Below are 144,179 nucleotides of genomic sequence, written 5' to 3'. Positions count from 1 at the left end.
AATAATTTATATCCTGTGATTTATAAGTAATCCTAGAATTCTTTTTAACAGCAATGATATTCCTCAATGTTTGCTCTGCTTTTAACTGCCAAGCCAATACTTTATGAGCTCTTTTCCTAGTTCATAATACTTTTGTTCAGTCCTATCAATCAATCTTCCCTTTCTATAAGTCTGAATTGAGTTATAGTTAACCTATCTCTCTCTGAATGTTTTTCCTGTATTTTTTTTTCATTTGAGCAATTTCCTTCTCTAAATCCTCTACTTCATGTAAATAGTTCTTAATCTTATCTGAAAAAAATTATAATCTGTCCCCTTAGATAAGCTTTTAATGCACTCCATATTACAATTTATTATCAACAGAATTAAGATATATGATATATGATAATATATTTGTATTTGATATCATATAAAATCACAGAATTTTACATTTCTTAACAATGATTGATTAAATCTCCATCTATAAGTAGAATCAATTTTTTTCCATATTTGAACATGACATCAATAATGGAGAATGATCAGATATAATTCTAGGTTTATATTGTATATTTTCAATCCTTCCTTGTAAATGAGCTGAGATTAAGAAAAAAATCAATTCTTGAATATGAGTCAAATTGCTAAGAATAAAATGAATAATCTCTTTTCCTAGGATTCATTCATCTCCAAATATTGACCAAATTTAATTCTTGCATCAATATCAATATTTTTTTTTTCCATTTTCTTATTAGCCACTGATTTTGTAGATTTATCTAAAATCGGGTCTAAACAACAATTAAAATCTCCACCAATTAATACATTCCAATCTATTTGTGCTACATGAAGGAAGACATCTGATATAAATTTTTCATTATCTACATTTGGGGCATAAAATTTTCATAAAAGATCCAAGATTCTGAATAAATTTTACAATTCATTAATATAAATCTACCAAAATGATTAATAGTTACTGATGGTATCTTAACTGGTAAATTTTATTAATTAAAATAGCTACACCTCAAGTTTTAGAGTTAAATGATGAAACAAAAACCTGGCCCACCCATTCCCTTTTCAATTTTTGGTTCTCTTTCACTGTTAAATAAGTTTATTGCAAAAAAGCAATATCCATATTTAGTTTCTTAAGAGGAGCTAAAACTCTTCCTTTTAATTGGGTTATTGAGTCTATTCACATTGAGCTACATAATTAAAACTTTGTCTTGGCATATTAATATTCCTTTAAAAAATATAGAAACTCCTGTCTCCACTCCAAGACATCTCCATTCCACAGCCAATACTCAAAACTTACCATCTCCAAGAAAGAAAGAAACCCAAAATAATAATAAAAAAGAGAAAAAAAAAACCCCAAATTGTCGATTAGGTTAGCACTAATTCACTTATTTAATGAGGAGTGGCCCTCACCACTAGCAGTACGAAGCTTTGGTGGAATAAAGTGGAAACAAAAAGAAATCTGCCCCCCCCCCCCGAAACAGAATATCATAATCAAATTAAATCAATCAAGTAAGATGTGCTTCTTCAAGATCCTGATTGGCTCGATCTTCACCAATAATGACTTGAACTTCAGTCAGTAACCCCCCCCCCCCCAGATTAACTCTCCTCTCCCATCTTTTCTTGATCTCCTTTTTGAAATACGGACATAGATCCACCATTTTGCTTCATGTTAGTGAATAATTAATCTCCAACACTTCAAATTCATTGGAAAAAAATTGAAATAAATGCTGTCCATAAAAAACTTTAAGGATGGACAGATAGCGAAATGCAAATTTGGCTGGATTGAATTCTTTTCTTCTCTTGACAATTTCATTACTCAAATCAACGTAGAAAAATGCTCTATTATTGTGAATTGTCAAAGGATCTCGTTGTTCTCTTGCTCTTTGGACTGCCATTCTTAGAATTATCTCTCTGTCTTGATAACATAGACATTTAATTAAGATAGAGCCGATTGTCCTTGATATGTTTTTTCCTTAGAGCTCTATGTCCTCTGTCAATCTCCAGACCATTTGGAAAGTTTTCAATTCCTAGAGTTTCAGGTATACAATTTTGAAAAAAATTCACAAGCTCATTACCTTCAATATCTTCAGGCAGACCAACAATTTTCACATTCTTCCTTCTGCTTTGATTCTCCAACATATCAATTTTCTGAGTTAAATTCTTTTTCACAACCTCCAAGCTGTAAAGTTATATTTAATGTTATTGACTGTATCTTTACATTATTCCACATCCATAAAACAATCATAAAAATTATCTTCAATTTTTTGAACTTTTACTTTAATTTTATCCACTGATTTATTACGTTTTGTCACATGTGTGTTTATGGCAGTTATTTCTTCTTTAATTGGATCCAATTGGTTGGTCAAATTTGCTTTAACATAATCAAATTTGGCATTAATTTTTTGGGTAATTAACTTCATTTTTTACGAGCTCCAGCGCTTCCCTCCCCAGTTCCCTGTGCGGCCTTCAATGTCCTGGGCTGAAGAGGAACTAAAATCAGAGGTTGAGACTTCAAGGTAGGCCTTGGATCTTCTAACAAAGTTATTTCAGTTGTAATCATTTTTTTTTTTGAAGTTTAAGTTTTAGCCTTTTTTAGTCATCTTCTTGGACCTCTTAGAAGTTGATTTCAAACAGTTAGATTTAACATTTTTTAAAAATTTGGGCATTAATTAATTCTGTCAGGAGAGGTGTTTTCCACTTCTTCCTCCTACAGATCATGTCACACCCCCAACCTGAAACTTTCTTATAATTTTCCAATCTTGAGTACAATTTCGGTTTCAAAGTTACTGGTTCTATCAAATATATCAATCCATCATCAGCAAATAAGTTAATTTTATATTCCTCCCTTGATATCTGAATCTTGACGAATTACTTCTGCAAGAGGCTCTATAGTTAAAATAAATAGAGCTGGAGATAACAAACATCCTTGTCTGCTAGATCTTGACAGCTGGAAGGATGAAGTGATTTGAACATTAGTAACCTCTTCAGCATTAATTGTATAATGCCTTGATCCAATTTATAAAATGTGTCCCACTCTAGCCTATTAAATGCCTTTTCTGCATCTAAAGCCACAGCGACACTCGGATCATCCCTCTTTTGTGCCAAAGGCTTTATACTAATTAATCTACTTGCATTATCCGCAGATTGCAAATTTTTTTTCCACAAAGCCTGTTTGCCATATTTATCAGTTTCAGCAAAAATTTTGTCAATCTATTTATCAAGGCTTTTTCAATACTCTTATTATCTGAATTTAATAATGAAATAGGTCTATCAGATGATGGTTTCAACAGATCACTACCTTTTTTTGGTATCACAGTAATAATTGCCATTGAAAATGTTTTCGGGAGAATGTATGTTGTAGATGCCTGATTTAACACCTCCATAAATAGATCAACAAGTCTTTGAATTCTTTTTAAAATTCTGGATGAAACCCATCTTCTCCAAAAATTTATTGCTTTGCAATGAGCTCAATGTCCCCCTAAGTTCTTTCTGGTAAAAGGAGAATTTAGTTTTATGAGCTCTCCCAAATCTAACCTTGGAAGTCTTATTTGTGATAAGAATTTGTCTATTTTATTAACATGTCCTTGAGATTCTGATTGGTATAATTTAGAATAAAATTGTCTAAAGGCCTCATTAATTTCATGAGGTTTATAACTAGTCACATTCACATCTGTTTTTAATCGCATTAATCATTCTTGAAGCCTGTTCTGCATTCAACTGCCAAGAAAGTATTTTGTGAACTCTTTTCCCCAATTCATAGTACTTTTGTTTAGTTCTTGTTATCATTTTTTCCCCATTTTATATGTTTGTAATGTATTGTATTCATGTTTATTGTAAGCAAATCATCTGCTTTTGTTAATCAGAATTCCTCTTTTGAAAGTTATTTTCCAAGTTGGTTATTTATTTTTTCAATGTTTCCACCTCGCTTGTATATTCTTTTTTTAATTTTAGAGGTATAACTTATAATTTATCTGGAGGGACCCTGCGAGCTTGGGCATTCAACGGTGGCCCTTTGGTTGGTATGTGGTGCTGCACCCCATGTTTCAGCATTACGAAAGTGAATTTCGACATAATTATTTCAAGAAATTCCACCAACAACCTGACAAATTCATTCTCTGAAAGTGTACAGAGTCTAAATGCAGGGCTGGCAGCTTGGCCTCACCTAGGGTGAAGGTTTAGGAAATGTTGGTATAAATAAGCCTTCATCCCTCTAGATCATCCAGCAGGCCCGTGTGCTCTGAGAAAATCAGCTCCCAGTAGTGGTTGTGCGTCTGCAGCCAATGTGAACATCCAGGTGAACTTAGTATCATCGAATTGAAGCCAGGATTCTATTCATCCCAAATGTCTGGATAATATGGCAGTTTGTGGCTTTCAGTGATGGCCTGGGTTTTCTTTTACATGTGTAACACCCCGAAGGTGGAAGTATGCTGATCTTAGCTACAGTATCCACCAAGAAGCGCCGAGCAGAATATCTATCTCAGACATATAAAAGGCTGTCTTGATATTCAGCCACTGCAGCCATTAGGGAGTGAGATTCTGTGTCCCATCGTTGATAGTAAAAACACCAATGGGTGCTATGTTCTTCCCATTGACTCCTGGGCAACTGGCTATCTGACAAGATTTTGATCGACCCTGTTACCAGTCAAACATTGGAGTTGCACAGTCCAGCTGCTGTGAGAGGGATCTGGTGTCCTGCCATACTGCTGTCACACTTTCTTGCTTAGCCCACCATAAATGTCTGTGGTTCACTGAAAGCATCACAGGCCAGCAGCTTGTGGATATCTTCTAGCAACTGCTCCAAGAAAGTCTGCTCACACATGAGGCAGGGGCTATGCCCTTCTGCTAGTGCCAGCATTTCATTCATGAGTGCGGAACGGGTCCTGTCTCCCAATCCATCCAAATGAAGTAAATGGCTGCTCGCTCATGTTATCAGAGGCCAAAGTTATGGATAAGCAGACTCTTGAGTACCATATACTTGCCTTCCTCTAGAGGCTGCTGCAGAACATAGTAGTATCACATGGAATCAGATGCCATCTGCCTCAACTGGAATTGGGCTTCTGCTTGGTCAAACCATACACATGGTTATGAAGTTCAAAATGTTGGTCGTTTCAGAGCCACAGCATGTATCGAAGAAAGATTTTCCATGTTGGGATCTAAATATCATTTGGACTGTCAGGGCCAACAAAGTAGCAAAATATGCTACACTGAGCTACTATAGATGTCAATGCACAAGTCGGAGAATTGTTTTACACATTGTCAAGTTGATGTATACACTGGGAAATCAATATACATACTTCGGAGTCTATTGCAAAACTGACATCTCCAGGCTTGCATGCTGGGCTTATATAGGCCACTGTTTCTGTCACATGGACAGGAAGTGACATCATTATCCCAAATTAAAACCTTTGCTGGATGCAGGTCAATTTGCTGTATTTTCCTCAGAATGTCTGCCATTTTGGGAGTTGGTTGCTTGCTGGTAAGTGGGTCGCCTCAAAAGTTTAATTCTTTTTAGCAACAAGTTTATGTGTTCTTGGACAATTCTAATACTTTTTTTCTTCAGTTTGTTTTTTTTACTTTGCTTACAGGGTACTATTTAAACTAATTCCCAGGAGGGTCAGGTTCTGATGTCACTTCAGTCTCATAATGTTTCATATGCATTCAACACATTGAATCGTCAGTAATGAAAATAATACTACTTTGCCTACCTCAGCTGAACATCTTTGTTCATGACTCACATACCCGTTTACTGACCTGAATGGGCTCCTCGTTAAGCATATCTTCTGGTTCGGATAGCATAGCAGTTAATGTGACGCTATTATAGCACCAATGATATGGGTTCAAATCTGGTACTGTCTGTAAGTAGTTTTTTCATTCTCCCTGTGTTTGTGTGCACTTTTCCTCCTTCCTCCAGTTTCCTCCCTGCTTCCAAAGTGTATGGGGATGTAGGTTAATTTGGGTATAATTGGGAAGCACAGGTTTAGATGGTTAGAATCATTTTCTTTTACTGTTCTGTAAATAAAATATTTACAGTTAAAAAATTTTAAAAGTTTCAGCCGGAACCGTTCATAAGACATGAGCAAAAAGCACACAGGTGCCCAAGTAAAAAGATGGAATGTAGAGAGCAGAGGAGGGAGGAAGGGGCAGGGAGAGAAGAACAGGTTAACAGGATGGATGTGGGTAGAAGAGAAGAAGAGAAAAAAGCTGAGAAGTGATAGGAGGAGGGGTAGCTCTTTGAATGGAGAGGGAAGGGGGTGAAGAGGGAAAGGGTTGTTTCCCCAGAAATTTTGTGTAGTGCACTTATCTGTTATCATTTCCAGCACTAAAATTGCCAGTGATATCTCTCATTTCTATTGCTACAACAGCGTCCCACACTTTCAAAAGACAACCAGCTAGGTTGGGCAACATTTCCCTGAACCCATGGTGCTACATAGAAACAACAACTACAAATAGCATAGGAACAGAAGTTTTCAGAGCTCTGCCGTTGCTTGGCATTCCGCAAAATTTCAAGGTCTGACTCCCTGTGTTCCAGTCTCCATCCTTGTCTGCTCAAAGATTGAACACAGCACCTACTTGGGGAGGTTCATGTTGCACCTGGTCCGGAGAGGCCGCTGTGGGCTACAATTGCACTATCATCTTGTTAAGTTTAGCAGTTTGGTATTAAAAGAATCATTACGCAGATATGAAGTAAACAATAGTAACAGCACCTACAAGGTTCCCCTCTACGCAATCCTGCAGCAAGGGTTACCACAGGTTAATTTTATTCAAGCCAGCCAAGGGAAATAGAGAGCAAGGTTTATGAAATGGAATTAGTCCTGCAAAATATGTTACTATATTATTGGGTTTAAAAGTGTATTGGTGGTTGATAATCAAACATTATCCTCAAAACAGTGCCTTTCCTTTATACTACTTGGCAATGTATTTACTATGCTGGACCTATTCCATAATTATCTTTTTTCTACAATCATAACAGAATTTTTGCCATCAGTTGAAACTTAATTGGTTTACAGCTGTCAAAGAAATATTTAATTGGGTAGAGGGCTGAATGACCGCGCAGTTAGATGGGATGAATCGCTGCCGCAGTCGTCTGACTCAAAATGGCACGGATCCCCCTTCACTCCCAAGGAGAAGCCTGCAGTTAATGACATGTGTTGCCCAGGGTGGCTCACTGCTTCCAGGTGGTGCACCATTGGTCAGGGAATGATGCCGTGACGTTTTGATGTCACTTCTGGAAGCCGGCACACACGTCACCAGAAGTGGGTGTTTCCCCATGCGCAGTGTGAGGAATTCAAACAATAAAGTCAGTTACCAGTTCACCCCCACACCCTGTGGACGTCTCTTAATTCCGTAACGCTACAGAAGCACCAATATGATTTAGTCTTCATAAATAAATAATTAAGACCTCAGTTTATTTGACAGAATGGTTTTTTTTATGATTTAAAATTAAGACCAACAAGAAATCAAGAAATATAATTTCCAGTTAAATTGGAAATTCTATTTTCTTCTTGTGGTAAATTGCAAATCTTTGAAATACAGGGAGAAATTGTTGCCAAACTGACATTTCTTTCCCTGGCAACTATCTAGGAAAGTAATGCATTTTTTTACATAATTATTCAGTGGCAATCTAATACAAAGGAAAGAGAAGGGAGGACGCTGCATAGTTTAGTGAGAGCATGGAAGATGTGAGAACTTAGTTTTTCCTCCATCGCCTATGCTTTGGTTTCCATTGAAGTCAGCCTGATGTAAACCTACACATCCACTCCGTACCACCATTTGTGGTCCCAAACAGTCCTTCCAAGGGAGGCAACACTTCAACTGTGACTCTGTAGGGATTATTCAGTGCTCCCAGAGTGGTGTCCTTTGCATCAGGGAGACTGGACCTATTAGTTGAGCATCTCCGTACTGCTGCTTGCAACAGCAATGTTTCCTAGTGGCCAGGCACTCACTGACATGGACTGCCATGTTGAGGACACACTTAAATTGGAGGAACTGCAGATTATATTTCATCTTGGCAGTCTCCAACCAATCAGCATCAATGTCACCTTGCCCAAATTCCAGTAGCTCCTAATCACCTGCCAGCCTGGGCTCCTCCTCCTCCCTACCCTTTTAGTTGTGTGTTCACTTGTCTCTTGCTATCCCAGACGAAGGGTTTTCTGCCCAAAATATTGACTGTCTAACACTTTCCATGGATTCTGAGTTCCTCCATCAATTTGTGTCTTGGTCCTGATTATGAAGGCTTCCAGCGGAACATATGTATGAAGTGTACACAAGAAAAGAAAATATTTACAGTTTTATGGAAATACAAACAATTTAAATAAAAGTCAACCACTTGATTTCCTTTCAATGGAGTAGGAGAAGTAAATATCTGACAAAAAATATAAGAAAAATGCTGAGATATTGATATGGTAAATAGTTCCCCATAGTGAAGGTTTAAAACATTAAAGAATCAAATAGCATCTTTGGAAAGAGAAACAATAAATGCTTTCAGCTCAGAAACTTCATCATAACTAAACGAGAAACTAAATAACCTAAGTGACAGAGAAGGTGCAAAAGATGCAATTCACAGAAACACTGGAGAAACTCAACAATTTACACTGCATCCATACAAAGTAAATGGTGGTTTTAATTTCAGGCCTGAGTCCTTAAAAAAAAACCAGATAGTTAACTGAATAAAATGGTGGGGAGAAGGGGGAGGTGGGAGAAAGAGGAAGGGGTAGAAGCACAGGCTAACTCAGTGATGGCAAACATATGGTGCATGAGCCAAAATTGGCACTTTGGATGATTAGAAGTGGCAGATTGCATCCCAGTTCTAATAATAAAAATGTAAACCTACTCATGTCAAAAGTATTAAGAGTTAATACTTGTTACATTACAGTATCCCATAGATAGTATATTTGGGACACTGTAGTGTACCTGTAAACTTTTTATTTATAAGTAAGGATCAGTGGGGGGAGTGACTTGGGGCTGTGGGGAGAGAGCGCGGCAGTAGGATAAGTGTTGGGAATCACACGGCTGTGGGGCGAGCACAGGGAAGTGAGATGAGTATGGGGACCGACACAGGTCTGTGGGGAGAGAGCAGGGCAATTGGATCATTGTGGGGATTGATTACAAGGCTGTGGGAAGAGAGCAAGACAGTTGGATAAACATACGGTATACAATTCCCTATAGATAGTGATTGCTTTTTCTAAATTGCTGTAGACTTGCTCGCGGTAACTGAATAATTATGGGACCGCGGATGTATATGCAGTTGGATGTTGCCCGAATGCTCTTTAAGTGGCGCATACCTGAAAAAATTGATGCATGGAATGTAAAAGGTTGGCCACCCCTGAGCTAACAGGTAAGAAGATACAATGGGGAAGGTAGAAGAGAACACATTGAGAAGTAATGGGTGGACTAAAGTCAATGTCTGTAATAGAGTGAAATAATATAACCATTAATATAGAAAATTAAACTCCTTAAATGCAGAATGTAGAGATAAATGAATTGTATTGATAGCCCCAGAAAATGCTTGAGGCATTCCTCCTTGCTTTGTTTTCTTTCATTTGTATGTTTTGGTTTGCTGGGGATATCCATTCATGATATCATTCAAGGTTCATAACATCAGCAACTCATTGCACAAAAGAGCATTGGACATGTGGTGAAAGGCCTGTTTCGGAGATGCGTGATTCTGTGGCAACATGAATTGAATGTAATGTATTATTTTACATCCCTCCAATATATTTGCTTCCTTCTCATATTCAGTGTCTTTTAAGGATGTCATCCCTTTCTCTCAGCTTCTCCTCATTTCACTTTCATTTCCTGGACATATGAAATATATCTTTTGAGGAAAAATGATTTTCCTCTACTGTGGTTAATGGAAACCCACTCATCTTTTCTCCATCTCTGGACATGATCTCAGTATCTCATTTCCACCCACCTCCTGTTATCCCAAAGAGAACAGAGGACAGAGTTTCCTTGGTCCTAACTTTTCACTCTACCAACCAATGACTCCAGGAAATCATCCTTTGGCATTTTTGCCAGATGCAATGAGGTCACACCACTGGTCATATTTTCCTCACCCGCCCCTGCTTTCAGGAGGAACCACTCTTGCCATGACCCCCTGGTTTGCTTATCAACACGTCCCATCCAATGGTATTTTCACCATTTTCAACATTTGTCCTTGCACCTCCTCCCATAGCAACGTTCAGGGACCTAATGTCTTATTCTTGCAAGGAGAGCATTTTGTGGAAAACCTGCACTCTGACCACAATGGTCATCTTGAGTTCCTGCATGCATGGCATTTCAACACCCCTTCATTTTCTTGGCTTTCTTCACTGTTACATTCTACAGCCTACTGGTATGAATATTGAATCTTACAATTTAAGGTAATTATACCCCTGTAGCGGGAGCCCCACGCGTACAACAGAATCACAGCCACAACAGTTAAGCAAGCGCATTACCAGAGCACATAGCCTCCAACGACGTCCCAGTCCTCCAGATTTTGGTCAGGCACCAGCAATTAGGAAAAGTGTGTGAATAAGAGCCCACACTTTTTATGGCACCTGACACCAAGGCTGGAAAGTGACATCACTACCACATCCCAGAAGGCTCAGCGTGAAACGTGCAGTGGCAACTATAAAAGCTGAGGTTAAGCACAATAAAGGTACTGATTCCTGACTCTACCGTCTCCAGTGTCATTCATTGCCACTTGTGTAATGTAGTGTCGTCAGATAGGCCACTACACCCCAATATTCCTTTCTCTCTCTTCCTGAACCACCAGTTTCTTCCTACCCCTGCCCCATTCAGCTACCTACCTTATAGTTTTGTACCCCTTTCCCCTCCTGGCTCCGTCAGTCCATCCTTTTTTCACCTTGTGACAGATTATTTTGTGTTTGTATTGCATAGATGTTTTTTGGGAGATAAATTGGGGCAGGTTTTTTAGTGCAGGTCACATTCAAACACTTCAAAACAGATATTATTTAAAATATTGGAGCTCTGCTCATGCTAGACATGTTGGGCCAAGGGCCCAAGAGATTTCACTAATGGATTGTTTTTTACAAAAAGGCAACAGATGAAAGAACTTGTTTGAGTTGCAGACTGTCTGGAGAAGAACCTGCTGTTCTAAGAGGGTCATGTGGTTTTTCAAGCAGAGAGTCAAACAGGTTTTTTCTCTGAGAGAGAGAGAGACAGAAATCAGTTCTACAGTTTTATAGTCAGCAGCGGCAGCTGGAACTAGAACAGGACAAGCTGGAAAGATTGTGGAAAACCCCATTTGGAAGATGGATTGTGAGTACTTGGTTCAGCCTGGTCAAAGCCCTTGTGGTTCATGCAAGAGGAGAGGGACTGGATGTCTAATATTTCACTTGAAATAAGAGTAACAAGAAGGAACTCTGTGGTGATCTGAAAGAAAGAGGTTATCATCTGGAGAATCCTGAGGGGGCAAGTTTCTTCAGCAAGACACTAAAGTGGGTGATTAAAAAGGAATCAGTTGTGGGTGTCAGTGTACAACAGATCTCTCTCTAAAAACTGACAAGAACCTTCCTGAGTGGTAATCATTTACCTTTCAGAGCCTGGTGAACTTCATAAATGTTAAATTCTGTGCACAGTATAAGATTTGCCTGCAACCAGTAAACTTGAAAGAATGTGAAGTGAGATTGGACTATGAACCAAAGAACTTTTCTAAACTTACATACACATTACATAGACGTGCGCTTAGAATTAGAAAGGGGTTAAGTTAGGTTAGTTAAATCAATAGTGATAAGTTAAAGTGTAATTCTGTTTTCATGTTTAAAGATAATTAAAAGCAAATTTTGTTTTAGTAACCATATGTCTTGGTGAATATCTATTGCTGCTGGGTTTTGGGGTCCTCTGGGCTCGTAACAACCTGATTCTACCTATTGCCGGTAAGTCCTTGCCTCATAATTCCATCTCACCTCTTTCCACTACCTATCATCTCAAAACACTCACAGTCCTGATTGTAGGGTCTCATTTCAAAGTTTCAACCATCCCATTGTCTTCTCAAATATTTATTGGACGACTGAGGTCCTCCAACAGTTTGTTTTTGCTCCATATTATAGCATCTGCAGTATCTTATATCTGCAATCTATATGAATTCTGTGATACACTGTATGAATATGATAGATGTTTTGGCCAGTATAGATTTAACAGTAAATAAAGTTCTATTGAAATCAATGTTTTTTACAATAAGATTGATATTGGTACTTGATATAAACTCTTTCCTTCAAAAATATGTATCCCTCAAAAAGAACTCTGCTCATTAGTCTAGCTGCCTATCATCCATGAAGAGATTAAGGATCCTTATTTCATATTATGCAAGTAATATAACATCCCAACTCCTATATTCAGTACTTGGATTTATGAAGGCCAATATGCCAAAATGTAAGCTATGTTTCAGGGAATTATGTATCTGTATTCCCAGATCCATCTACTCTACCAAACCCCTCAGTGCCCTACCATTTATGGTGAATGTCCTTCCTTGGTTTGTTTGTCCAAAATGCAACACCTTGCACTTGTCTACATTAAAGTCCATATGCAATTTTACAGCCCAGTTTTCCAACTGGTCCAGATCCCTCTGAAAGCTTTGAAAGCCTTCCTCCCCCTCCAGATCATTGATATAGATCACAAACAACAAAGGACCAGCACTGATCTCTGAGGCACACCACTAGTCACAGGCCTCCAGTCTGAGAAACAATCATCCACCACCATTCTCTGGCTTCTCCCATCCAGCGATTGTTGAATCCAGTTCACTATTTCACCATGAATACCTAACGTATGAACTTTCCTGACTAACTTCCAATGTATTACCTTGTCAAAGGCAATCCTTAAGTCCATGTAGACAACATCCACAGCATTTTCTTCATCAACTTTCCTGGTAGCCTCCTCAATAAACTATATAAGTTTGGTTAAACATGACCTACCAGACTCAAAGCCATGCTGACTATTCCTAATCATTTTCTGGCTATCTAAATAATTATATATCCGATCTCTTAGAACACCTTCCAATGATTTACCTATTACTGACATCAGGATCACTGACCTATGATTTTGATTTCCACGGTTACTTTTGGAGCCGTTTTTAAACAATTCAACAACATGAGGTACCCTTCAATCCCCTGGCACCACACCCATGGCTAAGAGCATTTAACTATTTTTGCCACAGCCCCTGCAATTTCTACACTAGCCTCCCTCATGGTCTGAGGGAATATCTGGTCAGGCCCTGGGAATTTTTCCTCTTATTTGCTTTAAGGCAGCAAAGCACTTTCTCCTCTTTAATCTGTATAGGTTCCTTGACCTCACTGTTTTTTTCTTTACTTGTCGACTACCATTTTCCTGAATGAATACTGATTAAAAAAAAAACATTTAAGATCTTCCCCATTTCTTTTGGCTCCATACAAAGCTGACCACTCTGATCTTCACGGGGGACCAATTTTGTCCCTTAATATCCTTTTGCTCTTATTTACTGGTAGAAACCCTTTGGATTTTCCTTCACATTGTCTGCCAAAACAACGTCTATCTTTTTTTTTCATTCTCATTTCTTTCTTAAGGTTTTTCTTGCATATTTATGCTCCTCATGTATCTCATTTGCTTCATGTTGCCTATACCTGTTATACATCTCTTTTTTCTTCTGAACCAGATCCGCAATATCCCTTGAAATCCAAGATTACCTATACCCTCTATCCTTTGATCCTAATAGGAACATACAAACTCTGCACTCTCAAAGTTTCACCTTTGAAGGCCCTCCACCTACTTCACACATCCTTGCCAGAAAACAATTTATCCCAATCCACACATTCTAGATCCTTTCTCATTTCCAAAAAAAATCCTTTCTCCAATTTAGACTCTCATCCCGAGATCCAGACCTATCCTTCTCTATAATTAATTTGAAACTAATGGCATTATGATTACTGAACCAAAAATGTTCCCTGACACATACTTCTCTGTCACCTGCCTTTTCTTGTTCCCTAAAAGGATATCTAGTATTACACTCTCTCTAGTTAGTACCTCTAAATATTGATTTATAAATCCTTCTTGAATACATTTGATAAACTCTAAGCCATCCAGGCCTTTTACAGTGTGGGAATCCAGCCTACTATCATTATCTTATGTTTCCAGCAGCTGGCTGTTATCTCTCTCCAGATTTGCTCCACTCATTCTTGTTAATTATTGGGCAGTCTATAATACAACTACATGAGTGTGGTCATACCTTTCCTATTCCTAAGCTCCATCCATAGGCCCTCAGTAGAGGAACCCTCTGGACTGTTCTCCCTGAGCACATATGTGATATTTTCCCTGATGAGCAATACCACTCCTTGCCCTTTTATTCACCCCTCCCCCATTCTACCAAAAGGCTTCAAAATTGAACGGCCTGTCCTTCCAAGTTTCACTGATGACCACAACATCATAATTCCACATGCCAATCCATGCTCAAAGCTCATATGCATTTCCTACAATACTCCTTTCATTGAAATTGATGCACCTGAAAACATTTCTTTGATAAATTTGATCATCCACTCTGGGTAGATTTGGAATTGAAGCCTATCTAGAATAATTTCTTAGCTTTTTTTTGGACCAGCATTACTTTTTAGACTATCTAAGATCAGTAAATATATTTCCAATCCAATTATTCAATATTCATAACGTATTTCATTTCAATTTTGAAGGTTTTTTGCACTAAAGTTTTTTGCCTTGGCTAATATTATATATCTTAATTATTTTTTTACACCATCTACTCTTGACCAAACCTTCCTTATTTGGAACATTAAAGAAATTATCTCTTTTGTAGATTTGTTTGCTAATGGTGGTTTGATGTCTTTTGAAGAACTTTCTACCAAATATTATTTACTATACAAGCATTTATTTAGGTATCTACAGATTAGAAATGTCCTGAATATGGTAATATATAATTACATTACCACAACCAGATTTCCTTTACGTGTTGTTATAGTTGAACCACTTTCAGAAGGGTTTAATTGGTACTATTTATACTCTATATTAAATTTGTGATCAGTCCCTGTGGATAAGATTTGACAAACATGGGAATAGGAACTTCAACTAACATTATCTTATAAAACATGGGGAAGAATTATTTCTTCACTTTGTGCACATCATTATTTAATACAGTTTAAAGAGTTCATAGAGCTTATATGTCTAAGGATAAACTAGTTTGCAGCCTTTCTAATATGAGCTCTACTTGTGATAGATGCAATACTGAGATGGCTTCCTTGACTCATATATTTTGGTCATATCCCATGTTAGAAAATATTTGGAAAGATATTTTTTAAATCTCTATGCCAGTTATTCAATTACATCCCAACCCCTTAACTGCTCTTTTTGGAATTACAGATGTAGGTTGTTTACCTATTTTTGCATATCGAGTTTTAGCTTTTTCTACACTATTAGCTAATGTATTACTTAAAGGGAAAAACTGATTCTCCTACTATATTTCAATGGCTTTATCATGTTATGTCTTTCTTAAATCTAGAAAAAAATATCAGAAGTCGTACTTTAGATATAACTACTAAATTTGAAGCAACATGGAAACCATTTATTGATTCTTTCATGGGATATAACTGGAGTTATTCTATGAATTACTCTTCCTTTCCAGACATAATATAATTCTTGCCATTTTTGTTTTCTGTAGGTGTGGACCAGAGCTATGTTTAAACTATTCAACAAATCCTCAGGATAGGCTGTTCAGCTTTAAAAAAATATATATATATATATATATATATATACATTTTTTTGTAGATTTGTTTTATTTTTTAATATATAATATTATAATTATTTCTTTATTTGGAGAATGATTTCTAATATGTCATATTTTCACTCTTTGGAATTTATATATGATACTTGTACTATGTAGATTTGGACATACCATTTTCATTGTATTATTTCTATTCTCCTTACTCTGTGTATATTATGAAATGTTAGTAAAAGGATTGAAAAAGTGTAATGCGCATCGAAAGAACCAAAGGCTTGTTGATCCAAACCAAGGCTTTTATTAACTAAAAGACTGGAGCATATCACAAGTAGGTCGACCAGTCCAGAATGACCAGGTCCGGCTAGGAGCAATCCTTTAAGACCTGCCAGTAGGTGTGGCTACACTCTCAGCCAATCACAGTCATCCTACACTACCATCTGTACATATGTACATATACACATTGTTGATAGAATCTGTACTATCACAAAAATAAAGAAATATTTTCACCACATACCACCAGTTGACTTCTAGGTGCATGCATTTTTCACATTATCATTTCCCTCCTCCACTCTTCTATCTGCTCTGGCACTCTAGTTCCCATTCCCCTGCAAATCTAGTTTAAATCCACCAGAGCAGCACTAGCAAACCGTCTTGCAAGGGTATTAGTCTCTCTCCAGTTCGGATGCAAACCATCCCATCCGAGCACGTCCCACCTTCCCTAGAAGAGAACCCAATGATCCAGAAACCTGAAGCTCTCCCTCCTGCTCTATGCCTTTAACTACATGTGAAGCTCCATTATCCTACTATTTTTAATTCACTAGTGCAGAGTTAGCAAATCATGAAATGAGATCACAACCCTGGAGGTCCTATCTTTCAGTTTAGAGCCTAACAACCCTGAACTGTCCTTGCTGGACCTCCTCACCCTTCCTACCCACTTCATTGGTCCCTATATGGACTAAGACATCTTGGTGCTCACCCTCCCTCCTGAGAATGTTGTGAACTTGATCAGAGATATCTCAGACCCTGGCACCAGGAGGCAACATACCATTTGGAATACACCATCTCTTCCACAGAACCCCTTATCTCTCCCCCATCTATGAAATCATCTATCACTACAGTTGATCTATTCTCCTCCTTCCCCTTCAGGTCCAGACTCGTGCTAGTGACCTGATCACTGTGGCTTGTCCCTCAGAGGTCATCCCTCCCCCAACAGTATCCAAAATCATGTACTTGTTATTGAGTGAGACGGCCATAGGGGTGCCATGCACTGCCTGCCTCTCTCTTTCCCTCTCACTACTCTCACCCATCCACTCTATTCCCTGTAACTCACCCCCGTCTCTCTCTCAAATGATCCAGTGTTCATCCAACTCCAATTGCTTAAATTAGCTTGTCAGGAGCTGCAGCTAGATTCACTTTGCATTGATGAAGTTCTCAGCAATTCTGCTGGCTTCCCTGATGACTGACATTCTGCATGAGGAACATTACCCTGTCTTGGCTACCATTCCCATTGTTTAAGAATAGAGGAACAAAATATGATCCTATCTAAATCCTGACCTTACCCATGCCTACCTACAGAATTCATTTTATTACCCAAATAGGGTGGCCTTTTCTTACTTCAACTCCCGCACCACCACCTGTTGAACTAAATTGTTCAATCAACTTCTCCTCTGTCTTCAACCATTGAACTTGACTGTCCAATCAACTATATGCTGAGTTTCTCCCTTAAATTTAAATTTAGACATAGAGCATGGTTACAGGACATTTCGGCCCATGATTCCATGCTGCCCAATTTACATCCAATTAACCTACACCCCTGGTATGTTTCAAACAGTGGAAGGAAACCGGAGTCCTTGGGGTAAACCCACCAGACACTGGGAGAACGTACAAACTCCTTATGGACAGCATGGGAATCGAACCCTGGTCCTGATCACTGGTACTGTAAAGGTCTTGTGCTAACCACTACACCAAATGTGCTGCCCTTTTTCAAACCATTTGTCTTGAACTTGAACTCAATTGCCCTATCAACTGCTCCTCTGTCTTCAACTGTTCATTTAATGTATGTATTGCAAGTGCATGGTATCATTAAGACCAAGTCATAATGGGGCACAAAGGGGTACAGAAAATAAAAAATAGCAGGATATTGCCTGGATTGGAGCATATGAAGAATGATGAAAGATTGGATAAATGTAAGTTCTTTTCCTTTGTAGTTTCAGAAGCTGAGGGGAGGCCTGATTGAAGTTTATGGACTTATGAGAAGCATTGATAAGATACAGTTAAAATCTTTTTCCCAAGGTAAAACCATCACATACAGAGGTCATGCATTTAAGTTGGGGTGGAGAGTAGCTTAAAGGAGAAGTGCAAGGCAAATCTTTTACACAGTACATGCCTGGCATTGGAGAGACTTCTTGATAGACACAAGTAAGGATAGAGGGAAAGATAACGTGCAACAGTGAAGTTTTAGTTTTACATGGTCATCATGCCCTGCAGAGATATTGTGGGCTGAGGGGCCTATTCCTGTGTTGTATTATTCTATGTTCTACAAGTGACATCCAAACTGCTAACTGTTGTATATAGATCTCTCAAGAAAGTTGCTGAGGATCTAAGCATTAATATTAAAATTCCAAGAGATATGAGCAAAGCTTCATTAAACCTGCTAAATAATACCAGGTTCTGCTTCCTAGTCCATTCTTTGTGACTTTGCTGAAACTCCATCTCACATGAATTAGCAGGTTGATTTCAGGGAAGACAGCTCTTCTTCATTTTGCAGCAGACCAGGAACCTGTTTTGAGTGGTCTGCTCAAATTTAAATTGGTCCTTGCAGCCAAAGTGTAATTATTTCACTCTTCAGGATGTGGCCATTGCAGTCAAAATGAACATTTATTGCCCATCCCTAAATGCCATTGAGAAGACAGTGGGAATTCTAGGTCTCATTGCATGCACGAGGAATTGTGAATGAAACTGAGCATTGGAACTCATCAGCGAAGATTCTCATTCTGACCATAACGCAAAAGCACCTTTGAAGATGGTTGGGCCTGGGGCACTGCTCTGAGGAATGTCTGCAGTGATGCAATGCCCTGGGATGAATAATATCTATGTCCTGTTTGCTTTGTGCAAGTTGCGACCCCATCTACTGAAGTATTTGTCTCTTAATGTCCACTGAGTGAATTTTAACCTCGCAAACCCACCTCATATCTATCGACTCCATCGACACTTCCCAGTGTCTCCGAAAAGCAGCTAACATATTAAAAAAACTATCCATACTCTCTTCTCCCACTTCCCAGCCAGAACAAGATTTATGAGTGTAAGAATATGCACTGCTAGATTCGAGGACACTTTATTTTCTACCATTATCTGACTCCTGAATGAAACTCAGACAAGTAATATAATGTTGCCTTTGATCTGTATTAACTGATCCTGCTCCATAGACGAGCACTCTGGTATTTGTGCATCTTCGAACAACAAAGGATGAGAGGTGAAATTGGAATATATAAGATCATGAAAGACAGCTTTAGTCAAGTTTAATATCATCTGATCGTACAAGTACAACCTGACGAAACAGTATTCTTTGGTCCTCGATGCAAAACATGCAGGCACACAACCAGACATAATACACATACAATCAAACAATACATATGCAGGGCAAATATTTCATCTATACAAATAAATAAATTTATATTGTTTTGTACAAATGAGACTCTCGGATGGTTAGTGTGAGCAGTTTGTTTGATTTTTCAGCATTTTCACTGCTTGTGGGAAGAAGCTGTTCCTCAGCCTGGTGGCTCTGGCTCTGATACTCCTGTATCTCTTCCCCAATGGGAGCAACTGGAAGATGCTGTATGCAGGGTGGAAGGGGATCTCATTGATGGGGGGAGGGGAAGGGAGACTTCTGTGATCCTCTTTGCCACACTTCAGGTTCTGTGGATTAACCTCCAGTCCATTTCTCTGCAGTAACCATACACTCTCACTAGAGCTCCTATAAAAAGTTGACGTAACTTTGCCCGCTTCAGTCTTCTCAGGAAGTGCACTTGCTGTTGTGCCTTCCTGATAAGTGAAGAAATGTTGAGTGTCCATGATAGGTCTTTAATTAAGTGAACTCCAATGAACCTGGTACTCTCCACTCTCTCTACTACAGAGTTGTTGATGTATAGTGGAGGGTGGTCACTCCTGTGACTAAGGTTGTTACTACCTCTTCTCTGTAGTGTGACTCATTGTTGTTGCTGCTAAAGCCAACTACTGTTGTGTCATCTGCTAACTTAATGACACTCTTGGAGCTGGATCTGATGATGCAGTTGTGGGTCAGTTGTGTGAAAAAAAAGCGGGCTGAACATACAGCCCTGAGGTGCACCAGTGCTTAGTGTGATGGCGCTTGATGTTTCGCTACCGACCCAGACTGACTGTGGTCTTCCTTTAGGAAGTCCAGAATCCATTTACTGAGAGGACTGTTGAGTCTCAGCGAGGACAACTTCTCCATCAGCATTTGGGAAATGACTACTGAACTGAAGTCAATGAACAGCAGGCTGGTTAATGAGGTGTCATTCTCCAGGTGGCCTGGACAGAGTGAAGGGCCATGGCAAAGGCATCATCTGTGGAATGGTTTCTTTTCTAGGCAAATTTAAATGGGTTCATTGTCTCTGGGAGTGTGCTTTGATGCGTTCCATCACTAGGTGCTCGAATCATTTCATAATGATGAAGGTCAGTTCCACAGGTCAGTAGTCATTAAGGCCTGTTATTGTCGCCCTCTTGAGTACTGGGTTGGTGGCTGTCTTGAACCCTGCGGGAAGAATTGACTGCTGGAGTGAGGTGTTGAGGACATCCGTGAAGACCTCGTTCAATTGATATGCGTAGTCCTTCAGTACCCAATGAGGTATATTGCCTCATCCTACCACCTTGTATGGGTTCATTTTGGATAGAGTTCTCCTCACCTCAGCCATGGCTATGCAGTAGGCATGTTCATTGAGGGACATGGTGCCTTCTTTGGCATCACTCTGTTCTCCTCATCAAGCCATGTATAGAAGATGTTTAGCTTATCAGGGAAGGGGGAGGGGGTGTCATTATCCTTAACTTTCAAGGGTGACTTGTAATCTGTTATAAGCTTGATCCCTTGCCACAAGTGCCTCATGTTGCCGGTGTCACACAACTGTTTGTGGATCTTCTGTGCATAACCCCACTTTACCTTCCAGATTGCATGGGAGAGTTCAGCCCTGGCTGAATTTAGTGTCATCCTACACCCTGTCCTGAAGGCACCATCATGAGCTCTGAGAAGGGCACAGATCTCAGCATCCAACCATGGTTTCTGGTTAGCCCTGGTTGTGAAACGTTTGATCTCGGTGATCTCCTCAATACACTTCCTGATGTAGCCCGCACTGTTTAGAGGATATGGACAGCCAGCACTGCTTTCCCATGGACAACAATAGCGAATACTGGAGGATATCTGTTTAAGATGAGTGGAGAAAAATTTCGGAGAGATGTCAGAAGTAAATATTTTGTTACATATGTTTTGGTCTTGTTCTTCTCTTTCCATTTTTTGGGAAGGTATCTTTCGTACCTGATCTTTAGTTCTCAATGTGAATCTGATACATAATTTTTTTTGGATCAACTAAGACAACTGATTTGAATTTAACTATGTCTCAATCCCAAGTGGTCTCTTTAGCCTCCCTAATTGCTAAACGTTCAATACCGATGAGATACAATGCTGTCCTTCCTGCTTAAACTCAATGGCTATCTGATATGATGCCCTGCCTAACTTTGGAAAAACATCAGATATTCTGCTATTTAAATTTTCTAAGTTTATGGATTCCTTTTATCAATTATTTTCACAATTTATAAGATAACTTGGATCTTTCTTTTAATGGTAGTGAAGTTATATGTACCCAAATAACTTCAGAAGGGAACAGGGCAGAATTTGTAGTATAGTATAATATTTTCTTTTTTCAAATCTTTTTCAATTTCCATATGTTTAACTGTTTGCGACTTTTTTTCTGTTTGACTGTTACTACATTGAGTTTATATTAATAGTTTTATTTTTCTTATATAATGATTTTTTTCTGTACATTCATTTTTTTATATTTTACCTTTGATTAATGGCTTCTATTTATGTACTTTTTCTGTAAAAATTCAATAAAATATTGAAGAAGAAAAGAAGTAAGTATTTTGCACAGAGTGGAGAGTGACTGGAATGCTTTGTTAGTAGTCTGGGGTGTTGGAGTCTGATGCAATTGGAACAATAAAAAAACTCTTAGATAGGTAAATGGGTGTAAAAACAATAGAGTTATGGGTGTGAGATAGGGAAAAATTAGATTGTTAGAACCATAGAACATCATAGCACTGAAACAGACCTTTCAGCCCTTCTAGTCTGTGCCAAACAATTATTATGCCTAGTCCGACTGACCTGTACTCCCACCATATCCGTCCATTCACCTCCCATCCAGAGCCCTAACCTTAAACCTGTCCAAATTTTTCTTAAATGTTAAAATTAAGCCTGCATTTAGACAATACAGCACAGTCCCACCACTCTGCATGAAGACATTCCCTTCCAGTATTCCCTTTAACCTTTAGTTTTCCCCTTTCATCCTGAATCCATGTCCTCTAGATTTTAGCTCACCCAACCTCAGTGGATTTACTCCATTTACACCCATCATATTTTTTGTATACCTCTATCAAATCTCACCTCATTCTTATTCACTTCAAGGAATAAAGTCTGAACCTGTTTAGCCTTTCCCTGTAACTTAGTTCCTCAAGACCTGGGAACATTCTAGTAAATCTTCTTTGATATCCTTCCTGTGGTTAGGTGTCCATAACATAACTGCACACAATACTCGAAGTTCGGCCTCCTCCATGTCTTGTAAGATTTCACCATGAGTTTTTCTAGCATTTTGTTTTTACTTTTATCCCAACATCTATACTCTTTGCTTTGATTTATGATGGCCAATATGCAAAAAGGTCTCTTTATGACCTTATCTACCAATATTGCCACTTTCAGGGAATTAGATATCTCTATTCCCAGATCCCTCTGTTCTACCACATTTCTTAATGCCCAACTGTTTACTGTGTATGTACTACCTTAGTTTGTCCTTCAAAAATGCAACACCTAACATTTGTCTGCATTAAATTTCAATTGCCATTTTTAGCTCATTTTTCCAGCAGGTCCAGATCCCTCCAAAAACCTTGAAAGCCTTCTTCACCTCCATTCTTTGTGTCAGCAGTTAACTTGCTGATGTAATTACATTATCATCCAGATCATTGATATAGATGAAAAACAGTAATGGATTATTGAGGCACACCATAAGTCACAGGCCTCCACTCAGACAATCAGGCTATCATTCTCTGACTTATCCAATGTCAAATCTAATTAACTACCTCACCATGAACACCGAGCGACTGACCCTTCTTGAGTAACCTCCTGTGTGGGACCTTGAGAAAGGCCTTACTAAATTCCATTGAGAAAACATCCACGCCATTTCCTTCAACTTTCCTAATAACCAGCTAGACAACAGACTCGCCAAGGCAAATAGCGCCTTTGGAAGACTACACAAAAGAGTCTGGAAAAACAACCAACTGAAAAACGTCATAAAGATTAGCGTATACAGAGCCGTTGTCATACCCACGCTCCTGTTCGGCTCCGAATCATGGGTCCTCTACCGGCATTGCCTACGGCTCCTAGAACGCTTCCACCAGCGTTGTCTCCGCTCCATCCTCAACATTCATTGGAGCGACTTCATCCCTAACATCGAAGTACTCGAGATGGCAGAGGCCGACAGCATCGAATCCACGCTGCTGAAGATCCAACTGTGCTGGGTAGGTCACGTCTCCAGAATGGAGGACCATCGCTTTCCCAAGATCGTGTTATATGGCGAGCTCTCCACTGGCCACTGAGACAGAGGTGCACCAAAGAAAAGGTACAAGGACTGCCTAAAGAAATCTCTTGCTGCCTGCCACATTGACCACCGCCAGTGGGCTGATATTGCCTCATACCGTGCATTTTTGCGCCTCACAGTTCGGCGGGCAGCAACCTCCTTTGAGGAAGACCGCAGAGCCCACCTCACTGACAAAAGACAAAGAAGGAAAAACCCAACACCCAACCGCAACCAATCAATTTTCCCTTGCAACCGCTGCAACCGTGTCTGCCTGTCCCGCATCGGACTTGTCAGCCACAAACGAGCCTGCAGAGGACGTGGACATTACCCCTCCATAAATCTTCGTCCGTGAAGCCAAGCCAAAGAAAGAAAAAGCATGGTCTCACATTTACCAACATTATACTCCATCTGCGAGAGGTCACTCACTTAACCTATCTATTCCTCTCTGCCGAGTCCAAACATCCTCTCTACAATTTGCTTTTCCACTCAATTTAGTGTTAAAATTTGGACAGATACATTCAGGCCCCTCTTCCAGATCATTAAACTATAACGTGAACAATTATGGGCCCAGCACTGACTCCCAACCCTCAGCTTTGTATTGGTTAACAAATCCTCTAATCTATGCAGCGACCTCTGTCTTTCTGCAACCCTCCCTGATTCCACCTATTACCTACAAGCCTCTGTCTCAACCTCCACCTCACCTCTTTATACTGCCCTCGTTTCCTCCACTCTCTTATTCCTGATGCAGGGTTTTGACACAAAACATTGACCATTGTTTTGCCCTCCACAAGTGCTGTTTGATCTTCTGAGTGCCTCAATATAGTTTCAATGATTCAGATGCAATGCTGGCCTCGTGAAGTTTACAAATTTCCTCTGTAACGGTGTGAATGTCCCCCAAATGGTAAGTCTGGTAGGTTAATTATTCATTGCAGAATAATCAGTTACATGCAAAATAGTAAAGGCTGCAAGGAGATACTTGGGAGAATGAGAATGCTGGGTGTGTTCTTAAAACCAGCGTAGGCTGGAAGGGCTTTCCTTAAAAATAAATCAATGATTTGATTTCATTTGCTTCTGTGATACCAAGAAATGAATGAAACCATTGGATACTGCAAGGTTAAAGGGCTAGGCAACATCTCACCTGTATAACAAATAAAGGTAAGATGTTGCCTGATCCTGTAGTCTTTGCATAGCAGTGCTATTTCTTGATATTATTAGAGTGAGTTAAATTGGTTGAAATCTATATTATGTCACCATGGAGATCATAAACCGATGCTGCATTAGCCAATTACTGTGGATAGCTGTGGATTCTGCAATGTTGTCTTTAATGTGTATGTTGAGTCCTTCTGTCAGTGAGGAAGGTAATGTTCTTGGAGTCATTTTCCTCCTTTTACTTGTGTCATTGTCAACAAATAGATGTGGCAAAACTGCAGAGCCTTGACTTGGCCTGCTGGCTTTGCACATTGGTGAGCACACAAGTAGACCTGTTTGCTCCTCATTTTTAGGTCACCCAGTATGCCATTCTACAACACTTATTCAACAAGGGTTGATCCTGTGGTGATATGTAATTACACCACTAGGTCACCAAGGGTCATCCCGGTGACCTTGTATATAAAGCAGTCCAGAGCTACAGTCTAGCCTTCCAGGTTCATCTTGCAGAGAAACAAGACCTCTTGGCGTACATATTAGTTTATTAAAGCTGTCTCATACTCGCACTGCTGGTGTGGTTATAGTCAGTACAATTTAATAAACTAATATGATAGCTACTAGGATGGAAGCTGCTTCTGCTCCAATGCACATTCCCAACCACCTGGAGACTCTTACTGAGGAATGGAATCTGGGAATGACTAGCATGCACCTGCATCCGAGGACAGAGACGGCAAGGGACCACTCTACTGGAATCGTGGTGGAATGTAGGGAAGACCACAGAAGTACGATAGGGCAGGTAAGAAACGGCCAAGAGCCCTGCCTTCCCGTGGGTTCGCCGGTACAGGCACTACCAACCCTAAACCCCATTCTGATCAGAAATGGGCCACTACAAGCGCGGGTGAAAAGATCTCCACAAGTCGTGCTCCCGATTGCCACATATGTGCAGAATTCGCGACTACTCCAGAACCAGGGAAAGCAGACACCGCTACCGTCACTCCCCCAGCAGCAGTTTCCACAGTACCATGGAGGCCTGATGCTACTGTTGGGAACCCCCCTAAGCCTGCTGCAAATGTCCCAAAGCCAGAAACCCAAAACTTCCCATTTTCGGTAGAGGAAGTGAGGTCAGTGAACAAGAGCTGCCCCATCTGTGCGGAATGCAAACCACAATTTTATCGCCAGTCTAAGCCACCCTGATATAAGCTACCAAACCTTTTGAGTGCCTCAGCCTCGATTTTAAAGGCCCACTCCTGTCCTAAAATAGAAATGTCTATTTCCTAAACATAATAGATGAATATTCCCGTTTCCCCATTGCAATCCCATGTTCTGATGTATTAGCAGCCACTGTTATAAAATGCCTCAACCCATCTTCAGCATATTTGGGTACCCGAACTACATACACACAGCCAGGGGTGCTGCATTCATGAGCACAGAAGTACAGCAGTACCTGCACGAGAGAGGGATTGTGACCAGCCACACTACAAGTTACAATACTGGGGGAATGGACAAGTCAAAAGGGAAACTGCCACTATCTGGAAAACAGTCCTCTTGACTTTAAAAGCAAAAGACCTGCCTGTTACTAGATGGCAAGAAGTGTTGCCAGAAGCCCTACACTCCATACATTCTTTGTTGTGTACTGCCACTAACATGACCCCACATGACCATATCTTTTCTTTCACAAGGAAAGCCACGATGGGCACAGTGCTGCCTAAATAGATGATGACACCGGGACCTGTTCTTCTCTGGAACCACTGCATACCCCACAAAGCGGACACTCTGTTGAATCAAGTGGAGTTGAGGCACGCGAACCCTCAGTACTCCTTTGTCACATTCCCAGATGGAAGAGAAGACTCGGTGGCCACCAGGGATCTCGCGCCGGCCGGATGTGTGAACAACACGGAGGAAACACAGATGTCTATGGATCAACAAGGAGCGCAGCAGCAGTCACTAGAACAGTCGTCCATCGAGTCACCCCAGAGGGCTATACAACCCACCCCAGAAATCAGGACCCTGGATATGCCCGCCCCACAAAATATCACCACCCTAGGCTTGATGGTAGGACCTAATCCCATACAAGAAAATCCCCAGCCCACACAGCAACATGGTCATCTAATACTTCCCACTCCCACACATCCACCAAGAAAGGCTGAAAGGCCGAAAGGCAGACGGCACTCCCCAACCCTATACCACTACCGAGAAGGTCCAGAAGGCAACGGAAGCCACAAAAAAATTTGGACTTATGAACTTACAAACAAGGGAAGGAGGGCAGGGTGGAATAACAATTTTTTTAAGGGGGGGTGAATGTGGTGATATGTAATTACACCACTAGGTCACCAGGGGTTATCCTGGTGACCTTGCATATAAAGCAGTCCAGAGCTACAGTCTAGCCTTCCAGGTTCATCTTACAGAGAAACAAGACCTCTTAGTGTACATATTAGTTTATTAAAGCTGTGTTATACTTGCACTACTGGTGTGGTTATAGTCAGTGCAGATCCACTGGCCAGATTGTGATCCCATGATGAGAGAAATGTTGAAATTACAGATTGTGGCCCGCTCTGCTTTTTATGGTCAATGGAAGCTCATGGGTGCCCCATTTTGTGCTACCATATCTGTTTCATGTTTATCCCACTATTTGGCACCATTTTACTGCAACACAACGGGATGGTAGGAGCCATTTTGATACAAAGATGGAACAAAAGTGTGCATTGCTCATTGCTGCCAATACAGGCATATTTTCCTCAGGGAATAGCTAAGTGAAGATGATACTATATAAGAGGGTGGAAGGGAAGGAGGGTACCAATTTAGGTGCTGGCTGATACCTTTCCCCAGTTAAACTTCTCAACAGTATTTAATAAACTTATTTTCATTGTGAACCCAAATCATACTACTTGCATTTTTTCACCTATTTTCTCACTCAGCTTCAACATGTCTACATTCATTATCTTAAAATTGTGCAATTTTCTACTCTAATTCTATCTTGCATCTTAATGTCTTATGGGTTGAAATTCATAGATATGGAAAGGAGGCACAAAGATCCTTCAAATTTACATCATTTCGAATAGTGGCATTTTAAATGAATATTCTATTCACAAAGTGGATAATGACACTAATTTGCCAATTTTTTATCAAATTGAAGAAAGAAAATTGGATTATTTCTGTTTGATTGATAGGTTCAAATACTAAGACAGCTGATTCTTAAAATGTCCTCTTCACAATTGTGACATCTAGTTTTAATTTCTTAATACCTCAAAAACATCTCCTTCTCGCAAATCATAAATACAGATAATGTAGTGGTTGTAGCTCCTGAGATGTAGCTCGAGATTTGCAGAGAAAAGAAGACATGCACACCAGTAGAGTGTATTCGATGCTGACTTTATTCAGGGGCAACTCTGGCTTTTATAGTGAACTTAGCCACCTCGCCACCAGGACGTGGCTGGAGCGGACCGTCCATTGATTGGTTGGTTCCAGCATCCTGGCCCAGATTGGGCCCACTGGGATCTGCCAGCGGTAATTGGCCAATTTCACCATCCACCGGTGGCCTACAGAAACAGACATCTCAGCCCGTGCGAGATCTTGCTGTTCGTCAAGTTTGACAGCCATTTCCGGTGTTGGTCCAAGATGCGGGCCATAAAATGCTCCCCCTCCCAAAACTAGTGATCATGGCTGAGTTCTTAAGAGGCCGACCCTTGCACCATGGAGTCAGATGGGTGATGAGTTGGTCAGAGTCTAAGTAAGCTGGTTTAAACCGGTCAATGGGAAAAGTCTCCTCTCTGCCACTAATGTTCAGAACACAGATGGAACTGTTGTTTCTTAAGAGACGGTATGACCCCTCGTAAGGTCTCTGGAGAGGTGGCTATTGTGCGCCATGCTGAACAAATACATATTTTCAATCAGCCAAGTCCTTGGGGATGTACCAGTGGAGCTGGCTGTGGGGTTTGGGCTTGATGGGGGCCAGGGTGCCGAGATGCTCATGAAGCTGGGATAGTGTGGTTGCTGGGGGCTCCCTTAAGTCCTCAGGGGTTGTTACAAATTTGCCTGGTATGACCTGGAATGTGCCGTAGAGCAACTCAGCGGAGAATGCCTCAAGGTCTTCCTTGGGTGCGGCTCAAATTCCCAACGGGACACAAGGAAGCTCGTCAGCCCAGTTAGATCCAGTCAGCCTTCTATTGAGGTATCTGTGGAATCTCACCACCAACCCGTTAGCCTGCGGGTGATACGTCGTGGTGTGGTGGAGTTGGGTCCCGAGGATGTGGGCAAAGGCAGTCCACCAACGAGAAGTGAATTGGGCCCCACTGTCTGAAATGAGGTGTTTTGGGACCCAAGTGTTGAGTATGGCCCATGCACATACCTCTGTGGAAACTACCAATATCAGCACCACCTTGGGCCTTCTGGTCATCCGGTCAACCTGTGTGAGGAGGTAGCGAGCACCTCTGGACACAGGTAGGAGCCCCACAATGTCAATGTGTATGTGGCTGAACCAGTGACACATGGGCTCAAATGTCTGGTGGGGGGGTGGGGGGTTCTTTGTGTGGGTTTGAATTTTGGATGACTAGCAAAGAGTACAAGTCCTGGCCCATTTCATGACCTCTTTGTGGAGTCTGTGCCAGACGTACCTAGTCACCATCATCTCAACAGTAGTCCTGATGGTGGGGTGAGCCAAGTTATGGACTGAGTCGAATACTCATCTCCTCCAAGAGGCTGGAACAACAGGGCGAGGTGTACCTGTCAAGTTGTTGCACAGCAGCATGCGGTTGCCAGGGGCGATCTAGACGTCCTCCAGGTGTAAACCATTGAGCGCTGTCCGGTATGCTGCAATTTCAGGCTCTGCTTGCTGGCCTCTGCCAGGGCTGTATATCGACGCCAGGAGTAGGGTAGTGCACTGCTAAGATAGTCAGATAGGATAGGGCATCGGCCAACACATTGGATTTACTGCGATATGCTTAATGTCCATAGTAAATTCAGAGATGTAGGACAAGTACCGCTGTTGCCTGGCTGACACAGATCTGACACTTTAGTGAAGGTGAAGGTAAGGGGTTTGTGGTCCGTGTAAATTTTGAACTTCCTGCCCTCCAGGAAGTATCAAAAGTGCTGAATTGCAAGGTATAAGGCTAATGTTTTTCTGTCAAAGGTACTGTACTTGAACTCTGGTGGCCTGAGGTGTTTACTGAAAAAGGCCAGTGGTTGCCAATGTCCATCAACCAACTGCTCAAGTCCATCCCCGACCGCTGTGCTGGAGGCGTCTGTGGTGAGGGCAGTCGGGGCATCTGACCTGGGGTGCTCACCTGCTCGGTGAGCTATTCCCCAAGACTGACTCCTATTGTCCAGTCTCTTCTGTTTATATAGATCAACACTGTTACATTGACCACGAGTTGGCTTTCTTTGATAAACTCCTTGTATAAAATTTATCTCAAGCAATTTCCTGCTCTGCAATTATCGATGGTGTATACCTCCTATCTTAATCCCCAAGGCCAGAACATTTTGTTGTTTTGATCAGAAGTCAATTTATACCCCAGATATTTCTAATTATTTCTTTGTTCTCGTCTGGCCATAGTCTTCTGTTCTACTCAACACCTCCCGTGTATCCTTATGACTTAATTGTTTCTACTAAATTGGTTTATCCATTTTGTTTGTCTCTGAAATTCTCAGTCATGGTACTCTTATCACTTATCCTTGCAATCCATTTATCTTCCTGTCACTAGCCTGTTTCAGAATAAATCACTGTCCCTATGGATCCTCCAACCTCATCCTGTCTGGTTTATCCATTTTGTTTTTGGAGGCAGCAAATTCTACACATACTATAATCAGCCAACTTTTCTACATACTGTGGTTGTTACTTAATTACATTAATATTTCCCTTAAACAGTATAATTGAAGTAAATAGTAAATTGTTACACAGTAATGGATTAATGAATACATAATGAATAGTACATAGGCATATTTTTTTTTAAATTTTTTATTTTTCACACCATAAATCACATTAGCCATGATACACACTTTTTCTTTTTCACACATATACAGTGACTTTTTCTCCCCCCCCTCCCTCCTCCCAAGCCACCCCCCACCCCCCCCCCCCCCCCATCCATTTTAGGTATACAATCTAGGTTACATTAAACCAGTCAGACAATGTTGTCATTCAACAAAAATACACCAGAAATTCTACTGAGTCCATTCTTTTCTTTCCTTCTCCTTCCATCAACTTAGGTAATGATTGTCCCCGGTAGGTTTTCGCTATTGTATTTAATGTCTTTCTTTGGCTTGGCTTCGCGGACGAAGATTTATGGAGGGGGTAAAAAAGTCCACGTCAGCTGCAGGCTCGTTTGTGGCTGACCAGTCCGATGCGGGACAGGCAGACACGATTGCAGCGGTTGCAAGGGAAAATTGGTTGGTTGGGGTTGGGTGTTGGGTTTTTCCTCCTTTGGCTTTTGTCAGTGAGGTGGGCTCTGCGGTCTTCTTCAAAGGAGGCTGCTGCCCGCCAAACTGTGAGGCGCCAAGATGCACGGTTTGAGGCGTTATCAGCCCACTGGCGGTGGTCAATGTGGCAGGCACCAAGAGATTTCTTTAGGCAGTCCTTGTACCTTTTCTTTGGTGCACCTCTGTCACGGTGGCCAGTGGAGAGCTCGCCATATAATACGATCTTGGGAAGGCGATGGTCCTCCATTCTGGAGACGTGACCCATCCAGCGCAGCTGGATCTTCAGCAGCGTGGACTCGATGCTGTCGACCTCTGCCATCTCGAGTACCTCGACGTTAGGGGTGTGAGCGCTCCAATGGATGTTGAGGATGGAGCGGAGACAACGCTGGTGGAAGCGTTCTAGGAGCCGTAGGTGGTGCCGGTAGAGGACCCATGATTCGGAGCCGAACAGGAGTGTGGGTATGACAACAGCTCTCTATACGCTTATCTTTGTGAGGTTTTTCAGTTGGTTGTTTTTCCAGACTCTTTTGTGTAGTCTTCCAAAGGCGCTATTTGCCTTGGCGAGTCTGTTGTCTATCTCATTGTCGATCCTTGCATCTGATGAAATGGTGCAGCCAAGATAGGTAAACTGGTTGACCGTTTTGAGTTTTGTGTGCCCGATGGAGATGTGGGGGGGCTGGTAGTCATGGTGGGGAGCTGGCTGATGGAGGACCTCAGTTTTCTTCAGGCTGACTTCCAGGCCAAACATTTTGGCAGTTTCCGCAAAGCAGGACGTCAAGCGCTGAAGAGCTGGCTCTGAATGGGCAACTAAAGCGGCATCATCTGCAAAGAGTAGTTCACGGACAAGTTTCTCTTGTGTCTTGGTGTGAGCTTGCAGGCGCCTCAGATTGAAGAGACTGCCATCCGTGCGGTACCGGATGTAAACAGCGTCTTCATTGTTGGGGTCTTTCATGGCTTGGTTCATGTAAGGCTCCCATATTTGTTCGAATATTTCAATATTATTTCTTAAGCTATATGTAATTTTTTCTAATGGAATACATTTATTCATTTCTATATACCATTGTTGTATTTTCAGATTATCTTCCAATTTCCAGGTTGACATAATACATTTTTTTGCTACGGCTAGAGCTATCTTAACAAATCTTTTTTGTGCATCCTCCAAATCAATTCCAAATTCTTTGTTTTTTATGTTACTTAGGAGAAAGGTCTCTGGATTCTTTGGTATATTGTTTTCTGTTATTTTATTTAATATCTGATTGAGATCTTCCTAAAATTTTTCTACTCTCTCACATGTCCAGATTGCATGAATTGTTGTTCCCATTTCTTTTTTTACATCGAAAACATCTATCAGATACTGTTGGGTCCCATTTATTTAACTTTTGAGGTGTAATGTATAGTCTGTGTAACCAGTTATATTGTATCATACGTAGCCTCGTATTTATTGTATTTCTCATCGTTCCAGAACATAATTTCTCCCATGTTTCCTTTCTTATCTTTATATTTAAATCTTGTTCCCATTTTTGTTTAGTTTTACCATTTGTTTCCTCATTCTCCTTTTCTTGCAGTTTAATATACATATTTGTTATAAATCTTTTGATTAACATTGTATCTGTAATCACATATTCAAGGTTACTTCCCTCTGGCAAACTCAAATTGCTTCCTAATTTATCCTTCAAGTAGGATCTCAGTTGGTAATATGCCAGCGCTGTATCTCCAGTTATATTGTACTTATCTCTCATTTGTTCAAAGGATAAGAATCTACTTCCTGAAAAACAATTTTCTATTCTTTTAATCCCTTTTTTTTCCCATTCTCTAAAGGAAAGGTTATCTATTGTAAAAGGGAGTAACTTATTTTGCGTCAATATTAGTTTTGGTAATTGATCATTTGTTTTTACATGAATCTTCTTCCAAATATTGAGGAGATGATGTAATACTAGAGAAGTTCTATGTTGTACCAATTTTTCATCCCATTTATATAATATGTGTTCAGGTATCTTTTCCCCTATTTTATCTAATTCTAATCTCGTCCAGTCTGGTTTTTCCCTTGTTTGATAAAAATCTGATAGGTATCTTAATTGTGCGGCTCTATAATAATTTTTAAAGTTTGGCAATTGTAAGCCTCCTTGTTTATACCATTCTGTTAATTTATCTATGCTATCCTCGGTTTCCCCCCTCTCCATAAAAATTTCCTTATTATTTTCTTTAACTCTTTGAAGAATTTTTCTGTCAGTTGTATTGGCAATGCCTGAAATAAGTATAATATCCTTGGAAAAATGTTCATTTTAATACAGTTTATCCTTCCTATTAGTGTTAGTGGTAAATCTTTCCAATGCTCTAAATCGTCCTGTAATTTTTTCATTAGTGGATAATAATTGAGTTTATATAATTGGCCGAGATTTTTGTTTATTTGTATACCTAGGTATCTTATTGCCTGCATTTGCCATCTAAATGGAGATTCCTTCTTAAATTTTGAGAAATCCGCATTATTCATAGGCATTGCTTCACTTTTATTTACGTTTATCTTGTAACCCGACACTTCTCCATATTCCTTCAATTTCTTATATAATTCTTTTATTGATAGTTCTGGTTCTGTTAAGTACACTATAACATCATCCGCAATACATAGGCATATTTTCCATGATTACTTAACCCCTTGGTTCCAACGGGTGCACGAGGAGTGCGGCATTGGAAAGAACATTCTTAGTGTCCTGGAAGGCCTCGGTGGCCTCTTGGGTCAATTGCAAGTTTTTATTGGGCCCTGCCAATGAGGGGAAAGAGTGGGCTCATGACTCATGCTGCTGGAGGTATGAACCGGTGATAGAAGTTGGCCATACCTGCAAACTCCTGTAGCCCTTTCACCATTGAAGGAATGGGGAAAGCGCGGATAGCCTCCACCTTTTCTGGCAACAATCTTCCCCCGTGATGATCAATTCGATGGCCCACGAAGTCAATAGTTTCCTGTCCCAATTGACACTTGGCTGGGTTGATGGTGAGGCAAAAATCACTCAGCCTGGAGAACAGATGCCGTAAGTGGGTGGCGTGCTGTGGCTGGTGGTGAGAATGTCCTCGAGGTAGACGAATCCAAAGCGCAGATTGTGGTCCACTGCATCCCTCAACCTCTGGAAAGAATGAGCCACATTTTTTAACTCAAAGAACATGCAGAGGAATTCAAACAATCCTAAGGGGTTATGATGGCTGTCTTTGGGATGTTCTCTGGGTGAACCGGGATCTGGTGACAGCCTTCAGCCACCTGCTGATTTGGAGACTATGTGGAGGTTGAAGCCCAGGAGCTTGATGCCCAGCTCCTCCATTTAAAAAAAAAATTATCCCTGGCCAAGTAAATTTATGGGGGGTGGGTTGGGGAGGCGAGGCAGTGCATCCTGGCATGGAGGGGAAGTCCCTCAGATGTGATCTGGTGCCTCACTCCATGTTTAGGTTCTGCTGAATGGAAGTGAGGTGTGGTGATGGTGGGGAAATCCATTAGGATCTTGACAAACTCGTTGGTTGCAGTACTCACTAAGTGCAGGTGGGGTTCGGTGAGCTTGATGCCCTTGAGCGAGAGCAGTTGGAATGTCTGGGCGTGATGTCTACCAGGCGGGAGTGGGTCCTTAGGAAGTCAACACCTAAAAGTGGTTGCTGGATGGCTGCCACAGTGAACTTCCAGGTGAACCGGTGGTTCCTGAAGCAGAGGGGCATGGAACAGGTGCCAAACGTTTGTATACTGGAGCCATTTTCCACTTGGCATTTTCAGCCCATTTTCCTGCAGTGAGCCTTGAGGCTGGTGGGTGGATGATGCTGTATTGTGCCCCAGTGTCCACTAAGAAGCGTCAGCCCAACAGTGAGTCCTGAATATGTAGGAGGCTATGCAGTTGGCCAGTTGTTGCAGCCATTAACTACAGCCGGCCGGCCCAGATATTCCCCTGGAACGTGAGGGGAATCAGCATCACCGGTAATCAGAACCCCATTGTTGATGATAGTAACAGTACAGCTTACCAATGGATGTCTCGATCGGATGGCTGGTCGGATGATTGGTCGGACAGCAGGTCGGATGATCGGTCGAAAGGCTGGTCGGATGATCGGTCAGACGGCTGGTCAGATGATCGGTCGGACGGTTGGTGGGATGATCGGTCGAAAGGCTGGTCGGATGATCGGTCGGACGGCTGGTTAGATAGCCGGTCGATGTTCCTAGTGGCTGGGTGCTGTTGACATGGTGCTGTCACCTGGTCGATCAAAGCACAGGTGTTCCTCTTCACCGCCCATTGCATGTCTGCTCGGGTGGCCACCTTTCTAGAGTCCTCGAAGTCCACCTCCACAATGAGCAGCCGGATGTCCCTGGGCAGCCTCTCCAGGAATATTTGCTGGAACACCGGGCAGGAGGTTTGGCCATTGCAGAGAGCAATCATGTTGCTCTTGAGGGCGGAAGGGGCCCTGTCCCCCAAGTCATCGATATGCAGCAGATGCACAGCGCGCTTGCGCTTTAAGAGGCCGAGAGTGCCAGTTAGTAGCTCTTTGATGGCCACATACCTTGTTCTGGGGGCAGCTGGAGGAAATCGGTAATCCAGGCTGCCATGTCCTGGTTGAGGGGGCTAGTGGCTGGTGGTGAGAATGTCCTCGAGGTAGATGAATCCAAAGTGCAGATTGTGGTCCACTGCATCCCTCAACCTCGTGATAGTAACGCATGTCATCCTCGGAGATCTTTCGAATGATGAACTCCTCCTTGGCTTGCTGAAACTACACCCGTGATTGGACAGTCCAGAAGCCGGGCAGCTTCAATGCTATGGTGTTGATCTCGGGTTGTTGCTCCATCGTCAGGTCCAAAACGCCATTTGGACTGGTCAGGGTCACTACTACTACTACTACAGCCAGGTTATAGCTCACAGGTGTAGCTCCTGGTCTGTAACTCGAAACTTGCAGAGGAAAGAAGACACCCACATCAGCAGAGTGTATTCGACATGGTGTTTATTCAGGGGCAGCTCTGCCTTTTATAGTGAGCTCGGCCAAATCACCACCAAGGTGTGGCTGGAGCAGACCGGCCACTGATTGGTTGGTTCCAGCATCCGGGCCTTGATGGGGTCCCCTGGGATCCAGCGGTGGTGATTGGCCAGTGTCACCATTCCACCAGTGGCCTATGGAAAGGGGCATCAGAGCCCTTGCGAGGTCTTGCCGGTCACCATGTTCGACGGCCATTTCCGGCATTGGCTCGAGGTGTGGGCTGCAGGCACCTACGATAAAATAAATAATGTTGGTGGTCCTAACCTCCTGCAAGGTACTAAAACAAGAATTTATCTTTGTGTTAAAAAAAATTAGCAGCAAGATTACCACAAGGATCATTGTTGGAGGAGACTTGTTCAGGGAGCAGAAATTAAGGGAGAAAATAAGACACATCTAGCATAATTTCAGCTGCAGAAACCCATGGAATAACATTGTGCATTGTTTCCTGTGACCCTTGAGCCAACTATGTGAAAAGTCAGGAAAGATGTAAGATAAATTCACTCACATCACAGCAGAATGTAAGGCCCCTATTGTATAGACAAGCAGACCTTTACTTGGAAAGCTACTAGTCCTGAGAACAGAACATTTGATAAACAGGGACATGGAGACACAGCAACAAAGCAGTTAAACAGAAAAATCTGTAGTAGGCAGGGTCAAGTGCAATACAGAAGTGCGTTGCAGGAATTCAGCAGGTCATGAGTAAATGGAAACTACCATTTCAGACCTGAGCCTTTCATCAGCGCGAAAACCAGCCCACCGAGATCACATCAACAAGCAATGAGTCATCAAGGGAGCGGTCATCATTGAAGTGGGCTGAGCCAGAGTGGTGAGGCTTGGGGTCAATGGGCTTCAGCGAGAACAGGTTAGAGGTGAGGAATAGTAGGAGTTGAAGGAGCGAAAAGGATTCAGCAGGTAGGCACAGGTAAGGGCAGGTTTTATATATCATATGTTTAGTTCCTCTAGCCATAAACAGTGGAGATGGCAGCCAAGGCAGGGCAATGCTCCTCTTGAAAAATCTGGGTCGTCAGGGAAGCCAACAGTGTCCCTGATGACTTCATCTGAGAGAAGTGCATCCAGCTGCAGCTCCTGACAAGCTGAGTCAAGGAACTGGAGCTGGAGTTGGATGATCTCTGGATCATTCGGGAGACAGAGGATAGACAGGAGTTACAGGGACATCATTACACCTAGGAGGCAAGAGGAAGGTAGATAGATGAGACTCAGGAGAGGTAAATGGAACAGACAGGCAGTGCAGGACACCCCTGAGGCTCTCTCCCTCAAAAACAAATAAAATATACCATTTTGGATACTGTTGGGAGGGATGACCAACCAGGCTCAAGCCACGATGATCAGGTCTCCGTGATGGCACAGAGTCTGGTCCTGTGGCTAAGAAAGGAAGCGGGGGGGGGGGGGGACGGGGGAGAGGTGAGCTGTTGTGATAGGGAATTCCATAGTTAGGGGAACAGATAAGAGGTTGTGTGGAAGTATGCCATGTTGTATGTTACCACCCTGGTGTTAGCGTCTGCGATATCTCAGATCAAGTTCACAGCATTCTCAGGAGGGAGGGTGAGCAACCAGATGTTGTGGTCCATATAGGGACCAATGACATGGGTAGGAAAGGTGAGGAGATCCTTCAAGGAGAGTTCAGGGAGTTAGGTGCTAGGTTGAAGGATAGGACCTCCAGGGCTGTGATCTCATGATTGCTACCTGTGACACATGCTAGTGAGGTTAGAAATAGGAGGATAATGCAGCTTAACATGTGGCTAAAGACATGGAGCAGGAGGGAGGACTTCAGGTTTCTGGATCATTGGGCTTCCCCAGGGAAGGTGAGACCTTTTCCGACAGGATGGATTGCATCTGAACTGGAGGAGGACTAATAGCCTTGAGGAAAGACTTGCTCATTCTGCTCTGATAGGTTTAAACTAGATTTTCATGGGGAGGGGAATCAGAATACCAGAGCAGATAGAGGAGTGGAGGAGGGAAAAGGTAATTTTAAAATTGCATGCTTTGTTAGAAATCAATAGATTCAACGTGGTGGAAGTATTCTCAGGTGCATCTATTTCAATGCAAGGAGTATTGTAGGAAAGGCAGACGAGCTAAGAGCATAGATTGGCATGCAGAATTATGACATTCTGGCCATTAGTGAAACTTGGTTACAGGAGGGGCAGGACTGGCAGATCAATGTTCCAGGCTTCCATTGCTTTGGATGTGATAGAATGGCAGGGGATGTGGTGAAAGGGGGAGTGGCAAAGCTCACCAGGGAAAATATCACAGCTAGGTCAGACTAATGGGCTCATCTACTCAGGCTATATAGGTGGAACTGAGGAATGAAAAAGGTATGACCACACTCATAGGGTTAGATTGTTGACTGCCCAGTAGTCAATGAGAATTGGAGGAGCAAATCTGCAGAGAGAGAGAGAGAGAGAGAGAGAGAGAGAGAGAGAGAGAGAGAGAGAGGGGAGAGGAAGAGGGAGAGGGAGAGGGAGAGAGAGAGAGAGAGAGAGGGAGAGAGAGAGAGAGCAAACAGTTGCACAAAACATAAGGTTGTGAATATAGGAGATTTCAATTTTCCACATACTGACTTCGACTTCCAAATTGTAAAAGGGCTGGATGGCTTGGAGTTTACTAAGTGTTCAGCAAAGTTTTCTAAATCAATACATAGAGATACCAACTAGAGAGAATGCAATACTGGATTTCCTATTAGAGAACAAGATGAGACAAGTTACAGAATTATGTGTAGGGGAACATTTTGAGTCCTGTGATCATAATGCCATTGGTTTCAAGTTAATGATGGAGGAGAATATGTCTGGGCCTCAGGCTGATGAAGAAATGCTCATTTTGAGGAAGTGAGAAAGGGGGTCTAGAATGCATAAATTGGGATAAGTTGCTTTCAGGCAAGGACGTGTAAGGTAAATGGAGAACCTTCAAATGTAAAATTTTGAGAGTACAGAGTTTATATTTTCTTGTCAGGATTAGGCAAGGTTAGCAGGCATAGGGAAACTTGGATTTTGAGGGATATTGGTGATCTGATTCAGAAGAGAAAGGTGTATAACAGATATAGGCAACATGGAGCAAATGAAATACTTGAGTATATAAAATGCTAGAAAAACCTGAAGAAAGAAATGACGAAGGGAAAAAATGACAGAGGTTGCTTTGACAATGTGAACATACAGGTATATTAAGAGCAAAAGTATAGTATGGGACAAAATTGGTCCCCTTGAAGACCAGAGTGGTCGGTTTTGTCTGGAACCATAAGAGATGGGAAAATCTTAAATAAGTTTATTTTTCCCCATCAATATTCACCCAGGAAACAAGCACAGATCGTTGTAAGTACCTTTAGTTCAACTCCAGTCATTTAAACCTTCTGATACAGAATATGCTTCTCAATTTTTAAATAAAAACTTGTAGTTTTCAAAATATAATGAGAGCAGGAAAGACAAAATAAAATAGTAATTTCCTTTTAAAAATTAATGTTAAAATGTAAATGAGAATCTTTGTTTATACAATGCTGAAAATTTGAATGCAATCATGAAAAACCAAGAGAATGATCCATTCCAGCTTCGTGTCAAATTGGGAAATTGGATTTAATTTATTTTAGATTTTGGAGTATGTGTTTCTTTTGGAGACTAAAACCTAAAGTCCAGTAATTTAGTACTTCCAAACTCAGTAAACTGGAAAGTTTTCCTGCCTGCTTGAATGCCGGCAGGGGTTGTGTGGTTAGAGGATGAAATAATTGCTCTAATGTTGTCAGGGTTTTGGCTAGGTCCCACTGAATAAATGACAAAGCATACACTGGAAGAAGACATACACCTGGTAGCACCGAGTCCCTGATGATTCCAGCTCTTGCCAAAATTCATGTCAAGTCATGGCTCAAAAAAACAAATGAGTGTAGCTCAAAAGGCTGAGGGGGAGCATGGGGGCTTCATTTGATCTTCCATTATTTTCAGCTTCATTAACAGCTAAGAATATTCATGAACGGTACAATGACAATTTTTATTTACTTTTATTACATAAAATCAACGTTCACAGCTTCTGAAAAACATAAACATTAAGCTACTTAAGGAAACATAAAGGAAGTTGACTATAAGACTCAAACAAAAAGATTCATTTTAAGGAACACCTTAACAGAGGACCCAACAGACTAATGGCATCATTAAAAAAAGCACATCAGTGCCTTTACTATCTCAGGAGTTTGGGGAGGCTTGGTATGAGATTGGAACCCCCGAAAAATTTCTATAGAGTGCTCACTGACTGCGTCACGATCTGGTATGGGGACATCAGTACCACTGTGTGTAAAGCCCTGCAAAAAGTAGTGGACATAGCCCAGGACATCACAGGCAAAACCCTCCCCACCATCGAGAACATCTACAGGGAACACTACCATCAGAGAGCGGCAGCCATCATCACGGATCCACACCACCCAGCACTCGTTCTGTTCTCGCTGCTACCATCAGAAAAAAGGTAGAGGTGCCACAAGACTCACACCACCAGGTTCAGGAACAGCTGCTATCCATCCCGCCCCCTCCCCCACCCCCCAACACCATCAGTCTCCTCCACAACAAACTCAATCAGAGACTCATTTAAGGACACTTTCTTTTGCACTTTTATCAATTTTTTTCTCTCTCTCTCTGTTTTGCAGACATTTTGTTTACATTTGTAGTTTTTTTTTGCACTACCAATATGTGGTTAATCTGCCTCATCTGCAAGACAACGAATCTCAGGTTGTATGTGGTGTCATGTATGTACTCTGACAATAAATCTGATATCTATTTATTGACAAGAAAAATGTAGAGATTAAGGAAAGGAGTTCCAGAGTCTATTAAACTGGCAGTGAAAAGCAGTGCTGGTATCTGGTGGAGTATTTAAAATCAAAGGCACACAGGAAGCCGAAAATGGAGGAACTCCGAGGACTGTCAGATTGGAAGAATTTGTAAAGAGTGAAAGATCATCAAGGAGATTAAAAATAAAATAAATCAATATAATTTGTTGAATTGTTTCAAATATCAGTGGGAGGATTGGAGAACAGAATTTGGTGCAGCATAGGTCCCAGGCAGTAAGAATTTGGATGACCTCAGGATTTCAGAAGGAAGAATTGGAAAGGTCAGTTGAGAGTGCAATAGGGTAGTCAAGTTCAGAGGTAAGAGAGCCCGGATGAAATTTTCACCAGCAGATCAGGAGCAGATACTGTGGATGTCACAGAAACGAAATCAGCAACTCGAAAGAAAGAGCTGATGTGTATTCTAAATCTAAAATCTAAAAATGATAGGCTCATACCTAAGCAAATAGAGTTCCATACATTCTAAAGCACAACTCTGGATTAGGTATGATGGGAAAGAGATGAAATCAGGTGATGAAGAATGGATATTATGATAAGGAACCTTATTTCCTCAGGGCAACATTAGCCAATATCAGAAGACATCTATTTAAATTGAGTGAAAGAATATTTGCACAGAGAGTGGTGGGGATCTGGAATGTTGGTACAATAAAGATATTTTAAAACTGTCAATTAGGGAACAGTTAGATTGTTGTGGAGTAGATTGATACAGGTCAGCCCAATGTCATGGGCAGAAGGGCCTGTACTGTGCTGGAATGTTCGATGACATGAGGCATAGGAGACTAGTCTTTCAATATTTATTCAGAGAGGGTTTCTGGTTATCTGCTGCAGATTGTCCGACAAGTAGTCTGACAATTTAGAGACAGTGCAGAGGTGAAGTGAGACCATTATTAAAAAGGGAAATTTCATCTGTATGGAACCGTATTTGCTGAGGTATGAGCATATCATTTTTAGATTGTAGATTTGCAACATGACCTCTTAACTCTTGAACTCAATCCCATAGGCCTTTTTAACTCTCCTATCAACCTGAGAGGCAACCTTAAGAGATGTATGGATTTGAAACCCAAGGTCCCTCTGTTCTTCTGCACTCTTAAGTAACCAACCATTAACCCTGTACTCAGCCTTTTGGTTTGATCTTCCAAAATGCATCACCTCACACTAATCCAGATTGAATGGCATCTGTCACTTTTCTGCCCAACTCTGTAACCTTCTAACACTATCCACAAGTCATCCAACTTTCATATCATTCACAAATGCACTGACCCATCCTTCCACTTCTTTATGAATAAATAGTTTGGTGGCCAAATTTGCAGATGATATGAAGGTAGGTGGAGGAGCATATACTGTTGAATAAACAGGAAGTCAGCAGAAGGTCTTAGATCAAGAGAATGGGCAGAGAAGAGGCAAAAGTGGACTATATTTTTTTAAATGGGAGAAAATTTAAAATATTCTGATGCAAAGGAACCTGGGAGTCCTCATGCAGGATAGTCTGAAGGCAAACTTGGTGGTGAAGAAGCCAAATGCAATGCTTGCATTCATTTCAAGGGGAATAGAATACAAGAACAGAGATGTGATGTTGAGGATTTATAAGGTGAGACCACACTTGAAACTCTGGATTAGGTTGCTTGGGCTCCTCATTTGAGAAAAGATGTTCAGAGGAAGTTCACAAGGATGATTCCGGGAGTGAAAAGTTATCATATGAGCAACATTTGAAAGCTCTTGTGCTGTACTCAATGGAATTTAAAAGAATGAGGGAGGATTTCATTGAAACACTTTGAATGTTGAAAGGCATGGAGAGATTAGATGTAGAAAGGTTGTTTCCCAAGGTTGTAGATTCTAGGACAAGAGGGAACAACTTCAGCATTGAAGAGCTTCTGTTTAGAGCAGAGATGCGGAGGAATTTCTTCAGCCAGAGAGTGGTAAATCTGTGAAATTTGTTGCCACAGGCATTTATGGAGGCCAGGTCACTGAGTGTATTTAAGGCAGCGATTAATGATTAGCCAGGACATCAAAAATTATGGGGAAAAGGCCAGGCAGTGGGGCTGAAGTGGAGAATTAGATCAGCTCTTGATTAAAAGTTCTGCCAGACTCGATGGACTGGGAAATATTCACTCTGCTACTGATCAAGTTAAAGGAGATCAGTATTGATAGTTTATGAAAAACCTGTCTCCATCTTCTCTAACGAGGAAGACTGTGCCATTCACAGCGTACATTCAGGTTTGAGCCACTTTTCTCTTTTCCCAGAAATTCTGCCAACTGTGCTTATCAGTTCTACTCTAGGAACATAATTTAATCCTCATTCTCTGCAGTCCAAACACAGACAAAATGCTCATCGAATTCAAAGGTGAAATTTTGAGAGTAGAGTTTGTATGTTCCTCTCAGGATCACAAGCAGGGTTAGAAGGCATAAGGAACCTTGGTTTTCAAGAGATATTGGGGATCTAGTTCAGAAGAAAGGAGAGGTGTATAACAGGTATAGGCAATATGGAGCAAATGAGATACTTGAGAGGTATAAAAAATTCAAGAAAATCCTCAAGAAAGATGTCAGGAGGCTAAAAGGGGACATGAGGTTGCTTTGGCAGCCAGTGTGAAGAAAAATCCTAAGGGTTTCCACAAGTATATTAAGGGACAAAATTGGTTCGCTTGAAGATCAGAGTGGTCGGCTTTGTATGGAGCCAAAAGAGATGGGAAAAGTCTCAATTTTTTTCATCAATATTCACTTAGGAAAAGGGCACAGATTCTTGAAAGCAAGCAGTAAGATCATGGAACCTACACAGATTAAAGAAGAGGGAGTGCTTTCTGTCTTAAAGCAAATAAGTTTGGATAAATTCCCAAGGCCTGACAAGATATTCCCTCAGACCTTGAGGGACAATAGTGTAGAAATTGCAGAGACTCTTGCATAAATATTTAATATGTCCTTATCTATGGGTGTATCATAGAAGATTGGAGGGTAGCTCATGTTGTTGTGTTGTTTAAAAAAGCCTCCAAAAGTAATCATGGAAATTACAGGCCAGTGAGCCTGACATCAGTAGTAGCTAAATTATTAGAAGTTGCTCTAAAAGAATTGATATACAATTATTTTGGATAGCCATAGACTGATTAGGGGTAGTCAACATGGCTTTGTCATTGTTTGGTCATGTTTACTGAATGTTGTAGAGTTTTTTTTTTAAGAGGAGGTTACCAGGAAAGTTGATAAAGGAAAGGCTGTGGATGTGGTCTACATGGACTTTAGTAAGGCCTTTGAAAAGGTACCACATAGGAGATTTGACAGGAAGGTTTAGATGCTGGATAGTCATGGTGAAGTGGTGAACTTGATTTGACAATGGCTGGATGGGAGAAGCCAAACAGTAGTGGTGGATGATTGCTTCTCAGACTGGAGGCCTGTGACTAGTGGTGTACCTCACGGATTGGTGCTGGACCATTGTTGTTTGTCATCAATATCAATGATCTGGATGATAATGTGGTCAATTGAATCAGCAAGTTTGTAGATGACATTAAGATTGGGGGTGCTGTGGACAGCAAAGGAAGTTTTCAAAGCTTGCAAAAGGGTCTGGACCAGCTGAAAAAATTAGCTGAAAATTGGCAGATGGAATTTTAATGCAGACAAGTGTGAGGTGGTGCATTTTGAAAGGATAAACCAAGGAAGAACATATACAGTAAATGGTAGGGCATCGAGGAGTGCAGTAGAGCAGAGGGATCTGGGAATACAGATAAATAATTCCCTGCAAGTGGCATCACAGGTGGATAGGGTTGTAAAGAAAGCTTTTGGCATATTGGCCTTCATAAATCAAAGTTTGAGTACAGGAGTTGGGATGATAAGTTAAAGTTCTTTATGGCATTGTTGAGGCCAAATTTTTAGTATTGTGTGCAGTTTTGGTCACCTAACTACAGGAAAGATATTAATAAGATAGAAAGAGTGCAGAGAAGATTTACTAGGACTTCAGCCTGGACTTCAGGAACTGAGTTGCAGGGAAAGGTTAAACAGGTTAGGACTTTATTCCCTGGAGCATAGAGGTATTTAAAATAATGAGGGAGATAGACAGAGTAAATGCAGAAAGGTTTTTTTTTCCACTGAGGGTAGGTGAAATACAAACCAGAGAACATGGTTTAAGAGTGAAAGGGAAACGTTTATGGAGAACGTGAGGGGGGACTTCTTCACTCAGAGAGTAGTGGGGATGTACAATGAGCTTCCAGCTGAAGTGGTGAATGCAGGTTCAATTTTAACATTTAAGAGGAATTTGGACAGGTACATGAATGGGAGAAGTATGGAGGGCCATGGAACTGGTGCAGGTCAGTGAGACTAGACAAAAAGAAATGGTTTGGCACAGACTAGAAGATCTGAAGAGACCTGTTTCGGTGCAGTAATGCTCTATGGTTCAATGTCTTCAATTAGCTGCAAGCAATAAAATAGCTCATATTTTGTATTACAAAAATAATCATCAATGATCTTACCTGAAATTTGGTGTGGCTCATTTGTTACGAACCCAAAGGACCCCAAAATCCAGCAGCAATAGAAATTCACCAAGCCAAGTAGTTATTTAAACAAAAGTTGTTTTAATTAACTTTAAACACAAAAACAGAATCAAACTTGAACTTATCTCTATACTTAGCTAATCCAAATTAATCCTTTTCTAATTCTAAGTGCATGTGTATGTAATGTTTGTGTAAATTTAAGAAAAGCTATTTGGTTCATGGTTCAATCTCACTTCTCCTTCTTCCAAGTTCTCTGGTTCTAGACAATTCTTATACTGTGCACAGAATTTAACATGCATAAAGTTCACCAGGCTTTGGTGCTCGAAAGGTAAACATTTACCACTCAGAAAGGTTCTTGTATGGTTTGCAGAGAGAGATTTGCTGTTCCAGGATTTCCACAACTGAGATACCACCATTAGTCACCTCAATGTCTCGCGGATGAAATTTGAACCATCAGGGTTCTCCAGATGATAATCTCTTTCTTTCAGGCTACCACAGAGTTCCTTTCTGTTCCGCTTATTCCAAGGGAAAGATCAGACAGATAGCACTTTCAGCCATCCACTGATCTGGAGCTTTCTGTTTCAACAAGCTTCGTGGCTTGCACTGTTCAGCTGCTTTCAGTGTCACACATACTAACTGAGAGAGCTTTGCCTCTTCTCCCTCTCTTTCTCCAACTGAGACTGCCAGGAAGCCCATGGGACTCTCTCACTTGCAAAAAAAAACCCCACCTTCTTCAGCAAACAACAGGAGTTATCCTTCTGCTCCCATCTGTTGTCTAAGATAAACAAAACCCAGGTTTGACCTTTCTGTGAGCATTCTGTAGTTATTCAACCAGCCAACCTTTCTCCAATTCAAGACAATGGTCTGTTCATTTCATGACATCATTTCAATTAGCACCTACTTGTGAAATATGCATAACATTCTCCATAGATCCTGCAATGTTAATGAAAATGAATTATTCAGTACTTCAAATAAGATCTATTTTAAAATGTGTGTATGTGTGTATGTATGTAACCCCCTAATCTTATCAAATTCCTCCCAATATTTATCAATTACACATTGTACCTGGTTCAATGGGCCAGGCAGCAATATGGCTGAGGCAGTTTAAAACCTACAAAGATGGAATGCATGGCTATGTCATCATGCTGTGGCAGAATCAGTTTGTGAAAAGGGATATGCTAAATTCAATCATGTCTTTTCAGATACCTGTTATCATTGATTATCCATGAGTCTCTAATATTCACAATATTGGCTTAAATAGGCCATATCCAGTCTTTCAATATGTGAATAATTAGAAACTGTTGAGTTAAATATACAGTAAAATAGTGTTTCAGCTCTCCAAACCAACAAAGCGCTCATATATTGGAATCCCACTGACATTGATTTTTTGATCGTAAATTAATATAGCACATTACCCTTTATCAGAAGTTCCGTTAACTAAAATGATCCATTTATCAAACTTTTTGTGGTGCCAAAATTATGTTACAAGTTGAAAAATATGATCACGTTCATGTCATCTACCTTCCCCCGAAATGTGGCTTCCTTAATTCAGCCATGTGACCAAGGTATCCTTACATCACTGAAGAAAATGATTATAAAAACACTTTTTATAACAGCATGCTGTTAGCAGTGAACAGAGGCTTGGGTGTGGTATGTTTCCAAGAGGAGTTTACCATGAAGGATGGCATTTAATGCTGTTGCCATTGCTTGGAACAAAGTGACTAAAGACACAGTTGTACATGCCTGGCACAATCTCTGGCCTGCAACTAACATATATAAGTTGAGTCATGAAACCCTAAACATTTTCTCATAAAAAGGTGGGGAGGGGTCGATTTATACACTGGATATACTTTTGAGATCATAAATTCAACCAAAAGAAAAAACCAGACTGATGTCAATTCGATTTACAGCTTGGGATGTTTTACAAATGGGAGGTTTTAAAAAAATTTGGCTTGTTCCTGGGAGGTCTGGACAGCCTGAAATATGGGGGTTGATTTATACACCAGATATAACATAACCATATAACCATATAACCATTTACAGCATGGAAACAAGCCATGTCGGCCCTTCAAGTCCGTACTGGTACACTTGAACAACTCCACTAGCTCCTCTGCAAACTCCTGAGGAAATAGAGGCTTTCTTCATGATGCCATTCATGTGATCTAATTTTCCACACTCCTCTCCCATACAAGAGTGTGTCAAAATGAAAAGTTCATGTAGACCATATAAACCTTTAAAATGAGGCTAAAAGAGTGGGGGTCAACCTATCTGCTGGTGGACTTAAACGCCAAAATATATGGTATGTTCAGAGATGACGATAAAGAAGATGGTCATTTTGAAAGACTATATGTGTCAGTTTAGGAAAAAAAAGTTGTGTGACCTTACATATGGAAAAGATTTAGGTTCAGAGTCTGTCAGTAAGCTGGAAAAAGAGGATACTGAAGAAGTTTTTAATATTGATAATGAGGGTACAGTTGTCATTCACTGTCAGCTGGTGAAATAGCTGAAATTGTTCTGCAACAAGGTGAGCACGATAATGACGACTTGGTTAACACTGCAGAAACCTAAAGGCCTAGAGATGACATGGAAAAAATGTGTGATGGACCTATTGAAGGACCTATTGAGCAGCATGCATTCATAACAGAACAAGAAATCACGTCAGTTTATAAAATCAAAGAGAGATGAAAAAAAATCATTGGTAATGAGGCAGATGACAATGGAGGAAACATTTGAGAAATCCATCGTGGAGAATTTCCAGTGTTGTATTTTGTGAGCAGAGATCAAGTTGTTTTTTTTTTTGTATGCATTAAACATTATTTAATGCTCAAAAACCCTGCCGTTGTTTTTTTGTTGTTGTTTGACTGCTGGTACAGGTATTCTGCTGATGCGACTGGGCTGCTTAAAGGCATTGTTCTGTTAACTGAACAAAAACCCAATAACCGAAAACCACCAGGTCCCAAGGCATTTGGATGTGGGGAAGCATATTGCAGCACGGAAATAGGCTTTTCATTCATTTAAGAGGTCTTGAAGTTTGTATTTTCCCATCTAAAATGTAACCCCACTGCATGAAATTTTTTCCAAAGTATTCTCCATAATTAAAATTACATCAAGCGGCTGACATGGATACCAGTCAAGGGAGGAGTGAAGAACTGAAAATGCTGTTTGGTTAGAACTGAAGGGAAGCAGGGTGGGTGAAATGAAATAGGAAGCAGCATGTGCATCTTTAATAATGTGAGGAATTTTATCTTTAACATAAGAATCTCATGTTGTGGAAGTCAGCCTGCACCTCTGAAATGAAATCTGACTGTGTGGTGGTACACCATCGGCCTACTGAAGGGGCAGCCTCTGTACCTGCAGGAGTGTACCGCCGGCCTACTGCAGGGGGCAACCTCTGTACCTGCAGGAGTGTAAGGGGACAGGACAATACCTGGCCAGCTGAATGGATCATGGATCAAGCCCCACCCGGTCAGGTGTCTATCACCCTCCGGGATATAAGCCTGCGCCGGCCTCCTGAGGCCTCACACAGAGTTGCTGCAGCCACAGCCAGCCTGGCTCTGTGGAAGTCTTTGTGGATTAAAGCCTGTTGTACAGGCTTGTGTGTGTCTGATTCTGTCTAACAGCGCACCACAGACTGAAAATCAACACACAGCAAAAATCTCTTCAAAGCCTACAGATATTATTAACCCTTTATAAATTTGTATATGGGAAGTGAGGATGACTAATCAGGAGATGTCTGAAGTAGACACTCAGATCTCACTTCAAAAATACAGAGGTGTGCTTCTATATTTATACATTTTCAAATGGGTAAGGGGAAAAGTGACCCTCACTCTTAATATTCTCTATATAAAAAATAGTTTTGCCGCTCCGATGCCTGGCATTTTGGTGTTTGTCTTTCACAAGCAAAATAGAAAATTAATAATGATTATGCAAGCCATCTTCTTATCTGTCCTTATAAAACACATTGAGTACCATATTTCACAACATGTTACAAGGTCGTATTTGCAGCAGTCTGTGTTCAGCCATCTTATGACACTAAAGGTTTGTCAGCCATCTTGTCTCTCTTTTAAATGTTAAAATCCAAAGCTTTAGCATTGAGATATAAACTATACTTCCACACAATGGGGAGCAATGCAGACACAAAAGAATGCTTTAATCTGTCACTAGTGATGTCAGCAAGTAGACAATTGAGATAGAAACTATAGTAAGAGAAGAAGGACCTCATCAGCCACCATAAGCTGTGCCTTGTTATCAGCTTGTGGCTCTCTAGGGATTTTCATGCAATGAAAAAGCCTGACTGTAAAGGCAGAGATTCTCTGCACTTACATCCGGAGACTTACCTCTATGAATGCAGTGTGGCCAGCTCCAAGGCGCTGACTGCAATCTCTCTTGGAGAAGGGTAATTGACAGAGTACTGCGCTCCACCACCTCACATGAAAGTACAGGTGCTGCAAGCGGCTGGTTAGGGGCAAGCTGATGACATCACGATGACGCTCTCAGTCAGCAACCCATCTCCACCCTTTCTCCCATCCACTCATCTCTCTCCCTGCATGACCCCATCAGGGAAGGGGGCCGGCAGGAGCCGTCAGATTGTGGGAGGTGCGGAGAGAGTTATCAGGTCATGGGGTGGGGGCGGGAGCTATCAAATAAGGGACCATCAGGGCAGAGATGGCTGGCGGCAGATGTCAGATCAGGGGCAGACGGCGGGACCAGTCAGGTCAGGGGCCATCAAGACAGAGATGGCTGGTGGAGGCTGTCAGGGGGAGGGCCATCAGGGCAGGGGTGGCCAGCAAGGGCCGTCAGGTTGGGAGGCACCAGTGGGAGCTATCAGGGCAGGGGCCATCAGTGGCAGCCGGTGTGGGCTGTAATAGCCCCATTGGCTGCTCTGGCCACTCACTGAGCCACTTTGGCCTTTGAGATTGCTCATCAGTGGCTCAAAACGTGGCAGAGGGAAGACTGTCTTCCCTCCCCATAATCCCCCATGCAGCTGGAACCACTCTGAATAGTTCTAGCTGCATGGGGGATTATGGGGAGGGAAGATGGCCATCCCTCTTGCTGCATATTTATGATGGGTGGGGCTACAGCACCAGTTTCCCCTTCTCTATCAGCTCCAGAGGGCACAACGAGGCGCCGCTCAACATGAATGTGACACAGGAGCAGCTTTTGGAGCTGCTCCATGAAAGGTAAGTTTATGTTTTCCCTCTTCACTTACAGCCGGTCTCAAGGCAGAGGCTTGATATGAAAGGGCATTATGAGATTCAGCTGGTAGCTCCAATAGCAGAGAAAAAGGCAAGGATTTTCTTGTCACATTTGTTATATGAAGATTAAAATAACCTCTCAACCTTAACCTTGAATTAATGAGTCTCAAAATGGGGTCATTTTCGCTCCATGAATGCTGCCTGACCCGTTAACTCTTTATCAGTTCAGCTGGAGATATATTAGTACAGAATTAAACATTCAGGTCAATTGTGATTACAAAATCCCTGGTCAAGATTTCAGTATGACCAGTAATAATTCCATTTCTGGCCCATTTTAAACATAGGGGAATACCTGACCCACACATTTATCTAACAACAATGAGTTTATTGTGTTACGAACTAACAACCCTTTTATTTATTTTTTTTGTTTGGGACTGAAAGGACAATGTTAATTCAAAATAATAGTTTTTTTTTAATTAAACTATTAATAACATAAAATTTCTTACTTATCTCTAAACTTAACTCTAAATTTAACCCCACTATGCACAAATGTAAACTATGTTTGTGTAATTAAAGTCTCCCTCTGAAAAGTCAATTTTTAAAACTTCAGCATCATTTTAGTCCTGCTTGAAGGTCTTAAATTCTCAGTTCAGATATAATTATAAAGTGCTTATCAAAAATCATAACTTCAGGCCTCTTTATTAACAATTAATTTGATAAGATATCTTGAGAGATTCTTTAAATAGAAGTGACCATTTTTGGAGCCACCAATATACCTCCTATGAAAAGGAGCATACAATTCCTGTCTTCCCAAGATCAAATCTTTTTTACAGAAGATTTTGGAATCTGTTTTCCATCCATCTTTTTAAAGAGACTGCAAATGTGGCTATTTTCTTCCATGATGAATTCACAAACCAAGACAAGAGTTAAACAAAGTGACCATACAAAAATGGACCCAGTAGAATTCTGTCCTCTTTTCCAAAGAGACAATGAAGTGGTCTTCCTTTTTTCAAAAGCCTTTTATTCTGGATTCCCCTTTGCCCAGGAGTAACACACAACATCTATTCTGGTTACTGTAATTCAATCCTGTTTTTCACAAGGTTCTAAACCCTGTGTGTCACAGGGTTTTGACTTCTGTACTCTCCAAACTGAACTGATCTAAAAATGTCTGAATTCAATAATATATTTCTCCAAATCATGTGACAGTTACATCATCAATGAGGTCAATCCTAATTCTTGGCAACCACATAACTATTTACTGGAATCTTTAATAGCTGTTAGCAATAGTTTTTTGTATATCATGTGATCTTCATACCTCTGCCTAGTAATCTCCACAAGATTACCTCACTTCTGTTTCACAGGCTTAAGTATATCACTCACATGGCTCTGAGTTTAATTTTGCATGTTCGAGGCCTTACGTAGTTTAATTTAAAAAGAGATGGCTTCCTTCAGTAGTTCTTATTGAGTACTTAGATACTTCAGTTTTTAATAACGAAACAACTTCATTAATCTTGAATAATTAAGAACCACCTCAGATCTATTAGCTCTGTCTTTCCAAGATGCTGCAATTCCAAAAATGAACTCTCTTCTCTGAGTACAATGGTTCTCTGTAAATGTGCTGTGACCAGTGTGTGACCCTATGTCAGCTCATAACTAACATATTAAGAATACATATACAATATTTTAACTCTATAATTTACTTTCCTAATAAATTTTTTGTAAGAATATAACTTGACCTTAACCTAAATATTACTATTAACATAGACCCATTACAATTCTCATACACATTATTCTTATGTGCTGCAGGTGAACAGGTACTTCATGGAAAAGCCTATAATAGTGTGATTAAATTAAAAATAGACAACAAACACATAAGATAGGTAGTTAATTTAAAAAATAGCGGGGCATGAAGTTGCAGCATCTACTTCAGCTTTAATGACCAAAAGAACGTCTCACACTAATCACCTACTCTCATATTTATGAAACAATATGCATGATTTTATTTACTTATTTATTTATATATTTATTTATATGAACACATGTCCAGAATAAGCATTGTATGTCTGTATGGGTGTTGTGTCTGGCTGTGTGTCTGCGTGCTTTTTACTGAGGATCAGCGAACGCTGTTTCATTAGGTCGCACTTGTGCAATCAGATGACAATAATTTGACTTGAATTGACTTGACTTTAATAAATATTTACTTGGCATAATGCAAGAGAAAAAGAAGTACAGTGATGCAGTCATAGAACATACAGTATACCAGCTCTTCAGCCCATGATGTTGTGCTGACCTATAAAAAGCTCCTTCCCAACCTCACACCCCAAACCCTCTATTTTTATCAGTCTTTTTGAGATGTGAAAATCCAAGCAAAATTCATAGCACAACACTAATTCAGTAGTTCTGAAGGGTCATAAATCTGACATGTTAACTCAGGTTCTCTGCTCTGACGTTGCTTGACCTGCTGAGTTTTTTCCACGATTTCTATTTTTAATGACACAGTTTGCATTCCATTGCTGTGCATGTGTTAACGGTTCTTTCACAAGAGTTCAATTAAAGGCCTGCAGATCGTGCTTTATTATGTGCACGTGAACTGTACATGGCAGAATTTTGTCACTTTGTAAAATGGTAAATTATTAAAGTTATCCTTTGGTTATTCAATTTATATAATGTCTGCAGTGAAACCATCTTAAGTGTCAGCTGATATTTCTGAAATGAGCAAAACAAAAGCAGAGATCTTCAGGTAACATCATTTAGTTTGTAACAACAAGCCACCAGGCATGTTAAAAACCTACATCTGCATACCTTTTCAAAGACTTGGCCCTTTTGCCCTGTGCAATTATGCTGCTATTTCACATTTTAACTTTCAGTCTCATCGTCGTAGACATGTAATGAAGATAGGAGCTAATGCATTGTAGGGTGAGAAGATGGATGAATAAAGCTTATCCATCAGACTTTCAGAAGGCTTTACTTACATTGATTGTGACTAATAATTCTACGTGAATCCACCTTCATATAGAATACCTTAAGCTACTGAACACTTCGTGGCTTGAGATATAACAAAAGATTTAAAAATTAGAGCTTGAAAATTAAAATGAAGTTTGAACTGGAGTCCTTAATTTCTAATTATCTGTATTCCTTCATATTTCAATTTAAGCCAGCTTTCAGGCCAACATAGGACTCAGGATTCTTCTGTTCCTTATCTCTGCCTCATTAGCTGTGCAAAGTTCGAGGGAATGGCTGTTGAGTATTATAAGGAATTATTTCAAAGTGCCACTCTTATTTTGCATGAAATATCAGCATGGATAAAATAACTGCAAGCTTTAGAAAAAGTATCATTCATTCTGCTTGGAAAAATGTCTAACAAGGCATCTGCATGAATTTATAAACAGGGAATAGAAACAGTCCTCACATCTATAAACTAACGTGTGAAGAGTGATTAAAGGACAGAATTATATCAAGATAAAAAAGTGCTGCAGAAAATATATTTATTTGGATGTCAAAAATTTTGTCAAGTACTCAGAGGATTTTTGTGTTAAATGGAGAGTTATAAAATGGGTAGATGAGCTTTCGTACTTGTATCTGTGGCACAATAGACACAACCGCACCCTCCACCATTCTTCTACAAAATTGCTATAGCTCCTCAGCCAGATTTACAAAGATGAAGCACAAACTCTTCTCGCCTCCTATTTATCACCTGCAGCCTGATGTTTCATTAGAAGGATCATCCATGCTAACGTATCTCAGCTTTCACTGTAAAAGCTCAAAAATTAGGTTTCTCTCCAATGAGAGAGACAGCTGCTTCATTTGATATATTATTTTTCCAGAAATTGCTATTGAAATAGCCTTTTGCCCATTCTCACAAATGGATGAAATGATTTCCTGCTGCAATCTTGATTATGTTACTAAAAGAGCAAATTACCTGTCATCATCACATAGCAATTTTACTGGGTGTGTTAAAATTGGCTGCCATGCTTCTTACATTACAACTGTGATTACACTTCAAAAGGATACAACTTGTTGAAAAGAACACGGGGTCTCCAAGGGCTAGGACACGGGGTCTCCAAGGGCTAGAACACGGGGTCTCCAAGGGCTAGGACAGGCAAGTCTCTCTTCTTCTTTCTTCACACGATCAATATTTTCCTCACCATGTTCCTACTCCATTGATTTTTATTTTCATATTTCCGTTTACTCCCTATTGATTTTTATATGGTCCCAGATTAGGTTTCCAGATCAATTGCCACTTCCATAATTCTACTGTCAGGCCTCCAAGGCACTCTATTCTAACACCTTAGCACAACCTGTTTTTTCTCACTTAGGAATGTTTATTGATTTAATGATTTTCATATTAGTTTAAATATATATCTACACGGCATTTCAATTTGCAGGCTATTAAAACATATTTAATTCCAATGAATGTAACCAGATAATTTTACCATTTTTATATTTTTGGTTATCGTTTTCATTATTTAATTCATATTGATTCGTCAGTTGAATATTCTGGTCATTCAGTGAATATGATTTTTTTTCATCTACAGCTTTGTCTGGTTAAGAACTGTTCTTATTTTCTTTTATCATGTTGTGTTCCTCATGCAGCCACAATATTAACATTTTCAAGGATGTGAAGCAATTTACATAATATTCAATCAGCTCTTCAATTGGAATGAAAAATGGACATCTGGGGAGACTTCTGCTGTTGTTCATGGATAATAGATGAGAGAAAATAAAATTGAGCTGTAGCCACTGTTGGATTGCAGGAAATGTGGCATGCCATTGTCATGTTGGCCCCTCTCCCCGGTACTCCTAGCTTCTCTTAGTCTTCCTAGAAAACAGAGACCTTGGTGTATTTCTTGACCATCCAATAAGAAACGCAAAGGATGCTGGGCTTCGGAGATATTCCACAAGAGGGATCTGAAGTTAATGTTCACTGACTTGTTGAATCTGGTCCTGCATAATATTCCAAATATTCCAATATTCCAGTATAATTTATTCCAATATTCCAGTATAATTTATGGGGCAAATATTCCAGTAGTGCACTTCCAAATAATTTTATCTTGTGTCAAATTCACTTTTGCTTCGCCAATTATAATATGCCCAGAAATCAAATAGCACATTCAGAAACAATACATTATTTGGAAAAGCTTTTCATAAAACAATGCACGACTTTCTATACGTTCAGGATTCTATTTCAAACCTTTGGCTCAACAGAACAGACAGTATGATTTCATTACTGAATTATTGATGGATAAACATTTTTCTGAGTTACCTATAAAAATGAATGGTTTTGAATTCTGCTGCACTCTACATATTTACCTTGAATGTTATGTTAGCTACGTGAGCATTGTGAGTAAATTTTAACTGAAATCTGACTGTTAAACTTGATGACCGCATGTTAGCAGTATTAAAACTTCATCCCAGATAATATCCACGGGTTAAGGCACACATTCGAAGGGAGATCACCAGTGATGGCAATAGTTTTGATGTCACTTACACAGCCATCATTTTCACATTCCAGGCTAATGATAATCGAAAAGATGCATCTTCTATGTACAGTTAATCTATTAAAATGGATCCAGGCCAAAAAGTGTGTTCTCCCAGATTATCTGAACATATCCAATCTGAAACAAGTTGACTAAATATCCAACAGTCTTGATGACTCAACCATTCAATTTCATGCCCAGCAGCACCTATTTTTTAGGGATAAAACACAGGATTCTATTGACACTGTGGTTAAGTGAAAAAAAACACACAAATGCTGGAGAAATTTAACAGGTCAAACAGTACCTTTATGTAGCAGAGGTAATGATACATCACAAACGTTTCAGGCTTGAGCCTTGATGAAGGGCCAAAGCACCTATTTTTAGATAAGGCAAGGCCAGAATCTGTTGGTCATCTTGAAAAGGTGGTGCTAAGATGCCTTCATGAACCATTTCAATCCTTTTAGACCAGTATGCAAGTAGTGCAGTTGAGGAAGAAGCTCCAGAACTGAGAACCAACCAAAGTTCCCTTTGGCTCTCCTTCAGTGTGGTGCAGTCATGCACCTTCTGCCTTTGTCCTTCTGGCTGATCAAAATCATGGGCTTGTGAGATGTAATTGGAGCAGACATGGTGAAGATCTGCAGTACATCTGTTAGGCAATTTATAATGGAGCTACAGTGTACCATTTGTTGAGGGAATGAATGATTGGTATGAAGAATAGAGATACCAGTCAATTTAAAATTAGGTTACATTGTATCAGTCAAGTGAGAACATTCTGGAAAAGTTCAGCAAATCACACAACATCCATTGGAAGTAAAAAGCAACCAATATTTTGGCCTGGGCACTTTGTCAGGACCCTTCATAAAAGTTGTGTATTTCATTCAATCCTAGCATCTGTAGACTTTTGTTTAACTCCTCATAATCAAGTGGACTGCTTCATCTGGATGATGTCAAACTTCTTGAAAGTTGTTGGAATTATCCAGTCAGAGAGTATTCAATCATACATCTAAACTATACTTTGGCAAAGGTAAGAAGGCCTCACATGTCAAGAGGTGAGTCACTTATCACAGGATACCCCAATTTTTATCTGCTTTTGGAGCTGATCCAATTAAGTTTGTGGCCATTGGTGATTCCCACGATGCTGATACACTGGGTGGGGTGGGTTGGGGGGAGGCGGGAGATGAGTGATGATAATGCCACTCACTATCAAGTTAATGGTTGAAAATTGGCATTGTCAGCTACTTTTTTGGTAGCTCTCTGCTCCTGTTTGAGAGTTGCTTCACTTTTACTGCAGTTATGGGTCAAAAATGCAGCCCAGAGTTATAGATATAACAGGTCTTTAATCTAACTCATAGGGATATAAATCTTCCCAACTCAAAACCTTTTTTCTCTCTCTTCTTTTTGAACTGTATTTTTCACTTGTGGTGTCTTGTGTATTAATTATAGCTAATGTTTTGACAGTGTGTTTTATGTACCTGGAAGTTGCAGCAAGGAACTTTCATTCCATTTGAACATTGTACTTATGTATATGATATTAAACTCTTCAGGCATTCATTCATATACATAGGGTTTGAAATCTTTTTTTCAGGTACAAAGACCAAAGCAGGCAATCAAATAAAAATTCAATATTACATTGCATAATTTATTCAACATTTTGCTTGAGATCAAATGGCTACATAGATGCACATATCAACTAACAAGACCATCTTTAAATTTTCAAGTATCTTTGTGGAAATATTATTCTTAAAACTTGTGAGAGCATATAAAACAACATTTATATTAGCCACAAGAGAAATGGCCCTTTTGGTGTACAAACAGCCTTCAAATATTGATCGATAAAAACATAATGACCATGACTATATTTTATCTACTGAGTGATAAAGTAGCCATCTCAGCTTCCCTCGCTCTCATTCCACGGTTGGATATACAGGACCCCTTTAACTCTATCACCATGGTGCAACATATCTTGGCATTTTGAGATGTCTAATGGATAGTTCCATTAGTATGGATCCCTTTCAGGATACTTATGCCCAGGGTTTTGCTTTTGTCCAATTAACATAGCCCTTTTGTGTATACATTTGAGTTTTTTGAGGAGGTAACATAAAAGTGGATGAAGGTAGGGTGGTTGATGTGGTCTATTTGGATTTTAGTCAGGATTTTGATAAGGTTCCACATATAAGGTTCATTCATTAGGATTAATAGAGAGATAGTGACATGGGTTCAGAGATGGCTGGAAGATAGACAGCAGAGAGTCATGGTGGACAACTGTCTGTCAGGTTGGAAGCAAGTGACAAGCGGGGTGCCTCAGGGATTGGTGCTGGGTCCCTTGTTGTTTATCATTTTTGGAGGAGGGGGTGGTTAACTGGGTAAGCAAATATGCGGATGATACGAAAATAGGGGGAATGGTGGATAGTGAGGAAGGTTTTCTTGGATTACAGAAGGATTTGGTTTGTTTGGAAGAGTGGGCTGAAAGATGGCAGATGGAATTTAATGTGGATAAGTGCGAGGTGCTGCATTTCAGAAAAAAATAACCAAATTAGGACATATTCAGTTAAGGGGAGGGCATTGAGGTACGCAGAGGAATAGAGAGACCTGGGGGTTATGGTACAAATTGAAAGTGGATTCCCATGTAGACAGAGTGGTTAAGAAGGCATATGGTATGCTGGCCTTCGTAAATCATAGTATAGAATACAGGAGCTGGGAAGTGATGATGCAGCTGTTTAAGGCATTGGTGAGGCCAGGTTTGGAATACTGTGTTCAGTTCTGATCTCCACATTATAGAAAGGATATAGATAAGGTAGAGAGAAGATTTACAAGGATTTTGCCTGGCTTACAGAATCTAGAGTATGGAGAAAGATTAAGGAGTCTGGGACTTTATTCATTGAAACATAGACGGCAGAGAGGGGATTTAATAGAGGTATTGATAGAGGTATTTAAAATTATGAATGGAATAGATAGACTTGATGTAAATAGACTCTTTGCCTGAGGGCAGGGAAGGTTGGAACAAGAGGTTATGAGTTAAGGGTAAGGGGGCACAACTTTAGGAGAAATGGTCGAGGATGCTTTTTCACTCAGAGAGAGGTGGCAGAATGGAATGATCTTCCAGAAGAGATAATTGCGGCAGGGTCCCTTCTATCATTTAAAAGAAGATTGGATGTGTAAATGGATGTGAGGGGGTTAGAGGGTTATGGGCGGAGAGTGGAAGGGGGAGCTAGTGGAGTTGTTCAAGTGAACCAGCGCGGACTTGAAGAGCCGACATGGCCTGTTTCTGCACTGTAAATGGTTATATATGGTTATATATGTGATGTTATCAGTAATGGCATTAGCTCTGATAAAAACCTGTGTTGGATGCAGGTCAATTTCCTGTGTTTTCTACAGCACGTCTGCCATTTTGTGAGCCAGTTCACTTGGTGGTAAGTGGGTAGCCACATGACCCTCCACAGAACTGGCAATCCCGCTGCAACAATCAAGGTCAGTATATTTTATTGTTTTGGTGGCCTTCCTCACCACTGGCATGTCTGAATCATGACTGGTCCATCCAGATCCAGATGGGCATGTTTAAGGTGGTCAATTGCAAAAGCTTCCTCTTTACCTCCGATGTCCAAAATGTACATCAAACCATTGCATTTTAGTACCTCACTGGAATGGTGCTTAGAGTGCATCTTTCTGTATGAAACTGTACTTGCTGTCTTGCAGTTCTGGGGTTATATAGGACCTGGGCACTAAAGAACCAAGCTTCTTGTGGAGCTTGCTTTGGACCACTACAGGCATCTCCTCCCATCCTTGTGAGTCTGATACATATTATCCTGGAACCATCAGGGGCACACCATAGACCAGCTCTGCTAATGAAGCACCTGTATTGTCTTTAGGTGACATTCGTATGCCCAAGAGCACTCAAGGCAATTCATAAAAGCAGTTAGGTCCCTGCAGACATGCCATAAGAGCCAATTTCAAAAGCCTGTGGAACCTTTCTACTAGTTCATTGGATTGTGAGTGGTACGCATTTGTGTGGTGCAACTTGGCTCCAAGCAGGTTGGCCATTGCTGACCACTGGCATGATGTCAATTAGGCACCCTTGTCAGATGTGATGTGTCCTGCAGACTGAAACAAGCTATGCAGGCGGAAATTAGGGCCTTGGCGCAGGTGTCAGTCGTCATGCCTGCCAGTGGAACTGCCCCTGGCCACCATGTAGGCTGATCCACTGTAGTGAGAAGAAAGTGAGAATCACGTAACATTGGCAGGGTGCCTACAATGTCCACGTATGCATGGTTAAACCTCCGATATTTCGGCTCAAAATATTATAGTGAGGCCTTGGTGTGTTGCTGGACTTTGGATATCTGATAACTATTGCATGTCTTCACGCATTTGCTGACCTGTTTTCGAAGAATATACCACACAAATCTGTTGGCTAGCATAAGGATAGTCATTCTGATTAATGGATGTGCCAACCCATGTACACCGTCAAATACCTGCCGCCTCCAGGCCACCAGAACGATTGGGCGAGAACAACCTATAGATACGTCACACAGGAGTTTGCGCTCCCCTGGGCCAACCAGAATTTTTTCCAGCTGCAGATTCGAGTCTTCAATTCCATAAGATGGAATTTCTTCATCTGCCTTTTGCACTTTCGCGAGTGCAACATAGTCCACCCCTTGAGCTAAGGTCTCCATGACTGGGCAAAACAGCACATCTGCCACTACGAGCCCTACTTGAGACGTGTTCGATGGCCGACGTGAACTCAGAAATATATAATAAATATCTCTGTTGATGAGCTGACCATGGATACTGTACCTTAATGAAAGCAAATGTAAGCAGCTTGTGATCCATAAAAGCTGTGAAATGACTGCCTTCTTAAAATTACCTTAAATGTCTAATAGTTAATTTTGATTGAAAGCACTGTACTTGAGTTCTGGTGGTCAGAGGTGCCTGCTAAAGAAAACCAATGGTTTCCAATGCCCATCAATATTCTGCTCAAGCCTACTGTCAAACTGGACTCATCCACTATCAGGGGTGTTAGGGACCAGCAATGCAGCATTAGCCAGTGCTTCCTTGGCATTCTCGAATGCTGCCGATGATTCTTTGTCCCAAGGGTTATCCCTTGCATGACACCAGGGCAAAGAGGAGGCGCATGATATGAGGCCTTTAACTGTGCTGGGCTTAGTGAATGTCCTGATTGCCTTGACATTTGCCGGTAGTGGCTTTACTCCGTGTTTGTCAGTTCTATGGCCCAGAAAGCTGATGGTTGCTAACCTTAATTGACACTTAGCCATGTTTATGGACAGCCTAAACTCATTAAAATAATTGAAAAGCTTGAGCAGGTGGGACTATTGTTTCTGACGACCGCGGGTATTGGTAAGTATGTCATTTAGGGTATATGAAGGTAAAGTCGAGATCACGTCCCACTCTGTCCATTAAACGTTGGAAGGTTTGAGCAGCACTCTTGAGCCCAAAAGGCATCCTTCTGAATTGAAAAAGGCCAAAGGGTGTAATAATAGCTTTTTTAGGAATGTCAATCAGGTGGACCAGGATCTGATGATAACCACGGACCACGTCCACCTTGGAAAAGATGTGAGCTCCCTGCAGGTTGGACGCAAAGTCCTGTAAATGCGGTAGTGGGTAGTGATCCAGTACAGTAACTTCATTCAACCTGGCATTAATCACCGCAGGGTATCCATCATCTTGCAGCCTTAGGTACCACGTGGAGCAGGGAGGCCTAGAAGCTTTTGGACTGTTGTACAATACCCATGTCCTCTATCCTTTCAAACTCCTCTTTGGCCAAACAAAGTTTATCTGGAGGGAGTCAATGAGCTTTGGCATGCAGTGGTTGCCCTTTGGTTGGTATGAGATGCTACACCCCATGTTTCTGCATCACTGAGGTGAATTGTGGTACAATTATTGCAGGGAATTCCACCAACAACCTGGTGAATTCATTCTCCTAAAGAGTAAAGTAGTCTAAATGTGGGTCTGGCAGCTTGGCATCAACTAGGGTGAAGGTCTGGAAAGTGTTGGTATGAACGAGTCTTCATCCCTTTAGATCAACCAGCAGGCCGTGTGCTCTGTGAAAATCAGCTCTCTGTAGCTGTTGTGCAACTGTAACCAATGTGACTGTCCATGTGAACTTTGTATCTCCAAACTGAAGCAGGATCCTACACTTGCCAAATGTCTGGAAACTACTGCAGTTTGCAGCTTCCAGTGATGGCCCAGGTTTTCTGTTACATGTGTCACACCCCAAAGAGGGAAGCACACTGATCTCAGTCCCTGTATCCACCAAGAAACACCTGCTGGAATGTCAATTACAGACAAAAAAAAGACTGTCCTGATGACCAGCTGCCGCAGCCATTAGCGACAGCTGGCCCTGGTATTTTTCCTGAAATGCACAGAGAGGTCAGCAGCAGCAAACTTCTGTGCCCCATCATAGATGGTAGAAACACCAGTGGGTGCTACCTTCATCCTGTTGTCTCCTGGCTGACAGGTGGTCTGCCAGTCTAATGTTGGAGATGCACAGTCCTGCTGCTGTGAGTGGGATCTGGTGACTTGACCTACAGATGTCATGCTTTCTTGCTTAGCCCACCATCGAATGTCAGCACAGGCCACAACTCTCTGTGGGTCACTGAAATCCTCATTGGCCAGCAACATGTGGATATCTTCTGGCAACAGCTCCAAGAAAGCCTGCTTGAACATTAGTCAGGGCCTATGCCCTTCCACTAGTGCCAGCATTTCACTCACGAGTCCGGAAGGGGTCCTGCCGCCCAAGCCATCCAAGTGAGGTAAACGGGCCACTCACTCATGTCGTGAGAGGCCACAGGTATGGATGAGCAGACTCTTGAGTGCAGTTCACTTGTCCTCCTCTAGAGGTTGCTGCAGAAACTCAGCATGTCATCTCTTGATCCAGGGCACTTACTACATAGTAGCACCACGTGGAATCAGATGGAATTGGGCTTCTGCTTGGTCAAACCATACAGATGATTGTGAAGTCTAAAATGTTGGTCGTTTCAGAGCCACAGCATGTATCAAAGAAAGATTTTCCATGTTGAGGCCAAATATCATTTGGACCATCAGGGTCACCAATGTAGCGAAGTATTCTATATCAAGCTACTATAGACATCAGTTTACACATTGTCAAGTTGATGTATACACAATGAAGTCAATGTACACACTATGGAGTCCCGTGCAAGACTGATACCTCTAGGCTTGCATGCTGGGCTTATATACATCACAGTTTCTGTTACATGGACAGGATAAAGTTAAACATACAGGGAGCATTAGCCTTTACCATTGAGAGGTCCATTTAAAATTCTGATAACAGCAGGAAATAAATTGTCCTTGAATTTCACAAGATCACAAGAGAAAGGAACAGAAGTAGGCCATTCAGCCCATCGAGTCTGCTCTGCCATTCCCCCATAAACCAGTGATTTCAAACTTCCCCTTTAAACTCACATTTCACATTTAGCGATCCTTATGCCATAGGTGTTCAGAGATTAGTAAGGAATTACTTAAGGTGGTATGTGAGTGGGAAGGAAAGGTTGAAAACCACTGTTTTAATCATATCTAATTGACTTGTTATGTGCACGGGTTCATATCTCCAAAGGAAATGGGCCAATGACAATTTTTCTCAAGCAAAATATTTCAGTAACAGTTGGGTCTAGAGCAGTGATTCTCAACCTTCCCTTTCCACTCACAATCCACCTTAAGCAATCCCTTACCAATCACAGAGCATCTATGGCATAGGGAATACTTAAAGTAGAATGTGAGTTTGATGGGGGGGGGCAGTTTGAAAATCACTGAGCTAAACCATTCTCACATCTAGTTCCAATTTTCTGCTTTTTCTCAATATCCCTTAATACCCTGATTAATCTCCTTAAACTCCCCCAATGTGCGGGCCTCCACACCTGTATGTGGCAACGAATTCCACAAATTCACAACCCTCTAGCCAAAAAAAATTCTCCTCATCTCTGTTTTAAATGGGTGCCTTCTGAGTCTAAGACTATGCCCTCTTGTTCTGGACTCAACTGAGCTTTGCGTTCTCAGAAGTATTTTTTTTGCCAAATGAAAGAAGAAGAGAGTGTAATCAGGATGGAATGGGTCTTTTGATATATTGGTACCTTTTCTGAGACAGCTGCAAGCATAGGTGGAGTAGATGGAGGCTGGTCAACAGGATGGACTTAACTGCATGCACAACTCTCTGCAGTTTCTTGTACCAAGCTGTGATGCATTGAACAGGATTCCCTACATGGTGCATCTATAAAAATCAGAAAGAGACAGAAGGCAATGTTCTCCCCTCCCATTTCCTGAAGTTAATGAATGACTCTTGCTAGGAACCTTTAGCATTCCTGGCTTTGGGAGTTCCCAAATGATCTAATTCTGCTGCTCTTCCATGGTCTAGTTCTTCTGTAACATTTTCTACATTGATGTATTGGAGGTTGGGCAATGACAATTAGAGCTAATGAGTTGTATAATTAATCCATCACCTAAGTCTGAACAACTGCCTGCCAGTTAGGTTGAGGCCATCTTTTGCTTTCAAATTTGCAGTCACCCTCCACTGTTTGTGGCTTGCTCAATTGTCATGCTTGGTTGATCGATTCCAGACATCGATTCTGTGACAAAATCAGTTCATTAGGATTCAAATTTTTATAATATATATATATATTGCAGTCTCAAATTGAATTAAATAATTCATTAGCTCAAAGGCTTACTCAATTCTGAGCAGCTTGAAGACTATATACCCGGTAGTGGAATGATCATATTGGCTCAGCTCCTGAAAAATCTCACTTTCTTTCTTGGCTCAGGCCCTTTGATGCAGAAAGAGACATCCACATCATTATCACTCCAGTGCTCCTCTATTGCAGTTGACTACTCGGCCCTCTATGCATTCCAGTTTCAAATTTGTATCTGTATCATTAGCTACCCTCATCAGCCAGTCTCTTTTTCCGCATCCATCTCTGCCTCTTTAAAGCCACTCATTTCCCTAAGCTCCGTTGTAACATTTTTCTAGGTTTAAAATGTTAGTGCTTTTTTTTTGGCCTTGGGACAATCTTGGATTTTCTTGTTCAGTTTCATGTTAGCTGAGTCCAACATTCTCTGTTCCACTCAATGCCCTCCAATTTATTATGACTATATAAAATAAAATCAAATAATAGCAAGATGCTGAAAACACTCTGGTGTGGGAATGGTGTGCAGAATTAAAATGTGAAGCCACTGTTATTGCAGTGGATGGAGGTTCATTGAGGTGCTCAATGAAGTGATCTCCCTGTCTGTGTTGCGTTTCTCTCATGCAGAGGAGACACAACAGGAGCACTGGGTGTAGTAGAGATCCCTGTAGATTCACAAGTGAAGTGCTGCTTCCTTGGAAGGGCAGTTTGAGGTCCTAAATGGTGGTGAGGAAGGAGGGGTTGGGGAATGCTACACTTGCCAGTGACTTCACTAGTGTGGTGTCACCAGTGCAGTAACTCACAGTGTCGCTTGGCAGTGCTGACCATAGGGGTTGGCGTCAGCAGTGCTGACCTGGGGAGGGGTGGCACTGACTTTGTACTGCATGCAGACGAAACCATGTGATTCATTTTGGTGTCACCCTCTCTGATGGTTTCTGTGCACCCCCCCCCCCACCCCGGTGATGCCAGTGACACTTACGTCCTGTTTCAGCTCCTCCCCATACCCCTTCCTCTCTCCTCTCCCCACCTATTTTATTTAGTTGCCTGCTTTTTGTTTATAACTTGACAAAGGCTCAGGCCAGAAACATTAATTTCTTTTATTTCCCTATAAATGCGGTGTGACCTGCTGAGTTTCTCCAGAACTTTTGTGTATTGCACTACAACCCAACGTCTGCAGAATTTCCCATAAACTTTAACATTTTGCTTCTTGGCAATAAATCGATCTGCTGGATTTTTACTTATTTCACTTTAGTTTACTGCAGGGGATGTGAACAGCCTTTCTTCAATAAATTTAAACTACACCATACGCTCTGCTATACTTATCCCTCTTTTTTAGCTCCTCAAATAACTCAATCAAGTTCATCAAACATGATATTCTCCTAGTAAATTCATTCTGATTGATGCGTGCTTTCTAAACAAATGTTTTAGTGTTTATTAGAATTGCTTCTATAATTTGCACACGAGTAAATTTAAAATGGTCTCCAATTAACCTTCTTTCCTTTTCAAAATAAGCTATAGAATTTCTTTGGAACTATTTTTACTTAAAACAGGCAACATACAGACACGGCCATTGTCTTCATCACAGATATCCTGAATGTAGAGGAATGAAATGGTATGGCCACAGTGGGGTGGTTTTTGAAGCTGCATGACTCTGAAGATTGAAGTAGCAAAGACATGATGTTGCTGAATTTGATTAGGTCAGACAGGATAGAGATGATATCAATTTTGATTTTAAAGCTGCCACAAGTGAAAGCTATCTGATAAAGGAAAAGAGATCGAGTCTTTACAAATTAGAATGTCAGCAAATGAAAGTCGAAGTTCAACATTTGCAGAAACCACAGATGATAAATGAATGTCTTTGAAAGAAGAAAAGTTTTCATAATAAGGTCAGACAAAGTATGATGTGCCATTGTTTGAAGCTGGAAGTTTCAAAATGACAATAGCTGAACTTCAGGAAATATTCAATTAGTTAAGTCAAAAGAAAGACAAAATGATCCAGTCAAGGGATACCATGAATATAATCTAATACATGTCAAGGCTTCAGAGAAAGAAGTTAAAAACCGAGCTGCTGAGAAATATGGAGAGGAGATAGAATTGTCCTGGAAGACCATTTAAGCAGATTGCTAACAAGGAACCGGATGGAGGCAGAGAAGACAACCTGTGAAGGGGTTGCAGAATAATATTTATCAAGAACTTTTCATTCAAAACAACCTCAATGAATTCATCCCCAGAATCAGATTTGAAACATATCCTAGGTACAGCTGTTGGGGTCAATTCATCGATGTGTATTTTGCCAAAATTGTAGATACATTAGTGTGAAGATGTTAAAAGATGAGGACAAGGGAAATACAGAAAATGCAAATAGACACAGGCTCCAAAGCCACAAGCATCTTGAGGGGCAAAGATTTCTCATATACAAATTATGGTTTAAAATAAAGACAAAAACCACTTCATAGGAATACAAACAGAACTATTGGGGTAAGAAAATAACTAGAGAAGCAAGTGAAGATTGCAAATCATGGTTGGGATCAATTAAGTGCTGCTTTTACTAGACTGGATAATTCCAGACAAGATGAACATAAACCAAGAGGCTAAATAGAATACAGATTGTGATCTATTTCTTTCAGATTGTTCATTGCATACATCTAATCACTCTTCCCCAGATTTGGTTCGGAGCTTTTGTATCTGTGATAAAAGCTTAACTTTATTAATTCCAGGAAGGCTGATAACACAGACCCCTTAAAGAAATAACTTAGTTCATTTGTGCATGACATCTTATTTTATTTTCAAATGCTTAAACTATTCCTGTCATAGATGCCTGAATTAACTGTTATTTATTATGCACAAACCATACTCAGACGTAGAACTATAGAACCACAGATCATTACAGCACAGAATCATGCCCTTCGACATATCATTACAGGTTGGCTCTCTTTTGGCTGTCAGAGTCAGATCTTTGTCAAACTGCATGACAGATATAGAACAGTGCAGTCCACACCCATGTGTCTCTGTCCAAATAAAATGAAAACTTTACTGTTTATCGACATCACTGCATCCCCTTCGTACTCGAGTCTCATTCTAAATACCTCTTAAAAGCAATTGTATCTTGTGGAACAGTTGCTACCCCTCCACCATCAGACTCCTAATCAACTGACTCAATCAGAGGCTCATAAAGACACTTGCATTGCACTTTATTTATTACTAAATACATTTTTTTCTGTATTGCACAGTCAGCGTGTTTATATTTGACTTTGTTTACACTTCTTTAATTTGTATACATATTCTAATTCTGCCTCACCTGCAGGAAAAAGAATATTAGGGTTGTAAGAGATGTCATGCATGTACTCTGACAATAAATGCAAACTTTGCTTCTATCAGCACTGCTGGGAGTCTATTCCAGGCACTTACCACTCTCTGTGTAAAACATTCACCCACACATCTCCCTTAAACTTGCTCCCACTCACTTTTAAAATCTGATTTTCTACTTTATCAAAGCTTCTCATGATTTTACACAACTCTATCACATTCCCTCTTAGTCTTCTCTCTGGAGAAAACATGTTGAGTGTATCCAATCCTCCCAATGACTCATGCACTCTAAACCAGGCAACATCATGGTAAACCTCTTCTTTTACCTGTCCCTATCTGATTGTAGCTTCCTAAACCTGACCATATGCCTCTTTTTTACCTCCATGACTACGTTGATGACCTCTCTCATCATCCAAGGTCCTCTTTCCTTGCCATCCTTATCCATGTCCATCTTGGCCTCATTGTCCATTGGCCGGGCATAGGATTCATTCCAGATTGCCAATTAGGCCATGTTTTCAAACACAGAATTACTTACCATGAATTTATTCATAGAGTTATTCATCACAGAAACAAGTTCTCTGATCCACCAAGTCCATGGCAAAAATCAATCATCCATTTACATTAAAGTAAAACACACAATGCTAGAGAAACTCAGCAGGTCAAACAGCATACTTTATACAGCAATGATAAAGATACATTACCAACATTTCAGGCTTGAGTTGTTCATCCAGATACAAGCAAAATGTAGGCATGCAATTGTGGGGGGGAGCAGCAGTTGGAGCACAGGTGGATAAGGGAGGGAGTGCACAAGAGAAAATGGGGGGGGAAGGGGAAGAGAAGGGAGTGGAGAGCTGGAAGAAAGGAGACAAAGGGATAGGGAAGAGCAGGAGAATGGGGAGTGGTTTCACAGAAACCTGAGAAGTCGATTTAATACTATCTGGTTGGAGAGTGCCCAGACAAAATTTTAGGTGTTGTTCCTTCAATTTATGGGTGGCCCTCATTTGATAGTGTACGAGGTTATGGACAGATATATCGGCGTGGGAGTGGGGTGCAGAATTGAAATAGTTGGCTACTGGGAGATACCTGTCACTGATGTGGAGAAAGTGAAGACAATCATCGAAAGATTTCTCAGACTGTATCCATTCCCTCTGGTGTAGAGAAGGCCACAGACTCCCACCGATTCACAAGTAAAATGTTGCTGTAAGGACTGGTTGGAGCCCAGAATGATGGTGAGGGAGGAGGTGTGGGTGCAAGTAAGGCACTTCCTGTGGTCACAGGGTAAGGTGACAAGGGGGAGATTAGTGGGAAGTGATGAGTAGATGAGGAATTTGTATCAATTTCCATCACCTATAACACGATCCTCTGTGTTTCACACATTTACATTAATCTTGGCCAATCAACCAGCCAACCTGAGCGTTTTTGAGATGCAGACAGTGGTGGATTAACCATTAGGCTGAGCAGGTTGAAGCCGAGGGGCCCAGATGGTAGGGGGGCCCATCACAGCCACTGGCACACCAATATAACCATTTATCAATATGGGCTCACATTAGTCCTAGGTCAACCAATCAATCAATGCTTCAAAATGCCAAACCAGCCTCAGGAAACCTGGGGTGCTCTGTCTTTTGAAAAGTGACTGGAGCGACCATCACAGAATGACAAACAGTGCATCATCCAGTTTCATGACTGCCAGAAATACCCAGAAACTGCATCGCAAGAATACACCTTATCTCTGCTGAAGAAGCCAAGGGTGCAGTGGCGACTCAGAAGTGACTTAAGGAGCATGCACAGTGTTCTCCAACATCCCAAATCTGCACGGGCAAAGCCAGTGACTGTGGGCCAGAGTCAGCATTGCACCATTGCTGGGGGGGACACTCGTGGTGGTTTCTGGGAGCTGGCAGTGGAGGCATGAAGATTTACAGCATGTGCGAGAGGAGGGTAGGGTGGGTCCGAAATACCAGTGTCCCTATAGTACTAAGTGAACAATAAGAGGGGAATGTTTCCAGTGGCTTCTCAGTAACTGGATAAAAGTGAGCCTGCTAATCTTGCAAAACTGGTTGAATTTCTCTGGCATTTCTCTGTGTGTTTTACCACTAACCTTATAAACCGTAGAGCTGATCTGATCCCCTGCTTGGGGTAAGCCTTGGGCATGAATCTCCTTTGAGCATGTAAACACAACCTCTACAACTCAAAAGTACTTTTTTCCCTCCAAATTAAATCATAAATTGGTTATATATTATTATACTCATAGACAGGAGTGGGAGAGAGAATTAGCCACAAGGTAGACGGAAAATTACACAGTAACTTAATATAGGTCTACAATATAATGAGAAGCAAAGATAGGGTCGACAGCCAACACCTTCTATCCACAGGGAGACAGTAGCCAATACAAAAGGTCACCTGTTTAAGGTGAGGAGAGGAATGTTTAGGAGAGACATCAGGGAGTAGTGGGTGCACAGAGAGTAGTGGTGGTGGAGGCAGGTACAATAGGAACATTTAAAGGACTCTTAGACAGGAACATAGAAGCAAGAAAAAAAGGATTAAATATGTGAAGTAAGGAAGGTTTAGATTGTTGAGTAGGTTTATAGAGGTCAGGACAAAGGGCCTTACTGTGCTGTAATGTTCTATGTTTGAAATCCAGAAATGTGAGGGAAGCGTTAGAGATGGACCACTTGAGCAGTGTGGAAATTGTCAGAAAATAATGGAATTATGGTGTTCATATGAATGCAGAAAGGAATATCAACATAGACATAAATGACATGGAAAAAAAATTGAGGAAAAGAGCTCAGATCTGACTGAACAAAAAACTGTTCTAGCTCTCCCAAGTTTACCCTTACCAACTCTTTCCTATCTAGAAACATCTAAAATACATTTGTTGCATTTTTCCACTTCAGAGACCTGGTTTGCGTGTTTTCACACTTCATTGTCTGCTCTTTTTTCATGTTTTCAGTGCTTCTGTTCCTTTAGGCCTCCTCCACAGAACTCTCCCACCTTCCACACTACTTGCTCTTTGAAACTTTGACCTAAGGCCTTAGCTTTCCTTGTTTTCTTTGGCCAGAGCCTTTATTAAAACCCCTGAAAACAAGCTATGTTGGGGTTGAGTGATGACATGCTGATAACAAACATGACTGGCTCTGATTGCTGGAAGCTAGTGGTTGGAGTTATAAGCAAAGCTGGCAGCCATTTGTTTTAGTTGTTCCTTCTTCCATTGACTCTGTGTTTGCTGTTGGAATACCCTTTGTGGAATCGGTCTGCTGACCTTAAAATTGTTCAAGAAACCTCACAAAGTTTAAAAAAAAACACAGCTGTGGGAAACTACTGGACTTGAAGATGGAAGCATGGTTTATTCTTTTCTCTGTAATTGAGACACAACTTTAAACCCTGAAGAAATCAATGAATTATTGAACAATCATGGGTGATGTATCTTAAACAACTCAGCAATGTAGGGACATGTAACGAGGTCACAATGAATTCTGAAGCAGCAGAATGATGCTGGAGACTGCAGACGTTGGAATCTGAAGTCAAACAATCTGGAATTGCCCCAGAACCTTCTGCCAATTCACAATTTCCATCATTTCAGGTTCAGTCCTGATCTCAGCTGCTCTTTGGGTGGAATCTGCATGTCCTATTGCACTGCACTAATGTAACATCACCTTTTACTTACATGAAGTGCAACTGTAAATATTTATCTGTCCATTTTAACTCATTAGCTTTTATTCTCTCATGTGGTCAGTTAAGTTATGCTTATTGTTTATTAGAGTATTTTATATAGTTGAGTACAGTTTCTAAAATGTACTTACAACACACTAAAAGCTGATTCTGGCCATTGAAACCTGTGCTGCCAATTACTCCCAATTAACGTACTAACACTACATTTTTGGGGGGTGGGAAGAAGATGGAGCACCTAAAGGAAACCTACACAGGTCATTGGGTGAAGGTACAAACTCCTTAGAGATAATGCCAGAATCGAATGCAAGTTATTGGCTCTGTTATAGAGTTGCTTTAATTGATACATTGGATCTGTACAATGTGTCCACATAAATGGCAATAAAATTTTTCATTCATTCATTCTTCCTCTCATATCATAGGTTTGCTTCAGCAGCTCTGGTTTCCTCTGCATTGAGTAGTGGATTAACTACCATCCAGGCCCTAGGCTAAGCTTTAGTAAGGCTAACCTCCTGACCTTACCCCACCACAGGCCTGGGATACTCCTGCCATCCCTCGCTCCCCACTACATCGACCCTTGCTTCCCAGTGAGGGCCTGGCCACCCGGGTCCACTCGCTACTGGCCTCTCATTTAGCAGTACCAGCCACTGGTCAGAATGTGCAAGGCAATTAATTCCCTGCCAGCAACCACGTACAACAGACTCAATATAACAAGCTTCGTTGAAGTGAATCTGTGTCCAGGGGAGCAGAGGAAATGACAATGCACTTTCCCCCACCCCCAGTGACACCTAGCTGTGGCTCCTTCCTTACTTGATGCCTCTCCATCCCAATGCAAGCAGATGCGAGGATGATGACCACTTTGGAAGGTCAGACCGGGGCCATCTCTCCCTCTCTGGTGATCTACATCGAGATGGAGGTACTGATCACAGTTTCTTCTGTCCTGGGAAATGTGCTGGTCTTCTTGGCAGTCAAAATCGACCAAGAGAAACTAATTTCTGCTTCATTGTGTGGCTGGCCTTGGATGACATCTCCGTGTGAACTCTGGTCATCCCCTTAGTCATCACCACTGAGCTCCAGACCCACTTCTACAGCTGTCTCCTTTCCTGCACTGTCCTGGTACTGACCCAGAGTTCTCTAGCCTTGTGCATCTCACTACTGCAAAAGATTGATACCTCCAAGTTAATTTTCCCACCTACCTCCCGTGATATTTATCTCTGTGGAATGGAGTGAAGAAGCTCGTGTTACCACTGGCATGCGGCTGAGTCCCATGGATGTGAGAAGTACCAGGCTGAGGTATTTCAAGGGCATTCTCTCTGGAGAGAAGACGAACAGCGGTGTACTGTTGTGCTAACATTATGGCAGGTTTCTCTTAAAGTGCCATGTTACTGCCATTCCAGCACACTTGTTCATTCATAGTTCTGAATGAGTGACTCACAGGGAATGGCCTATCACCTCTGCTTCTCATTATATGGTAGGCCTATATTAAGTCACATCTCATTCTTCTTCTCTCCGGGGAGAAAAAGCCCTAACTCTGCTAGCTTTGCTTGATAAGACATGCTGTTCAATCCAGGCAATATCCTAGTAAATCTCCCCTCCAATGCCACCACATCATTCCTTCATTGTGAAGACCAAAACACAATATTCCAAGTGTGGTGCAACCAGAGATATATAGAGCTACAATAATACCTTGCGGGTCTTGAACTCGATCCTCCATCTAATGAAGACTAAGCATACAATGAGCTTTCTTAACTAGCCTATCAATCTGCATATCAACCTTGATTTGGACCCAACATCTCTCTGTTCTTCCACCTTGTTCTACCATTAAACATTTATTCTGCCTTCAAGTTCAACCTTACAAAATGCATCAATTTGCACTTCTCCAGATTGAAGTCTATCTGCCACTTTTTCACCCATCTCTAAATCCTGGCCACATCTTGTTGTAATGAAAACACAGAAATTCTGGAGGAACTCACCCAGTCTGAGTTCCTTGCTGGATCATTGGAGATGCCCTTCTTCTTCAAACAATATGGCTTCTCCTCTACCACTATCAACTCAGCCCTCACCCACATATCCTTCACTATCTGCACATCTGTATTGGCCCCATCTACCCACACACACAAAAATGACAGGATTCCTCTTGTCTTCACCTGCAACCCCAACTGCCTCCGCATCCAACAAGTCCTCCTCCACCATTTATGCCACTCAATATGTGATCCCATCACCAGACCTATATTCCCTTCTCCTCCCCTCTCTGCTTTCCATAGGAACCACTCCATCTGTGATTCCCTCCTCCACTCCTCCCTCACCACCAATTATCCCTTTGACCCTGTGACTGCAGGAGATGCTCTTCACTTCCTCCCTCATCACCATTCTAGCATTGAATAGTCCTTCCAAGTGAAGCAACACTTCACTTGTGTATCAGCAGGGGTCATCTGCTGCATCCAATGTTCCGGTTGTGCTTACCTCAAAATTGGAGAGACTAGACACAGCCTGGAAGATCTCTTCGTTGAACATCTCAGCTCTGTCTAGCGCAACAGCGTAGATCTCCAAGTTGCCACCTATTGCAGATGCAATGAGACATTCATTTAAAGAGGAATAGAATATAAGAACAGGTATGTGATCTTAAAGATTTATAAGCCACTAGTATGATCTCACTTGGAGTACTGTAAGAAAGAATGTGCTGATGTTAGAGAGGGTTCAGAGGAGGTTCAGAATTATGTTGTTGAGCAGCACGGTTGGTGTAGCTGTTAGCGCAATACCTTTATAGCTCCAGCGACCGGGACCAGGTTTGAATCTCACACCGTCAGTAAGGAGTTTGAACATTCTCCCCATGTCTGCATGGGTTTTCCATGGGGGCTTCAGTTTCCTCCCATCATTCAAAACCATACCGGGAGTGTAGGTTAATTTGGTATAAATTGGGCGGTCAGACTTGTGGGCCGAAAAGGCCTGTAACCATTTTGAATGTATATCTAAATGTCTCAAGAGAAAACATGAGGAACATTTGACAGTTCTTGGACTGTACTCATTGTAATTTAGGAGAATGAGGGGAAGAATCTCATGGCAATATTTGAAATGGAGGAAGGTATGTAAAGTGGATGTAGATAGGTTGTTTCCTATGGTTAGACAAGAGGATCAAATTTCAGGATTGAAGGTTGTCCCTTTAGAACAGAGAGACGGAGGATTTTCTTCAGCCAAAGGGTGGTGAATCTATGGAATTTGTTGCCATAGGCAGTTGTGGAGGCCAGGTGATTAAGTGAATTTAAGGCAGAGATTGATAAATTCTTGATAGGCCAAGATGTCAAAGTTTATGGGGAGAAGGTCGGGCAATAGGCCAAAGTTGGAAAATAGATCAGCTCATGATTCAATGGTGGCCCAGATTCAATGGGCTGAATACTCTATTTCTGCTCCTATATCTTATAGTCTTGTAGTCATGACCTGCCCCTAACTAAGCAATGCTGACTATCTCTGAGAATACTATGCTTGTCTCAATGTTCATAAATTCTGTCCTTAAGAATCTTCTTCAATAATTTTCCCACCACTGATGTAAGATTCACTGGTCTACAATTCCCAAGATTTTCCTTATTACATTTTTTTTAAGAAGTGGACCACATTTGCCATTCCTCAATCCTCCGGTACCATCCCCGTGGCCAGTGAGTACACAAAGGTTATTGCCAACGTGCCAGCAATCTCTTCCTTTGCTTCCTGTAGAAACCTGGAGTATATCTCATATGGTCCCAGAGATTAATCAATCCGAATGTTTGTAAGAAGATCCAGCATTCCCTCTTTCTTAACCTCAACATGCACCAGCACGTAAACTTCTTTGACACTGACCTCACATTGACCGAAGTCTCTATTTCTGGTAAACACTGAAGCAAAGCGTTCATTTAGGACCTCCTCGACCTCTTCTGCCTCCAGGCACATATACACTCCTTTATATTTAAATAGCTCTACCTTTACTCTAGTCATCCTCCATATCCATCCTCTAGTCATCTTTCACATAGGACACCTCAGAATTGTCCCCAATCCTACTTTCTAAGGCCTTCTCGTGCCCCCTTCCAGCTCTCCTAAATACTTTTTAAAATTCATTCCTGGCTGTCATAAAATTGTCATGAGCCCTTTGTCAATTTTGCTTTCTAAACCTTATGTATTCTTCCTTCCTCCTTTTAATTAGCTAACTCACTTCTTTTGTCAACTATGGTACCCATATCCTACCATCTTTTCTCTATCTCAATGGGACAAACCTATTCAGAACCCCACTCAAGAGTTCCTTTAACATCCTCCACATTACTTCTGTGCATTAACCCAAGAACATCTGTTCCCAATTTCTCTGTCTCCACCTCAGAAGATTGACCCGCATTCAAGCCTACATGAGCCCATAAATAGCTCAACTCCACTGCTTCCCACCCTGCAACTTGATGTATTCCATTCCCCTCCTTCCGGTCTCCCAGGAACCAAAACAAATCTAAGTGCACTATTTCTACCAAGCTGGTGTACTGCATTCAGTGTTAGAATGCAGTCTTTTTAAAGAGAATTAATCAATTACAGATTGAATTAGGGCTTTATGGATCTTTTGCTTTCCGTCCACAGGGGACTGTTGCCCCCTAATTTAATTTAACATCCCATCTCCTACTCTACTCTGTGTGATTATGGTGTTGTGTGCTGCTATAATGAGATCCGACTTAAGCTTAAATAATTGTACGTCATCGTCCATCGAAGCATGTTGCAACATTTTGGACTCAATATCGAATGCTAGAATTTTGGGGAGCTCACTTTCTTTGTATCAGAACTTGACAGGCTATCTGTGATATTGAATCAGTTTTTCTCCTGCCTATATTGTCAGACCTCTTAGACATGTTCTACAGTCGTGCATTTCCTCTCTAAATGCTTTTGTTACATTGCTTCACAGGTCCTTTGTTCAAGTTATCGACCTTTAGCTATCCTTTTAACCTAAGTACCAGGTGACAGAATTTACAGATTTTTCCCATGTCAACCCTGGTTTCACCTGATCAGAGATATTACCTTTCCCCTATCCATTGCATGTACCACTCTCTCCATAACTTAAAACTATATTTTTTCACTCTTTAACACAAAACATTAATTTTTTTTTTCCAATGCAGGTAGTCCCCGATTTACGACCGTAATTGGGACCAACGACTTGGTTGTAACTCAGATTGGTTGTAACTTGTGGACCTCAGGCTGCCGCAGGGAGCGGGGACCTCAGGATTCCACTGGGGGCAGGGATTACTATATGCAGTACTTTTAATATAAAATATGTATTTGTACAGTAGTTTTAATGAAGTTTTTTTTAAATTGGTCGTATGTTTGGGTGGACAGAAGTGTAGGTCAGAAGTTGAGTGCTATCTGCAATGCTTCTAAAATGCTGAGTGCTTCCAGTATTTTTTTTGTGCTTTTTTTTTAAATCAGTAAGGATGTTAATCACAAAGTAACTATTGTAAATCACAGAAATAATGTGGGATAAGTTTTAAAGTTAAGTGAAAATACGAGGCAAAGAGACATCGCTAGGCAGTCCTTGGAGATTTCTTTGAACTGTTCTGGCTAGGATTAATATTGCACATACAACCTACTGAAATATAATCAATTTTAAAAGTTACATTCTAGATGTTATCTAGAATGCAAGTCGACAGAAGAGTTTTGCTGACTTTTAATGTGTTTTTGCTACCTGTATTAATGCTGAGCTGTTCGTAATTCATTGTCCATTTTTCTCTTTAAAGAGTTTAACAACTGTACTTTAGCTCATGAGGCTTCAGTGAGCAGAGGCTTAGAAAGAAGTGCAGGAGTTGAGGCAAGGTAAGGATAGATTTTTTGAACTCTTTGCTCTTTAATAGACAGTGGGAATGGTTGAGAAGACATGGACATGCTCCTCTTGCAGAATGTAGATAGTGAGTGAAGCCAACACAATCCCTCAGGAAGTTTGGAAAATTGCAAATATCACCCTACCATTGAAGATGGTAGGGAGGGAGCAGAAATAACATTATTCTGGTTAGACTGATGACAGTGGTTGGGAAGATGTTGGAGTCAATTGTAGAGGATGAGGTGACAGAGACACACAACAGGATAGGCCAACAACAGCTTGGCCTAGAGGGAAATTCTTGCTTGACAAACCTATTGGAATTCTTTGAGGAAATAACATTCAGGCGGTATAAGGGAAATGCAGTGGATGTTGTCTATTTATTTTTCAGAAGCCATATGACAATGTGGGTCACATGAGGCTACTTCACAAGATGAGAGCCCATGGCATAACAGGAAATGTACCAACATCAGAGGAGCATGGGTTGACTGGCAGAAAGAAGAGAGTTGGAACTCAAGGATCATATTCTGATTGTCTGCCAGTTGCTAGTGGTGTTCCACTGGGGTTGCTGGTTGCTGGGGCCACTTCTTTTTATTTTGGATATTAATGATTTGGATAATGAAATAAATGGCCAAGTTTGCAGATGATATGAAGGTATATGGAGGAGCAGGTAGTGAAGAACAAACATGGAGGCTGCAGAAGGATTTAGACAAATTAGGAGAACTGGCAGAGAAGTGGCAAATGAAATATAAAATGCTGGAAAGTGAATGGTCATGCACTTCGATAGAATAAAAAAATAAATGGGCAGACTTTTTTAAAAAATGGATAGAAAATTGAAAACTCCAAGATTCCAAGTTCTCGTGCAGGATAGCATAAAGGTAAATGTACATATTCAGATGGTGGTGAAGAAGGCAAATGCAATGCTGGCATTCATTTTAAGGGGAATAGAATATAAGTGAAACACAAATGTCTGCAGACCCTGTGATGGTAGTAAAAACACACTGAAATGCTGGAGGAACTCAGTTGATCATATTCAGCATCCATAAGAGACAAAGATATATAGGCGACATTTTTGTCTTGAGCCTTTCTCCAATGAGAGTGATTGGAGTGTGAAATGAATTGCCAGCTAAGGTGGTGAATGCAGCTCAATTTTCACATTTAAGAAGAATTTGGACAGGTACATGAATGGAAGATGTATGGAAGGCTATGGTCAAGGTGCAGGTCAGACAAGAGAGAATAGTCTGGCAAGGACTAGAAGGGCCAAAGGGCCTGCTTCTGTACTGTAATGTTCTATGGTTCTAAGAAGAAAAACCTGACTCATTTTTTTGTCAGAAATAGATACAGGTGGACGTGATTCATTCTGGTTTTTGAGTCAAGGATAACCAGCAAATTCACAAGTTGAACTGAAAGCAGCAATGGTGCAATTCTCACCACTTCAAAATGTGACTGAGCTCCAAATTAAGTTCTAACTCAGTGTTAAAGGCAGGCTCAATTTTAACATTTTTAAAGAATTTGAACAGGTAAATTTATGAAAGAGGTATGGAGGGCAATGGACTGAATGCAGATGAGTGGATCTAGGCAACAAAAAAAAAGGGTTTGGCCCAAACTAGAAGGCCCAAAGGGGCGTGTTTCCATACTGCGGTGTTTTATAGTTCTATGAAGGGTGTCAGCATGGAATAGGGGAATTTCTTTAGCCAGAGGGTAATAAATCTGTGGAATTTGACAGCTGTCATTGGGTGTATTTAAGTCAGAGATCGATAGGTTCTTGATTAGCCAGGGCATCAAAGGTTATGGGGAGAAGGCCGGGCAGTGGGGCTGAATGGGAGAATGAATCAGTTCATGATTAAATGGTGGGACAGACTCTTGAATGAATAGCTTATTTTTGGTCGTGTGTCTTCTGGTTTTCTGGTCTTATGGTGTGTGTCTGTTAGCTGGCAGGGGAACTCTTACTTTGTGCTTGAAGGGCTGTTAGCACCTTAAGATCTGTGTTACATGGTTATATCCTAGTAGAAGAATGAAAAAATATATTTATATTCAGGGAGAGCCTCTCCGGAGAGGCAAACAGAATTAACATTTCAAGCTTCTGACCATTTATCAGGACTAGAAAAGTTAGAAATAGAGCATTATTTTTTTATAATGTTTCTGAAATAGAAAGTGAGGGATGGAAGTAACAAAGTGAATGTCAATAATAAGAATGAGACTAATGCAAACTGAAAAGACAAAATGGTGGTGGCACTGGCTGACGGAAAGCGGTGAAGGCTTTTTATTAAAACTGATCTGCCTGGAGATGGAATAAAGGAAACAAATGAATATTAACAGTGGAGGGAATCAAAAAAAAATCTGAAACTGAGATACAGAACTCAACAGCTGCTGGAAAATGGAAATAAATGAGAATGCTTGAAATTCGGAGCAGGTTATGTTGCAACATTGGAAAAAATAGACAGTTCCAGCTCACATCTAAAATGATCTAGTTCTGAATCAATCCGATGATGATGAAATTTTTGACATTATTTGATAAGACCTCAAAGATGTAGCATGCCTGGTGGGAAAATATGATTTTATATTTGGCTTCATTGGAGCAGTGAAAGAAAACAAAAAGCAGAATAGCAAGAGTGAGATAAAGAATTAAAATAGAAGCTTAGGCTTACCCTGGAAGACTAAATGAAGGTCCCCTGTAAAATTATCACTCAACAGATCAGTTCTGAAGATCCCATTAAAAACTAACGTGACCATTTTATTCTGCAATTGAAATGTTCACATGTTCAAGTGAAAGCACACCATCTTATAAACTTAACAAAGAAAAAAACCAACTCTTACCCCAATATAACATTTCCAAAGGAAAGAGAGTCAATACTTTGGGGTGAGTGCCACACGATAGGCTGCAGAAACTGTGATTGTAGTAAACACACCGAAATGCTGGAGGAACTCAGCTGGTCTTTTCAGCATCTATAGGAGACAAAGATATATTGCCGACGTTTCGGGCCTGAGTCCTTCATCAAAGAAAATCAGAAAAGGCTTAAACTGTAAATATCAGAAAGTCTCAGAATTCAAACAATGGGGGAGGAATCCAGACCAACAAAAGGTGTTAATTGGATGTGATAACAGACTAGGTAAAATTGATCATTTCTGTGAGAATGGAGTCAGAATGGAGAGATGACAGAGGAAGAAAGGCGGTTTGGGGGGTGGAGTTTAACGAAAACGGGAGACGTTGATATTAATTCCATCTGGTTGGAGGGTGCCCAAATGGAAGATGAGGTGTTGTTTCTCCAATTTATAGGTGGCCATGGACACATAAATCAACAAGGGAATGGGATGGAGAATTGAAATGGATGGCCACTGGGTGGGTTGAGATCCTTTATGGAGACTGCAATTGGAAGGATTGATGTCAGGTACATCAAGGGAGAAGGAGAAGAAGCTGGTGAGGGGGTAAGAGGTGATGGGGCTTTGCTCAGAAGGTGTCTGCGTATGGGGGGGAAGAGGTGATGGGGCTTTGGTCAGAAGGTGTCTGCACGTTTGGGGGGGAGCCGTTGGCTGAGGCTGAAGTGAGTGAGTTAAGTAAAGTCCAGATGTTTATTGTAGTTGGATTTGAAATGGTCAAGAGTATGAAAGTTGACAGATGTGTCCAAGAGAAGGACTGTTGGAAGTGGGTAACAGGGCCATTTCTGAGAGAATTGTGATTCCTCATCCAAGAAACAGGGAGAGGGAAGAAGGCTGCAGAAGAAGTGTTCAGCATTTTGGCAGGCACAGAATTGATTGAGATATCAGTGAGTGGGAGTTCCAAAGGGATACATGGAAGTTTCTCTCTCTAAGAATAAATTATTGGTTTCTAGTTTACTCCAAGAACTGCGTGACGGGGAAGGCATGGACATATAATTCTTTGTATGCTTAGCCATTGTTCTACCTTTCACAACACAGACCTGATTTTCCAAGTGCTCCCATTACTCCTGTCAGCTACACTGGGCCTTCACTTTATGTGCAATTAAGTTGCGGTTCTTGTGATATGAGTCCCTCTGCTCATTCATACAGGTGTTTATTGCCGCCTTAAGGTGATAATCATATGAAGCAATGTGTAGCCAGCAATGAACCTCTGTGAGATTTATCACACAGAAATATTTAAAGAGTTTACCATTTTAAAACTGTATTAAGTAATGATGTCTTTTGCAAAGGCAAATCTAAGGAAATTTGCAGCAGGCCTCATTTGGCATCTATTCAAACTGCCAAGTCAAACTTTTTTTAGTGAGACGGTGCTCATGTCAAGAAATTCAAATGAGAATAATGCAACACTTTGCACTGATGTTTCTAAAATAGAGCACAAGAGACAAAATGCATCTTTAATTGATCTTGATTCAATGTTATGATTTGATCATTCTTTTGGACAACTTCTCACCCCTCATAAGTGTTGGCATGCTGTTGATAATTGTCCTAAGTTGGACTAAAGCAATATTGCACCCAAATATAAATACCGCAATGTCATCGGGATGTTAGACACTTTGCTGAATGTAGAGGCTGGTGGTGAGTAAAGTGTGGATAAGGGACACTATTTTCGCTCTGAAGAGAGGGAGTGGGACTGATGACGTGAGAAATCGATGGGATCAAGGGATCAAGGACTTTGTCCAGTTCAGGAATATGGAATACATTTTAGAGATGGGATAGCTCTTCACTGGACAAATGGAATAGCATCCTGGCTCAAGGCAGGATGGGATGAAATATCATTGATAGCTTTGGGAGTCTGCAGATGTAGAGAGGTGTTAATTTTCTTAATGATGCAGAATGATAGAAGGCCTTTCTATGAAATCAGTGCTGCCCAATTACACCCAATTAATCTACCAACCCTGTGAATTCTGAAACATGGGAGGAAACTGAAGCTCATGGAGAAAACCCACACAGGTCACAGGAAGAACATACAAACCCCTTCAGAGAGAATGGCAAATTTGAACCCAGGTCACCAGCATTATAATAGTGTTGCACTAACTACAATAGTAACAGTTTCAACCTTTGTGGAAAACGTATCTAAGATGCAGAGAGATAAATGCGGAATGAGAAGGGAAAACTCACAATAGAGCAAGGTGGAAATGAACAGGGTACAAACAGCAATATTTATGCCAATGTACCAGAAAAATAGTGTAGTGGGTTGGAGAAGCACTCACACAATGGATAGGTTTAGTTTGGGCAGATCTGAATTCCTGAAGCTAATGTTTTAATCTGGAGGAAGGTAGTGGAGTTAAAGGTGACGTTGTTCAATTTAAGCGTGAGTTCTGTCAACAAATGAGTATGTTGCTGGAAGGGTACAGGCTGCTTATCTATTCAAGGAAAAAGCAATGACCCTCGCTCTGTGAGGGAGGTGCAGAAGGATCACATATCCATGGGAGAGATGAGCCTGATGAAACTAGGGAAGAGCAAATTCAGAAGAGTTATGTCTTGGATATAACTAGAAATAATCTGGACAAAAGGAGAAAGAATGGAGTTAAGCTAAAGAGGAAGAAATCAGTTCAATTGGATAAGAGGAGGGTGCACAATGTGTCTCCCTGAACATTTCTGTTGTGGATTTTTATCCAAGAGGTAGAAGCAGACTGTGCAGGGCCTGGTGCATTTCAAGATGAGAATTTGTGAAAGGAAAAACTCTCAAAGAAATAAGTTTGTGGCATCATTAAGTTTTAGAATAAAGAGACAAGCTTTTCTACTCAAGTTGACGACCCAAGCAAGTCCCATTTGCTTGCATTTGGCCCATATAATTTATAACCTTTCCTATTCCTGTATCTCTCCATTTGTCTCTCAAACATTAAAAGTATATGCACCTCTACAGCTTCCTCTGCCAGCTTTTACCATGTGCACATTATCTCTGTGAAAACTGTACCCCTTATAAATCGCTCACATCTCACCTTAAATTTATGCCCTCTAGTTTTTTGATTTTGGTTCTGGAAAAAAGAGTATGACCATTTTATAACTTCTGTGCTCTTCCTGATTTTACAAATCTCTCCCTCCTCAGCCTTCTATGCTTAAGGGAGAAAAGTCCCTCCCTCTCTAGGCTCTTATTATAATTCAAGCCCGCCACTCCCAGCAACATTTTTGTGCATCTTTTCTGCACCTTTTCTAGAGTGTTGCTGTATTTCCTACAATTGTTTGATCCGAGCTACTCACAATACTCAAGTATGGTCTCAGCAATGTCTTGCTCATGAGATGTCAGCTCCAGTATTCAATGCTCTAATCGATGCTGCCCACTATCCCAATTCATGTGGATCATGTTATAATCACACAAAACCTTTTTCACTGTCCATTGCACCACCAAGTTAGTTGCCATCTGCAAACTTATGAACCGTGATGATGTCATTATAGTTATTGTTGATGACAATCACCATTGGTCAGAAATAAAACACGAAAGTCTGCAAACACCGTGGTTGAAGTTAAAACACAATGCTGGAGAAACCCACATCAAATGGTGTCTTTTATATGGCACAGATAAAAATACATAATTGACGCCTGAGCCCTTCCTCATGGTATGGACATACGAATAAAAAGTTAAAGGGGGAGGCAAAGGTGGAGGAGCATGGTTGCAAAGTCAGGAGTTAATAAATGGATGATGGAGGGAGGGCACAGCAGCGTGGGAGATAAAGGATGACTAGATGAATAGAGAATGAAGGGGATAGAGAGCTGAGGGAAAGAAGATAGAAGGAAGAGAAGGGAGGAGGAAGGGGAGACCAGAAACTGGAAAAGCTGATATTAATGCCATCCAACTGGAAAGTGCCCAGACAAGAAAATCAAGTGTTGTTCCTCCAATATACAGGTGGACTTGATGGGATAGTCCTAAGATAAGGTCTTTCAGTCTAGACCTTCTGAAAAAGTTATTGGTAGCACAAGGGATTAACAGAGGGAGTGATCCTTACAGAAGGCAGCGAGGACAAGAAAGGGGAAGATATGTCTGGTAGTAGGATCCTGTTGTGAGTGTTGGAAATTCTGAAGGATAATGTGTTGGATGCAGAGGCTGGTTGGGTGGTAGATAAGGACAAAAGGAATCCTGTGTATGTTGTGTCTGCAGGCAGAGGGGGATCAGGGCAGACGAACAGGAAATGGAGGAGATGTGGAAGAAGGCAGATGTTTCAGGAAGACTGGACTGGAAGACCTCATCTTGGGAACAGATGCAGTGGAGACAGAGAAATAGAGAGAATGGAATAGAATCCTTGCAGTGTGTGAGGAAGGGTAGTCGAGGTAGTTGTGGAACTTGGCGTGTGGCCTTTTCTACATCAAAGAGATTGGGCACAGACTGGGATATTGTTTTGCTGAGCACCTTTGCTCTGTCTGCACCACTGAAAGGGACCTCCCAGTGGCCAATCATTTCAGTTCTGCATCCCACTCCCATACTCACCTATCTATCCATGGCCTCGTGTTCTATCTGATCAAAAGCACCCGTAAATTGGAGAAACATCATCTGATTTTCCATATGGGTATTATCCAGCCATATAGCATTAACACTATATTTTCCAGTTTCTGCTAACCTTCTCTTCACTTCTTCCCCCCTTCCCCTGTCATTTTTACTTCAGCTCTCCACCCCCTTGCCTCACTATTCACCCAGCCATCTCTCCTCCTCTTGTCTTCTGCTGTACCCTCCCGACCTTCTCCACTTATTACCTTCTGCCTTTGCTATCATGCCTGTTCCCCCAACGCCACCCCCTTACCTTTTTATTAAGATGCCGGTCGATGTTTTTCCATACCTTGATGAAGGGTTCAAGCCAGAAACATCAGTTAATGCATTTTTATCTTGGCTATATATAAAAAGGCTTCGTTTGACCAGCTGAGTTTATCTTATGTTTTCACTTTTTCTCACAAATACCACTGGTCACTCTGGTATGGGAGACAGTGGTGGGATTAAGATTTAAAGATAGACGTGACTAGGAAATGATGTTTGGCCTCTGTGAGATAGAATTCATTTCTCTATTCAAAAATAGCTTTTTCCTTTTCAGCAAATCTGATGATAATGTAAGGATTGGTTCTGAAAGAACGGATGCTACAAGTATAAAGATAAAGTAAGTTAGTATTGTGACAGAATATGTTGTGTTTTATATTGTATATAGATATATTTTTTGGAGATAAATTGGGGCAGTTTATTTTTTAATGTAGGTCATGTACAAACACTTCAAAACAGATCTCATTTACAATACTCAAGCTAGACAGGCCAGCTCCGAGTGCCTTTGCAAAAACTTTGAAGAGTGCCCAAGGGATTGTTGTTTTGAAAAGCAACAGATGAAAGAACTCATCAAATCCACAGGCCATCTGAGGGCAGTTTGCTGTTCTAAGAGGATCATGTGGTTTTACTAGCAGAGAGAGTCAAACAGGCTTTTTTGAGAGAGAGTAAGAGAGAGAGAGATAGGGAATTCAATTCAGCAGCAGCAGCTGGGACTGGAACAGGACAAGCTGGCAAACTTGTGGAAAAACCCTATTTTTAAGATGGGTTTTGAGTGCTTAGTTCAGCCTGGTCAAAGCCCTTGTGGTTCATGCAAAAGGAGAGGATTGGCTCTCTAATGTTTCACTTGAAATAAGAGAAACATAAAGGTACACTCTGGTGACCTGAAAGAAAGAGGTTATTATCTGATGGGGCAAGTTTCTTCAGCAAGACACTGACGTGGCTGATTAGAAAGAATGATTTTGTGTCCAGCGAACAACAAATCTCTCTCTGAAAACTGACAAGAACATTCCTGAGTGATAACCAAGCACAAAAAGGGAGGGAAAGAGAAATCAGGGAATTATAGACTGGTTAGCTTGACATCAGTAATGGGGAAAATGTTAGAGTCAGTTATTAAAGATGTGATTGCGGCACATCTGGAAAGTGCTGAATTCATTGGTCAGAATTCATGGTTTTATGAAGGGAAAATCGTGTCTGACTAATCTTATTGAATTTTTTGAGGATGTAACTAGTAGAGTGGATAGGGGAGAACCAGTAGATGTGGTTTACCTAGATTTTCAGAAGGCTTTTGATAAGGTCCCACACAGGAGATTACTATACAAACTTAAGGCACACAGTATAGGGGATATGGTATTGAGGTGGATAGAGAATTGGTTGACAGGTAGGAAGCAAAGAGTAGGAATAAACGGGTACTTTTCGGAATGGCAGTCAGTTACTAGTGGGGTACCACAAGGCTCAGTGCCTGGACCCCAGTTATTTACGAAATATATTAATGATTTAGTGAGGAAATAGAAAACAGCATGTCCAAGTTTGCAGACGTCACGAAGCTGGGTGGAATTGTAAGCTGTGTAGAGGCTGTTAAGAGTGTGCAGGGTGACTTGGACAGGTTGGGTGAGTGGGCAAATGCATGGCAGATGCAATATAATGTGGATAAGTGTGTGGTTATCCACTTTGGAGGAAAGAATGGGAGGGCTGAGTACTATCTTAATGATATCCAATTAGGAAAAGGGGAGATGCAAGGAGACCTGGGTGTCGCTGTGCATCAGTCATTAAAAGTGGGGAGGCAGGTGCAGCAAGTAGTAAAAAAGGCGAATGGTATGAAAGAGAAGTGTTATTGAGGGTTTCTTCTGCTTGAATGTTCTTGTGAAGTGTTTCTAGTGCCTTGCCATTCTTAGAAAATATCTCTAAGAATTATTGAAAGACTAATTACATCAAGTATTAGCAAAGGAACCAAGAAAGTGGATATTGCATGAGAATAATTATTACATTTCAAGTTATGATCCAAAAATACATTTTTAAAGATGTGCTTAAATCCTGTTCATTTCAAACTGTTGTACCAGGAACATTATAGTTCATTTTACTCCTAGACTTAGATAGTAAATATCTAATTAACTGTTTATTTATCTCATTAATCATTTCATCATGCAATATGAAACAATGTTTCATCAGGCACTTGTTTTACAGTAAAGGATTAGATTTCTAAATTGAGCTGTTATGTCAAAGTGAAATTAAGCAAAGATTTGACTGTGCTTAGTGTGTGGATAAATTAAAACAATGTTGATTTATGCTTAGATCAGGAAGTGGCTGTGGTGCTGCTTGGATTTTTGAAATCTATACTGAGGTCTTAGAGATGTGTTTATCTGTAGATCCTGTAAGGGTTACAGTTAGCACAAATCAATCGCATTTTTTCCAATAAGTTTTTCCACAAATATGGGATTAAAAATTAAGTCAGTGCCAATATAATGAAGGTTATAAGCAATTCTACTGAATTGTGCAATCTTGCTTGCACTTATAATATTGCTGTTGTATTTGTCACAACATATTCATGTTAATACCATTTCACATAAAGTGTAATTAAAAGTGTTAAATTCAAACGATTAACACCATCAGACTGCTTAATAAGTATATTTTGGTTTATAAACTTTAATTTATTTTATATTCATCTTTACCAACCGTATTGGGATATGAGTATTTCTTTTCTCCCTTACCCAAACTTCTTCCTCACTTTCTCTCCCTGCCTCTCTCCATGATTCCTAATCTTGTCTTTCCTCTGATCTTTCTTTCTCTCCTCTCTGATTCCCTCCTATTTTCTTCCCTCCCTCCTTATTCCTTCTCACCACACCTTTCCTCCTCACGTTCCTCCCCCACTTCCTATCTCCCTAATCCTTTATTGCTGACTTTCCCACTCCTCCTTCCAATCCTTCCTGCTCTTCTCATCTTCACTTCCCTCTTCCAGTTTGCACCCTTCTATATCTCTGTCACAATCTTGTGCTTCTGTTCTCCTCTACTCCTTTTCCCTTTGTCCCTCCATTCTTTCTTTTGCCTCCCAGAATCTCCTCTTTCTCCTTTCTCTCATCTCACCCTCTACTTTCCAATTTCAGTATCAAGAAACATATCATAGGTAACCAGACCAAAGGTTTGGTTTAATCAGCCAGTTCGGAGCCGAGCTTGCTCTCCTCAAGCTTTGTTCTGCCTTGTGAAGGGTTACTCACTGTATTTCCCTCAAGAATCCTGTTTACAGCTGGCTACTAAATGCTACAAATTTCTCATTTAGATTCGGCCAGCCTTTTTGAAATTGGACTGTTGACAATTTATGATTAACAGATGCTTTGTAACCTTTCCTGAGTGTGCTTTGCATTACATTCACAGATATGTTTGATTTTACAACTAATCAAAAGGATGAAGCCTGGCTTTAAATTGAGGGAAAGAATGCCAACAGCATACAGAACCAATAGTTCAATAACCCACCTCCTTTTCTTGGATATAATCAATTCCAATGATCCTTCAAAATGTGGACCATACACCCAGATCAGATATACACTACATCCACCTCACACACACACATCACACTTTCACATAATGCACACAAGTCACACACACAACCAATCCCTAGCTTCTTTCTGGGTGCTACGTGCAAAATGATTTGATGTTGGAAAATTTGGTCAAAAATTCAACCTGAGTACAGGTTTGGAAGCAGAAGCTAATGAGGAATTGCAAGTAATTGTTAATTACCAGTGTTCAAAGTTGGTTCTTAAGTAGGAAATACATCAATTATGCACATGGGTTTGAAGATGATCATTATATAAACCACAAGCAAGAGCAGAAAAAGTCATGAGAAATTAAAGTAGCAAATGGAAACATGAGCAAAGGCAAGATTTCTTTTAATGTGAGAAAGGATCACCAAAATATCCAAAGTAAAAGGTAATTAAGAGGAGGGAGTGGAAATATAGCATTCATCAAACCTTGCAGTGGAGGGGAAAACTGGGAAGTTGTTGCTGGAAATGCTTTGACTCCAGGTAAGGTTCGTCTTGGCAGGATAATGGGAGAAAACACTAAAAGAGAGAGAATGATAGACTAAGCCAACACTTACAGAAATTCTCAGGTGGATGAGGATAGGTACAATACAAAACTCCATCAATGATTATCAATAGACACTGAGGAATGGAAGTTGTGTACAACAGTTCAACAATGTGGAAAAGATGAACATGTATGCATAAAAATCCCAAGGCATAGTCAACTCTATTGGGGAATAAGAGCAGGATAATTGATTTAACAAGACGCACCATGGAAGCTATTTCAATCAATCTTTTATCTAAATATAGAGCTTGAAAATTTCTAAATACAATTTAGTAATTTGAATTGGGAAGGACACCTCCAATTTCAAAGAAGCATGGGAGTTGACCCAACAGAGAAGGTAACCATGTCAACAGACCAGAAAGGGCTCAAAGGCTGAAGCACTTACATTGAGGGTCTACAGGTTGTTGCCGACTTGTGGTCAAAGGACTTGCAGGTGGTGACTTGAAGATGAAGGACGCACGGGCTTTGGGCTGCTGGAGACCGGCTCATGAGAACCAGGCATCGCAGTTGGGATTCAAGAGGGTATTAAGGGATAGAGGGGTTCCTGAAGGGCCTTGGTTGCTGAAAACTCCCTGATCGCAGTGGAGGTTTGACCAGGAGTCTAGCAGCTGCAGGAGCGCTGAAGATGAATTTCTGCGCGCTCAGTGTCTCTGAAGGGACTGTTTCTCTTATTGTTCAGGGTGCCAGGGAACATCAAGGGGACTCTTAATTTGCCATACCATAGACAAAAGTTGAAGGATATCATATATATTAAATGTTATAGTATTATCATTTGACAAAGGGAATCTTGAACCTTAATATTTCTTGTAACTTGCATGGAAGTTCCCTCACACATAATCAAAATATATATGATATACCATTTGGATCTAAAAAACATGTGGGTCAATGGCTTTACTGGTCAATTTTCTGCTTTACTATTTGAGCTGTACATACCAAATACTTCAAATCATGCATCAAGAGAGGAAGTCGACAGTAAGTAATAGGAAAAAAAAATCGGAGTTACCAGTGTTGCAATTTTAGGGTTAAATTAGCTTCTTCAAGTCTACATTCTATACCCTCCCAGCATGTGGGAGACCATGGGGTCAACATCACTTGGAAGAGTTATTGTTGATGTCACCTCCCTGCATGTAAGGCTCAAAATTCTGATTTTTCAATGTTTCTCCATCTCCATTGATCCACCCTCCATATCTTTTCAAGATGGAAGGCTATGGTAATTCACCAAATTCTGAGAAGAAATTTCTGATCACCTTAACTTTAAATGATTGTGCCCTTATCATGTTATTTATAATCCACTAATCCAGCAACTCATTTATTTCAGAGAAACACGGAAGTCTGCAGATACTGTGATTCTAGTGAAAACACACGGAAACAAAATATGTTCATTGGTCTGAGAGGAGGAAAATTGAGAAATAATTTTGGCTCTGTGAAAGGTGTCAGAGGGAAAAAGGAAGAGAGAGAGAGAGAGAGAGAGAGAGAGAGAGAGAGATAGAACTAGAGGTAAGGAGACAGGGGGACAAACATGGGGTGAGGGGTTTTAATGGATACTGGAGAAGTTGATGTGAATAGCATCATGTTAGAGGGTGCCCAGATGGAAGAGGAGGTGTTGTTCCTTCATTGTGCCAGTGGTTTCAGTCTGGCAATGCAGGAGATCATGGACAGATATATCAGCAAGGGAATTGAAATGGGTGAACACTAGGAAATCAATTGCAGATTAACAAGCAAAATGTAGTGGATGAGGGAGTCATGGAGGGAATGGTCCTTGTAAAAGGCAGAGAGGGGAGGAGATGGGAATATGTGTCTGTTGGTGGGATCAAGTAGTAGGTGGCCAAATGGCAGTGGAAGATATCTTGGGAATGGAGGCTAGTAAGGGTGGTAAGTGAGGACAAGGGGAATTCTGTTCTTGTTATGCCTGGGGTGGAGGGGGGGAGGGTAATGAAGGATATGTGGGTAAGGGCCGAGTTGATGGTGGTAGAAGTTGTTTGAAGAAGGACTTCTCTTAATGTGATAATGAGTTCATGTGCCTTCATGTTGACAATTATATCATTTTCATAAATAGGGTGATTAGGCTTTCCTACAGGAACTCCTTGCCAAGAAGGGATGGAGACATGTTTAAGTGTAGGAAGAAAAAGAGTGATTCAACCAGATCCAACAAGCTATTAAGTGAATGCCTATCTTGTGACATATCAATACCTTCCCATTATATGAGTAGTTTCCCCATCATCAGAACACCTTCTCATTTCACAAACCCCATCCGTGAATGTCCCCTGCTCTGAGACCTTCCTGCTGTTGGCTCACCTCAACTGTTCAATACAGCTGCATTGTTTCAAGCCAGAGAATCTTCTCCCTTTTCATCCAACTGACGGTTGCTGGGAAACCTACAAAAAAAAACTTATGTTGGGAAAAATCTGTTTATCCCATAGAATACACCATTATGATAAAACCTAGGTTCATAAATCTATTCTCAAGAGATAATTAATGAAAAGGAGAATAAATAAGTGAAAAGAAATTGAATACATATCTCATATGGAAATAGACACCAATAGGGATTAGATGGACTAAATTCTGTTTTTTTATTTCTTCTTTGGCTTAGCTTCGCGGACGAAGATTTATGGAGGGGGTAAAAAGACCACGTCAGCTGCAGGCTCGTGGAGGGGGAGGACGTGGACTTGTCCTCGGGCCTGCGCAAAGGAGCCTTTAGGTGGAGTGCAGTGCGCGCAGTACTGGCCCCACCCTTTACACCCATGGTTCGTGTGCCGTGGCCGAGCAAGCTGGGACGTGGCAGCGAGGTCCTTGGGTCGTAGGTTTTATATCGGAGTGGCCTTCTCCTATGCAGGTTTCTTACCCGGGCTGGAGGGGCCTGCCTCCCCTCCTAGGTCGGTCCATACTGCCCGGACCGGGGCCGAGGCCGCCGCAGCTCACCCTGTGCCTGGACTGGGGCCGCCGCCTCCCACTCTCTGCCCGGATCGGGGCCTCCGCCTGCCCAACTCGACTGAGGCCGGGGCCGCCGTCTCCCCCTTGCTCCTGCCCGGATCGGGGCCGCCGCCGCCTACCCTTCGCCCGGACCGGGGCCGCTGCTGCTCTCCCTGTGCCCGGACTGGGGCCGCCGCCTCCAACTCTCTGCCCGTATCGGGGCCTCCACCTGCCTCACTCGACCGAGGCCGGGGCCGCCGTCTCCCCCTTGCTCCTGCCCGTATCGGGGCTGCCGCCGTCTACCCTTCGCCCGGACCGGAGCCGGGGCCGCTGCTGCTCTCCCTGTGCCCGGACTGGGGCCGCCGCCTCCCACTCCCTGCCCGGGCCGGGGCCTCCACCTGCCTCACTCGACCGAGGCCGGGGCCGCCGTCTCCCCCTTGCTCCTGCCCGGATCGGGGCCGCCGCCGCCTACCCTTCGCCCGGACCGGGGCCGGGGCCGCTGCTGCTCTCCCTGTGCCCGGACTGGGGCCGCCGCCTCCAACTCTCTGCCCGTATCGGGGCCTCCACCTGCCTCACTCGACCGAGGCCGGGGCCGCCGTCTCCCCCTTGCTCCTGCCCGTTTCGGAGCCGCCGCCGTCTACCCTTCGCCCGGCCCCGGGAAATAGCAGGTTTATTTTCTTATCAACCATCCATTTCAGTTTAACAGTACCTTGTTGGTAAGGTAAGGGAAACAGGACTGGACGTGAATTTATGAAGTATTCCTGTTATTAAGTTCATCACAGTAATGGCCTGGAATAAAACAGAATTTTTTTTCAGGTCACTGTGGCATTTTGTTTATCCAGCTCTGAAAAGAAATTTCTCCATTATTTTTTCTTAGCACTTCTCTTGTGTTTGCAAATACTTGTACCATATCAGAATTTTAAGTCTTCTAATATAATGTAACAATCTTTCTCAGTCTTTCCTCTTTGCTCTCTTCCCTGAAATATTGAATCAATCGTAAAATTATTGTCAACAACCAACATCGAAAGAAACATCCAGGGATTCAGAAGGAAAGAGAGATAATATTTCAGAGGGGCTTTCCTGGACCCCACACATGAATGTCATTCTGTAGAAAGCACATCAGGAGTTTGCGAAGCTTTGTTATGACATCGAAAACCTCGGCAAACTTCTACAGATATCTACTGGAAAGTGTGCTGACTGGCTGCATTACAGCCTGGTATAGGGGCCCCAATACCTCTGAGCAGAAGGCACTGCAAAAGGTAGTGCACATGGCCCAGTACATCACAGGCAAAACCCTCTTCACTGTCGAAAAAATCTACATGGAATGCTGCCGTTGGAGGGCAGCAGTAATCATCAAGGATGCACACCACCCCAGGACATGCACTGTTCTCACTGCAGCCATCAGGAAATAGGATTAGGTGACACAAAACTCGTACAATCAGGTTGAGGAAGAGATTCGACCCATCCACATCAGACTCCTTAGCAGCAAATTCCATCAAAGATTCATTTAAGGATTTGAAGTGGCTCGCAAACTGAGTCACGACCTGGCTCACACAATGGCCAACGAACGCTGTGATCAGAAGAGTCACACAGGGACCAATAGCCGTCGTCCCACGTGACCTCCTGCACATCAGGAAATAACGGGCAATAGTGGGAACACTGGCCAGTCGAAGGCTGGTATTGCGATGACGCTGCTGCTGTCGTGAGAGGCAGGGCGTGAATATAAGCAGAGCTGGCAGTACAATAAATCAGTCTTCAACCTCAACTTGACTGTGTGTGTGTGTCGTTCTTACTCCACTTCACGTAGTGTGCAGCTGGACCCAAAGATGATGGACCAAACAGCTCCCCTCATGGTCTCGCTAAATCTACCAACGTTCTGGGCGTCGCATCCACACATGTGGTTCGAACAGGCTGAGGCCCAGTTCCACCTTCAATAGGTTGCCACCGCCGATACCTGCTACTAATATGTAGTGTCCTCATTCAACCAGGACATGGCAGCGGGGGTCTTCGATTTCCTATGGCAGTCTCTGGAGCAAGGCAAATATGGTGCCCTCAAAGAGCTACTAATCTGCACTTTCAGGCTATCACGGCGTAAGCAAGCCTCACATTTGCTGCACATAGATGGTCCACCCTCATGAGTAAGATGCTCAAACTCGCCAAGGGGCACAGGCCTTGCCTGCTCTTTGAGCAGATTCGACTGGAGCAGCTGCCAGAGGATATCTGACTCTTGCTTGTGGACTTCAACGACCTGAATAAAGTCGCAGCTTAGGCTGATGTGCTCTGGAGAGCAAAGAAAGAAAACAGCACCTCGGTGAAACAGATTGCCAAGCCCTGACCCCAGTAGGCAACAAGGCCACAGCAGATGGAGAGGCAAGTGGACTCCCCCTACCCAGCCATATTGCTATTATCATCAATGATGTAATGCGGGGGTCTATCAATGCTGCCCACCCTGTGCATTTCTGGAAAACGCCATGGCCAAATGTTATTAATGGCTGAAGCAGTTGGCCAACGTGACAGCCTTCTCCTCATGTGGGACTCTCTGTCAGGAATGCGGTTCCTCATGGACACCAGTGCTAAAATAAGTGTCCTTACCCCCCCCCCCCCAACTTGGAATGCCAAGCCGGGCCTGGCACTGAGGGCAGAGAACAGCACCTCTATACGAACTTATGGCACCCACACCATGGCCCTATGATTTGCTGGCTATCAATTTAAGTGGACTTTTACAGTCATGGCAGTAGTTCAACCACTCCTGGGAGCCAACTTCTTGCATGCCCACTGCTTGCTGGTAGACTTGAAAGGACAGTGTTTGGTGCACTTTTCAAATTATGCCCCTGAGGGAAGTTAAACTACTGGCCCCCCACCTCAACTCCATCATGCTATCTGACATCGCATACACACACATCCTGGCGGAGTTCCCCACAACTGTGGTGCCATATTCTTGTCCGCAGAACTGAAGCATGGGGTAGAGCACCACATCCTCACTGAGGGGTCCCTTGCTCTACACCAGGACACTCCGCCTCCCCCAGAAAAATTTGCCCTTGCCAAAGAAGAATTTAAGAAAATGGAGGAGTTGGGGAGATTGCGATGGTCAGACAGCCCCTGAACCTTTCCCCTGTACATGATCCCGAAGGCAGCGGGACACCTCAGTAAGGCCACCATACCGAACAGATACCCTGTGCCCCATATCCAAGACTTTACTGCCAAAGGTCGATCTATTTAGGGGTTATCATCAAATCTTAGTCCACCCCAAGGACATACCCAAAATCGCCACAAACACCCCCCTTCCGCCTGTTCAAATTCATGAGGATGCCCTTTGGGCTTATAAACGCTGCTCAGACTTTTCAGTGGCTGATGAAAGCAGTGGGCCTGGATCTCCCATTCACATTCAGCTACCTGGACGAGATCCTTATTGCCAGCCGCAACCATACAGAGCACATGGACCACCTCAGACAACTATTCACTCATCTGCAGGAGTTCAGTTTGGTGTCAGTTCAGGTTGGACACAATTGACTTGCTGGGGCATCCTATTGACAGGTATGGGGCGAAACCACTGCCCAAAAGGTGGAGGCCGTTAGGCGGTTCATGAAACCTCGCACTGTGAAGTGGCTGCAGGAATTTGCCAGTATAATTAACTTCTACCATCAATTCTTACTGGCAGCAGCTCAGATCATGTACCCTTTTTTCATCATCAAGGTGGGGAAAAATCAAGTTATTGCCTGGGACAAGGAGGTGTTGGAGGCATTCCAGAAGGCATAAGATGCTCTGGCCTACGCCACCAATCTAGTCCACCCCAGGCCGGAAGCACTGACTGCCCTCAAACAGCTGATCGATGGGCAATTGCCAGCAAAGAGAAAACGTTCACCCTCGACTGCCTGAAACCAGCCCATGTAGACATTAGCCAACCAGTCGAGACTCAACCCCTGCAATGCAAATGACGGCAACACTCTGATTGCCGGTTCTGGGGGCGGGGGTGTCGTATAGTTGCGACGCGGCTCACAAAACGGCTGGTAAATGCCCCACAGGGACCCATGGTCGTCATCCCACGTGACCTCCCGCATGGCGGGAAACAGCAGGCAACGACGGGAACGCTGGCTAGTCAGAGGTTGGCGCTGCGATGATGTTACTCCTGTCATCAGAGGCAGGGAGTGAATATAAACAGAGCTGGCAGAGCAATAAATCAGTGTCCAACTTCAACTTGACTGTGTATGTGTCGTCTTTACTCCACACTTCACGTAGCACACACACTATAGACTCTTTGATTTAGTTTTGGTTTTGCACAGTTTACTTGTACTTTCATCTTGTTTACATTTCTCTCTTTTGTGTACGCATCTTTTCTTCAGTACAGTGTTTTTGCACTACTGGAAAGTAGAAATTCTGTTGGAGATGAAGTCGCTCCAATGAATGTTGAGGATGGAGCAGAGACAACGCTGGTGGAAGCGTTCTAGGAGCCGTAGGTGATGCCGGTAGAGGACCCATGATTCAGAGCCGAACAGGAGTATGGCTATGACAACGGCTCTGTATACGCTAATCTTTGTGAGGTTTTTCAGTTGGTTGTTTTTCCAGACTCTTTTGTGTAGTCTTCCAAAGGGACTATTTGCCTTGGCGAGTGTGTTGTCTATCTTGTTGTCGATCCTTGCATCCGATGAAATGGGGAAGCCGAGATAGGTAAACTGGTTGACCGTTTTGAGTTTTGTGTGCCCGATAGAGATGTGGGGGGGGGGGGGTGGCTGGTAGTCATGGTGGGGAGCTGGCTGATGGAGGACCTCAGGTTTCTTCAGGCTGACTTCCAGGCCAAACATTTTGGCAGTTTCCGCAAAACAGGACGTCAAGCGCTGAAGAGCTGGCTCTGAATGGGCAACTAAAGCGGCATTGTCTGCAAAGAGTAGTTCACGGACAAGTTGCTATTGTGTCTTGGTGTGAGCTTGCAGGCCGACAGCATCGAATCCATGTTGCTGAAGACCCAACTGTGCTGGGTAGGTCACGTCTCCAGAATGGAGGACCATCGCCTTCCCAAGATCGTGTTCTATGGCGAGTTCTCCACTGGCCACTGAGACAGAGGTGCACCAAAGAAGAGGTACAAGGACTGCCTAAAGAAATCTCTTGGTGCCTGCCACATTGACCACCGCCAGTGGGCTGATATCGCCTCAAACCGTGCATCTTGGCGCCTCACAGTTCGGCGGGCAGCAACCTCCTTTAAAGAAGACTGCAGAGCCCACCTCATTGACAAAAGACAAAGGAGGAAAAACCCAACACCCAACCCCAACCAACCAATTTACCCTTGCAACCGCTGCAACCATGTCTGCCTGTCCCGCATCGGACTTGTCAGCCACAAACGAGCCTGCAGCTGACATGGACATTACCCCTCCATAAATCTTTGTCCGTGAAGCCAAGCCAAAGAAAGAAGAAGAATAAAGAAAGAAGTAGAAATGCTGCCTGGTTTGCAGGTGGAATGATCTCAGGGTTGTATGAGATGTCATGACAATAAATCTGAACTTTGATATATAAAATCCAATGAATTTCACAGCATGTCAAGCAACTTTCTACACTCCTCTGATCTTTGGATTTTCAGTGGGTGATTTGGCAGAAGCTGCTGAATTATTTTGCTTTGCATGAGTCATCTCCAGCCTTGGAAAGGTAATGGGGCAGTGTTGTAAAAGCAGCTTCAGAGGAGAAAGCAAGCATATTCCCATTGTTCCTTGAGGTACTAGCAAGAGCAGGAGCACTTCCTCCTGGCAACCAAAGCTCGACTCCTTTCAGTCAAGGAATTGCATTCTCTGTCTGAAGCACAAACTTCACCCTCAGTGTCATGGATCCGATCTTTGGAGTGGAGGACAGAGGTGTCAAAGGTCATCTCCATGTCATCTTCTGCAGCTCTGGCCCAAAATAATAGATGCTTTGGAATGCCCCCCTCCTACCTGGAAGGAATACACTTAATGATGCTCATTTGTATAAACTATAAAGTTCCAATGTACTTGGAAGCCTGTGTCTGTTCAAAACTCCACCACTCTCACATTTCCAAAGTGAACATAAGAAATAGGAGCAGGAGTAGGCCATCCAGCCCATCAAGCTTGTTCCACCATTCAATGAGAACATATGATGATAGGCTCATATTCACCTACCTGCCTTTTCCCCACAACCCTTAATTATTCCAACTATATAAAAATCTATCCAACCTTGTCTTAAATATATTTACTGAGGTAACATCCACTGCTTCAATGGACAACGAAGTCTATAGATTTACCACCCTTTGGGAAAAGCAATTTCTCCTCATCTCCATCCTCTATCCTTGGATCTTGGGGCTATTTCCCTCATTCTTGTCTCCCCTACTTATGGAAATAACTTGCCTACCTCTATCTTAACTATGCCTTTCATAATTGTATACATCCCCTCTTATTCTTCTAAATTCCAGTGAGTACATTCCCAGATGACTCAGTCTCTCCTCATAAGCCAACCCCCTCACCTCTGGATTGTGCTTTTGTAACCCATCTCCATAAATATTTGGAGACACGAATAATGACTTTCAGGCAACACGAATTGTGAAACTTACTAAATTAGAGGTATAATTAGGGCAATGAGAGGAAATTTGTTTTTCCCCTGATTTATTGTCACTTGGTTAATGATCCCTGCATTTTTAATTCTGCAATTTTAACTTCTGTTTTATTTTCTACCTTCTGCATGGGTTGTCCTTATTTCGAGAAACAATTCCGAACTTCGGCAGTTCACTTATCTTTGAATAATTTACAACTTGACAGTCTCATCATTTGCTACTAATACAGAACATGCAATGAGCAACCATAAATTTAATGAAGCTTCCTTTTCATTTGGTACACCCTTGAAGCATTTTGGGATACTTTTGCAATGTGACATAAATGGAAATTGGCGCAGTTAATTTTAATCCTGCTGGGTGAAGAGCATCATCTCATTTGATTTCCATCCTGATTAAAAATAGTTGAGTATGTAAATTGGACTTACTCACTGTCCTGTAGCGAGGTCGCCATGGCTAGGTAATAGCTCGTGGTTATAGCCCTAAGACTGTAGCTCAAATCCTCAGGATAAGAAAGACACACACACCAGTAGAGTGTATTTGACACAGTTTATTCAGTGACAGCTCTGCCTTTTATAGTCACCTCAGCTGTGTCACCACTGGAGTGTGGCTTAAGCAGGCTGGTTGCTGATTGGTTACTGATTGGGCCCCCAGCAATCCACTGGTAGTGAGTGGCCAGTTTCACCGCTCTTCCAGCAGCCTATGGAAATGGGCCTTTCAGCCAGCACGATGCTTTGCCGGTCGCCACATTTGACAGCCATTTCCTGTGTCAGCCCAAGCCAACGTCCGCTACATCACCGCCCCCCCCCCACCACCACCACCCCAGAACTCTGATCGGAGCACTGTTTTTAGGAGGCTGACTCCTGCGCTTTGGGGTTAGGTGAGTTGCTGGTCAAAGTCCAGGTAAGCCAGTTTCAACCGGTCAAGTGTGAAAGTCTCTTCCTTGCTACCAATGTCCAAAACACAGGTGAAGCCATTGCATCTGAGGACACAGTATGGCCCCTCAAGGCTGCTGCAAAGGTGGCAGGTGAGCCCCATGCTGAAGAAACATGTATTTACAGTCAGTTAAATTCTTTGGGATGTAAGTGCAGGGTTGGCCTAGGGTGCCTAGGTGCTCACGTAGTCAGGACAATGTGGTCACCAGGGGCTCCCCTAAGTCCTCAGGGGCTGTCACAAATTCACCTAGTATAACTAGGGGTGCGCCATAGACTAACTTGGCAGGGGATGCCTCGAGGTCCTCCTTGGGAGCAGTGCGGATGCCTAACAGTACCCAAGGGAGTTCATCAGCCCAGATAGGTCCAGTAAGTTGTACCATTAAGGCTGCCTTAAGGTGTCTGTGGAACATCTCCACCAACCCATTGGTCTATGGGTGATACGCCGTGGTGTGGTGGAGTTGGGTCCCCGGGCATGGGCTAAGGCTGTCCATAGATTGGAAGTGAATTGGGCCCCCTGTCTGATGTAAGATGTTCGTGGACCCTGAAGCACGCTACCCAAGTGTTGAGTAAAGCCCGTGCGCATGCTTCTGTGGAAGCCTCAAATAGAGGCACCAACTCTGGCCATTTGGTCATACAGTCGACCATTGTGAGAAGGTAACGTGCACCTCTGGATATGGGTAGGGGCTCCACAATTTTAATGTGTACATAGCTGAAATGCTGATGTGCTGGCTCAAATGTCTGTGGTGGAGCTTTGATATAAGTCTGGATTTTTAAAAAATTCTTTATTTATCGCACTATGAATCATATCAACCAATATTTACAGATGCATCTCTTTAAATATTCAGAGTGACATTTTCTCTTTTTTTACCCCCATCCCTCCCTTCCCACCCCCCTCTAAAAACAGTAAATATTGAACATATAAAATACAATAAAACAATATCTTTATACAAAAGGAATACAGATGAATGGCACTGAGTACATATCCTGGCCCACTGGGTGACCTCTTTGTGGAGGCTGAGCCAGATATATCTGTTCACCTGGTGGGGTGAGCCAAGTTGTGGACCGAGTCAAAAACCCACCTCTTCCATGCAGCCAGAATGACAGGGCGAGGTTTACCTGTCGAGGTGTCACAGAGCAGCTTGCGATTGTTAGGAGCGATCTGAATGTCCTCCAGTTCTAAGCCGATGAGCGCTGCCTCATATGCCAGAATGTCAGCGTCTGCTTGCTGTGCATCAGCCAGGGCTGCGTAGTCGATACCAGGAGTATGACGTGTACTGCCAAGATAGCCGATGGGATAGGGCATCAGGCACTTAATTGGATTTGTCGATTATGTGTTCAATGTCCGTTGTAAATTCAGGAATGTAGGACAGATGCTGCTGTTGCCTGGCTAACCACGGATCTGACACCTTACTGAAGGTGAAGGTAAGGGTTTGTGGTCCATGTAAATTTTGAACTTCCTGCCCTCCAAGAAGTAATAAAAGTGTTGAATTCCAAGGTATAAGGCTAACAGTTCTCTATCAAAGGTATTGTACTTGAGCTCTGGTGACCTGAGGTGTTTACTGAAAAAGGCCAACAGTCGCCATTGTCCATTCACCAGTTGTTCAAGTACACCTCCAATCGCTGTGTTGGAGGTGTCTGTCATGAGGGCAGTTGGGGCATCTGTCCGCAAGTGCATGAGGAGGGTGGCATTGGCTAGGCCATTTTTGGTGGCCTGGAAGGCCTCGGTGACCTCCTGGGTCCATTGTATGTTTTTACCAGTTCCTGCCATGAGGGAAAAGAGTGGATTCATGATGCGGGCAGCTGCAGGTATGAAGCAGCAATAAAAGTTGACCATACCTACAAACTCTTGTAGTCACTTCACCGTCGATGGCATGGGGGAAGATTGAATAGCATCCACTCTAGTGGGTTGTCATAGATAGAGAATTTGGGTTAAAAAGGGTTTAATTTAAAATGTGATGATTAGTCATAAAAGGGGGCTAACCACTGGAGTTTAGCTGGAAAATGTTACAAAAGACTTGCAACAGATTTAACTACAGAGAGACATGCAGGAGCCAAAGATTGATAAAGAGTGAAAAACAGAATTTGGTGTGAGCAGAGGTCATGAATGATCGTGGTGTGCGTGACTAACAGTAATCAGGATGATTCTGCAAAAACTAACCAATTAAAGCAGTGCAGTGGAGATGCCGAAGGACAAGCAAATTGTATAAAAAACAATGCACTGTATGTATCAGGGCTCGACTTGGCAAGAAGCCGGTCGAGTCCAACTCTGCAGACTTGAGAATAAAGCTTGTCGTGTCACCTATCTTAAAGAGACTCATTTGTGAGAATTTGTGTTTCTGACATGGGTAACAGTCTGGCTGCAGATTATTTGATACGATGGCCCAGGAAGTCAATAGTCTCATGGCCAAACTGGCACTTGGCCGGGGTGATGGTTGAACTTGCCACTGGCTAGATTGAGGGCGGAGACACTGTGCCCCGGCATGGAGGGGAGGTGCCTCACCCCATTTTTGGTTTCTGCCAAATGAAAGTGAGGCGTAGTGATGGAGGGGAATTCTGCTAGGACCCGAGCGAATTCATTGTCGGCAGTACTCACTGACTGCAGGTGGAGGATAGTGAGTTCATTGTCCTTGAGTGAGAGTGACTGAAATGTCACCAGCTGGTGCCCCTTGATATCCACCATGAATGAGTTTCCCCATAGGAAATCTTCACCCAGTAATGGTTGTTGCACGTCCACCACCATAAACTTCCATGTGTCCCTGAAGCTTAGGGGAATGGTGCGGGTGCCAAATGTTTGGATTTTGGAGCCATTTGCTGCTCGGAGCTCATGGCCCACTTTGCTGCAGCCAGCCTCCAGGCTGGTCGGGGGAATTATGTTGCATTGTGCCCCAGTATCCTCCAAGAAATAGTCTGGAATGTGTAGCAGGCTATGCAGTTGGTTGGTCATCACAGCCATTAACAGCAGCCAGCCTGGGCCTTTCCCTGGAATGCGCTGGGGGAGCGACATCAATGGGCCTCGGAACCCCACCGTCGGTGATAGAAACAGTACTGCTCACCGGTGGGGCGTAGCATTTGGATGGTCTTCCTGGCCGGGGACTGTTGACGCAGTGCTGTCACCTGCTTGAGCAAAGCACAGGCATACCTCTTCGCCACATAGAGTTCTGCTCGGGCAGCCCCCTTCCTCAGGTCATCGAAGTCTTAGAACAGCGGGCAGGAGGTGTTGCCATCGTTGAGAGTGAGCCTCTCGCTCATGAGAGTGGAAGGGGCCCTGACCCCCAGTGTCCTCTGGTGTTTGCTATTCCTTCCCCAGGAAAAATGCCTCTCATAATCTTATAGCCCTCTATTAAGTTGCCTCTCATCCTTTTGTGTTCCAAAAAGAAAAACCTTAGCTTTCCTAACCTTGCTCATAAAACACATTTTCCAATCCAAGCAACCTCCTGGTAAGTCTCCACTGCACCATCTTCATAGCATCCACATCCTTTCTATAATGAAGTGAGCATAACTGTACACAGAAATCTAAGTGTGATCTCACCAGAGGTCTATAGAGCTGTAACATTACTTCATGACTCTTGAACTCAATCCCACAATTAATGGTTCCCAGTATACCATAGGCCTTCTTTACTGTCCTATCAACATCCCCTGCAACCTTGCGAGATCTATGGATTTGGGACCCAAGGTCCCTCTGTTCTTCCATACTTTTAAGTATCCTACTAATAACCATGTACTCTGCCTTCAAGGTTGACCTACCAAAAACATCACATCACACTTATCCAGACTGAACTCCATCTGCCACTTTTCTGCTTTAACCTGTCTATATCTAGTCGAAACCCACGACAACCTTTTGCAACACCTCCAACAGCTTTTTTTTGGAAAATTTTATTTATCACTTGTATCAATGTCAATTACTCAATTATATATAGATAATACATTACAATAATATTCAAAACAAAATCATACAATAATATATTTATTTATTTTTCTCCCCAAAGCCCTCCTTCCTACCCCCAAAAGAAAGAAAACACCTAAATCTATATTCATCACTATTCATATTTTCCAATCATTATTTTATCTTCTAGATATTAATTGAGAGGAGTGGGTGATGTGGATGATGTGGATGGACTTTTACTAATGAAATTCATATATGGTTCCCAAATCTTATAAAAGTTACCAATCTGATTCCTTAAACTATAAGTAATCCTTTCTAATGGTATACAATTTTGTATTTCAGTATGCTGCACCATTTCATCTGATGCAAGGATCGACAAAGAGATAGACAAAAGACTCGCCAAGGCAAATAGCGCCTTTGGAAGACTACACAAAAGAGTCTGGAAAAACAACCACCTGAAGAAACACACAAAGATCAGCGTGTACAGAGCTGTTGTCATACCCACGCTCCTGTTCAGCTCCGAATCATGGGTCCTCTTACCGGCATCACCTACAGCTCCTAGAACGCTTCCATCAGTGCTGTTTCTGCTCCATCCTCAACATTCATTGGAATGACTTCATCACCAACATCGAAGTACTCGAGCTGGCAGAGTCCGCAAGCATCGAATCCATGCTGCTGAAGACCTAACTGCGCTGGGTGGGTCACGTCTATAGAATGGAGGATCATCGCTTCCCAAGATCGTGTTCTATGGCGAGCTCTCCACTGGCCACCAAGACAGAGGTGCACCAAAGAAGAGGTACAAGGACTGCCTAAAGAAATCTCTTGGTGCCTGCCACATTGACCATCGCCAGTGGGCTGATCTCGCCTTCAACCGTGCATCTTGGCGCCTCACAGTTCGGCGGGCAGCAACCTCCTTTGAAGAAGACCGCAGAGCCCACCTCACTGACAAAAGACAAAGGAGGAATAACCCAACACCCAACCCCAACCCACCAATTTTCCCTTGCAACCGCTGCAACCGTGCCTTCCTGTCCTGCATCGGACTTGTTAGTCACCAACGAGCCTGCAGCAGACGTGGACATACCCCTCCATAAATCTTCATCTGCGAAGCCAAGCCAAAGAAAAGAAGAATTCCATCTATCCACTGTAATATAATTCTCTGTTTTCCACATTATTTTCACACATTTTTTTGCTACCACTTTTGCTATACTCGAGAATTTAATTTGATATTCATCTATCTTCAATTTTGACCTTCAACATTTGTGTCATCTGCAAACTTCTACTTCTTCCTTCAGATCATTTATAAATATTGCAAAGAGCTGGGGTCACAGAACAGATCCTTGCACTCCTCCACATACACCCCTTCTATTCTCTTCACACTATTATGTTGTTGAAGGGTTTTTATTTGATCACAATTAAATATTTTCGTGTATCTGTTGACAAAAGACAGGATGAGTGTATGTCCATTGTCACTGAGGCTTTTCACAGTATTGTCACAACACTGTTGATACAGAAGATGCATCACTTTGCTGACAGAAAACACAGTTGGTGATCAGTCTTCCATTCACTTACAAAGGAATAAAGCAGCAGGATAATATACAGGAAATAGTTAGTTCAGAACTGGATGACTAAGTGGGAAACATAATTCACTGCCATGGCAACATTGCATTTCTATTCATTCCAATTGCAATAATTTCCTTTCACAATGCTTACATCTTATTTAGTGGAGTATTTCTTTGAATGACTTAGCTTGTGCTATTGACCCCAAGCCCCTCTTTATCAGCTGTCAATATGCTGTAAGACTTCAATATGTTGATTCAAGTGCCCAGATATCTAGAAAGAGAAAATCCAACAGTCAGTTAAATTCTTTGGGATGTAAGGGCAGGGTTGGTCGTGTTTGAAATAAACCAAAAGGCAATACCAAAGTTCATGCAATAAATATAAATTCATAAACAAATAAATGCACACAAAAGGAAAAGTAAGCCCAGACAGGGATCCAAACAGAACTACTAAATTGCTTGCTGGAATTAAATAGTACTATAAATCGGTACTGACTGATGAAAATGATGCCACTCAATGAAGCAGCAAAATGGAGGCAGTAACAATGTTAAACCAGATTGATAAACTGTACACATTTAGCAAACTCATCCCATTGAAGTCATTCGCCTGTGTTTGTATGATGTCATCATGGTTAGTGTGATGACATGGTCACTCCTATATACTGGTGTGCTGCAGGGAACCATTTTAGATCTGTATTAAACAATGAATCACTTCCCTGCGTGCAGTGTATTTCTAAACGTCAAATGCATAACAGATTGGCACAGAGGATTTTAAAAAAAGGGACTTCTTTGATGCTCCAGACATTGGAGTGAAGATTTAAAAAGGAACCGCAAGATTATCCCCACTTTGGAACCCGCAAGCTCAGTCACAGAGAACAAAAGAATAGAACAAAACCTCAAAATGGTGGATTCACAGTTTGGAAAGCTGGTGAACTCTGAAGAAAACTGGCATGACTATTATATTACCGACACAGTGCCTTTTAATCAAAAACAGGTGCTATTTCTGAGCCAAATAGGAAGTAAAACATTTCGATTGATAAAATCTCTAATAGTACCTGAAACACCAGGAACAAAAACATGCAGAGTTGTGTGCTATAAAAGGGGCACATCGAAGTCCCAAACCCCTGTTATGGCAGAAAGACAAAGATTTTATAACATAAAACAGAGAATGGGAGAATAGGTAAGCAATTGTTTTGGCTGAATTATTTAAACTATCACAACACTGTGAGCTTGGTGAATTCTTAAATGAAGCATTAAAAAAATGATTAGTAATGGGTTTAACTGACTATAGGGTGTGATAGTACAGATCTATCACCAATGTACATAGTGTATATAGTTACTGTATCTAGACTGTGCTTACAGCGATTGGCTGAGAGCTAAGCCACGCCTATTGTCTGGGCCTTAAAGGGTTGTGTCCCTAGCCAGGTCGGATCATTCCGGACTGGTCGGCCTCCTGTGAAGAGCTCCTGTCTTTTGCTAATAAAAGCTTTGGTTTGGATCAACAAGTCTTTGGTTCTTTCGACGAGCTCTACAATTTTATTAGCAAAAAGAATTTTTTTTGAAAGGGATGGAGCGTTTAACTCGGCCAGAAAAACTTGATATCGACCCACAGTAAGCTACAGCCTTCAAAGCCTTTAAGTTCAAGCTGCTGAACTTTGAAAACTTCCTGAGATTCATTGAGGTGGAAGAGGATAACCAGCGTCTAACAGCATTGCTGTCTATGGTGTCCTTGAGAGTCTACGAGAACATCCAGGATGAGACCACTTACATCGCAGCCATAAAGGTACTGAAAGAACTGTATAATCAACCGGTGAACAGAGTTCATGCCCGGCTCGTGCTTGCTTCGAGGAAGCAACAGCCCGGCGAGTCCAGCAGGGCATATTTACAAGTATTAAAGGCACTGGGCAAGGACTGTAACTGTGTGGGCAAAACTGCTGCCGAGATCACAAATGATCTCGTCCGAGATGCCTATGTGGCCGGGCTCCGATCGAAAGAAGTGAGGCTGCGCTTGCTCGAGCAAGGGTTAGAAAAACTAGAGGACGTGGCCCGGATTGCAATCACAATGGAGGATGCAGCCTTAAAGTCCACCGAGTTCTCTAGGGACTGGACCCCACGTTCTGATGTGAGTAGAGTGCCCTTCTACCCTACCCCTGACGACCAGTCAGCTGCTGCTACCCTGCCCCCTGCGAACCCAAAATGTTATTTCTGTGGGAGGGACAAGCACAGCAGGTCCCAGTGCCCAGCAAGAAAAGCCAGGTGCCAGAAGTGCCTTAAAAAGGGCCACTTTGCTGCAGTCTGTAGGTCTAAAATGGCCGCCAGCAAACACAGTGCCTCGTGTGAAGCCCAACCGCCACTATCCCATTCAAACTCTTCTTCCCCAGAGCTCTCGTCCAATGAGAGCGAGGGCTCCCCTGCACGGCAACGCCTGACGTCACGGAGACTCCGAACCCGGAAGGGGCAGCCCACCCTCGCAACCATGGTGTTGGCCCGCCTCTCGCCCCCGTGCGGAACACTCGACGCTACCGCCGCTGTTGCCACTGCCACAGACACCCCTGGTGCCGACGCTACCACCGCTGCTGCCGCCGCCACAGACACCCCCGGGGCCGACGCTACCACCGCTGCTGCTGCCGCCACAGACACCCCCGGGGCCGACGCTAACGCCGCTGCTGCCGCCGCTGCTGCCGCCGCCACAGACACCCCCGGGGCCGACGCTACCGCTGCTGCTACCGCCGCCACAGCCACCCCCGCGGCCAACCAGGTACTCACCCTAGCGTCCATCGCCGACGACCGCCAGGGCCCGACCGCAGCGACTAACGACCTACCCACCGCCAATCGCGAGCAACTACAAACCCCACTACTTACTATTCACCCGCCGACTCCGCCACAACAGCACTTCCGGGAAGTCCTCCAACCTGCTCCTCGAGCGTTGACTACGTCATCCCGTTGCATGACGTCATCCCGTTGCGTGACGTCATCCCGTTGCGTGACGTCATCCCGTTGCGTGACGTCATCGCACAAAACTCCCCTGTCAACTGCTTCAATAACACTAAACCAGCAATGCTCTCATCCCCTCACCGGAGCAATGGAACTGGTTAAAGTGCATGGACTCTGGGTCAACTGACAGTTTTATCCAGCCAGATCTGGCTCTCCGTTGGGGACTTGACATTATCCCCACTACCCAAAGGATCTCATTAGTGACGAGGTCGCACTCGACTGGGATAAAGGGGTATTGCATCGCCATGCTGGAAGTACTGGGCGTAACAGTCACCCACTTCAAATTATTCGTCCTTCCCCAATTGTGCGCCCCAGTGTTGCTGGGATTAGACTTCCAGTGTCAGTTCCAAACGGTGTCCCTACACTTTGGGGGACCCCACGCCCCCCTCTCGGTCTGCCATCGCCCCACCCCCGAAGCATCCGAGCAACCCGCCCCCGTGCCCTGGAGCCAATCCTGCGGCCTTTCCACACTCCGGATTGCCCCGCCAGCACTCTTCGCAAACCTCACCCCTGGCTGGAAGCCTGTGGCCACCAAAAGTCGGCAATATAGTTATGAAAACAGGCAATTCATTAGGAGTGAGGTGCGTAGATTGCTGGATGAGGGCATCATCAAACCCAGTTCAAGTCCCTGGAGAGCCCAGGTGGTGGTTGTCAAGAACGGGGAAAAACTACGGATGGTGGTCGACTATAGCCAGACCATTAACCACTTCACGCTCCTGGATGCGTACCCCCTGCCACGCATCACGGATGTGGTGAACCAGATCGCCCAATACCGCATTTTCTCAACTATTGACCTACGTTCGGCCTACCACCAGCTCCCGATCTGCTGCGAGGACCGACCATTCACAGCCTTTGAAGCAAATGGGCGGCTATATCAATTTCTCAGGGTACCATTCGGGGTCATGAATGGTGTCGCGGTCTTCCAGCGGGAAATGGACAGGATGGTGGACGAGAACGGGCTAACCGCTACCTTCCCGTATCTGGACAATATCACCATCTGCGGCCACAACATGCTGGACCACGACGCCAACCTAGACAAATTTCTTCAAACTGCCCGTCGGCTGAACCTGACTTACAATTTGGACAAGTGTGTCTTCCGGACCACACGACTCGCGATTCTAGGTTGCGTGGTGGAGAACGTGATAGTCATGCCAGATCCTGACCGCATGCGTCCCCTAATGGACTTACCCCCCCCCCCCCACCCCATACCCAGAAAGCTCTCAAACGCTGCCTTGGCCTTTTCTCGTATTACGCCCAATGGGTTCCACACTACGCCGACAAGGCGCGTCCTCTTATCAAGACCACCTCCTTTCCCCTCTCAACCGAAGCCACAGCGGCTTTCGATCGAATCAAATCCGACATCGCTGCTGCGACGCTGCACGCGATCGATGAGTCTGTCCCATTTCAAGTCGAGAGCGATGCATCCGACTTCGCCCTGGCAGCCACCTTGAACCAGGCCGGTCGGCCTGTAGCCTTCTTCTCCAGAACCCTCCAGGGTCCGGAGAGTAGACACTCCTCGATCGAGAAGCAGGCCCAGGCTATAGTTGAAGCGGTGCGTCGTTGGAGACATTACCTCGCTGGGAGGCGCTTTACACTGTTGACTGATCAACGCGCGGTCTCCTTCATGTTCAGCAACACCCAGCGTGGTAAGATAAAAAATGACAAAATCGCCAGATGGAGAATCGAACTCTCCACCTTTAACTATGACATCCTGTACCGGCCTGGTAAGCTCAACGACCCACCTGACATGCTCTCCAGGGGGACGTGCGCCAGCATACAGATGGACAGACTACAGAAACTTCATGAGGCGCTCTGTCATCCAGGGGTCACTAGGTTTGCCCACTTTGTGAAAGCGCGCCAACCTACCCTACACAGTCGAGATGATCCGCTCCATGACTCGAGCCTGTTCGGTGTGCGCTGAATGCAAGCCCCACTTCTTCCGTCCGGATAACTCCCACGTTATCAAAGCCACCCACCCCTTCAAGTGTCTTAGCGTAGACTTTAAGGGGCCCCTACCGTCGACCAACCGTAATAACTACATCCTTATGGCCATCGACGAGTACTCCCGCTTCCCGTTCGCTGTGCCCTGCCCAGACACCACTGCCACCTCAGTGATACAGGCCTTTCACAGTATTTTTGCCATTTTCGGGTACCCCAATTCCATCCACAGTGATAGGGGGTCCTCATTCATGATCGCAGAGCTGCGACAGTACCTTCTGGAGTGTGGTATTGCTTCAAGTAGGACCACGAACTATAACCCACGCGGTAACGGCCAGGTCGAGAGGGAGAATGCCACCATATGGAGAGCGGTTACACTGGCTCTCCGGTCTAAAGGTCTCCCTACCTCTCACTGGCAGGAGGTTCTCACTAGTGCCTTACACTCCATCCGCTCCCTCCTATGTACTGCAACAAATGCCACCCCCCACGAAAGGATGTTCCTTTTCCCGAGGAAATCCGAATCAGGAACCACTGTACTGGCATGGCTCACCATCCCTGGCCCCGTCCTTTTGCGACGCCATGTCCGGAACTCAAAGAACGACCCCTTGGTCGACCGAGTGACTCTACTCCACGCGAACCCACATTACGCCTACGTTGAGTTCCCAGACGGGCGGGAGGACACTGTTTTGGTGCGGGACCTAGCTCAGGACGCGGTAGACCCAGCAAACCCCCCAACCCAACCTTCCACAACTCTTTATTCCCCAGGCCCCGTGCCGCAACAGAAGGATCAACAACACCCCAACGACCCGGGCCACCCTGCCAACAACACGACTGGGGAATTGAGTGACGGAGCCATCGCACCCGACGAGCCCGCTGGCGACACCACTCCAGCGACCCCAATCCCGGCACCACGGCGGTCACACCGGTTGGTCAGACCTCCTGACCGCTACAGTCCTTGACCTACCCCTTCCTTTCATTCTCTCCCTCGTTTTTGTTTTTTTTTCCAGGGTCAGTTCTCCAAGAAGGGGTGAATGTGATAGTACAGATCTATCACCAATGTACATAGTGTATATAGTTACTGTATCTAGACTGTGCTTACAGCGATTGGCTGAGAGCTAAGCCACACCTATTGTCTGGGCCTTAAAGGGTTGTGTCCCTAGCCAGGTCGGATCATTCCGGGCTGGTCGGCCACCTGTGAAGAGCTCCTGTCTTTTGCTAATAAAAGCCTTGGTTTGGATCAACAAGTCTTTGGTTCTTTCGAAGAGCTCTACACAGGGCCAGACTGAGGTTACTAAGTAAAAAAGAAGTAATACTTAATTCAGCATAGGACACAGCTTTGGGTTTTGAGAGGGCCGATAATAACTTGGACATCTGCCCAGGTGAACCGCTAGTGGTGGGCAAATTTTACCACCTACAATGTTTTTGCTGCGGAAATAGCAACTACTGATAATTATTATTTCAGAAGGTCTAAATGTCATCTATGTGACAAAGAGAGGCACATCAGAGCCAAGTGTCTGAGAAAGAAAGGTAAAAAAGATATTAAAAAAGGGCTGAGATACGAAAGATGTCCCACGTGAAAAAGAACAGTGGAGGCCTCAGCACTGAAACAAACAACTCGGAGGAAGACAAGACAGTGGATTAAAAGATAGAAAATAAGAATTCTACATCAAGGTGAAAATCAACAACAAACATTTTTGAATGGAGTTGGACACCAGGGCAGCAGTTTCACTAATGCCATTAAGTTCAAAACAACAACTGCTACCCCATTAAAGAGGCTCACACGGTGTTACAAACGGTCACAGGGGAGAAACTCAAGGTGTTTGGAAAAAGCAATGTAAGCGTGAAATATAAAGAACAAACACAGAAAAGATTACCAATCTACATTGTGGACACCAAAGGTCCAGTGTTGTTCAGAAGAAACTGGCTATCCACACATTCCACTAGATTGGATGGAAATTGGATCCATAATGAACATATGCCTGGAAGAGAGGTGCAAGCCAAAAGTGGAGCAAGTTCTCAAGAAACAATGCACGGTTTTTGAAAAAGGCCTGGGAAAATTCCAAGGAGTCCAGGTGAAACTACCTCTGGAATCAGGTGTTGAACCTAAGTTTGTTTTAAGCCCAGACAGTATCATTTACAATAAATGAAAAATAGAAGTGGAACTTAACAGATTGAAAGTTGAGGGAATACTAGAAAGAATCCACCACGACAGTGCAAAAAACCAATGGAGAAATGCAAATTTATGGTTGTTGGGCACTACCAGTTGCCCCAATAATCAAGAGGACAAAGTCTGAGGGGAACGATAGGCTTTATTGTACATAAGACTTGAGCTGGCGCGGATCCAAGCTAGGGAAGTGCAGGGAAGGGAGAGGTGGCCTGACCTTTATGCCTTTATGGCCTGGGACCCAGGAGAGGAGCAAAGGGGAGAGTGTCATCAGGGGGCGGTCCATCCTGCTCCTTTACTGGCCAATTAGTACATACAATCCATACCATTACATTCACCCCCTCTTTTTAAACAAACCCCCCCCCACCTCTTTTGACACATGAGAGAGAAGAGAGAAGGAGAAAAAAAATTATTTAGCTAGAGGTTTAGCCGCACCGGCGACTTCCTCCTTCTGCAGGACCACCAGAGGACAGGTGTGTCCATGCTCTGCTGTTTGGGAGGGGAAGCAGTCCGGGGGGGTGGGGGGGAGGAGGAGAGGAGGGAACAGTCTGGGTTAACGTGATGCTTGAGGGCTCCTGGGAGGAAGGGGGATTTGATGCCTCCCGGAGGACTGACTCCTGTAGAGGAGAGCTGGGTGGCTTGGCCTCCAGTATTGTGGTCCCATGTGGGGTGGTCGGCTCTGTGGGATGGGCTGTGGCAGGTAGGGTGGTTTCGGGATCCCCAGCCCTCGCCATGTCGCGGATAGGCACAGTATCCTCGTGGCCATTGGGGTTCCTCACAAATGCATATTGCAGGTTGGCGTGTATGAGGTGTCCCGCTTCCACCAGTGGATCCATCATATGGCCCCTCACATGTCTCCGTAGCAGGACTGGCCCTGGGGTTGCCAGCCAAGGAGGCATGGAGGCACCATTCACCAATCTCCTAGGGAAAGCCAACAAATATTCATGTGGGGTGGTGTTAGTCGTGGTGCACAGGAATGATTAGATGCCATAAAGCGCTTAGGGCAAAATGTCGTGCCAGCGGGACACCGGCATGTTTTTGGACCTAAAGGCCAGGAGCACTGCCTTCCAGATGGTGCTGTTCTCCCTTTCCACCTGCCCATTACCCCTGGGTTATAGCTGGTGGTTCTGCTGGTGGCTATGCCTCTGGCCAGGAAGTACTGTCACAGTTCCTCACTCATTAACGAGGTCCCCCGATCACTGTGGATGTACTCCAGGTACCAGAACAAGCTGAAGATACTGCACAGCGCCTTGATTACCATTGCCGAGGTCATATCCAGGCAAGGAATAGCAAAGGGGAACCTGGAGAATTCGTCCACCACCGTCAGGAAGTGGGCATTCCTATTTGTAATGGGTAGGGGGACCATTGAAATCGACACTGAGCTGTTTAAAAGGGTGTGTGGCCTTAATGAAATATGCTTTTTTGGGTCGGAAGAACTGCAGCTTACATTCAGTGCAGATCTGGCAGCGTCTGGTCGTGGATCAGACGTTCTCAACAGAGTACGGAAATTTCTGAGTCTTGATGAAGTTGCATAACCTTGTGACTCAGGGGTGGTACAGACTGTCATGGAGGGTCTGGTGATGGTCAAGATGCGTGCTGGCACACGTACCCAGGATAGAGCATCTGGGGGATCATTGTGTTTACCTGGTCGGTACAAGATGTCGTAATTATAGGTGGAGAGCTCAATCCTTCACCAAAGAATCTTCCCATACTTGATTTTACCCTGCTGCTTAGTATTAAACATGAAGGCCAGGTAATGTCACCAGTGGTGCACCACTTCAACAATCTCTTGGGCCTCCTTCTCAACCAAGGAGTGACGTACTTCAGGACCGTGCAGGGTGTGGGAGAAAAATGCTACTGGTTAAGAGTGGCCGCCATTGCGAAATTGGAGGCATCGCTCTCCACCTGAAAAGGGATGGGCTCGTCCACGGCATGCATCATGGCCTTTGCGATGTCTCCTTGGATCTGGTAGGATGCAGCTTGGGCTTCCGCCGATAATGGGAAAGTTGTGGATTTAATTAGGGTGTGGGCTTTATCGGTGTAATTGGGCACCCATTGTGCATAATAGGAAAACAGCCCCAGGCACCTTTTCAGTGCCATTAGGGTGTTTGGGACTGGGAGCTCCATAAAAGGTCGTATGTGGTTGGGGTCTGGGGCAATGACACCATGTGCCACGATGCATCCAAGAAGGGCCAGATGGTCTGTGTTGAACACACACACTTGTCCTTATTGTACATCAAGTTGAGAGGCTTGGCTGTAGGTAAAAACTTTGTGAGGTTCGCGTTGTGGCCGCAGATGGTGACATTGTCAAGATATGGGAATGTCGCCATCAGCTTGTGCTCTTCCACCATCCAATCCATGACCCTCTGAAAAGCAGAGACACTGTTAGTAACACCAAAAGGCACCCGCAGGAAGTGAAAATGTCTGCCGTCGGCCTCAAAACAGCTGGTCGCTGAGGAGGTGGGGAAGTTGATGATAAGTGACTTGAGGACAATGGTCAAGAAGACTCTGTATTGTGTGATCTTATTGACTAAGTCAGCTATCTGGGGCAGAGGGTATGCATCCAACTGGGTGAAGTGGAATTCTGGTGTGCATGTTGAATTCTGTGCACAGTGTAAGAATTGCCTACATCCAGAGAACTTAGAAGAAGAAGAAGTGAGATTGAACTTTAAATCAAAGAACTTTCCTTGAATTTACACACACATTGCATACACATGCGCTTATAATTAGAGGTGGTTTAATTTGGGTTAGCATAGAGTATAGTTTAGTATAAGTATAGAGATAAGTTAAAGTTTGATTCTATTTTCATGTTTGAAGTTGATTAAAAATAACTTCTGTTTTAAAAACCATTAGTCTTGGTGAATATCTATTGCTGCTAGGTTTGGGGGTCCTTTCGGCTCATAACTGTCCTATATGTCATGCTAAATGGGTGGCCCAAGGCCAAAACTATCGCAAAAGAAGTAAAACCTTATTATACAAGACCTCCATGAGATATCAATTTAACAAGGTTGTTTATTGTGGGGGACCAGGACAATCATTCCTATAAAATGGCAGATGGCCACGTTATCAGAGCTCCACAACAACCACCCCAGTATGGTTTGGATAAGAGCATTGGCACATATGCACGTCTGGTGGCCCTCAATAAGCATTGATATTGAATAGTCAGTAAGACATATGACATTTGTCAAGATATGCAACTCAAAGCTCCTCAAGCTGAAATCAACCCATGGAAATGGCCATCACGACCAGGGCATAGGATTCGCATTGATTTCACTGGTATTTTTATGAAAGAAAACTTGCATTGTTGTCAATACACACTCTAAATGGCCAGTGGCATCACACATGAGTAAAACAAGAACAGACCAGACAATTGAAAAACTACAAAGAATATTTGCATTACATGGATTACCTATTAAACTGGCTTCTGATAATGGTCCACAATTTGTATCAGAAGTATTCCTATGCAATTACAGTATTCAACACATTTGTCAGCACCCTACCACCCAAGCACTAACGGGGAAGCAGAACATTTTGGACAGACTTTCAAGAAGTCCACGAAAACTAAGAAACTCCTAAACGCATAATGGAGTCACAAAATCATAGATGTCATGATAGGATATAGAAACACACCACACTCTACCACCAAACCAACACCAGCTGAATTGATGCTTGGACTTTCCACAATACACCCGAACGTCAGCCTTTGAATAGAACAATCTACGTCTCGAAGTAAATCTACCAGATCTCTAGAAGTGGGAGAACAAGAACTGGTATGGGACCACTGGGACAATAGGAAGCCATGGGTGAGAGGGGCTGTATTAAAATAAAACTAAATTCTTGTTCTATACTGGTGGGAACTAAAATATGGAAATAGAACATCAACCATTTGAAAGCAGTTGATGATCCTATGGCCACACTCACTGCTCATGAACCTGACAAGATACCAAATGAAATTCCCTGACTTTATTCCACTGTCAAAGTTCCAGAATTATCATCTAGAAATGAGGCCCCATCTCAACCGAGCAGTCCTCAAACAAGCAGTCCTGCAATTCAACAGTGCAGTCCTACACTATGTCCTGTTCAATAATAGTCCTATGCAATGCCCAAATGAAGTTCGCCAAAGACAAAGTTCACAAACCTTGCCAACAACCTAGGTACTATTCTAAAAGGAAAAGAGTCTGGAGAAGTCACAAAGTATTTTGACAGATTTTACCACTCTGAGACTATCAAATAAGGAAAAACGTCCTCCAGACCAACTGAAGGACTATGTATAGTGACTTAATAGGTTATCATATACTTTCTTTATAGTGTAATTATAATCATCACCATTAATATAAGGGCACCACATAGTTTAGTATAAGGCTGCCCGTGTGTTATTTTTGTGGGGAGGAAATGTTATATATAAACGCCTGCATGGGTATGACATCATCACGCTGTGTGATGACATCATCACTCATATATACTGTGTGCTGCAGGGAACCATTTTAGATCTGTATTAAACAATGAATGAAGCATCACGTCTCCGTGATGCTTATTCCTAAACCTCAAATACATAACAATATGGTCTGGATTCCATTGAAATCAGGGAGTAAGGGTCGAAAAGCTTCATAACATAACATAAAATAACATAACAATTACAGCACGGAAACAGGCCATTAGGCCCTTCTAGTCCGCACCGAACCAAACACCCCTTTCTAATCCCACCTCCCTGCACAATGCCCATAACCCTCCATCTTCCTCTCATCCATATACCTGTCCAACCTTTTCTTAAATAATACAATTGACTCCGCCGCCACTATTTCTCCCGGAAGATCATTCCACACAGCTACCACTCTCTGAGTAAAGAAGTTCCCCCTCATGTTACCTCTAAACCTCTGCCCCTTAATTCTTAACTCATGTCCTCTTGTTTTAAACTTTCCTCCTCTTAACGGAAATAGTCTATCCACATCCATTCTGTCTATCCCTTTCATAATCTTAAATACTTCTATCAAATCCCCTCTCAACCTTCTACGCTCCAAAGAATAAAGACCCAATCTGTCCAATCTCTCCCCATACTCCAGATGCTTAAACCCAGGCAACATTCTGGTAAACCTTCTCTGCACTCTCTCCACTCTGTTTATATCCTTCCTATAATTAGGCGAACAGAACTGCACACAGAACTCCAAATTAGGCCGCACCAACGTCTTATACAATCTCAACATCACCTCCCAACTCCTATATTCCATGCAATGATTGATAAAGACCAGCATACTAAAAGCCTTCTTCACCACCCTATTCACGTGAGTTTCTACCTTCAGGGAACGATGTACCATCACTCCTAATTCTTTCTGCTCTTCTGTATTCCTCAATGCTCTCCCATTTACCACATATGTCCTATTCTGATTCTTCTTACCAAAATGAAGCACCTCACACTTATCAGCATTAAATTCCATCTGCCATTTTTCAGCCCACTTTTCTAAGCAGCCCAAATCCCTCTGCAATCCTTGAAAACCTTCTTCATTATCCACTATTCCACCTATCTTAGTATCGTCTGCATATTTACTAATCCAATTCACCACCCCATCATCTAGATCATTAATGTATATAACGAACAACAATGGGCCCAATACAGATCCTTGAGGCACACCACTGGTCACCAGCCTCCAACCTGACAGACAATTATCCACTACCACTCTCTGGCCTCTCCCTTTCAGCCAATGTTCAATCCATTTGACTATCTCAAAATTTATACCTAAAGACTGCACCTTCCTAACTAACCTTCCATGTGGTACCTTATCGAAGGCCTTACTGAAGTCCATATAGACAACATCCACTGCGCTACCCTCATCCACATTCCTGGTCACCTCTTCAAAAAATTCAATCAGATTGGTCAAACATGACCTTCCTCCCACAAATCCATGTTGAGTGCTCCTGATCAGACCCTGTCTATCCAGATGTTTATAAGTACTATCTCTAAGAATTTTCTCCATTAATTTACCTACCACAGACGTCAAACTTACAGGCCGATAGTTGCCAGGCTTCCTCCTTGAACCCTTTTTAAATAACGGAACCACATGCGCAATGCGCCAATCCTCCGGCACTATCCCCATATCTAATGACATTTGAAAAATTACCGCCAGAGCCTCTGCTATTTCCTCCTTCACTTCTCTCAATGTCCTGGGGAAGATCCCGTCTGGTCCCGGAGACTTATCCACCTTTATATTCTTCAAAAGCCTTAAAACTACACCTTTTGTAATCTCTATATTCCCCATATTTACCCAATTTGCTTTTTTTATCCCACATCTCCCAATATCCTTCTCCTTAGTGAATACCGAAGAAAAGAAACTGTTCAATATCTCCCCCATTTCTCTAGGTTCCACACACAGTTTTCCACTCTGATTTTCTAAGGGACCAATTTTGTCTCTAGCTTTCCTCTTACCATTAACATATTTGTAGAACTCTTTTGGATTAGTTTTCACCCTGCTTGCCATAGTTTTCTCATACCTTCTTTTAGCTTTCCTAATTCCTCTCTTAAGATTCCTCTTACATTCAATGTATCTTTCAAACATCTCCTTAACTCCATGCTTCTTATATCTAATGTACGCCTCCCTTTTTCTTCGAACCAAGTTTCCAATATTCCTTGAAAACCACGGCTCTCTCAAACCTTTTGCCCCTCCTTTTAACCTAACAGGAACATAAAGCTTTTGCACTCTCAAAATCTGATCTTTAAAAGACTTCCATCTCTCTACTACATCCTGCCCATAAAACAAATTGTCCCAATGCACACCCCTGCAAGTCCTTTCGCATCTCCTCAAATCTAGCTTTTCCCCAATCAAAAACCTCAATCCTTGGCCCTGATTTCTCTCTTTCCATAATGACATTGAAGCTGATGGCATTATGATCACTGGACCCGAAGTGCTCGCCAACACTAACCTCCGTCACTTGACCCATCCCATTTGCCAACAGTAGATCTAACACTGCTCCTTCTCTGGTCGGCACCTCTACATATTGTTGTAAAAAACTATCTTGCACACATTTCACAAACTCTAACCCATCCATTCCTTTCACAGAATGTGTTTCCCAATCTATATGTGGAAAATTAAAATCTCCCATAATTACAACCCTGTGCTTATCACAAATATCTACTATCTCCCTACAGATTTGCTCCTCTAGGTCTCGGTCCCCTCCGGGTGGTCTATAATACACCCCTACAAGTGTAACCTCTCCTTTCCTACTCCTCAGTTCCACCCAAATAGCCTCCGTGGATGTGCCCTCTAATCTATCCTTCCTAGGCACCGCTGTAATATTTTCCCTGACAAGCAATGCAACCCCACCTCCTCTTGCCCCTCCGACTCTATCACACCTAAAACAACGAAACCCAGGGATATTCAGTTGCCAATCACATCCCTCCTGCAACCATGTCTCACTAATCGCTACCACATCATACTTCCAAGTATCAATCCACACCTTCAGCTCATCCACCTTTTTTACAATACTCCTGGCATTAAAATATATGAATTTCAGGGATTTCCCATTTTTTAATCCCTGTTTTCCCTCATCTTTAAGAACAACATTATTTACTTTTCCTGACAATTGCCCTTCTTCTTCCAGAGCATTTCCCTTCTCTATCACCTGCCCATCCGTATTCATATACTTACTACAAACTTTCATTGTTTTCATTCTAACCTTCTCCTTACTGCTCTGTACTATTTTGTTCCCTCCCCCCAACCATTCTAGTTTAAAGGATCCTGAGTAGCCCAAGCAAATACCTCTGCCAGGATTCTGGTCCCCCTGGGATTTAAGTGTAACCCGTCCTTACTGTACAGGTCACATCTCCCCCAAAAAAGGTCCCAGTTATCCAGAAACTTAAAACCCTGCCCCTTACTCCACCCCTTCAGCCACGTGTTAATCCTCCACCTCATTCTATTTCTATTCACACTGTCACGTGGCACAGGGAGTAATCCAGAGATTACCCCCTTTGCGGTCCTTCTTTTTAACTCCCTACCTAACTGCCTGTACTCACTTTTTAGGACCTCTTCTCTAATTCTCCCTATGTCATTGGTACCTACATGTACCACGACCTCTGGCTCCTGTCCCTCCCACTTTAGGAGTTTATTACTTTACAGTTGTTTTTTTAGGCATTACGAATGTGGAACTACATAGCTGAATACTGCTAAAACAGGAGAAAGATTTGGTGTGCACACCCTTTGAAAAGGCATTTGACAAACTACTCAGCCATTGCAGTATTAATTAAATGAAAGCTTTGGGAATTGTGTATTGTCCATAAAATGATCTCCAGATCTGAAGAGAACGTCCAACAGTTAATATTTCTTTCCAGGCTGGAGGGAAAAAATGTATGATTGTTATAATATGGACATCAACTTCTGACATGAGTAAATGAGATGAAATTAAATACAAATGGTCAACTTTCAGATTTCAGGTAGAATAAAAGTGTGGTAACAAATTTCAGAAAGACAAACTGGGAACATTGGTCAGCACATTTCAGACAAAATTTAAGGCATATAAATAATGTCTTATGTTTTAATAGGAAGAATGGAGAAAAAATGATTTAAATGGTAAATGCCAGAAATGCTCAACATACCAATTAGCCTCTGTGGAGTGAGTCACACTCCAATGACTCCAAAGGCTGAGTGTGGAACAATAGGCTTTAATACATATTAGATTTCAGCTGGCCCAACTCTATGTACTCGAATGAATGAAAGGGGGTAGGGAGGTCGACCTTTATGGCCAGGTCACAGGGGGAGGGGTTACAGGGGTCAAGTCATCAGTGGGCAGGCCAGCCACTTATACACAGAGCAGCACAGAACGGTATATACATATCACCACATAGAGAGGAAAAGAATTGTTGCTTCAGATGGAAAACCATTCACTAGAACTGGGAAAAGTTAAATGACCAGCATATTTTCCCTTACAGGAGAAATGAGAGGAGTGAAAGGAAAAAAAAAGGGGGATTCTAAATTAAAGTGAGTAAGTTCAGTCAAAATGACAGGAAGCAAGGAAAGTCTGACAGAGAGAACTGTGTTATTTGTATGCAGGAAACCTGATGGGTAAGGCAAATGAATTCAGGGCATAAATAGGTACATGGGACTGGTATATCATGGCCTAATGAAGATCAGAATGAGCAGCAAGTTCCAGGCTACACATGCTATAGGCATTATGGGGTTGCAGGTTAGAGACAAGGGGGAATTGCATTAGTAATTAGGGATGACATCACAGTAGAACTTAGACAGGATATTAATGGGGGATTTTCCAATAAAGCTGCATGGATAGAACTTAGAAATAAGAAAGGGATCTCTTTGCTGCCATTGTATTTACAAGACCCAATCATCTGCAGGAAATGGAGTAGCAAATTTGTTGGGAGATCACATATAGCTGTAAGTACAATAGGGTCAAAATAATAGGTGATATTAACTTCCCTCTCTTCAACTGAGACTTCGATAGTGAAAAGAGCTTGGATGGGTTGGAATTTATTAAGGGTGACCAGGAAAGTTTTCTTAAAGAATATGCAGAAGTCCCTACAAGAGAGCATTGAATTGAATTGTTCTTGTCAGATAGAGCAAGATATTGTGAAAAACTTCATTTTGTATGCTACCCAGGCAATTGAACCCATACTTGAGTAGACTGTTAAAAATAACACAAAATTTAGTGTTACAGAAAGATGTGCAGTTAGAAAACAAGGCAGAGACTGGGATGAAGCAGGGTTTGTGAGATTCAAGAGATTTTTTTTTTTTTACTTAGCCAAATTCATTTAAGGGTCCGGTAACAGTGGGAAAAAAAACTGTCCTTGAATCTGGATGGCATGGTTAGCGCAGCGGTTAGCACAATACTGTTGCAATATCGGCACTTTGGTTCAAATCCGGCACTGCCTGTAATGAGTTTGTATGTTCTCCTCGTGTTTTCATGGGTTTCTCCCAGGCATTCCGGTTTCTTCCCACCATTCAAAACGTACTGGGGTTTTAGGTCAATTGTGTGTAATTAGACAGCACAGCCTCATGGGCTGAAAGGGCCTGTTACGGTGCAGTATGTCTAAACTTAAATTTAGTGTGTTTTCAATCCTGTGTGTTTGCTGTCCAATGGATGTCATAGACTTATACAGCTTGGACCAGCCCCTTCAGCTCAACTCATCCATAATGGTTTTCTGTGCTCGTGCCATTGCCTGCATTTGGTCTATCTTCTCCCAAGCTCTATCCAACCTCTCCTTATAAATTAAGGCCTCCATTCCTGACAACAATTCATCTTCCAAATTACTGATATACTTCCTATATCTGGGCGCGATCAGAACTGTACACTATTCTCCATGTAGTCTCAACAACAGCTATTACAGTTATATCCTGAAGTCGCAACTTTTTGCACTCAATATCTTGCCCAATAAAAGCAAGCATGTCAAATGCTTTCTTTACCTGTGCACCTACACCCTGGAGTCTCTCTTTTCTGTATCACTTTCTATTGCCCTGCCATTTACTACATCATTAGTACCCTAGTCTGACTTACCAAAAAGAGAGGGGAGAAGAGAGAATGACTAAGGTAGGAAGGGTCCTTTAATAGATTACCTGCTTTCCTAAAGCAGAGGGAAGTGTAGACTTTCCAATAGAGGGGAGGTTGGCTTGTGCATTGATGTGAATTGTGTTCACAACTTCTTACATTTTCTTGCAGTCTTGGGTGAAGTAGTTCCCATACCAAGCTGGGATACATCCACACAGGGAGTAACATTGGACCTCTTCTTTAGGTAGTGAAGCAGGCATTGTTAGGGGATCAGTGACCATTCTTCTATTAATTTTAAGATAGTTGTGGAAAATGATAGAACTGGTCCACAAGTTAAAGTCCTAAATTGAGGAAAGGTCAATTTTGATGCTGTTGCATAGAACATAGAAGATAAAAGATTACCGCACAGTACAGGTCCCTTGGCCCTTGATGTTGTGCCGACCTATATATTCCTACCAAAAAGAGAATACTAGATCCTTCCTGCCTCGTAACCCTCTATTTTTTATTCATCCATGTGCCTGTCTAAGACTTTTAAATGCTCGTAATGTTTCAGCCTCCTTCACCACCTCTGGCAAGGCATTCTAGGCACCCACAGCTCTGTGTGTAAAATACACCACTGATATCTCCCCAAATATTCCTCCCTTCTCTTTGTAGAGGCATTCCCTGGTGTTTGCTATTTCATCTATGGGAAAAAAGGTGTTGGCAGTCCACCTTATCTATGCCTTTCAGAATCTCACAGAACTCTATTAAGTCTTATCACATCCTTCTTTGCTTCAAAGAGAAAAGTCCCAGCTCTACTAAACTTACCTCATAAAATTTATTTTCAAATCCAGACAACATCCTAGTAAATCTCCTCTGTACCCTCTCCATAGCTTCCAAATCCTTTTGATAATCAGGTGACCAGAACCAAAAACAATACTCTAAGTATAGTCTCACCAGAGATTTGTAGAATTGCAATGTGACCTCTTGATCTTGAACTTAATCCCCTGACCAATGAAGCCCAGCACCCATAGGCCTTCTTAACTATCCTATCAACCTGCATGGTAACTTTGAGAAATATATGGGACAGGATCCCAAGGTCCCTCAGTTCCTCCACAATGTTAGGTGTCTGACCATTAACCCAGTAGTCAGCCTTCTGGTTTGACCTTCCAAGATCCATCAAATTCAGATTTCAGATTGCATATTTATTGTCAAAGTACATACATGACATCACTTACAACCCTGAGATTCTTTTTCCTGCTGGTGCAGCAGAATTACCATTGATTGGTAGTTCCAAAGCAAAAATGTACAGTGTATACATACAAACAAATAAAGAACTGTAAACAGATAACAAATGTAAATAAACTGTGCAATACAGAGAGAATGAAAAAGAACATTAATGAAGTGTGCAAGTAAGTCTCCTTAAATGAGTCTCTGATTGAGTTTGTCATTGAGGAGTCTGATGGTTAAGGGGTAGCAGCTGTTCCTTAATCTGGTGATGCGAGTCTTGTGCCACCTAGACCTCTTTCTTGATGACAGCAGTTAGAACAGTCTGTGTGCTGGGCAATGTGGATCTTTGATGATTGCTGCTGCCCTGAAATGACAGCGTTTCCTGTAGATGTAGTCAATAGTGGGGAGGGTTTTGCCTGTGATGTCCTGGGCTGTGTTCACTACATTTAAAGGGCTTTACACTCATGGGTATTGGTTTCCCCAAACCAGACCATGATGCACACTTTCCACCACACCTCTGCAGAAATTTGCCAGGGTTTCTGGTGTCATACCAAATCTCCCAATACTATTGGTGCGTTGGGCTCAGGAAAAATCTTCCGAGATAGTGACTTCCAAGAACTTAACTTAACCATCTCCCTTCTGTATGCTGATTCATTCCCTTCCTTTATGCAATCTATGACAATGATATAATTGATAAATTTATAGATGGCGCTATTGTTGTACCGAGCCACACAGTCATAGGTGTAAAGTGAGTAGAGCAGGAGGCTAAGAACACAACCCTGTGGTGCTCCGGTACCGATAGAGATTGTGGAGATGTTCTTACCAATCTTCATTGACTGTAGTCTGGAGGTGAGGAAATCCATGATCCAATTACATAGTGGGGTGTTAACTCCCAGATCTTAGAGTTCAGTAATCAGTTTTGAGGGGACGATGGTGTTAAATGCCGAACTGTGGTCAATAAAGAGCATCCTGATATATGCATCTTTGCCATCCTCGTGTTTCTGGGCTTTGTGTAGATCCAGTGATATAGCATACACCATAGACCAGTTATTAATATAGGTGAACTGGAATGTATCCATGTCACCACTCAGACAGGAACTGATACGCTTCATCACCAGCCTTTCAAAACACTGCTACTAGTCGATAGTCATTAAGGCAAGTTATTACACTCTTTTTCATGCATGTTTGAAATAGGTTGATACCACATCCTGCTGGACTAAGATATTGAAGATATCCATGAATACATTGGTAAATTGGTCAGCACAGATATTTAATACTCGGCTGGGTGCTTTCCTCGGATTCACTCTCCTGAAGGCAACATGCATGTCACGTTGGGATTATCAGGGGATGAGGGAATGCAGAGAGGTGTTTCTTCAAATTGGGCACAGAAGGCATTGAGTTCCTCTGGGAGAGATACTTTGCTGTCTGCTATTTCATAGGAATTGGTTTATGGTATTTAGCCTCTAAAAGAGCTGTTGGATGTCTCTTGTTGTTACCATTTTCACCTGGAATCGCCACTTCACCTGGGAGATAGCTTTCTGCAGAAAATACCTACTCCAACTATACTGATGTCAACTCTGGACTTAAATGCAATACTTCATGGAATATGTATCCAAATTGAACCCCATCTGCAACTTTTATGCCCATCTCTGCATCCTGTCTATATCCATTTGTAACCTACGACAACCTTCAGCTCCATCCACTTGGCTGAATTGTACACGAACAACAACCTTGCACTCAATGTCACCAAAACCAAGGTGTGTACAAGAAGGATTCCTGATACAGTATGTGGACAGCCAACTAGAGGAGAGGCCACACTGGATTTAGTTCTGGGGAATGGACCTGGCCAGGTGGCCGACCTCTCGATGGAGGAGTATTTTGGTGATAGTGACCACAATTCCCTTAGATTGATCATAGTTACGGAAAAGGATACAGGCAGTCAAAATGGGACAATGCTTAATTGGGGAAGGACTAATTATGAAGAGATGAGGCAGGAATTAGCGAGAATAAATTGGAAACGTGTTTAAGGGTGAAATCTCAGAGGTAATGTGGAGGAAGTTTAGGGATACTTGTGCAGGGTTCAAGATTGGTTTGTCCGACTGGGACAAGGAAATGATGATAAGAAAAGGGAACCATGGTTGATAAAAAAGGTCAGGGAACTAGTCAAAAGGAAGAAGGAAGCATAAATTAGATATAGGAAGCAGGAGGGGCTCATGACAAGTATATAGTAGCTTAAGAAAGGACTTAGGAGAACTCAAAGAGGGCATTTGAAGGCCTTGGCATGTAGAATTAAGGAGAACCCCAAGGTGTTCTAAATGTATGTGAAGAACAGAAGGATGATGAGAATGAAGGTGGAGCTACTAAATGATCAGGGCAGCAACACATGCCTGGAGGCAAAAGAGGTTGGGGAGGTCCTAAATTAATATTTTGCATCAGCATTCACAAGAGAAAAAGACCTTGATCATGGTGATTTTGAAATTGAACAGGTCTGTGTGCTGGACAATATGGAGATTAAATAAGTGGAAATGTTGGATCTTCTTAAAAATATCGATTGATATGTCCCCAGGGCCGGATGCAATATATACTCCAGGCTGATGTGGGAAGTGAGACAAGAGATAGCTGAGGCAGTAGCTATGATCTTTGAATCCTATTTGGATACAGGGGAGGTGCCAGAGAATTGGAGAATGGCAAATGTAGTCCTCTTGTTTAAAAAAGGTGATAGGGAGAATCATGGGAATTATAGACCAGTGAGTCTAATGTCAGTGGTGTGTAAACTAATAGAGAGGATTCTTAAGGACTGGATCTATGAGCATTTGGAGAAGTAAAGTCTAATCAAGCTTTGTGAAGGGGAGGTCCTGCCTTATGTGTCTAATTGAGATTTTTGAGTAGGTAACAAAAGAAATTGATGAAGGTAGGATGGTAGATGTGGTCTACCTGGATTTTAGTAAGGCATTTGACAAGGTCCCCCATGAGAGACTCATTCAGAAAGTCATTAGGGATGGGTTTGTATGGATCAATAATTGGCTTGTAGGAAGAAAGCAGAGAGTAGTAGTGGAAGAAAAGTATTCTGCCTGGAGAATGGTGTTTAGTGGAGTGCTGCAGGGATCTCTCCTGAGATCCCTTCTTCCTCTTAATGTGCTGCCTTACCTGATTTGTCAACTACAGTTCCCTTTTCCTACCATCTTTTTCCTTTTGTCTGCCTCAGTGGAAAACCTATCCAGAACCTTGTGCAGCTGTTCCTTAAACAGCCTCCACATTACTTCTGTGCTTTTTCTCATTTACTCATTCCCAGTTTACTTCCCCTAGTTCCTGCCTCATTTTATCCTAATTAACTCTTCCCCAGTTGAACACTTTTTCATTTTATCTACTTTTATCCTTGTCCATAGCTATGCAAAAGCTCTGTGAATTGTGGTCACTCTCACAAAAATGCTCCCCCATTGAGAGGTTTGCCACCTGTCCAGACTCATGACCAGAAATAGATCCAGTATGACTGCACCGCTAGTCGACTGTTCCTGTGAATCAGGAATCATTCTTGGATGCACCTGAAAAATTCTGCTCCATCTATCCCTCTTGCTGTTAAGAGGTGCAAGTTAACACTGAGGAAGTTAAAGTCTCCCATGACCACAACTCTGTCATTTCTACACCATTCCAAAATCTGCCTACTTTCCTGATCCTCTATGTCATGTTCTATTTGAGGGCCTGTAGACAACTCCCAGCACAGTGATTACTCCGTTCCTATTTCACCAACACTGACTCAGTAGACACTCCCTCTTCAGCAACCTCCCTTTTTACAGCTGTAATACTATCCCATACCAGTAATGCTACTCCTGCCCCCTCTCTTACCATATAACCAATAACCATATAACCATTTACGGAGCAGAAATAGGCCATGTCGGCCTTTCGAGTCCATATCGGTTCACTAGAACAACTCCACTAGCTCAAACCTCCCGCTCTCCGCCAATAACCCTCCAACCCCTGACCTCCATGTACACATCCAACCTTCTCTTAAATGACAGAAGGAACCCTGCCGCAACTATGTCATTCGGAAGATCATTCCATTCTGCCACCACTTGCTGAGTGAAAAAGCCACCTCTAATATTTCTCCTAAAGTGTTGCCCCCTTACCCTTAACTCATGGCCTCTTGTTCCAACCTCCCCTGCCCTCAGGGGAAAGAATCTGTTTATGTCTAATCTATCTATTCCTTTCATAACTTTAAATACCTCGATCAAGTCCCCTCTCAGTCATCTACATTCCAATGAATAAAGTCCAAGTCTCCTTAATCTCTCCCTGTAATCCAGATGCTGTAAGCCAGGCAACATCCTTGTAAACCTTCTCTGCACCCTCTCCACCTTATCTATATCCTTTCTATAATTTGGAGACCAGAACTGAGCGCAGTACTCCAAACCTGGCCTCACCAATGCCTTAAACAGCTGCAGTATCACCTCCCAACTCCTATACTCTATACGATGATTTATGAAGGCCAGAATACCATATGCCATCTTAACCACCCTGTCTGCATGGGAATCCACCTTCAGTGAACTCTGTACCATAACCCCCAGGTGCCTTTGCACCTATGTGTGCTTCAATGCCCTGCCCTTAACTGTATATGTCATATTCTGGTTATTTCTACTGAAATGCAACACCTCACACTTGTCTACATTGAATTCCATCTGCCATCTTCCAGCCCACTCTTCCAAACAAACCAAATCCTTCTGTAATCCAAGAAAATCTACCTCACTATCCACCACTCCCCCTATTTTCTTACCCAGTTAACCGCACCCACCTCTAAATCATTAACATAAATGATAAACAAGGGACCCAGCACCAATCCCTGAGGCACCCTGCTTGTCACAGGCTTCCAACCTAAAATACAGTTGTCCACCATAACTCTCTGCTGTCTATCTCCCAGCCACCTCTGAACCCATGTCACAATCTCTCTACTAATTCCTAGTGATTGAACCTTCCTTATGCAGAACCTTATCAAAAGCCTTACTAAAATCCAAATAGATCACATCAACCGCTCTACCTTCATCCACCTTTTTTGTCACTTCCTCAAAAAACTCAACAAGGTTCGTCAAACATGACTTGCCTTTTACAAACCCATGCTGGGTGCCTCTAATCAATCCCTGCCTATCCAGATATGCGTATATACTATCTCGAAGAATACCCTCCATAACCTTCCCCACCACCAAAGTCAAACTTACTGGCCGATAATTATTTGGCCTACACCTACTGCCTTTTTTGAACAATAGAACTACATTTGCAACCCTCCAATCCTGTGGTATCACCCCCTCCTCCAGTGATCTTTGAAAAATCACTTTTAGTGCCCCCACTATTTGTTCCCTGACCTCCCTTAAAGTCCTGGGAAAAATCCCATAAAGACCAGGAGACTTACCCACCTTAATTGACCCTAGAAGCCCCAAAACTCTCGCTTTACTAATCCCTATCCTTTCCATAACTAAGCCCTTATCTCGTATAGCCCAATATCCCTTTCCCTCGTGAATACTGACAAGAAAAAATTGTTGAATATTTCTTCCATCTCATACGGTTCCTGACATAGTTCACCAATCCCATCATCCAGTGGACCTATTCTATCCTTAACCCTCCTTTTACTGTTCACCTATCTATAAAAACCCTTAGGATTCACCTTCGCCTTATTAGCTATGGACACCTCATACCTTATTTTTGCCTTTCTAATTTCTCTCTTAAGCTTCTTCCTGCAATCTAAGTAACGACCATACATCTCCTCAATCCCTTGTTTTTTTTTATATTTGGTATAGGCCTCCCTCTTGTCCCAAACCAACTTCTTAATTTCACCAGAAAACCATGGCTCCCTCGAACCTTTAGTCTTCCCCTTTAGCCTGACTGGAACATAAAGATCCTGTACTCTCAAAATCTCACCTCTAAATGCCCCCCAAATTTCCTCTACATCGTTTCCGGCAAAAAGATCAGCCCACACAAATCTCTGCAAATCCCTTCTCATTTCTCCAAATTTGGCCTCCCCCCACTCGAAGACTTAGCTCATAACTCATAAAAGGGGACCCCTGATCACTTTGAATATAACAAGGGTGAAGAGATTGCGCAGGGCCTTGATGACTGTGGCAGTGGTCATGTCCATGCAGCGGATGGCGAATAGGAAAAATGATGTTGTGGAAGTACACTTTGCAGTCAGAGGAGGGGAGGGGCTCCTTGATATCGGTATTCAGAGGGTCGGGTGGTCTTTGTCAGATGCACTCTGTCTGGTCGAAATAAGTGCAGTTTGCACTCCTCACAGACCTGGCAATTTCTGGTCATGGTCCTGATCTCCTCAATGGAGTAAGGTAAATTGTGGGTCCCCTGGGGGTGGCAGAAGTCATTGTGGAGCACCGCTAACCGGTTTATTTGTGCGCTGGCACATATTCCATGGGATAGGGCATCTAGAGGTTCATTGACTTTCCTGGGCCGGAACAAGATATTATAATTTTAGGTGGAGAGTTTGATTCTCCACCTCAAATCTTGTCGTTTTTGATTTTACCTCATTGCTGATTGTTGAACATGAAAGCAACTGCACACTGGTCAATCAACAAGGTCTACACTGTCTCTAGTGCCATACCACCTCAACAATAGCCTGGGAGTGTCAAATTTCAGGGCCCTGGAGGGTGCGGAAAAAAAGGCTACAGGTCTGCCCGCCTGGTTAAGGGTGGCTGCCAGGGCAAAATCGAACAGTGTGGATTCATCCACCGTGGGAATCACGGCAATATCCACCTTGATGCTACTGAAGGCTGCACGGACCTCTGACATCAGGGGAAAAGAGGTGGATTTGAGGAGGGGTGGGACTGTCCACATAATTGGGCATAATTAGATAAGAAACCCAGGCATGTTTTCAGAAACGAGGTTGTGGGGAAGGAGGAGTTCCAAAAGAGAGTGCATGAGGTCAGGATCAGGGACAATTGCTCCATTCTCTATGAAGCCAAGGATAGCAAAACAAGTTGTGTGAAACACACACTTATCTTTATTGTACATAAAGTTAAGAAGTTTGGCAGTCTGAAGAAATTTTTGGAGATTGGCGTCATGATCCTGAATGTCATGGCCACAAATGGTGACTTTGCCCAGATATGGGAGTCTGGCCTGCAGTTCTACCATACAATAGCCTGGGAGTGTCAAATTTCCCACTGGAAGACTGAGACTCAGTTGGTGACTGCAAAGTGAACCCTCAAGAAATGGTAGAAGTGGCCATCTGCTTCAAACACAGTATATTGAGAGTACTCCAGGCGTATAGGCAGTTTGTGGTATGCCGACTTTAAATCAGTAGTGAAGAATACCCGATATTGAATGACTGGATTTACAATATCGGATGTGCAAAGAAGAGGGTATGCATCCAGTTGGGTATATCTAGTAATAATCTGACTGTTTGGTCCCATTCTTCACTACTACCACTTGAGCTCTTCAGGGGCTGCTACTGACTTCAATTATCCCCTTTGAACCCTCTGTACCTCTGACCAAATAAAGGCCCTGTCCCAGGCACTGCACTGCCTACTTTTGGTGGCAACGGGTTTGCAGTCGGGATTGAGGTTAGCAAACAGCTGTGGAAGGGTGATCTTGAGGGTTGAAAGAACGCATGCAGTGGGCAATCTGCGGGAGGAGAGGCCAAGGTATTTCCAATGGTGGAATGCAGTGGGCAGTTTAAAAACTGCTGGTTACAGGCCGTGAGGGAGGATGGGCCCATCGTACTCCATCATGACACTCCTAAGGTGGCATTGAAAGTCCTGTCCCAGGAACGCAAAGCTGCGGCATCATGAGGAGTTTAAAGTCTTTGTAGACTGTGCCCTGTACAGTCAGTCACTACACAATAGCCACAGATATCCGCTGTTTGTGACTTCAAGGCCAAAAAGACTTTGTGGTTACTGGCCTTACCTTGAGGGAGTTGCGCTGCTCCATGTTGGGGTGGATGAAGCTCTCCATGCTCCCACTGTCGAACAGGCAGCTCATCGCATGACAGTTTACCCCAATGTCCATTATCGATTTGGTAAGATGGTGAGGACTCCCTTGAGCTAGGGTGATGGAGGTCAGTGTTGAGTTGGTGTCAGGTTCCATAGATACAGTGGAGTGTTTAGGCATTCGGTTCCAAAATGGTGCCCCCCCCCCCCCCATGGCCCACACAAGGTGCTGCTAGGTTGGGAAGATGGCAGCATCCAAGATGGTGGCTCCATGGGCCACATATGGTGCTGTTGGGTTTAGACACCTTAGAGTAGTGTCCTTTCTTTCCACAATTAGTGCAAACTGCATCTTTGGCTGGGCAATGTTTTCTCAAGTGCTTGAGCAAGCCGCAAAAGTAGCACTTCCGATGCTCTCAGAGGACAGCGGCCATGATCAGGTTGCTGACAGGACATGGTGATGTGCTGCAGGCTTGAGGCCCTCCCATTTCCCAAGACAGCAGTGCCCGCAGTAACCACAAGGTAGCTGCATTGTCGACTGAGTATGTTTCCATGTTCTGGAGGGCCACCTCTAGCATGTCTGCTAGCTTGACCCTCTACTGTAAATTGAGCTCATCTAGCTCCAACATTTACTTCTCTGCCGGATGTAGCTGGATCTTATGCCTGCGACATAGACTTCAGATAAGGTCCTCTGTGTTCACTGCACCAATCGCAGCCTTGCAGTCACAGGCTCATCCAAGAGCTCGCAGGACCCAAAAGTACTTGACACTCAATTCCCCAGGTCACTGCTTACGAGTAGCCAGGAGGTGCCTCGCATAGGCTTCGTTTACCTTCCTCTGGTACTGGCTGTTCAGTATGTCCATTGTTGCTGGGTATGACTGGGCATTCCAATCAAGTGTAGCAGGGGCCTGACCCAAGAATATAGTACTTGCAGCCTGCCATCCTCAGATCGGATGATAGTGGAGGAAACCTTCAGGAATGCTTTGAAGTAACGCAGCCAGAGTTTGAAGTTGTTGGATGCATCAGGTGCTTATGGGGTGAGGTCCGGCTTTTCTGGCTTCAGGATCTGCTCCATTATCAAAAAAGCTGCTGTGAATAAAATGGATGCACCATCAATAATTTTAAAGACTAGAAGTTGTGGAGAAACTGATAGGCTTTTTATTAACTACAGAGTGGATGTCCCCCCATGCTGGTCGACTATCTTGGACTGAGGAGAGGGCTGTGGCACAGTTGCCTTTATTCAGGGGTCAGTGGAAGGAGCCTTAGGCACAGTCAGTAAGGGGCATGTCCTAGCACATCCAAACATATATACAGCACATCCAAACATATATACAGCAGTTTACCACAGGAATATCACTTGATTTTCCATCTGGGCACTCTCCAGCCAGATAGCAGTAACATTTGCTACTCTGGTTTCTGCTAACCTGTTCTCCATTCTCCTTCCCTTCTCTTTTCCTTTTGTCTTCTTTCCCTTAGCTCTCCAGCCTCTTCCCTCTCTATTCTCAGAGCCATCACTCCTCCCCCTGCTTGCTAGTATGCCCTCCCTCCATTATCCACTTGTTACCTCCATCTTTTGGGTCTGTGCTTCTCCCTGCACCCCTCCCACCCTATCATTATGTTCAAGTGCCTGCTGACATTTTTGCATATCTTGATGAATGGGTCAAGATGAAAATGTTGGTTATATATCTTTATCTTTGCTATATTAAGTACATTGTTTGACCTATTGAGTTTCTCCAGCACTTACACTGGGCTGCGATCTGCTGGAGACTCTCTCATGAGAACCAAATATCGGACAGGCAAGAAAGGCTCCCAAAGGGTCCTGGGTGCTTAAGACATCCTTATTGTGTCCAACGTTTGGATCTCAACTTGGATTGCCAATGGTTTGAACTGAACTGGAGTCTTGTGAGTTTGCGGGTGCACTGAAGGGCAAATCCACCTTCAGTGACTCTGAAGGGACTGCCTTTTGGTTTTATTCTGCTTAATTTAAGGGACACTGGGGTAGTGTTAATGGTAAATCTTTGTCTGCCCTTATGGCAGTCTAAAGATATTTTTCTTCTAATTTACAACTTTTGCAGTATTTTCCCTTTTTAAAACTGTTGGCGATCATAAATTAGGAAAGGCCATTAAATGCTAATGCTTTCCACCATGCAACGTCCATTGTGAGAATTAATATGAACAGATCAGAGAGACCCAGGATTAGGTACACAAATATTTGAAGGTGGCTTGATAATTAGAGATGGCAATTAAAGGAGGCTCATGATTATCTTGTGTTTTTTTAAACAGGGAAATTAATATAAATTCAAGGGCTTCATGATAAATCTTTCTAATGTTTTCATTCCGCCTCAGCTAAATTTACCACCATTCAGTTACTTGTAGAGCTATGAGAATCTTGTGCCTTAAGGTCCATGAGATTAATTCCTTGTGACAAATGTAAAAATATCATTCCAGGCTGGGGCGTTAGCCAAGTTCTAAAGTTGGGGGAGCAAGCACATACAAAAAGTGCCAAAACACATACCAGATGGTGCTTCAATGGTTGAATGGTGGGCCGCACTGATATTTCGGAGGTGTCGGACCAGTTCCCGGGGGGTGGGGGAGTTGGCACCGTCGACCAGAGTGGGGGGGGGGCCGTCCGACTGGAATGGGGCAGGGCAGGGGTAGTGGCTTCAGACTGGAGTGAGGGGAAAGTGTGGCGATGACGTCAGAACAGAGAGGGAGGAGTAGTGGTGTCAGACCAGGGAAGGAAAAAATGCCACTTCTGGAAAATGTGCTCAGGTGGTCCAGTCACTCCCCCATGCACCCACCCTAGCTAGGCCACTGATCCCAGGAATGTTAGACCACAAGAGGAGACTTGATGGAGATGTTTAAAACCATGAATAATTTTAATTGTATAAATATCAAGGAAATACTCAAGACAGGTCATGCACATAAAATGGTCGACAATGGAGTGCAGTGGAACAAAGGGATTTAGGAGTCATGGTACATAATTCCCTGAAAGTTGAATCACATGTGGATAGGGTGGTGAAGAAGGCATTTAGTATGTAGGCTTTCATATATCAGAGTATAGAATACAGGAGTTGGGATGTTATGTTGAAATTGTATAAAGCACTGGTGAGGCCAAATTTGGAATATTGTGTGCAGTTTTAGTTGCCAAATTAGAGGAAGAATATAAACAGAATAGAGAGAGTGCGGAGGAGGTTTATGAGAATGTTGCCAGGGTTTCAGGGTTTGAGTTACAGGGAACGGTTGAGCAGGCTGGGAGTTTATTCCTGGAGTGTAGAAGGTTGAGGGGTGATTTGATAGAGGTATTCAAAATTATAAGAGGGACAGATAGATTCAATGTGGATAGGGTTTTTTTCCACTGAGTGTGGGAGAGATTCAAACAAAAGGGCATGGATTGAGAGTAAAAGGGGAAAAGTTTAAAAGAAACATAAGGGGGAATTTCTTCATGCAGAGGGTGGTATGGATATTAAATGAACTTCCGGCAGTGGTGGTAGAAGCAAGATCGATGTTAATATTCAAGGAAAGGTTGGATAGGTATATGGATGAGAGAGGTGTGGAGGGTTATGGGCCAAATGCAGGTCAGTGGGATTAGGTGGGAGAAGATGTTCGGCACAGACTAGTAGGGCCAAACTGGTCTGTTTCTGTGTTGCAGATGGTGATATGGATAAAGATATTAGGAAGGCAAAAAGAAAGCATGAGGTTGCTCTGGCAGACAATGTGAAGGTAAACCCAAAGGGCTTCTACAAGTATTTTAAGAGTAAAAGATGGTGAGGGACAAAATTGGTCCCCTAGTGGATCAGAGTGTTCAACTATGTATGAAGCATCATACAATGGAGGAGATCTTAAACAGTATTTTTTGCATCAGTATTTACTCAGGAAAATGGCATAGGGCATATGGAAGGAAGGGGAAACAAGCAGAAGGATCATGGAACATATGGAGACTAAGGAGGAAGAAGTGCTTACAGCCTTACGGCGAATAAAGGTAGATAAATCATCAGGCCAGATATGATGTTCCCTTGGACCTTAAGAGAGGCTAGTGTAGAAATTTCAAGAGTCCTTTCTGATATATTCAAAATGTCGTTAGCCATAGGTGAGGTGCGAGAAGATTGGAGGGTAGCTCATGTTGTCTCGTTGTTTTAATAAGTCTCCAAATATAAACCAGTGTGGCCACTGGAATCATAGTGGACATGATGAAATAACCACACAAAGTGTTTTTAGAGTGAATCTAACAGATTTACTCTTCATAACTCACGCAACCTTTTAAAAGCCAGAATCATGCACCCGACACGCACTGACATCACATAGCTGGTTCAATGTCTTCTGGGTATTGTAGTGCCGACATAGTGCCGCTACACCAGGAAATTAAAAGCCAGTGTTCCTGACATCAGTAGTAGGTAAATTATTGGAAGGAGTTCTGAGAGATAGGGTATAGAAGTATTTGGATAGTCATTGGTTGATTAAGGACAGTCAGCATGGCTTTGTGCATGATAGGTCAAGTTTAACAAATCTTGTATAGTATTTTGAGTAGTTACTAAGAAGGTAGATGAAGAAAAGGCTGTGTATGTTGTCTACATGGGCTTTAGTAAAGCTTTTGACAAGGTCCTACATGGGAGGTTAGTTCAGAAGGTTATGACATGGAGAGGTTGTAAACTGGATTTGAAATTGGCTGTATGGGAGAAAACAGAGAATGGTAGTGGATGGTTGCTTCTCAGACTAGAGGCCTGTGACTAGTTGTGTGCCTCAGGGAACTGTGTTGGGACCATTGTTGTTTGTTGTCTATATCAATGATCTGGATGATAATATGGTAAATTGGATCTGCAAGTTTGCTGATGCCACAAGGATAGGAGGTGTAGTGGACATTGAGGAAGATTTTCAAAATTTGCAGAGGGATCTGGAGCAACTGGGAGAAAGGGCCAAAAAAATGGCAGATGGACTTTAATGCAGACAAGTGTGAGGTGATGCATTTTGGAAGTGCAAATCAAGGTAGAAGATATACAGTTAATGATAGGGCAATTAGGAGTGCGGAGGAGCAGAGAAATCTGGGAATACAGATATATTGTTCCCTGAAGGGCATATTGAAGGTGGACTGGGTTGTAAAGAAAGCTTTTGGCATCTTAGCCTTTATAAATCAAAGTATTGAGTATAGGAGTTGGGATGTTATGTTGAAGTTATTTAAGACATTGGTGAGGCCAAATTTGGAAATTTGTGTGCAGTTCTGGGTACCTAACTACAGGAAGGAGAATTGCGTGCAAAGTGTGCAAAGAAGATTTATTAGGATGTTTTCAGATCTTCAGGAGTTGAGTTACAGGGAAAGATTAAACAGGTTAGGACTTTATTCCTTGGAGTGAAGAAGAATGAGGGGAGATTTGATTGAGGTTGACAAAATTAGGAGAGGTATAGACAGAGTGGATGCAAGTAGGCTTTTTTCACTTAGATTGGGGGAGATAAATACAAAAGGTCACAGTTTTATGTTGAAAGGTAAGGTTTAGAGTTTTTCCCTCAAAGAGTGGTGGGAGTGTAGAACTAGCTGCCATCTGATATGGTTAATGTGGGCTTTATATTGTTTTTTTAAGAATAAATTGGATACATACATGGATTGAAAAGGTCTGGAGGGTTATAGGACAGGAGCAAGTTAATTGGACTTGCAAAATAATGCTTGGCAATAACCAGAAGGGCCAATTGGCCTGTATTTCTATGCTGCCGTGTTCTATGTTTCTATGGTTCTATAGAGTGAAATTGTTTTCAATGACAGGAGGGTCAGTGACAAAAGGAATCATATTTAACATGATTGATAAACATGATGTGGAAAATATAATTTATTTGAATCAGCAAACAGAAATGATGAACAAAGTATTGTCCGAGACGGCAGTTGAAGCAGATTCTCAATGACCACTGTCAGAAGCAAATTGGATAAATATATGAAGTAACAAAATTCACAGGGCTCCAGGGAAAGAATGGGGATCTTGAATAGTGGTATCAAAGAGTCTGGCCAAGCATGATGAACCAAATAATATTGGATTCTGCATAGATACTCTTGACAAAATAATACATCTTCATATTCCAGTATTATAGCCTAATGAAAGTGTATGTGCTAATGGGTTGGATTTTAATGTGGCAGTGAACATATACAATCTTCTATTTCACCAAGAGTTTTGAAATCTAGGCTGCTCAGCCATTTCAAATGATACTCATTTAGCATGTAACCACAAGAGGAGTGAGTACCAGTGCTGAACTTCAATTGTCTTATCTACTGAATCAGAGATTTTGGATTCTCTCCAAGGTACAGTTCTGTTAGTTTTTTTTCCACTAAATAAGAATGTCATACCCACACTCCTGTTCGGCTCCGAATCATGGGTCCTCTACCGGCATCACCTACGGCTCCTAGAACGCTTCCACCAGCGTTGTCTCCGCTCCATCCTCAACATCCATTGGAGCGCTTTCATCCCTAACGTCGAAGTACTCGAGGTGGCAGAGGTCGACAGCATCGAGTCCACGCTGCTGAAGATCCAGCTGCGCTGGGTGGGTCACGTCTCCAGAATGGAGGACCATCGCCTTCCCAAGATCGTGTTATATGGCGAGCTCTCCACTGGCCACCGTGACAGAGGTGCACCAAAGAAAAGGTACAAGGACTGCCTAAAGAAATCTCTTGGTGCATGCCACATTGACCACCGCCAGTGGGCTGATATCGCCTCAAACCGTGCATCTTGGCGCCTCACAGTTTGGCGGGCAGCAACCTCCTTTGAAGAAGACCGCAGAGCCCACCTCACTGACAAAAGGCAAAGGAGGAAAAACCCAACATCCAACCCCAACCAACCAATTTTCCCCTGCAGCCGCTGCAACCGTGTCTGCCTGTCCCGCATCGGACTTGTCAGCCACAAACGAGCCTGCAGCTGACGTGGACTTTTACCCCCTCCATAAATCTTTGTCCGCGAAGCCAAGCCAAAGAAAAAAGAATGGATAATCAACATAACAATGGTATTTCTTGCAAATTATTTCCAATGAGAAATGATGCAAGTATTGCTTCTTCCCGGTGCATGATCATGCGGTTAGCCCGATGCTATTACAGCTCCAATGACCTGGGCTCATATCTGACACTGTCTGTAAGGAGTTTGCATGTTCTCCCGATATCTGTGTGGGTTATCCTTGGATTCTCAGGTTTCCTTGCCCTCACCAAAATGTAGGTTAATTTGGATGTAATTGGGTGGGATGGGTTGAAGTAGCTGGAATCGGCTTATACCATGTTGAAATTTAAAAAATATAATGAAAAGAAACATTTTATAGAGGTTTTTGTTATTACTAATTTAAATAAAAATCTTTGTTGTTTACATTCAAAAGTTAATACTGGTGATTAAAAAGCTGTATTGAGGGAATGAGTCTACATTACTTGAGATTTATTATCATTTTGCTGGAGCATCTAACTAGATCACTCTGGAGATTAGATTCAGATTCAGATTCAGATTTTATTGTCAGAACATACATGACATCATGTAAAACCTTGAGACTGTTTTTTCCTCAGATGAGGCAGAATTATCACTTATTGGTAGTGCAAAAAACAAACTATACACAACGTACACATGTAAACGAATAAAGAACTGTAAACAGATAATGAATGTTGCCTCCTTGGTGCCAGGGTCCAAGATTTCTTGGATCAAGTTCATAGCATTCTCAAGAGGGAGGTTGAGCAGCCAGAGGCCGTGGTCCATATTGGTAGAACAGGTGAGGAAGTCCTGCAAGGAGAGTTCAGGCAGTTAGGCGCTTGGTTGAAGGTCAAGAACTCCACAGTTATGATCTCAGGACTGCTACCCATGCCACATGCTAATGAAGTTAGAAATACGACGATAATGCATCTCAACATGTGGCTAAAGACATGGCGCAGGAGGGAAGGCTTCAGGTTTTTGGATCATTTGGCTCTCTTCCAGAGAAGGTGCGATGTGTTCCTCAGGACAGTTTGCATTTGAACTAAAGGGGCACTAAGATCTTTATGGGAAGGTTTGTAAGTGCTGCACTGGTCGCTTTAAAATAGACTTGCAGGGGGATGCAAACCAGTGTTCCAATAGCAAAAAGAGCAGTGGAAGAGGGAAAAGATTCTGTGAAAATTACATGCATTGTTCAAAGTCAACGGGTCGTACGTGGTGGAAGTGTTCTCAGGTGCATTTATTTCAATGCAAGGAGTATTGTAGGAAAGGCAGATGAGCTTAGAGCATGGATTGACAGGTGGCATTATGGCCATTATGGCCATTATGGCCATTAGTGAAACTTGGTTGCAGGAGGGGAAGGACTGACAGCTCAATGTTACGGGGTTCTGTTGCTTTAGCTGCGATAGAATGGAGGTGGGGAGGGGTGGAATGAAAAGGCAAGAAGTGGCATTGCTCATTAGGGAAAATATCACAGCTGAACTCAGACAGGACAGACCAGAGGGCTCATCTACTGAGGCTAGATGGGAGGAGCTGAGGAACGGGAAAGGTATGACCACACTCATATGGTTTTATTATAGACTGCCCAATAGTCAGCAAGAAATGGAGGAGCAAATCTGTAGAGAGATAGCAGACAGCTGCAAGAAACATAGGGTTGTGATAGTAGGAGATTTTAACTTTCTGCATATTGACTGGAACTCTCATATTGTAAAAGGGCTGGATGACCTGGAGTTTGTCAAATGTGTTCAGGAAAGTTTTCTAAATATAAAGGTACCATCTAGAAAGAGTGCAATACTGGATCACCTGTTAGGGAATGAGATAGGACAGGTGACAGAAGTATGTGTAGGGGAACATTTTGTCTCCAGTGATCATAATGCCATTAGTTTCAAGTTAATGATGGAGAAGGAAAGGTTTGGGCCTTGGGTTGAGATTCTAAATTGGAGAAAGGCCAATTTTGAGGAAATGAGAAAGGATCTAGAATGCATGGATTGGGATAAATTGTATCGGTCAAGGATGTGCGAGGTAAGTGGAGGACCTCCAAAGGTGAAATTTTGAAAGTACAATTTTGTATGTTCCTGTCAGGATTAAAGGCAAATTTAGAAGGCATAGGGAACCTTGCTTTTTAAGTGATATTGGGGATCTGGTTCAGAAGAAGAGATAGGTGCATAGCAGATATATGCCACATGGACCAAATGAGATATTGAGGAGTATAATAATGCAAGAAAAAATCTCAAGAAAGAAATCAGGAAGGCTAAATTAAGACATGAGATTGTTTTGGCAGAAAATGTGAAGGAAAATCCTAAGGGTTTCTACAGGTGTATTAAGATCTAAAGGATAGTACTGACAAAATTGGCCCCCTTGAAGATCAGAGAGGTTGGCTTTGTATATAGCCAAAAGATTTGGAGGAGATCTTAAATGTTTTATTTTCATCAGAAAATGGGTACAATGTCATGAAAAGTTTGGAAAACAAGCAGTGATATCATGGAATGTATATAGATTAAAGAGGAGGAAGTGTTTGCTGTCTTATAGCAAATAAGGGTGGATAAATCCCTAGATCCTGACAAGATATTCCTTCAGTCCTTAAGAGAGTCTAGTGTAGAAATTTCAGAGGCTCTGGCAGACAAATAATAGAGCCCTACAAAGCAGTACAGGCCCTTTTGCTCTCGATGTTGTGCTGACCCATATACTCCTTTTTGAAACAAAATTACTAAACACTCTATACTCCATAAGCCTCTATATTTCTTCGAACATTTACCTGTCTAAGAATCTCTTAATTGCCCCTAATTTTTCAGCCTTCACCACCATCCTTGCCAAAGGATTCCAGACACCCACAACTCTCTGCATAAAAAAAACTTAACCCTGATGTCTCACCTAAACTTCCCTCCTTTTACTTTGTACTCATGTATTCTGGTGTTTACTACTCCAGCACTAGGAAACAGTCTTTCCACCCAATCTATGCCTCTCATAATCTTAAAAACCTCTATTAAGTTTTTTTCTCATCCTTCTACATTACAAAGAAAAAAGTCCCAGCTCTGAATGCAGGTTTAATTTTAACATTTAAGAAGAATTTGGGTGGTTACATGGATGGAAGAGGTATGGAGGGCTATGGACTGGGTGTAGATCTATGGGACTAGGCAATAAAAATGGTTTGGCACTGACTAGAAGAGCCTGATTCTCTGCTTTAATGTTCAATGGTTAAATAGTAAACAAACTGACTATGCAATTGAGAGAGTTTTTTTTTAAATTGAGAGAGATTTCAATAAAGTGCAAAAGTAAGAATCTTTAAATGACTCCCTGATTGAGTTTGTTGTTGAAGAATCTGATAGTGGAAAGTGGAGAGGTAGCAACTGTTCCTAAGCCTGGTGGTGCAAGTCCTGTGGCATCTATACCTCTTTTTTGATGGTAGCAGTGTGAACAGAGCATGTCCTGGATGATGTAGATCCTTGATGTTACCACTGTTCTCTGATGTCAGCATTCCCTGTAGATGTTCTCAATGGTGGGGAGGGTTTTCTCTATGATGCCCTGGGCTGTGTCCACTACCTTTTTAAGGGCTTTACACTCGAGGAATTGGTGTGCTCATACCAGACCATGATGCAGCCGATCAGCACACTTTCAACCACACATCTGTAGAAAGTTCCCAGGATTTCTGAAGTTATACCAACCTCCACAAACTCCCAAGAAGGTCAAGGTACTAGTGTACTTACTTCACAATGCCATTAGTATGTTGGGTCCAGGAAAGATCCTTTGAGGTAGTTGATGCACCATCAATTACTCGAAAGACTATTGTTGAGAAACCAATAGTCTTTTATTCACTGAAGAACAATGGCATATCCATACTGTCCTGCACTGAGGAGGGGGCTGTGGAAGAGTCACCTTTATAAGGAGCCTGTGGGGAGGCACTACAGGTACAATTGGCCAATAGGTGTGCCTGACCAATTATGTGCAACAGTGGTTTACCACAATAGTAAGTCCCAAGAACTTCAATTTGCTCACCCTCCCCTCTCCACAATTGATTCCCCAATGATCAATTAATCAAACACTGCACCTCTGGTTTTCCCTTCAGGAAGTCAACAATCAGATTTTTGGTTTTGGTGATATTGAGTGCAAGATTGTTGTTGGTGCATCATTCAGCCATGTTTTCAATTTCCCTGCAGTATGCTGACTCAATGCATTTTTTTATACAACCCACTACCATGGTGTCAGCATATTTGTAGAAGGTATTAGTGTTGTACTGAGCCACAGAGTTGTAGGTGTAAACTGGACATTGGTATGATTGACACCTGTTTGAAATCAGTGGGTATCACACCCTGCTTGTGTGAGATGATGAAGATATCCTGGAATGGATTGGTAAGTTTGTCAGCACAGATATTTAATACTCAGCCGGGTGCTTTCCACGGATTCACTCTCCTGAAGGCAGAATGCACATCATCCTCTAATACGGACAGGAGAGAATCATCAGGGGTCATGGGGATGCAAAGGGGTGTTCCTTCCCTGTAATAGTGATCAAATCGGGTGTAAAAGGTATTGAGTTTCTGCTACTGCACTGGTTTTGGTTTTGTCTCAGGTTATGTCATTTAGACCCTACCACAGCTGTCATATGTCCTTCATTGTTTCCATTTTCATCCAGAATCTCCACTTTGCCTGGGAGATAGCTTTTCGTAGTTCATATCTGCTCCTTCTGTATTGATCTGGATCTAATAAAAGAAGTAACATTATTATCTTCATATAACCAAGAAAATTATTGTGGTAAGATTGTTGCATTTCAAGACTTGAGGATGTAAAAATGTTGTTTACAACCAGCAGTATCCTATTGAAGTATGGCCATTGATTGAATATAACCTATATAAGGAAAGGCAGCCAATTTATATACAGCAGCTCCTAGAAGCATAAATGCAAAATTATCAGCTGAAATGTCCATTACATTATAAGTCAATTGACCTTTTTTTCTTTAATCGAACTTGTATCCATCCACTGTGATTTGCAAAGTACTGAACATTCCAAATGATGTTTGGATGATGATAAAAATTCGGGTGGCTAAAAATCTTTTGAATTGCCAAAAGCATGCATGAAAGCTTCAAGGTCACAAACAAATTCAAATGTTTTAATCTGAATATTTATAGGCCTGCTCAATTATTTATTTTTAATTTTATGCATTTCCTGCACTTAGCCTTTTACATATATAATAATATTATAAGTTATTAAATTTATTAGTGGTGAACACTTTTAATTAAAACCATCTCAATTAATCTGGAAATTGTACACATTGAGTAGTTAAAGTTACTTTTCAAAATCAGTTCAAATTGATGACTGTTAGAAGTGGGTTTCAGCTTTCTGAAGTTGTGGTTAACGCTGGACTTATCAATTAAATAAAGCAATTTAACAGATGAGGATTCAAATAATCGGTAAAAATGTAATTCTTTTATATTAAATTTTCAAATTGATGGGGCATTTCCCTCCAAAACTGGTGCAAAATGCAGAGTCCTGATTAAAAGAGTATAGCAGTCAGGCA

General features: G+C 42.5%; 1 long non-coding RNA gene across 1 annotated transcript; it reads right to left on the bottom strand.

Moving 5' to 3' along the window:
* Positions 1-36,045: 36,045 nt before the first annotated feature.
* LOC138742389 (uncharacterized) lies at positions 36,046-83,763 on the bottom strand. Its single transcript, XR_011344143.1, has 4 exons — positions 83,615-83,763; positions 80,294-80,422; positions 74,131-74,225; positions 36,046-36,308 (listed from the first exon to the last, which is right to left on the bottom strand). It is a non-coding gene; the product is annotated as an uncharacterized lncRNA (long non-coding RNA).
* Between the last annotated feature and the right edge of the window lie 60,416 nt (positions 83,764-144,179).

Source organism: Narcine bancroftii, chromosome 1 (assembly GCF_036971445.1).
Source record: "Narcine bancroftii isolate sNarBan1 chromosome 1, sNarBan1.hap1, whole genome shotgun sequence".
In the NCBI taxonomy this organism is placed as follows: domain Eukaryota; kingdom Metazoa; phylum Chordata; class Chondrichthyes; order Torpediniformes; family Narcinidae; genus Narcine; species Narcine bancroftii.
The sequence above is the reverse complement of the archived record's forward strand: the minus strand, read 5'-3'. Positions and strand labels throughout refer to the sequence as shown.